Raw genomic sequence first — 144,179 nt, 5'->3', positions numbered from 1 at the left:
ACCTGTAAATTGCTGAGACCAAGTTGGAAGGAAGGCTACTCCAAAAAAAAAAAAAACCAAAACCAAAAAAACCCCACGACATTAGCTTCATGCAGAGACAAAGCACACAGACCAGCAGCAAAGCTTCAAACAGGTCATGGAATGACAATAAGGGAACTGCACTCTGGTTTCAGCATGGTGAAGTCTATCCACTATTTCACCAGGCAACACATGCTTGACAGATGCCATTTTTAGTATGGGAAACTTTTATGAAAGCCACGCATGTGGCAGAAATAATGTGGTGACAACCCAGGGCCAGCAGGAAGAAACAGCAGTCTTTCTAGATAGGCACAAGCAGAAAAGCCTCCCAGAGTAACGGCTTCACATCACTTTAGGCAAAGGCAGAGCTACCAGTATGATGATTTTGGAGTTCCTCTAAATGTCATTACACTTAGCTTGTTTCCTGGCACCCCCAGTGAACAGCAGCTCCACAGGCTAAACCTCAGCACCCTCTGGTCAGTAAGTAGTAGGGCTGCTCTTGCCCCCCAACACCACCTTGTAGCTGGCACACAGCCAAAGCCTCCAAGCCTTCCACACCACAGGAGAAAGCCCACCACCAAATAGGACTGATGCTGCAAAGACCACACATGGCTTGAGTTGGTGCCCATAACTCCCTGACATCGCAAAGACAGAGCTCTGCCCCTCAGCTCCCTGCCCTTTGCCAAGGTCACTGCTACCACAAGGCAGTTCTCAAAAAGGAGCCTCTGAGATACACCACCCCCTGTCAAGCAGTGAGCTTTGTTTGGGAACAGCCCAGGGGACTGCTGGTAGGAAATTCAAGCTCCCACCCTGGCCTCAGCTGATAGTTTTTACGAAAAAGATAGTGGCTGATTTCCAGAACCATAGCTGCATTTGGAGTACATAGGTACAGCAGTCGAAGGATAGAGATGTAACAGTAATGCCAGTTATCCAGTTGCCAGAAAAGACTATTCCCACCAGCAGAGCAAGAAGAAGTTACTCAAGACAAGGTCTTGTATGTGTTATCTACACTTTGCATCACCACCAGACTTTCTTGTACATATATACAAACTGAAGCCTTTGTTTCCTTCTTCAGATGCTAGTAAGTATTCCCTGCACCATTTCCCAAGCAAGAGTCTAGTAAGGTGTATAAACACAGATACGAAGTCATAGTTGAAGAAGACTTCACTGTCACCCAATTATTGTTTGTACTAATTAAAATACTATATGCAGATAGAGTCACCACTAAGTGACACTAGATTGAAAGCATCTAAGCAATTCATTGTATTGCTAAAATATGCAGGCACAATTCTCTGCACCAGAACATCTCCTTTCTAATTTAGGAGCAAATTAGACATTGGTGCAAGTTTGTAACTCAAAGATAATTGCAAGACACTTCTCCTGGCTTCTTGTGTTTTCAATTTCTCATGGCTGCAAGAAGTCTAATAGTAGCTGTAAACCTCTGTGCCACCCCAGAAATCCCCAAGGGGCAAGCCATAACACCAGTTGCTCAGAAGTAAGCCATTACACTTGTTTGCCGTAGAGATTAGGATGTAGAATAAATGTGAAATAGAATGTAATTAAAAACCACTTCCTTCAGAACCTTGTTCTGGAAGTCTGAGTGTTTTGATGAAAACCAGCGAAGACCAATCCCCTTGGCCAAGTAGCAAGGGCTACCTCTCAGGATGATTATTTTCTTAAGAACTAAGAATCCCTATCAATTTTCTACTCACTTTAGATTGGTCTGAAACACAAAGTTGCTTAATGTTTAGTTCACAACAGACAAGTACCCAGATTGCCCACGATATAGGGTAGAATAAGGAAAGACAAGCAGGCTTTTCAGAACATAGCCCATGGGCCAATTTCTTATACTGAAGGCTAGAAAATAATCTAAGAGTTTGTTGTTTGTTTTTTTGGTTTTGTTTTAATTCTACCAGTAGTACTTAATAGCCTTGAGCAGCTGTTTCCAGCCACTTGAGGGAAAAGGGGGGGAAAAAACCTTCTACTGTGAGATGTAATTGAGACCAATTAGAGAACAGCAGAAGCAAGGCTGCAAGTAAAATCTTGGTACAGAGTTGAGTACATCAGTAACAAACCCGTATAACGGGGATGAAAGCACAGCCAAAGCCACTTAACACTGTTGCAGTTAAAGGCAACTAACAATTTAATCAAAACCCAGCTAGTCATTGCAAGAAATTTCTAACCAGCAGAACTCCATCAGAACTGGCCCACAACTCAGAATTTCCTATTTGTACTGGTTTCAGCTGGGATAGAGTTAATTTTCTTCCTAGTCACTAGTGTAGTGCTGTTTTGGATGTAGTATGAGAGTAATGTTGATAACACAATGATGTTTTAGTTGTTGCTAAGTAGGGCTTACTCTAAAATCAAGGACTTTCAGTTTCCCATGCTCTGCCAACAAGCAGGTATACAAGGAGCAGGGAGGGAGCAGAGCCAGGAAAGCTGGCCCAAACTAGCCAAAGGGATATTCCATACCTTACATCATATTCAGTATATAAACTGGGGGAGCTGGCCAGCAGCACGTGGCTGCATTGTACTTAATTGCTGGCTGGGGTTAAACCGCTAGAATGAACTGCATGAACCACTGGGTTCATAAGCTTGTACTGAACACCCAGAACATAATTCTCAGTTTTTATTAAATGGGGGGAGCACATCCATACAATCCCTGAATATTCCCCCCTTTTGAATTCCTTCAGCTTTGAAGCAAGCCAGCACAGAAAGCATTGGACATTGGATGTATGGGGAGGGGGGGGGGTTGCGGATATCAGTCCCTAGTGCTTGCACATCCTACTGAGTCAGCAAAACTCAGTCCAGTTGTTTCTAGAGGCAGCACTGTCACAGCTGCTGGCAGATCACCTCCCCTCAGACACATAGCTGTATTGTCAGGAATAACGAGGGTATTTGAAACGGCATTCCTGATCATCACAGCTAAAGCTCCATGTACTCAATGGTGTGGAGGTATTAGGAGAGAAGATTCCAGATCACCTCCCATCAAGTAGTTCAGTGACTCTTCATCTCGTCTCTGCCTAGACAGCCATTACATTAGATATCCCTACAGATTGAAATTCTTTACATTTTTTAAGTACATAACTCTTAAATACACAGTAAGGTTTTGTTGTACGTTAGAAAGCACATGCCCCAGGGCCCTGCCATCAAAATATCTGAATAATTATGGATTGCTGTGACTCCGATGGAAGAGACTAAAAGATGAGGAAGCAGAAACTGCTCTTCAAGTCCAGACAAACACTTACAGGGCAGAACACAAGGAGGGGAAAACAGAGCCCCCAGTAGAGGAACACAACAGAATTCTACATCAGACGCCACATCAGTGCAGACCAAGCATGAATGAACATCACTGCCAAGACCACCACACACTGCCTCCCAGGTATAATCACACACCCTGAAGCATACTTGAATACAAAAGGGATTCTGCATCTCCTCAAGACAAAATCAGCTGCAACAAAGTTTAAGGGTCCCAGAGACACACAAATAGAACCCCAGGTCTGGGGCTTGAGTTTATACAAGAGTAACACCAGATGAGAAAAACAGGGTACTGGAGAGCCCAGAACTAGGGAGAGAAGAGTAAGGGGGGCCATGCTACTTTAAGAAAATAAAAACGTTACAGAACATATTATCCTATTCTATAGTCGATTCTCACCTTTCTTCACCCCAAATTTCACATCAGCTCAGCAGATAAGAGCAGAGCTCTTTCACAAGTCACTCCATGGTCTTTGCCTGACAGGCTATACATCCATAATACAGCACCTTTCTGTAAGGGGGAAGAAATGCATAACAGATCATCTGCACCGGGGCTCCAACAGCTCGCAGGCAACAGTCACCTTCACTTCCAGTACCCTGGGCAGCGAGTCTCCCACAATGAAAATTACTGTTGAAGATGGAAATAATCCTATACAGTAACGCTGCACCTGGGGATTCAAAGAGAACAGAGCAAGTTGACATTTCGTAACACCAAAGCAAAGATGATGATGTGGGTGTTTGTACTGTCCCAGCCAGACTTGCAGGCTTCACTTCTCTTTGGAATGGCCTGAATGCTTGTGGAAGTACACACCACCTTAACGATGTTTTTGTGAGTGCGCACTAAAGACAGTTTTGATCAGCAGGTTTTGGAGTGTTGGAATTTAACAGTGGAGATTCGGACATGCTTGAGCAAAACTTGTGCCCAGACTGCCACAGACACTTTGGGGACACTCAGGTGAGCCTGCCAGTCACAAGAAACTCATGAAGGAGAGCTGTCATCGGGGCATCATTTTGTCAGGGCTCAAGATGACTAATGCACTGGAACAAAGGCCCACAGTTAAAACAAGAGCCAGCACTGCATTTGGAGTTGAGATTCTCTTACAGTTTATGTCTTTCCATTGTTCAGCCAGGCCTCATGGGTCACCACTGGTAAGTTTTTCACATGCAAGTTCATTCTTTACACTCATTTAAGGAAGAGCATTAAATTCCTTCAGAGTGCTTTTGCCTACACTTTAAAAGAATATTCCACTGGAAGCAATAAAAAGCTTCCCTCCTCCCTCTTTGTTAAAGAGCCTGAAGAGCACCAGACAGAAGAAGCTACACAGATGGCATGTGTTATTAGAGAATAAAGGAGATGCAATTAACTTAACAGGCACATCCTCAGTTTATTAGGAGACCTACACAAGGCAAGGAATTCAGTACAAGCCTCCCACAGCTCTAGGAGAATTTGAGTGACACTGTGATTAACATACATACACAGCCTGTGCTTCTAAAAGAAGGACATCTAGCCTGGTATAGTTTAGGCAATGAATGAGAATTGAACAGAGCACTCATTGCTGCAGTCACTTTTTGGGTTTACTGAACAATTCTGGGTAGAGATACAGAAAAGCAAGACTATGTTAAGCAAATCCTTGCTGGAAGGAAAGAAAAAAGCTAAAATATTTCTTGAAGGCATAGTCAATTCAGCACATGTTCAGAAGTCATATCTGAGATGCATGGAAAATAGAGACAGCTTTATTTTTTTTCCATGCAGCAGGATTTTTTATTCATAAAAAAAGGTGAAAAATCATTACCAAGTTAAAGTCAACCCTTCCAGAAAAAAATTACAAAAAGGAGAACACACCTGTTTAACACAATACTATGAGATTAGAAGTACCTACCCAAAATAGTAAAGAAAGAGGACACCCATGTTTGCCACATATTTGCTTTTGAGATCAAACCAGCCACCGTCACCTGCTACATTCTACTAATTTTAGCCATCTGCTATTTCCAAATAGATCCCTGCAAAATACCCACAAAAGTTAACTACTTCCCTGCACAAGACCTCCCAGCCTGTGTCTGCAGGTGCCACAGACATTTCAACACCTCCCAAACACACACAACTGAACAAATAAGTATTGCAAGACACATTCCCCATCTTCTCTTGCATTATTTGAGCCTAAGTTTAACTACCCATAAAGACCTTTTCTTCAACACTGAGTCTGCTGATGTGCACTCAACGAGCTATCATTGCTACATATTCCTCTGCAAAACAGAGCTGGCTCTACCCAAACTTGCCCTCCTTCCACCTACTCATGTATGCAATAGCTCTGATGAACACTAGCAGAGATAAACCAGAAGAGGTACAGATCCACAGTGTGTGACAAGGGGGGAGAGCTCCAGGTATAGGCTTCCACAGAGATCTGGGAGGACCTCCCCCAGCAGCTCTGCAAGCCCCTTCTTGTTCATACTTAGATATCTGCCAAGCTTCCTGCTCAAGCCCAACAGCCGTACCCGCACACATCCACTCCCTCATGCAACAAGCTTGTTTATAAGCGTTGCTGAGTGTTTACCTATTTGCTCCACTTTTCAAAGATAGCATGCTGAATAAAGTCTTCACCCAGTCAAAGACCATTACTCACACAGCAGCGTTTGTTAGAAACCAAAACAACATATGCATACAGAGTCCTTCCATTCAGCCAGCCTCACCCCTCCCACACCTCATTTTTCCTATTCAGCCTAGCACAGCATTTGCCTGAAGTCAGGCATAAGCCTGATATTGTTTATAATTTACCTCTTTTTGAGGCCGCTTGATATGCACTAGATTAAAAGCAGCCCTATCACACACACGAAAAATAGCCTTATTTCCCCTCACTCTTGATGTGTTGTCTTTCCTCTCCAAGAAGGAGCCACTCCCTGCTGGGTAACTTGCTCCATTTATTACAGCCTGCAGAGAACCCTGTTACAGGACTTGGCTTCATGTTGCAGCACCCTACTGTCTGCTCTGCAGGTTGCAGAACAGTGCGAGTATATAATTAATTATGCCTAATGTTTAGCGTATCACCTTTCATCTATTCATCACCCAAAGAGTCAGAGTGAACCTACTTGAAAGATGTCGGTTACATTTCACTAAACTAAAACTTGGATACAAGTTTTGGCTCCTCGTACTACATAGCTAAAAAAATCTTCTGGCTACTACTATGACAAGTTGATAAGAGAAAGGGATGATTTGGTTATGAATTAATGATTCACAAATACATTGACAGGGAAGTGTCATTTAGCTTACAAGAGGGGAAAAAACTAACAGCACAAACCCCAAAATCCCTATCTCTGTCATACAATAGACATTCTATCACTGAATTAATCTGCACCGAGTCCTACCTTCACTTTTTGAAAAGTAGTTTGATGCATACTTTGCTTATCATATCCTATGAAGCTTGACCACTGTGAAACTAGAACAAGTCTCAGTCTGCCAAGTTCAGCAGACAGCATGTAACGAGTCAGCTCGTTTGTCAGACTCCAGCTCAGAGCTCATCCTGTACCTTCCAACACCTTGGGTACAGCTTACAGTCTCCTACAAAGTTGCACTTGGCTGAGGCTCAGCACTACCTCCATGAATATTGGTGTAAGTACTCTTACTGGAGTAAGTTTTTCCAGGGGAAAACCCAGGGATGCCTTGAGTCACTGCATCAGCACTACGCAGAGAGGCTGGCAGTAAACTAACAAGAAAATGCTTGTATTGAGTAAACTATGAAGAGCACCTGGAGACAAATAGAATTTGGATACAGAATCTCTTCTAAAACACAATGCCTGAAACCTTTGTCATGTCTACCTTCCAGGTTTACCTAGAGGTGCGTTACATACACCAACACCTGAGAGAGAGGATTAACCTCCAGTACCGCAATCCAAAGCAAGTAAGGCTTCAGAACAGGTACTACAGCCTACCGATTAGGACAGCTTCTGTAGAAACAACCGTTTTAATGAAGGAAGATAATAACTAGATCTCCTGTATTCAGCAGGGTAGGAAGCATACATGCACATGGGGAGTTTTGCCAATTACACTTTTGACACTGATAAAGAGCTCCCAAACCAACCCTTTAAAGGAATTCCATAGGAAAATCTACCACCTCCTTTTCATCAGAACTAATTGTAAGTTATCTGTAGTTCACCACCATCTGAGGCACAGCAGTCATGCCTATGCCATTCAGCAAAACTTAGCAAACAGATTACACACATCTCCAAAAATCAGTAGCTACTAAGAGTATTTAGACTCATGTGTTCAAGTACCTAAACTCCAGCCATGTAACAAATGTTATCAACACCTTTTTTTTTTTTAAAAAAAAAACAAAACCCAAACAACTCCCCCAGCAGGATCTTGTGAAGCACTTACCTTCAACCAAACCTTGTCCAAAGAGCTCCTTTTCTCCTAGAGACTCATAGGAAAATACAATCATTCCTACACAACCCAAAACCTCACTTCTTACTTCAGGTTTTATCTTCTCTGATGCACTGGCTTGTTAAGCCATGCTCTCAGCTTCCCCTGGAGCAGGTGAGAGCAATAAGGTAATCTGGGAGACCAAGCCACGCAGACAATGTAATGTATACATTGATAATGTAACATTGATAAAATGTGTGTCTTTTTACAGAAATAAGTGCAAAGTGCATTGGAAGGTGACCTTAAGAGAGCACAGAGACAGTCAGTGTTGATACTTTTAAGTGCTTAAGATGTACAAGTTAGATATAAACATGCTTTTCCCAATACGTATAGGATTAACTGAAGGATAGGATTGGACTACACGGACAGAAGTTCCCAGATCAGCTAATCTTTCAAAAACTGCCACAAGACAGTTTTGTGTTTTCTTTCCCTGCAGGAAAGATGTTCTTTGGACAAAGCTGGCAGCGAAATCAGAGCAATGTGATAATCCTGGCTGACCAGCTGGGATGTAGAGGCTTAGTAAGGACAGCTGGATGACAGATCATGTTAGGTGATCTGATGATACTTTTGTCCTGAAGGCCCAGGCATGAGAGAGAGGAGACAAGCAGTAGGTGGACTGTGATACACCTGTGTAACTCCTTATTCTCTAGGCTTACTTCCAAGAGGTAACTACTCTTAGTTATCTGCATGCTTTCTTTGTAGGTGCCATGAACATGTTTTGTAAAAGAAATACTTTGCGTGTCCTTCTGAGTTCGCTACAGACAACGCAAGCGTTTCCACAGACTTTCCTGGGCCTTAGTCCTAAATAAACTGTGAGGATTTCTGAACTGCCTTTTCCTTTACCTCTCCTGGGAACCCAAACCCTTTTGAAAATAATTCAGTTTTTCTAGGAGTCTGCAACCTCTGTCGGCTCATGTCCCATCTGCTGCCAGTGGGATCTCAGAGCAAGGCTCAAGTTCTTCACCTGTGAGAGTGGCAGTGGGTCTTTACCATAGTATCCACCAAGACATTTTCTTTCTTATGAGTTTATCTATATGGTAAAGAATAGCTCAAGCATTTTCATATCAGACTGAACTTGGTTTTGGTCAGGACTGATCTCCACGTATCACACACAGAAGGTATCACCATAGCAATAAAACCCCAAAGCCCCCCAAAATATCATTACCGACCTTTTCTCCGCTAGGCTCAACCCACCCAACTCTTTTTCATTTAACTTCCCCTTTAAGCTTTCCCTGTGCTAACAGAGCAGCTTTCCTCTATCTCTTTCTCTCAGCTTCAAGTGCCTTTTTGTTGTGACTATCTAGCAAAGTAGCTAAATGTTTCATCTTTGTCTTTTAGCCAGAATTAATTGTTTTATGTTCCACACAGAGTATTTTCTTTGAATAATTAAAACACACATACAGGAAGCTATACAGTAATTTTACCGCTGTTTTCTGCTAAATAGCATTTTGTGTTCTGGATATTATCTGGAAAATTTGCAGTTCACTTAAGAACTACAAAACAGAATTGCAAATTAATATAAACTAGTTAATATTGTAGCAAAACTAACACCAGTGCCATCAGTTATAAGGCAAGTCATGACACACTACACATTACTCAAGGGATTTGGCTTTTTGTCTGTTATTACTGCTGCAGAATTACAATACGATGCATTGTTTTGATGACATAATAGAAATGCACCAGGTTGCCTACATGTTGCCTGAGTTGATGTAGATAATCTAACATTCTATGGATAAATTCGAATCCTGTGTGCATTGTTATTCTAGGTGCAGCGGGTCAAACCACAAATAACAAACAGCGCACCTGAGCTGGCATTGGAAATACAGCTGAAGACTCAAATCTTTCAGGCTGAATCTGCTTCTAAGAAAGATTTACCATAAACCACAGGCTACCATATCTCACACGTTGGTTATTATGATCACTTTGCCCCACGTGAGCAAAGGAACGTCTTTTTCCTGTGGGATGTAGATAGACCCCACACCCATCACCTTTAAACCTGTAAGGGGCACGGCTTCCAGCAGGCGCTTTAGGTATGCCAGTGCGAGCAAAACAAACCTCTGGGCTCCAATAGCAGCTTGTGCTGCCTTGTCTTGGGAAGGCACTAGTTCCCACAAGTGTATTATTCATCCTCTGCATGGTCTTGATCACTCTAGGTCTGCATGGAGTCACCTCTGCCCTTGTCTTCACAGACCAGCTTTCTAGAGCCAGCCTTCCCCCAGAGCTGCTTGTTCAGATCTCTGTCAGTCTTCTATGCCTTAAAACTCACCTCTGGATAAGGGAGATTGAAGAATTTGTGTAACAAAACAGTCAAAAGCACCTGGTTTTTGTCTGGAAGGTCCACGCAGCTTTCAAACTCCCAGCCTGGCCCCCAGAATGTCAGCAAAAGCAACTCTTAAGCTAAGACCAGTGTGAGCCAGAGGCCCAGATACCAAAAGATGTACGGCTGTGCAAACCCAGGCTGCATGCACAGGTACAGAGCTAATAAATTATGAAACTACTAAATAGATGTATGTTAAATTAATTGCACCTGGAGTTTCAGGCCTAATTCATGAAAGTCCTTTTTTTAGGGTTTTTTTTTGTGTAATCTTTCAGTGGCAATTGCCACTGCTGTTATTAAAACAACACTAGGATTGATTTGATGCTTTGAATATCATGGACAAACCTTCAGCCACCATTCTTATCCACACTATTTTCTAAATGGTATCTAAAACAATTTCCTTTCTATTTTCCCAGTAAAGTGTGAAATTGTTTTCAAAATTAATTAGCACACTGTGCGGCAAGTAGGAATTAGTACAGCAATTGACATCACAAAAACCCTGGTAGTCCACAAGAGAATGGATTTTGAAACAAATTGCCTAAATCTTCATAAGGTCTTGAGCCCAAAGAGGCAGAGAAAATTACCACAGAGATTTAGCGTGAGCTCCTATCGAAGTATTGTTGTATGCAGGAAACTACTATAATTAAATTAAAAGTAAAGATGATCTTTCTTTGCTATGAAATGGTAATAAATAGCCTGTGGTGACAAAGTTACGCAGTCTAACTCTCCTTTTCTTGGAAAACAAGAGAAAGCTCAGAGATGCTTCCAACAGCTGCAGGCAGACAACAAGCAAACTTGTGTTTCCCCACCCTGCTAATCCAGGGGCCATCAGCTGGATTTGGATCCAAGTGATGCTCTCCAGCATCTCAGGAAAGCCATGAAGCAATTGTCTGGTGCTGGGCAAGCAGACATGTTATCAGATGTGTTTCAGCATTAATCACACCACGGAAGAAAAAGCTACATTTTTGATGTGCAGCGATTCACTAACAATTAAATGAAGTTTTAGTGCGGGGAAAAAAAAGCCCGAACAAACCACAAATATGTTTCCCTTCTTCTCATTCTTCTTGAAGTTACTTAATTTTGTCCCAGCTTCTGGAAACATCACCTTTTTTTTTTTTTTTTTTAAGTGTCACTTTTTAATTAACTTGCTGCTTTTCTGAAGTTCCTGAGTAAAAAGTTTGATTGATTATTTCCTTCTTTTCCCTTGAGATATTTTTAAAACTTCCTATTCCTTCCAGCAGGTGTCTTCAATAAGGAGGCATATGCTTGGCCTTCCAGCCACTGTAAATTGAGGAGAGCTGCATTGACACAAATTAGCTCCCCAGAGCCCAGCTGAAAATTCAAATACTACCAAACATTTGGTAAAATCCCATCCAGAAGTGGCTTCGTCAAAGCACCCACAATTCATGGAAGTATTCCATACCAGCCTCTCAAAGGGAGCATATGTATGACCTGGTCTGGGCAGCTGCTTGCTGCAGAGTGCCAGGACCCCCTCCAAGGGCTGCGAGAGGTGGCCAGAAGCTCCCCTCCACCGCACCCTGTGCAGCTACAGCTGTGCTTCACGGACCCCAGCTTCAGGGGTCTTCTCCATCACCCGAGTCTCTGCTGCAAGCTGGTTAGGACTGTTCAGCAACTGATTTATTTCCCCAGAGCTCGGAAACTTTCAGAGTATCTCTTTCTACTCCCTGCTTAAGGTTCATTCCACATCTGAGCCACTGTTTCCCATCCCAGGTGATCTTACTGTCTGTCCATAACAAATCCATAGTGAGCTCCAACTGCTGCTTTTGGCCTTTCCTCCCACAGCATGTAGAGGCATCTGCACCACACTGGTTTAGCCCCCAAAGAAAAAAACAGACAGAAGCAGGCAATCATCCAAGAAAGCACTGAAGGTACAGTTTAGTGGACTTCTACATCTAGGGTATGGCAGCAGCGGCTGTTTCAGAAAGACAGGAATGGAGACAAAGCTTTGAGATATTCCTGAGGGGTTGATGCAGGAGACAGGATACCTACAGGGCAGGTCCAGGTCCGTCCAGGAGGCAAGGTCACAGTCAGGCACATCCACAGGCAGGGGCTGATAGCCCCTGGCTGAGCTAAAGTGGGTCTCTGGGACCACAGGCAGGGGTGGGGGAAGCTGGGCAGGGGACACGAAGGGCCATTAGTGCCCTCAGGTCCCTGACAGTGTGACCCATCCCTTCATTTGAAAGATTACATTTACAAATGTTAATGCCAATATGAAAGCTAACAACAAATTACCTTTAATTTTATAATCTCGGCAGCTTTCTGAGATCCCCTTCAACTACACAAACACTTGGTGGGATTAAATTTTTTTCACTTTTTTTTTTTCATATATATTGATAGGCAATTATCTTCAGTACCAGATTAGATGATCCAGATAACAGCTCACAAATGTAGGGGATCTTCCTCACTCATCATTAGTGCTCAGTTAGTTCACCAGCTGACTAAATTATTGCTTGTAAGTACTTTTGGATTGATTAGCTCTTGCAGGGTATTTTGAGCTGTTTGAATGTACATTAATTTCTGGATCTTAAATTGCAATGCATCAGAAAACTGGGCTCACAGAAATGCTTTAGTCTATCAGATTTTATACTCTTTGCATCATTTACATGGCTACTTCTGACCCCTAGCTGGAGTGGAACGCATATTCCAAAGTATCTGTGTCCCATTATACAGGTAATTAAGGCACAGTTAGATCACTGACACGCTGAAGTTTTCTCTCAGAACTGGAAGGTCAATCCAAACTATACCAATTTTCTTTTCCCCTGTACAACATCAGTTATTTTTTAAACAAAACCTTATTTCTTTAAAACTTACAAAGCTGACAGAAATTCCATTTGATTGGCGTGAGACAATCCATGCTTGAGAACGCAGTCTTCAGCGAATTAACATGCAAAACGTCAAATCTGTATTTTCCAGATGTAGACTTTGCAAACAGGGTGACGTACATTTTGGTTTCTGGCCACTGTCAGGCACATACAAAGATTTCCTCAGAGCTGGTAGACCTGTGTGGGTCAGGGGTTAGAAACCACAGTAGATGGTTACCATTCGCTGCCTCTGACTGTCCAGGCATCCTCTGTCCTCTCTCGTGCCTCTGAGTTCCTTGACTTCATTTACCATTGCCCATCACATGGGAATCAAAATATTTAACAACATATTGCAAGGACATGACAATCTTATAGAACATTTTTCAAATCTAGCATAAAGGATACAGAAGAAATAGAAAATATTATTATTAAATTCCAGTTCTCCTATTCTTCTGCAGAATGCAAAGTTATCAGCTATTGGGCTGATTTTGCACAGTTCATCACAGTGTACTTGCTTCTTTCAAATGGTTCATCAGTGTTTTGATGGAGAAAAATCATATCTAACATTGTGGGATTGACACTGTAAGACTCCCCAAGAGAGCTGCACCAAGGAATATCCTCTCCGATATGATGAGACAGATTTAAATGGATCAAACAACACACTGTTTTCAGAAGTCCTATTTAGAACCCATCATTGGTAGTACGATCCACCCTAGGGCTGTTGCATTTTTCTGCTCCTGGATTTTCTGGAAGTAGCAAACTTAGATTTTCTACAAGTAGCAAAAAGAAACAATTATTTTTTAAAAACCTCAAATGACAGAAGATCGATATGAAATCTGCAGGAATATAATCTTTCACAGTTGTAAGACAAGTTTTTTTTGAGAATGAGTTCAAAGCACACCTCTCAGACCAGCTATTAAAACAAATACATTTCAGCTTGGAAATGAAAGTTTTTGCCAAGTTTTCCCAATTTTTATTCTGTTGTTTCTATCATGCTACAATGAATGGTTCTGAACATTCATTTTTTTTGTTGCAACAGCCCTCAGCAGCGGAAACGGGCAAGACACAATGTTCAGTCACATCTCCAAAGCAGGCATCACAATGAACATGCAGTACTGCCACTTCATGTGGAACAAGCTGGAGGGTTTAATATTAAGCAATACTGTGGGCATTTAAATAGATTTGAAAAAAGCTACAAAAATTACTTTCAAAAAAGAAAACTGCCAATTGGTACCCAAATATTCCCAGTCTGAGTTCTCATTCCAAAGTTTACATGAAATGTGGCCTTAATAATTGCCCCGCTGCCTCCTATGGCAGAAATGCCCACTAATTCCCCCAGGTGGGACTAGATCTTGCAGACCACAGTTACCACCATGAAAACCATTTTTTTACTATGTGTAGACACTATCTGCAGCGCAGACAAGGTGGTCTTGGGATGAAGGAGGTTTCTTAGCACTGTCAAAGGTAAAAATAGAAGGTCTGGTCTTCAAACGGTCACATAGCAGACAGTCAAAGGGGCGTGTGTAACCCAGGGCAGCTGATGGGTGGGAGAAGTGCCACTGACAGGTAATTGCCTAAATAATTAATCAAAGACTGAAGTTGAAGACTTGCAAGTGCCATTGAAGATTTGTAAGTGTTGTGGCTTCGCAGCTATGGAAGCGAAGCATCCCATATTCGCAGGAAGGAGCACGCCTGCCTTCTTGCCGGCTGCTGGTGTTCTCAGCTCCCGAGAGGCCCCTGTCAGTGCTCGCCCTTGGGAGCTCGTGATGAACTTCAGCCGTTTAAATATTAGTCAAGCTGGATGTTCAAAGCCACATAAGGGACTCACAGGCCAAAATTCCATTAATTTTAGAAAGAACTGAATACTCAAAAACCTTAGGGACCATAAAGCATTCTACCCTCATTTCCATGCTTATGATTTCCTTTCAAGGGAATCTTTTAGTAAGAAATGCCATGGGGGAAAGCACTGATTTGCAGCTATTGCCAGAGAGAAATGCTTACTACGAGCAATGAGCACGTGAGTTTTCTTTGTGGTTCCTTGTTAGTCTTGTGTCCTGTTTGTAGCGGTGATTTTTGTATCACTTGTGGGCTCTCCATTGCAGGCGACAGCTGCAAGGTGGAGCAAAAAAGGACAATCTGTGCAATGTTTGCTAGCAGAAGCTGAGTGATAAAAGTTTTAAATCACTTGCCTATGACAAGCAGAAGGACTCTGTGGCTAGGATTTACTGGCTCTCCGACACAGTAGTTTATCATTTTTGGCCACTCTCTCTCTCTGCTTGCTCCTACCAGGTAAAGTGCTACTAGAAATGAAGCAAACGACAACATGAGCTCACACACATATTTTATTACTGGTGGACCCAAGGCACTGCCACAACCTTCAGATGTTTATCTGGATAATTCAAGGAGTATAAGCATTCAAAACTTAGATTTTACTTCAGGTTATTCTAAAGATGGGGATTAGCCAGGTCAACACCATTTGCTGCTGAGCTGCCAGGTCAGTCATAAGAGATTTTACAGGAATTTACTAAGACCATGGTACTTTTGTCAGTCCCATTGCAGATGCTGAGAGATGACTCCTACATAACACAGGTCTTTCTGAAGTGCTGTAAAGCCTGGCACACTAAAGAGACTCCCTGGGGGGGGCTCCTGCATTACAGCCCTGCACAGATAAATGTGAAATCCAAGGCTCTGCCCAGTGCAGCGCCATGCCACCCTTCCAACCCTGTGGTCCCTCTCCAGGGTAATCCAACCTCTGCGCCCAGGGATAGAGCAGCTCACTGATGCCAGCAATCACAAGAGCCTCACTGGAAGACAGAGCTTCCACATGATACTATGAGGTGGTTTTTTTAATATTCTACAGAAGAGTGAACTTGAGACATGGTTTGAAGCATTCGTTAACCTTAACAGATTGGTATTGTGAAGTCCCGGTGGCAGTAACCTTACCGCCTGCCCTCTTTCTTACCTAGGTGACAAGAAATCTGCTCCCACGCCTTTCCTCTCGAGGTCCTTTCATTTGGTGATCTCAGATGGTTCACTACATGAGCAATACTGAAAGAAAAAATATAGCTCCCATTTCTTCATTAAACATTTAAACAAGGAGTTAGTATAGAACAAATAGTAACAACAAAGGTCTGTTTTCCTGCTCACACAATCTCTTTCACAGGAAAAAGTGTTTGAGCTAGATCCAATGCCCTGGATGGTTTGCAGAGTTCTCTGGATGGGCAATCACAGTCCCTGAACGTGGCAGCTCAGCGGACAGGCTGGGAAGGTAATCCAAGTGCCTAACTCCTGAGCAAGTGGGGAGAACAAAACCTGTTGGGAATTTAGGACAGCATTAGGATCAGTAGGAGGGATGTACTCACAGCGTGCTGTCTGACGGCGCTGTGGTTGGGCACAGGGCAGAGGTCTGACCCAGCCACTGAAGCTCACGGTCTGCTGTCGGGAAGGAGTCCAGGGGGCTTGTGCAGCCAGTTAGTGATGGAACACTCCTCGGGTTTCTGAGGGGAGGCTAAAGGGGAGGAAAATGATGAGAGTACAACATATTTCTGAATTCAAACTTTGATTTTTGAAAGAAATCCTGATTTCTTCCTAAACCTGGCAGCAGGTAATAGTGCTTCTTTATGAAAGCAAAAGTGTAACATCACACAGATTTATGGGGTCGCAGCACGGCCTGCTGCAGGGGGGTGGGGAGGGACTGTTTGCTCCTGCACACACAAAGCCATCATATGCAGGGCACATCCACACTGCCTAAATCTCATCATTGAGCAAGAGCTGATTCCTATTATGCTCCATTTGACTGACAGTCTCACTTCCTATAGCTGCTTAAATCCCCCTCTATTGCAGAAGTTAAGGATAGCACTGGCATTTGATTAAAAATATTCCTGCAGCAATCTGGGACAGTGCGTGTTCCTGTGCCCCCCCAACTCAGAGGCAGCCTGTGAGAAGATTTAACTATCCAAACCAATAAACTTCACTCTCAGAAATGATAAACCATAAACTTCACATCTATATAGACCACCAAAAAGTCTATTCCACGCTAAATATCTCTTTCACATACACTGACAGGCACCCCAGCACCTAATGGAAAGGATCAACTCCAAAACTGGAATCGCAGGTGAAAGAGAGGAGGGGTAGATACAGTAGTGAAATGGGTAAAATACCAAGTGGCACATGGAAGGGAAAATAGAGCTCTCCTGCATATGTCCTTATGATGGAAGGAGATAATCTAGTTAATGTGAATTGGGAACACGTTGCAGGCTGGTTGGAGGAAATTTATGTCAGTTTGCCTGGGCAGGAGCAATTCACGCAAACACTCATGAGCCTTTGAAACTCCCACAGTGCTGAGGGATACAGAAGATCGCACAATAAAAGCTATCCTGTGTTTCAGCCTGTGTTCTCAGCCATGAACTTGGAGATCTGGGAATAAACTTCCCCTTTGGGTGAGTTATTTAACTGGGGGGTTTCCTGAACTTGTGCCTTAGCACGTGCTCCTGGCAGCTGTCAGAGGCAGGATGACATAGATCTGGTTTTCTTCTAGCTGGACAAATCCTGCATTTCTATACTTAACAGAAACTAGAGTCACGTTAAAAGTTGTGTTTATTAATTCTACAATACCACAGATAATTCACTTTGTTTCTGAGCAAAAGGAAATCCTGGGTTCTTGCCCTTCTGGAAACCTGATTCCCTCAACCACTTTGGAGAGGTACTCTGCAGATTTAAAACCCTTCCTGGGGAGATTTTGTAGGTACAGTAACGCTGTTTAAAGATCCCTGCCAGCTAGCTCATGTCATTCAAAATCCTTCTGGAAGTATTTTAAACAAGCAGATTGGAGAGGTTGAAGCAAGGCGGCAAATGTGAGAGTTGTACAAGAATACAAGCATGCAATATCCTTGCTGGGGGTCCTAAGAGTGTGTTGATTATCTGAGCCAAGAATCAATTTTGAAAGCAGCAGAAACAACAACCTTTCTTTTTAATTTTTGGTAAGCAGAAATAAAGCCATAAAGAAACTCTGATAACAAAATTATAATATGCTCTATAAGAAATTCACCAATAAAATTGTATTAAAAACATATTTAGTAAAGTTTTGTGGTGGAGATTCAATGAACTGAATCCAAGAGCTGGAGCAGAGCCTAACATATTTTTATGAATTCATAAAATGTTTTACAGGATGTCATGAGCAAGACCCTAGAAACCAAATTGAAAGCCTGAAGCAAACTTTTTTACAGTTCATATATAAAAACAAAACCAGAGGTTTTAATGACAGTGCTGACACACTGTTGACCATGGGGAGAGCTGGTAACGTTAAAAACAAAAAGGGGAAAGAAATGAAAGAATTTACTGGGTACTGTGAACACATACATGTTTTTTGCTGTTCTATCTGGAAACAAAACCATTAATTGAAACGAAGAGGAATGGTGAAATCACTGCTGAACTCCTCCTGCACGTCACTGGAAACTAATAGCACTCTTCAAAAACTCCTTTGGACAAGGACAATGTTATAACCTGACTGACCCACTCCCAGCACTGTGTATTACCATGAGTACCATTTGTTTCTTTGCAATGTATTGCCATAACCCCTTTTTTTCCTGACTGGAAAGGCAAGAGATTGGTGTTTATTTGCTGCTAAGTATGTAGTATTGCTTTACGCACAAAAAAAGCAACAGAACACCTTCCTAAGATATATGGATCCTACAGAGGATGAAGGCAATCTACTTAATTATTAATTTTGTTTTCACTTACTTTGTCAACTATTGTTAGTTTTCCTGTAGAAATATTGTGTGTAGGAAAACAACTGCTGTAAAAGGAAATGCATTAAAATAGTGTCAATCCTCTTATTTCACAGAGCCAATCACTGATTAGGTTATCATGCCAAGAACGTGGAGAATTCATTGAACTGGGGCCATTTAAATAAAAATAAATTCACTTTCACCTCCTCCCTCCGTCATCAGTCCTCACACAGTGTGCCTTGCATGAGCGAATAACAGATTCATTGCAGCCATGCTGTAATTGATTGCTATAACTTTGCATATTTTACCAATGTACATTAAGAGGTTGTACTGAGACTCTCAGGATTAACAGATCTATGCTTTGAATTACTTTCCATTTCCGTTCAAAGTCCATGCAATTCTTTACAAAGGCTCTTCAAAAGCAGTTCTGCAGGAAACAAAGCCAGAAAATTCACAGGAGATTAAACCTCAGCAGGGGTGAATTCATATGTGGTGAAGAAAGGAATTAAAATAAGAACACCAGTTCCACTTTTACATTTGCAAGAAAGCAGAACAAACATGACCTTACAATGATGATGATTCTTACAGCGATTCAAACCTTGGTGTCTGTTCATGGCTGTTAACTTGTGTAAGTATGGCCTAGAGAACTAAAAAATACAGATTCCACAGGTCTGCCCCAGTTCCCAACAGGGTTTAGGTTGGGAAGGACCTCTGGCAGTCAGGTGGTCCAACACCTCCCCAACCTGCCTCACCGGAGGGTCCGTGTTGCTCAGCACTTTTTGCTGCCCGGTGTTGGACACCTCCAACGACAGAGATTCACCTGCCTCGCTGAGCCCTCGCTGCAGGCTTTCGCTGCCCTCACTGTGGAGCTTTTCCCAGTATCTGATAGGAATTTCCCTTGTTGCAGCTTGTGTCTGCTCCCTCTTGAGAAGAGGAAAAAGCAAGCCTTTGTTTTGAGGTTTGGGGGATAGTGGTAGTGGAATTTAGCACATTATTCCAGATGTGGCCTCTTACACGTTCAGTAGAGGGGAAGAAGCACAAGGGCTCCAGCTAACACAGCTTACAGTGCAGCTGGGCTTTATGGTCTGGGCAACGGTGCACGACCAGTTTGATGCCCACCAGATCATGCAGGTCCTTTTCCCTAACTAATTTCTATGTAAAAGATCAGTTAGTGGTACTGAGATGTAAATAACATCTCTAGCACATCTTCTGTACTCACTGAAATTTTAAAACATTTGAAAATCGCTTTGGCATATCTGGTATACCACAGGAAACATCCGTGAATTTTCCAACACCAACAAATTTTTACACTGTACTTTAATTTTGTCCTGGTCTGTTGTTGTCTTATTAGAAACCATTGAACCAGAGTGGCTTTAGAAGACCCATCTGGAGCAGTCCAGCTGAAGATGGACTATTAATGGACAATTAAGCTCAAGATAGACATTTAATCCAGGGCCTTTCTTAGGTGTTTGAAAGAGAAAATGAGAATAATTTCAGTAGGAGATGAGAAAATTGAGTAAATGACTGATGCCCCTCTGCATTGTTTACATGCCAGTCTCTACTTTGAGTTAAACTTTTTAATGAACTGGGGTCCAAACCCAAATTCTTCAGCTAGGTGTGGTTATGTAATTTATCTAGCACCTGATATGTAATTGGCAGGCATTTTGCTCTTAGCTCATCTCTTTGGGTGAGCTTCTGTCATCCTAATGAGTGGGAACAATCTTGAAATTCCTTCCCAAACAAGCAACATCCCCTGCATACTGATACTACATTGACAGCCCTTTAAATCACTCTGTTCTGCTCTCTAACGAGGTTTCCACATCATACCTGGCTTCAGCTGTCCTTCTCCCAGCTCCGCAAAGTTCCCTTAACAGCTGTGCTCTCCTGGCCTCTCCATCCTTCTGGTCCAGCCCTCCCTTCCAGCAGCTCCCAGTATCAGCATCGGTCAGCCAACAACAACATCTTAGGACTGGGAGAGAGGGTGAGGCTTTTATGAGCATTTTCCCTTAGGTTGTTTCTTTTTGAAAACTTAATCTTAAATAAAGTTAACCCAGGGAGACAAGATTTTCTCACAAAGCAAAAGGAGATACAGAAGGAGGGTATGGGAAGAGAGGTCCTCATATAGCCCTTCATGATCCAGTGTTACTTTTTCTGCAAGAGAGGAAAGCTGTAGTCCAGTTCTTGAAATTTTTCTCTTACACAGAAGTTTCAAGCGGGTGTTATGCTTGTATTCATGGAGCTGGTGTCATTTAACGCCGTCTCAAATTGTTAAGCAGCTTCTGGATCCTCTCTTCTGATCGATGAGGCAATTCTATCTTTACGTAATTCAGAGAAGCCGCATGAGACTTAATTATATTTGTAAAACATTCAGGATGCTCAGTTGAAAAGGGTGATGATATAAAAGCTCCACAAAACCATAATTTTTCAAATTCTCTGATGTTACAGGTCAAGTTAAAGACTCATTTCTCCCCTTCATTTTCCTACAGCAATTCTGTCCCCTGTGGGCTGTGAGGAAACAGTCAATGCCCAGAAGCCAGTAACACAAGGAATTTAAAAAGAGAGGGTAACCTATTTATACTTGTAAAGGATGGCATCCCATGAAGAGCAAAACCAATGAAACAGTATTTCTTGTGAATTTGTATCCCATTTCCTCTAACCACCACCTTGATGTACATCTTCCCGCAGCCCTTACCTTTCCCCTAGGGAACATGATGGTACGTACAAGCAGTAGCGAAACCACCGAGGGACTGGTCAGCCATGCGACTGCTGCATCCTGAAACAGCGAAGGAGCTGGGCTGCATAGTGGTGGCATCATAGCTCGTTACTACATCTGCTGTCTCTCTGACTTGTGCAAGCTGCTTGAAATTGTCTGGAAAAGATGACAGACAGACATCCCAGCTGTCTGAAGAACCACATTTCTTAAAACTGCCAAGCACAACCCCAAGCAGAGCAGAGCAGACAGGACCAAGGCTCTGGAGGCCTCTTGGTGGTATCTAGTTTCTACCTCGCTCTTGCCAACAGCTGTCGGTGCCACCAAAGAAATTAAAAACTGCTTAACTGAGGCTGGAGCAGAGTGGAAATCATCCCAACTGCCGCAGGGCAGTACCAGAGAGATGCAGGAGGGATCACAGTGACAACAGCAAAGGCACCAGACTAGAAGGGATGTGTTATAGCTGGCAAACAAAAGCACCAGTTAGAGGAACATCACAGCCCATAGGGAAACATGCGTGTTTACTTTTTTAGGTCGCATCTACCACGCAGAGGAAAATTATAGAGAGTGTTTGTATGTGTTTGCATCTCCATTCAAGCATGGTGGAAAAGGGAAATCATCCAGAGTGCAGATTTGTCTAATGTGGAATGATCTGATGGCATATGGTGCAATTCAGCGAGCAACTCGAGGCCACCTCGTCCCACAGCAGCCCAGTCGTGCGGCACTGCCGCCCACCCCAGCCCACAGGCAGGGCTCCCCAGGGACACGGCCGCCTCTCCCCAGCAGCCCCCTCCTGCTTCTTGAGCCAGATGCTGCTCCCACCCGGCCTGGGGAGCTGAGGGGTAGCCAAGCAGCTGCTCCTAAGACAGAAGGTTGGAAGTTCTTTAATTTCTCAACATGAATGCCTATGACTGCTTTCCAGAGACACTCAAATGATCGTGTCCCTGCCCTGTATCGAGTTGAAGGATTGCCAGGATGGAGCTCCTGAGCCACGGTGCCTTGGCACCACACTCCAGTTGAAGCACTGGCACTCGTGGGCCCATCTTGCTCTCCCTTTCCTCCTCTGGTGCCAGCTCTGGCATATTCTGGTCCAGCGCTGGGCTGTTTCAGCAATGGGAGCTGGCAGAGAAATCTCCGCTGTTTTTTTTTTCACACATTGTCCAGTCCATCCTCTTGCCCTCTTGTGTATGCTTCCCCAGAACACTCCTTTCCTGCTGTGCCTACAGAAGCAGGCTGCCTGTCAGCTGAGACTGCTGCCCACCCCACCACCAGTATCACCCCGCTGTCAGTAACTGGTGCAACCATCCAGCCCTCCCTGCTGCTGGCGGCTCTGCCACGGTTTGGCATCTCCTGCCAGGCTGCAACGTGCCGCAGCCCATCGTCACCACAGCATGCATGAGGTCTGTGTCCCTCTTTTCACTGCTGGGACACATTCAGCCCCCACAAAAGCAACTCGGGAGCTGTAAAAGGCTTTTCATCCTGAATATCCAAACTCCCCGTTGTGCTCAACACCCCGTTGGGCTACAAAGCACGCGCCTCCAGCAGCAGCAGCAGGGAGATGGTGCACGGACCAAGCAGGCAGATGCTTGGAGGCAGGAGAACAATTGTTTGTCCATGCTGGTGGTACCGGTAGCATCACTGCGCTGCTGCCAGCTGGCAGGTGAGCAGAGGGAGCTGCCACCCTGCATGCTCCAAAAGCTGCTGGATCTGAGAATAATGGAATGAGAGGGAAAGGAATGTAGGAAAGCAAAAGGGAAATGTTTGCTGCAACAAGATAAGGCTGAAGTGAATCATTTGGGGATGGATTAGCTGATACAAGGGCAGTTGTGAGTTTTACAACTGCCCTCCAGTGGCTGTGTTGGTACCCAGGAATCTCCTCCAGGCTTGATTAGCTAATATTTCAGATGTGGAAGAAATCCTTTCAGAGTTGTATTTGTGCTAGAGTGACCACTTCTCTCACAAGAAGTTTAAGACAGAGGAATTAATTCCTTGTCATTTTGACTAAAGGAACCAAATTCTGATGTCAGCAGTTTAGTGGCAGAATAATAAAAATAGCATTGCTACTGAAACTGTGCAGCAGGCCAGGCTGCAGAGGACAGGCACGAGGAGTTAAATGCAGCCTCTTCCAGCTCAGAGTGTGCCTCTGGTCTTATGATTTCTGGGTTGGCAGCCAGAACCGTTCTCCTTCTCACTTTTAAACCATCTCTAAGGAAAATGCTCTTTTCTCAGATTCAGGCCCATGCATGGTCTCTGCCCTGTACATCATCCGTGTTGGTGTTGCTTTGCTCCCCACACCTTGCTTTTTGGTCTACCTGGAAATTGCTTGAGTGGCCACAGAAACTTAAAGCCTTAAGGGTAAAAGGCCCTTAAAAATACTAAAAAAGGCATTCCTGTCCTCCTTTCAGCCTTTCTGCATCATTTATTCCCATCAGTAACCTGGCTTCCTCCACCATGCTGACAGTGGCCAGCGATGCTTTGCAAGGAGCTGAACTTTGATCCACCTGAAAAATAATCCAGAAGAAAATGGGGATGGAGGCGGGGGGAAGCTGCAGATTTTCATTCAGCTGTGCTCCCAGCAAAGCCTCAAACCAGCTGCCTAGGAACAGGGGGTACAGGCATCGGGGAGGAACCGAGCAGGGGCAGGAAAGAAGAAAGGGCAGGATTTGTCATCATCAAGAATGTTGTCGAGAAATGCGCATGAACCACACACATCACCTGGGATCCAGAAAGCTATCTGGACACCGGGAGGGAGGCACTCAGCAGGGTACCAGCCATCTCCCCATCCAAAGCCCACACCTACGTGCTGTGCAGCAGTGAACTGTGCCATCTCCCCTGCCCTGAAGGATTTCTTAAACTCAGGGGCTCCTCAGTTTTTATTTAGGGCAGGTTCAAACCTACTTTGCACTAGCAGGTGCATTGGGAGGTTTTTGAGTTAAAAACACTGTGTGCTGATGAATTAGGCTGTCCTCTCTTGTTCCTAGGACACTTGAGTTCAAGAAGGTTATCTTCACAAGGAGAAGCCTTGCAGAATATTTTAAAATTAAATTAATGCTTGTGATGCTTTACAGAATATTTAGATGTAGTGATGCTATGAGGGCACCTTGTACCCACATTCAGTCAAAATCTTGGACTTTTCCTCCAGCATCAGAGGAAGGTTTACACCTAAAGGGGGATAGGCTGAGCCAGCAGTCCTGCCAGGCTCTCTGAAACACCCCAACGACACAACCTCTCCTCTCTACCTACCTTGCAGAAGATCCAGTTCTCTGCCTTCCAGTGCTGTAAAGGGACATCAGTTTGCATGGGTCGGAAGGGTGCAGGGATCTGATATGGGTCTGCAACCCAGAAGTCTGGTCTTGCAACTGGGACACTTCCAAATTTAAGGCACTCAGCTCTGGACTTGGAGTGATGGCTTCGTTGCCTTAAAATCCCTGTCTGGACCAGGGTTGCAGGAAGAAGACTAGGTGAAGAGCTTCTGCCCTAATGTAAATTTTCTCTTGAAGCAGCATAAACACCGCTCCATGCCCACAGACATTAAAGATGGTCTTTCAAGGTGGTGGCGTTTATGTCAGGTGCCAAATACAGCCTGACAGCTGCAACTAAAAAATCAATCACAGCAACAGATAAAATCAGCTCCAAACGAAGTGCTTTCCATGTTAAGCAAATATTGCATCTGGCTGCCAAGGAAATGATGATTTGTTTCTAAGGGAGAGCCTGGGGGCTGAGGTATGGGAATGGTGGTGTCCAGGCCCTCGGCAGGAATCGCAGCTGTAGATGAAACTCCACCACCATCTGCTGGACACACTGAGGATGGAGCTGGGATCATCGGGATGTCTGTTAGCAAAATGACAACATCCCTCTAAAGAAAAAAGTTATAAATGCTGTGGCCAAAGTCCTTAACCCCCTGTTTTCCAGCCATTGGGAATTTTTCTACCCATGGACCCAAGTGGCAACTATACCTCTCCTTTGGGAAGTCTGGTTTTATTTCATTTTTTTTTTGTAGCCCTGACAGGTCTGAGATCTGCAATTCTTACCTCACAAAGTACAGCCTGAACGCAAAAGCAAGGCAAATGGTGAGGAAAGAGTGTTTTCTTAGGCAATTTAAACAAAAAAACCTTAGGTGGTTTACACAGTAGGGAGCAGTCAGGCTCGAGGTTAACACCCCACCCCCCCCCCCCCCCCCTCCCCGTATGAGAATGAGTTGGGAGAAAGGGAGAAAGAAATCATTGTACAGGAGCCCATGCAGGCGGTAGAATCGCTATAGTCACACAGCCATAACAGGGAGAACTGCATTTCTTGTATTAAAGAAGAAAATCACCCTGAGCTCATTGGACCAGGAGTCTCACTGTGCCTCCTCTCATGTATTCCCAGCTGCCGTGATGCTGCTGGGTGGCCAGTGCCTGCCCAGTCTGGCAGCTCCCTGTGCACGTGTACCAGTCCCTGCTGGGCTGGTGCCTTTGTCCCGCTCGGGGGCAGGGATGGAGCAGACGTGCCAGCACTGAGATGCACCCCGGGACTGCCAGCACAGCAGGGCATAGCACCATGCACATTAATACCTGCAGAGCCATGGAGGCATTGGTCCAGAGCCTGCTCCCAGGACCTGGGTACCACAGGGCATCACGCCGTTACCTCCTGGGCACCAAAGGATGTTTTAACATACATAGAGCGTAGAGGAAATCTTCCACATTTGGAGACCACTTCAGAGCCAGGAGCTGAGGTCTTTAACTCCACATATCACAGTGCTGTCCCTCCAACCCTCCTCCCAGGGCACAGCCCTCCCGTATCTCCCTACCCTCTCAGCTCCTCACCTCTTCACACGACCCACAACAACAATCCACAAGGAAATGACGAGGCTGTCTCCAGGAGATCCTGCATACCCAAAATTTTCTGCACCGGACTCACCTTCCATCTTATGCCTAGTCTACAGCAAGGCACAACACACCAGGCTGTTGCAACAGCAACATCTCAAGCCTGCTGCATCATTTAGATCTGTCTTTAATAAATGAAGAAGGGAGGCTTTAATAGCACATAGGGAAGCCTTCGACTGCCTTGCTCAGACTAATCTTTTAATGGTTGAAAAAGACAGACAAGCTGCCCCAATTTCTTATATAGCGTCTTGCTCTGAATTATTAATAACCAATTTGTACTTAATTTACTTACTTCAGAAAATTAACTACATGTGTCACTGGTTCCAACATTTTTCATTTTTACTGTCTTCTGCATTGGCAAACAGATAACTTCATATAAACCAATTAAAAGACAAAAGCACACACACACAACCTCCTGCCCTGGTTTGCTCTCTTGAAGCTCTGGAGTATATCCAGAAATACCAGCTTCTAATATTTCTACATTTTTTTGCTTCAGACTTCCTTAAACTACAACTTGGGTTAATGATTACAGCTGGTAAAGGGATAGAATTCTAAACTAAACTAAAAATTTTTCCCAGACTTTTGGACAAAAAGAACCATTTTGGGATACAAGGGACAGAATCTACAGTTTTGAGAAGAATGGAGCAGTTCTAAAACCTATCAGCAGAATTAATTCACAAAAATGTAAACACAAGACACGTCTAAACCTCATCTCCTACAGACAGGGACCACTCACCTTATTACATGCAATGATTTCTTCTGGGAATTTAAAAAACATTTTTCAAGGAATGTGCCCTGTGGTATGGCTTCCACAAAACATAATTTCATTGCATAAAACATATTATTCTGCGGCATACCGTTAAAGCTCATCTCATTGAGTCAGGCTGATAATTTTAAAAAATAATAAATAGCGTTTATTCAGGAAAACAAATAGTACTGGATTAATCAAGCTAGTCTCCAAACAGAAGATGAAATGAATTACACTTCAATGACAGCTGATTGAAACATCACGAACATTTCAAATCCAATTGTTCTGTTGAAAGTTATTATGGAAAACTTTCACGGAAAAGTTTGTTGTACCTTCACTTTCAAAACTCCAAACTGAACTACCTGAACGCAAACTCTTTCTTCAGATTTAATCTTTCACAAACACCTTGCCAAAATAAGGAAGCACAGAGACAAATAAACCTGCTTTTTAATGCATTGATTTTTAAGGAAACGGGATTTTTTGATAGGAAAAAATATTTTAAAAACTAATTAATTTCAGTTACCATGTCTGGATTTTAAAGGAGCTTATTTTTATACTCTGTGGCCTCTGTTTGAATGAGAAAGCTGAGTCACCCAGCCAAAGAGTTGCTGTTAAGAAGAACTACAAGAAGCACCGGGGAACAGGAACGGTCAATAGGATGACGAGTGTCTAAACCTGCAGCACACAGGAAAGAGAAACTGGGTAAACTGGAGGCTATAAATGACCAGCCAGCCAGCAAGACAAAGGGAGATATTTGTAGGCAAAGGTGCTGAATTATGATAATTAAGTTTAATGAAGGGGAAATAGCAACACTGAAAAAAGGGCTTTTGCAGCTTTGTGACAGGTAGTAGCTTAATTGGCCTTCTCCATCCTGCAGAGACAAGAGGAAGGCTGATCAAAAAGATGCCTAGCACCACTGCTAAAATTAGGCTTCTGCTAAATTTAGAGAACACATATATTAACATAGCCGTAAGGTGAACCTGTAACTTTCCACAGATATGCAAAATGATTAACCGAGCAACAAAGCCAATCCATCAGCCCTTGCTTAGCCTCATCTGAAGGAGGACAACAAATCAAAGGTGAGACACTGGTTTTCTGGACACGCTCCAGCTCACTGTTAACAAGCCATCTTGGGTACCAGCTACACAGCAGCCATCTCACAGTACAGAGCTCACTTACAGAGGTTGCTTAAGTAATTTTGGGGCATCCTGGAAAGTCTTCCAAAGAAAATGCATTATGTTAAAATAGTGCTACTGTCAATTCTGCGACATTTATAAACTTTGTTGTTTCCTTCGGGTAGATACAATCACTGGAGCCTGACCTCCTGAGATAACCCAACGGTCAAAGCAGTGCTAAACCCGAACCTCAGGAAGCATCACTTGGCTTTCAGCATTTCCAAAGCAGGGCCAGAGTTAAACTGTAATCTGTGAACAGATTACAGGGTTAATTTGTGATTTGTTGCTGTGATCTGCCAGGAACAGTCTGAAAGGTGAAAATACCACGGGGAGGATTCCTCACACATTTTCCAGTCACCAGAGATTTTACAATTGGCAAAGGTAGAAGACATCTCTGCCTGAAAATGCTCACACAAGGCAAGATGCAGTACAGAGGCATGGTCATGCCACCTGGCTTCTTCTCTTTCCTGATCACTGCTGGCACTCCCTGTGCTATTTGACCAGCAAAGACACCAAGCAAACATTTTTACAGAACAACCTTAATAAAGCCCTCGTATATTTTATTCCTGAATGATTATAGGAACGACAAGCAAAGCCTATATTAGAGCTGCTCCTGATCTCGGGACTCGGGGATCAAGAGCAAGCCAGGCCACCAGTCAAAACAGGCTGACCAAGCTGCTTCTTCACAAATCCATTTGTATTTTGCCAAGGAAAGCTGCCCAGACCTGAAAGGCAGAGCTTCACCTCCCATCTGTTCTGCTCGCCACCACGCAGCATGACACAGCCAACTGGGACAAGGACCCAGTACCCAGAACAAGGAAAACATCAGCCCCCCTGGCAATCTCAGTGGTTCTCATTGCTTACAGTAAAACAACTTTACAGTATCTAACCTGGTTCTTTTCACTGTAACTGTAGACTAAATTTGCTACTTTTACCCAACATGGGTACTCCCCAATCCAGGGAGCAATCCAGATTCTTCTCTGCTTCTCCACAAGGGGTAAAAAAAAAAAAACAAACCACCATTTTTTTTTCTTCTTCCATCTTGCCTGTATCATGTTTCAAACAGAGCGCCTCAAACAGAACATGGTATCCCAGCTGAGACCTTATCAATTTGAAAGGACTAGGAAGTTTTGCCCTGTGGTTGTCATTCACGTGCAGATGTAAGGTACCTTTGCATGATGCCTGCCCTTTTCATGACAGCATGCCACTTGGCTCATGGTCTGCTTGTGATCTGCCAGTAAATCAGTTTTCTCCAAAGAATTGCTACACAGACTCTCCTGTGTCTGCACATTTAGTTCTCTCAGTTGTAATACCTTGTACTTCCCTGGCTGAATTGCATTCTTCTTCTTGCCTTCAGATATTTCCAAAATGTACCACTACCATTGGGATCATGATAACCTCTGGTACACCTGGCTCTCCTGGATCTTGCTATGTAAAGAGCAAACTCTCTCTTCCATTCCCCAGGTCACTAATGAAAATGCCGAACAGACGAGAACAGATGCTAGTGGGATCGTGTCCACTACTAATAGTAATTCTTCTGCTCCATAATTCTTCCATTTCGACTGTGCATTGTGCTTTAAGAAGAAGAAAAAAACCAAACTACTGAGTACCTGTACACATGGAGCTTTCCTCAAACTGCCACCACTTGCTAATGAAAACACAAGACAACATCAGAAATGACATGTAAATTAGGAGCAAAAGAATAGGCTCATAGGTGTCACTGAACCCATGCTTGGCCTTAGACACTTTCTGACCCGTGTGTCTAGGTTTCCCCATCTGTCAGAGAGTGTTGCTCTATAAAATGTTTGAGACCAAGAGATCGTAAACACTATCAGTTTAAGAACCAATATTGAATACTATTACATATGCTGGAGAACAGCCTTTTAATGCAAGTTACTTGTAAATTATGCCATACATCTTTTAATGAAATTTTGCATTGCATAGTTACATGGACACGTATTTGTATAACTAATAGTCACACAATAAATAATTAATCAGCTGTTGTTTCTGCAACTGCCAATGCTTTATGACAGGTGACATCTAAAAGTCTCTTTGGGGTTTATGGTCTCTCAGGTCTGAACTGTGGCACAACACACAGCAATGAACATTTCATACATGTTTCCTCCCAAAAGCCAGAAAGTTCCTTATTCTAATTACAGCATCAACTATGATGCTTTTTGGACAATTACATTAACAGGTGGGCCAACTTACAGAATTATTAAGGATGATACTTCTCACCCAGCAAATGCATAGTGTGATGAACATGTATGAAAGACTGAAAAGAAAATGTTTCAAGCAGCAATTCAGATCAATGTGGATCGTACCTTGAAAACAGAGAGCTGATGAAAACTTGGTGTACCGTAAGAAAGAACAAAACAGAGAGCTCAAATCAAGCGATCCTTCTAAATAAGCCTGACAAGCTTTTATTACAAAAAAAAAAAAAACCACCAACCAAAAAAACGAATTAAGCAAAAGCCAGAGATAAGTGCTTTATCTGACATTTGGGATTTTAAAAGACTGAGAAATAGGAAAACATTTTACAGGAAGAAAAACATGTAAGGTCATCACCAATAAGAACTAGGTTTTATTCAAGCTATTGACAATAATTGAATTTTAGTTTCCTGCCTCAGCCTAGTGTTGTCAATTAATTGAGCTTTGCTTGCATGTGAACATTGCTAGAGGCCTCTTAAAGAATCAGTTGATTACAACTTTTTTTTTTTTTTCTGAAGAGTGAAAAAGCATCCCTCCTTCTCAATCTAAGTAATGATCATCTATGCAGGTTTTATTATATTAAAGTCCCACTCCAATCAATTCACATTTGCCAGATGCTGTCAGAATTGCTGACAAGTGCTTATTGCGCCCCAGGTCAGAGAAGGGAGTCCGCAACACCAGAGCTGCCCCAGACTCCTTAATGACACCCTCCCCTTCCCCTGTAAGGCGAGAGGAATTTTAAAAGAGGAAGCCATGTACAGGAGCCTTGAAGGGATGGGGAAAACAGAGAAGCAAGACGGCACCTCTGCATCGCAACAAAACAGGCGGTGACTCAGGAGTCAGGATGTCACCTCAATCTGCTTCTTAAATGGTTCTGCTCCACTACATACACTGGTAGAGATACATCTACAATAAAAGTTTTTCATGGTTTAATTTCAGAAACTACCTGGGATGGAACAAAGTTATTGAATCAATTACCTTGGCAAGTTACTTTAAAAAACCCCAAACAACAACAAAAATAAACCAACCCCCAAAAAACCCAAACAGTAGAAGAGCTTGTTAAATGTCGTATTAGCAAACAGTTTAATTTATTAAAATGACTCCAGTACATCTCTGTGCTTCTACAACAGACACGGCATTACATGTAACAGGTAAAATGTGGTAACATTCTCAAGGAAGCAGTATCAGGCTCATTAGCACAGAAACACAAGAGCAACAGTATCTTACATCACCTCCCAGCTCAACCTTCTTCTACACGGCAGTTCTGATACCTCTCTGTGGAGCAGGCTGAATGCAAGCGTGATATATGCTTCCCAGGCAGAGATAGGTGAATAAAGCCCTATGCTGCCAAAGAGAAGGCAGGTATGCCTCCCATGGCAGTGCAAGTCGAAAGTAAATGTATTAACGCATTTATGATCCCTGGGGGCCGGGGTAGCTGTGGTGGCACAGAAAGTGGAATTCTACGTTTTCATCACTCTAAAAACGTGAGATCTACAGGATGCATACGGAAAGATTAAGTTTCTAGTATCATGAAAGATCCTGGCCCAAAAAGACTTGCACACCTGAGTAATACGCGCACAAGAATGATGAGACTTGTGTAAGTCTTTGTAAGAAGAGAGTCTTAAGATACATTTGTGGTAATTCAGGGCCAGTCCTTTCTTCTTTACTGGTTAACTTGAAATGAACACAACCTGGCATTCTATCAGCAAAGAAAACATGAGAAGTTAATAAAATCAGAAGACACTGAAGGTGTAAACACAGTGCAAAACTGTTGGGTTTAGGTTTTGACTGTTACAGCCTGATAATTTTATATTCTGTGCTTTATTTTCAGGGAAAAGCATAGTTGTTGTGTGTCATAAAATACACACTTGCATATATATGTATACATACACACTTGCTGCAGAATGCAAAGGCTTCCAGTGGCATATGATTCATAGTACTCGCTTCTCACATGCAGGTTTTTTTTTTTCATACAAAACTAAACCGGTTTTAGAGGTGCCCCCTCCCTCTGCATACCAAATTATTCATTAATGTGTATTCACATGCATTATTACCCTACCCGCTCACTGATTTATATTAACCAGAGTTTGTTTTTTTTTTTTTAACATAAGCCATAAATTATCTTAATTGCAACACCTAGCCCAAACACCCCAGTGACCACAGTACTCCTGGGTTTTATGGTAACTAATATGTCAGTTGGCAGAACAATGGTAATAAAATGACCCAAGTTTTGTTTGCTTCATATTGCTTCATTTTTAAAAGTCTTTATATACAATCTTTGCTGTTAGTACACTTCAGATTTACTGAAATGCAGTAAGCTACGCGAGCTCGTTATTCAGAAGCACCTGGTCTTTTTTTGACATTAAGTGGAAGCCATCAGCAACAACCGTTGTATCGAGAGCATTCATCAGGTTAACCAACAGTGCACATCAGCTAGTACGAGATGAAAATGTTTTCAAAATAGCTAGTAGACTTCACAAAACAAATTAGGTGTGATGTAGTCACTATCCTGCTGAGACAGCAGAAGGACATAAGAGCAACAGCGACTCTACGGTCAGTTTCTATCCATATTAATGTAGCTTTGGTTCAGAAATTCTTTAAGTGTTGTAGAGCACCTGGTTTAGTGACAAAACACATGCATCTCACAGTGCTAACAGTATAATGCTAATAAACTGCAGGTTTCAAATATTAATAGCATTTAATAAAAAAACTTTACAGAAATCTTCTTGTTGACGAATGTGCAGTACAAATGCAAGCTCCTTGGCCACAAACTTAAAATTGTGTGCATCGGTTTTGTGCTGGCATAACAGTGCAAGTGCTGGGATTCAAGTATGCTTTCCCATATTTATTAAGCAACAGAGATTACATGAAGAAGTTTGGGGGATTTTCTGCTCACATGGCCAGGACACGAGAATCAAGCGAAACACTGCAGTGATTGAAATGTTTGACTTCCCTCATACAGAAGGCCATCTAAATGAGGAAGACCACATTTCACAAGCAAACCAGCTTCACATACCAACAAGTTATTGCTTCAGCTAGATCAGCTGTACTAAAACCACAGGACTACAGGTTGCAATCTAATCTCCACTCACATGAAGAGAAGATGAAATCTACAGTGCAAGTCCTCCATGCAAAAGGACTAAATCGCAAGACCGGAGCCCTGTTTCATCGGACAGAATTTAATAATCATTCACTTTTGTCTGAGTGGGTTTTTTTGTCAGTTAGATCAAAGCAAAAGTATATTGTTTATGATATTTCTGTTTCTAGAGGTTACTCTACTTCATGCCAATTTAGATCTGCTCAGCAACAGAACACAATATAAACATTTGTTTCTGAAGAATTGCAGATGTTATTGCTGAAATTTTTAGGGCCATAATTAAAAATTATTTCACCAAATCAAGTCTTTACTCCGCTAAAAAAAAAAATAAAATCTGACATCCCATTAATTAAAAACCCAAAACCTAAACTTAATAACTTTTTTCAATTAAATAGTAATCTAAGATTTTACAAGATATTCACATTCAGACAAACGTCTCCTGCCTGTCATCTGGCTGAATGACAGATGCCATAATAAAAACAGGAACGCTACTCTCACATTCATGACAGCAGTGATTAGTGCAGCTTACCACTGCACTACACAGCTCCAATAGTGCAAGGTGTGCCTGCTGACTCTTTTCACAATCATCTGCTACATGATCATTATTCTCAGATGTCTGTAACTGTTAATTCTCATTAGAATTTTGGCATTTATGTTAACATTTATGAAAAACTATGGCTTTATCCATGAAATATATATCCTGCCTAAGCAAAAGTTTTAAACCATTTATTTAAAACAATAAAACTGAATTGGAATGAAAGTTACTTGTTTATGCCATAAGCTGTGTTGCCACTAAACTCAAGATCTCAGGGTTAGCTACAGATCACCAATATGTGTATTTGTGCATGTTACAGTCTTTAAAAGTGTATTTAAAATGTAACACTGATAAAACTTCACTCTTCATTTTAAATCTAATTCTAATCATTTATCTTACTATTTTTTTTGCAACACATTTAATAACTTGTATCCAAAGTGTCATCTGAGTATCACTGTATTACAACAGGATTGAGACTGTAAGAAACCCATAAATGCATACATAAGAAGGCACTTGTCTTCCAGTAGTTCAAGTCAAAGAAGGCCTTACCCAGACAGTGGCACCTTACACTTTGAAGGATTAGAAAATGTCCCCAGGCTTTGACACAGCCTCAAAACCTGTCCTCACGTCCCTGGACAAAGGTGCTCTATGTGGTCTATAATACCATGAAGCTCATGATGAATTCCAGTAGTTTTTGCCTGTTGCGCTGAGGTAGGAACGTAGTGCTTAGTTCCAAAATGGTGTCTCTCCTTTGTTTCGTCTGACTGAAAACCTAAAGCACAGCATGAATATATGTGAATACCACCATGTTCAAGGTCTCTTCTTTTGTGATAAAATTTTAATGGTCTATACTAAATTTGCCCTCATTTTCAAGACTTTTTTTCCCTCTTTTCTCCTTTCTTGAAGGCTTAGATGGCATTGCTTTCAGGTATTATTAGAATTCACTCAATGTTGAAGCCCTTCAAGTGATACAGAAGAATAGAAACCGAGGAATAAGCACAGCATATGATAAACAGCCAACTCTTAACAGCAAGGGATAAAGCACACACTCAACAGGCACCTGAATTCAAAGTGTAAGCACTTTGAAAGGAAGAATTTAGATGCTATGCTCTAAATAGATGCTCAGCAGATGCTACCTAGTTCTGTTTTTCCAACAGCAGAATAAACTAGTATTACAGCAACGGATTTGTTATGTGCTTTCTTTGCAGCTCTCACACTCTACAGGAAGATACCTGTACAACAAGCTAACTGTTGTTAGATTATTTAATACACCAGAATTTAAAGACAGAGACTTCAAAACCCTTATCGAGCAATACTTTGCCTAAATGCTGATGCTTTCAAAATTATAACGCTAAATCCCATCTGGCATTCAGGAAGTGTTGTCATTCTGATGAAACAAAACCCCTTCATCTGCAAAATCTAGACAGGTGATTGAAAATTCAAAATGCTAGTGGTAAAGTGCAAAACTAATCCTTTGTTTTAAGAACACCTATATCCTCATGGTGGACACCAGAGGTCTGTTAGGATGGTTCTCTGGGACCACCAATCACTGCTAAGCTAAAATTCAGTAACTAATAATTTTTTGAAGATTTAAGTAGTCCTTCAAAATTAAATGTAGCTATTACTAAGCACAGAGCTTGCTCTCAGCCTTCCAACTCTTCCAGCACTGGTGTCCAATAAGGACATGGAGTAGAGCAGGGGAACTTCATTCACTGTGAATAAAAATGTCTAGTCACCTAGACAGGTTTTCTCAGGGGCAAGAAGTGCCCTGCTCTGCAAAGTGTGCTCTTCTCCTGCAGCCCTGAGCCTTAAGGAAAGCGGAATGCTCAAAACCCACAACACTTCTGCACAGATATATTCACAGATTTTAAACTGACATTGAACAGGTTTTGTGAATTGTCAAAATTGTGCTCATTATTAAACTGGAACTTAACAGTCTCCAGCCTTGATCACAGAACACTTACCCCAATTTCCTTAAAAACTTTCACTGCGTTTTTCACGTGACTGTAGGTAGCACTCTCAGCTGTAAGAAAGAAACCCCAGAGATAAACAAACTGCAACTGAATTTGGACTAGCTTGTATTAGGAGGAACACAGAATGAATCAAATCCAGTTCCAAAACCAGTGTAACATACCATATACAGCAACATTCTTCTCTGTCCTGTTTATTAAGTGCCTGTGTAACTTTTGAAGGTATTCAGACTCTGAAACAGGACCACTAAAATTGTGCACGAAGATGACAGCAGAGCTATATGCCTCCAGTAAAGGTCCCAATAACCTCTGCAGGAAAGTGATGTACTGCTGGTGCTCTTGAGACTGGCTCACCTAAGAAAGGGCAACAGAAGCTTAGGTGACAGAGACCAGTGGAAACAATATTAATTACCTGCAACACAGTACACAGCAAAATGGCAGCTGAAATAATTCTTAGTACAAAAAGGAATACGGGGGCACAACACAGCACATTATGGAAGCATAGCAAAAAAAGCAGTTTTCTACAAGGGACAAAATAGGCACTGCACATCACAGATCAGTGTTACTTTTTTCTCCTGCAGGGTATTAATAACTATTTTCCTAAGTTAAAATTAAAGACATCATGAAGTTCTGCAGCCAGCAGCAAGGTTGCCATACATCCACAGAGATGGGTATAAGTTCGCAAGTGTCAAAAAGGTATCCTAAAGAGTGCTTGTGTCAGCTCTGTGAAAAAACGGTAATACGTCTAAAATCAACATGAACAATCTATGAAGTGAAATTTAGGCTGAAAATAATTACCAGCTGGATGCACCCCTTTTAGAGTGTGTGCCATCAGTAAAGAATAAAACATTTAGAGCAGGGGTCCGCAAACTACGGCCCACGGGACGGATACGGCCCCCCAGGGTCCTCAATCCGGCCCCTGGTATTTACAGAACCTCCTGCCCCGGCCGGGGGTTGCAGGGGGAACCAAGCAGCCGCAGATGACTGCCTGCCACTGCATCCACGTGCCGGCCCCCTGGTTAAAAAGTTTGAGGACCCCTGATTTAGACACTAAGGTACTTGAGCCTTTATCAGTTTTCATTATACTAACCATTGCCCTTCCATCTCTCTATAAGATTATTTGACATTTTTTCAACTGTTTTCCTCATGGGAAGGAAAGGTGTTTTACTGACTGTATCAAAATACAACAGACAAATACTGCAAACCAGCAAAAAGAAATAGATTATCATTAACCTTCCCAAACTAGCAAAGTAGTTTGTATCTCTTGCAACAGGCTTCAGCATTATTAGCCTTAGGACAATATTACCTTCAGATAGCAATCTCTCTGTTCTTCTCCAAAATCACTGTCTTCATCCTCCTCATCACTTCTCCAGGATAACGGCTCAGGGAGTTTTTTATCCCATTGCTGTTCTGTAAGACTGGGGCTAACATCCTCCTGATCATCCTGCTTAAATTTGAAAGATAAGGTGGTAAATAGGTAAAAAATCCAGATCCAGGCAAACAATAGATTTATTTTATAATCATATCTGACTTAGTCCATTCATTAACTAATACTTAACAAAAGCAGGTGAGACCCAACTATAAAGAAGGTTGGGACAAGCAGAGAGAAGAGACATTTGGTTAAAAAGACTGTTTTTCTTTAGTTTCCTGTCACATAATAGTGAAAATCTTTCAAGTGTGGCTGGACCTTCCTACAAGATATCAGGCAGCAGCAATTGCCAAGAAAGTATTTTCAGTTGTGTGAGGACAAAAAGTTGAGACGCTATCTGGATGTGGATGCTCCTAACCTCCGTACTACTGCTGCCTACAAGACAGAGTAGTAAACTCTGTGTTATTACATTAGAGTAGTTAAAATCTCGATTAATGCTACAAACTACTATTTGGAAGTGGTAAGTTACTGCCTCTAATGATGCTGTTCTTGCATTTGACCCCACGTGAGATATTGGTTGGTATACAATGAGCCCATTTTAATCACAAAGGCCAAAAATTAAACCTTGATTACGCTAGTGCAAGTGTGTCAGAAGTTCAGATGTACAGTATCTGAGGGGCAACAGGAATACTCCACCTGACTGATCAATATTTGATGTAACATTCAACTTCAACAATAAATCTTCAGAAATTAGTTTAAGAGATAGTAAACACACATTTATTTGAAAGAATAAGGGAAGCCTAGTGCCAATCATTCACCATTATCTGTTTTGCTCAAAGCAGCAGAACAGAAAGGTTTTTCAGAGGTCACCAGTGCTAAGTCGCAGATGAAAGACCCCCATAAGGTTATTCCATTCAGAAATGGGAATCAGGCAAGATTAAAACTAAATGGGTAACAGACACATTGTAGATGTGTTAATTTCTTAATATTCAAGACAAAGAAAAAGGCCTCTGCAGCAAATGAAGAATGGCATCCTTCCAATCTTACACTCTGACCAAATGTTTTATTTTGAAAGAAGCAAAGGTCAAAAAATAAGTTTTTAAAAAACACAAAGTGTTCGCTATGTATTATGAATATTTATTAATTTTTGAAGTAGACACTAGAATCATAGGAAAAGAATTTTTAAAAAACATGGGTCAATCTAGCTCAATTTAATGGGAAATTTATCAGAGTGTTAGTGTCAGCAGTAAACTAAAATAATTGGAAGGGGCAGAAGCTAGTGACCTTTCTTTGAGAACAGGTTGTAAGAACCCCACAAACATCTCCAACCTGTCTGAAGTCATGAAACAACCATTGCTTACAGTGTTTCCACTCATTATGCAAATTATTAACATTTTAAAAGTAGCAAGCAAGTGCAGAGGCTTTCTAAGTTTAAGAAATTTACTGACAAGATATATCTCTTTTTTAAGCATTCAAATGTTGTGCTGCTGATGTGTATCAGACAAGACAGGCAAATATTTGCACACTGCATAACAGCTATCTATATCCCAGCTATAAACAGCAAAGTACCAGGCTCAGCAACCAAAACTTACAGAAGAACCCTCAGGACAGGTCTCATGCTTGAGTAGACCGATTTTCCCTATCCATCACCAGGCATGGAACATATAGGATTTTTCCTAATCCTCTCATTAGCATTCATTTTTGGATTTATCTAATAATGATTACAATCTAATACATGGCATGTCAGTAGTTCAGATAAAAAGCAAGCAGTAGCAACTCCAAAGGAGAATGTTCAATATCCAGGTATATCAAGTAAATAGTACCTATGCTTACATATAATAAAAATGGAAACACGTATCAGAAGGCATGCTGTAAGATTAGAGTGAAGCAGTGGCCGTTAACAAATACACCAGAAGCAGCTCTAGCCTCCTTTGAAACTGCAGAGCTGCAAGAAGAGAGCAGCCAAATATGTAACTCCTGTTTCATGGCCTCTTTAAATTGTGTTGCTTCCTCCTGTGCACCAAGGTTTGTTTATTGTGCATTAAAAAAGTTTGGAAAGGAAAGGTAAACGGAGTAAACTGCCCTCTGTTCCCCAGGTTTTCTTTACACTGTATGCCTCTGGCAGATTGCACCACACAGCAACTCTAGGACATCCCTGAAACTGCAAGTTGTGCTAGCGCAGGAGGTTTACAATAATTTCAAGATCGATGCAAAGGAATAAAAGAATGACAGAAGATCTGGACTACTGACTCATGTATGGTAGAAAGTAAACATCCATGTAGCTATGCTACAATTTGAAAGGGCTCCAATAATAAAATAAACCCCCATTTTACAAGACAGTATAAAAAATGTGTCTTCCTCAGTAGGTTTAATGGAACAATGAAATTACACACAGAGTCATTCCTAGCATCACAGGATAACTATATTCAAATGTCTGACGCTTACAAATGTGGGAATGAAGTAGTATCAGTCCTGGACTTGTTGTTCCAAGCCTTCAGTAACAGCATATATTTAGAACAAGATTCACAAATCAGAAGCATAAACCACTTACAGCTAAAGTCAAGTACAAGAAACAAAGCTCATTTAGTATCTCTATGCCTTTACCTCAGCCACCAGAAGAATGCCATACTGTATCAGCCTTTCCACAGATTCATGGCAAACTTGATATATCACCTGGCAAGGCTGCACAACATAAAAGAAATGAACTGAAAAAAAATCACATCCATTATACCCATTATAGCAATACCAGTTCTCCATTAAGTATGAATGGTTTAGATACAGCAGCATTATTCCTTTTAAGTTATTAAACTTTTACCAGCATAATCCCAATGCGCCACTCTTATGTTTATCCTAGCAAACAGGCAGACATTAAAAAAATTAAAGTGAAATTGGATATTTAAAATTTGCCCAATTATTTTTTTTTTTAAGAAATGCATTATCACCACACTGGTAGAAAAACACATTAAATACTCTCCCCTCCTTTAATCACCTCTAACCAAATTTTATTTTAACAGTTCTGGAATAAAATCATTATAAAACTAAAATCATTGAGACCCATACCAGTGATTTATTTGGAATTTAAAGGAAAGCACACTTTCAAGAAATTCCTTTATATGTTTTGAAACTGAATTAAAAAAAACATAAACCTCTTTTACATTGTTTGTAATCATGTAGGAAATATTTTTAAGTTTAAAAAATAATCAATTATTAACTTCGAAAGCAGAAGGATAAGATTACTAAAGAACCCCACGCTATGAGCTACATTACTGCCTAGACAAAAACACTAAAAGTAGCTTATGCTTCATTTTAAAAGGCACAAGTCAGAGACACATGTACAAATGTAAGAATTCAAGAATCTCCAGAATTCCAAGTAACTTCTATGCATAAGAAAGAAAAATACCTAGCACTTAAAATTGCAAGTATGCAGAGTGTAAGCATACAGTGTCTGAAATCTGAGATAACATCAGGTCTCTTCAGTGTTTTGTAACAACACAAAAACCAAAGTCAGGCCGTGTTTAAAACTGCCACTAAGTACTAGGTGTGACACACTGTGACTATTGCACTCCTATGCAAATCAAGAATATCTTTAGAATCTGGAGCCTTAGTTCCCAGCATAATTCCAATCATCTGCGCAAACTTGTATGAGTTGGGTACTCTCAAAGACTTGTATATATGTAAAAAAATACTTAAATAGTTTGGGCAGAACGGAGATAGAGTTGCGATGTTCTAATGACATAAGCGACACAAAATCTGTTAGAAGGCGTTAATCAGCCCAGCCTCAAGTTGTGGGAAGCTGACAGAGATCGAGCGAGCCCCTCTTCTTTCTCGGGAAAGGCCTCATGCCAGCGCAGCAGGAGTGCTGCAGGCTCATCCCAGCATCACTCACTTCAGCACTCCAGTCAGCATGGAGCCCTAAACCCAGACCAACTGGTTGTGTCACACCTTGCCGAGGAAACAAGGAAACAACAGGAGCTGGGGCAAGTTAATTCACCTGTTATCTTAGGCCTGACATCTTTTGGATGAACTGTTCTGATGGAGCCACAGCCATTCAGATGTTCAGACACCTCCCTGAAGCAAGTGGGATCAATGTTATCTTCCTCCTTCAAATTATATTCAGCCTCTTGATACCCACTACCACCAGACTGTACTTACAGCAAACTGTGTAATTAGAACTGTGACACTTGAAGCATCGATTAGTTTTAAAGTAATATACACAGTTACAAGTGGAACAAAATTTGCAACATGGACAATCAAAGCAATTACTTACCAAAGATACAGTAAATTCATTAGAAAGCAAGTAACACAAGCTTGCAGCTTTTCGGACCAAGTGTTCTTGACTAATCAAACTTGGAGAAGCACCATTGGAACAATTTCTGTACCTCCTACTCTGAACCGCATGAAGACTACAGGCTAGAACAGAAACAAACAGAAGCAAAGTTTATTTTTCCGAAGAGTTTTATAGCAAAGGAAACATAAAACTTTTGTTTTGCCTATTTCTAGGCTTAAAAGCCATCCAACATTACACATACAATTGAAGAATAAAGACAGAATTCACCGCTATTTTACTTGTGTCTAGTTAATGACAATTGAAACAAAATCTTAATAAAGCACATGTTTTGCCATGGTGGCTCAAAACTCTGATAGTGGCTTGGCTATAGCAGTGACCAATAAAAAAAACCCCAACAACAAAAAACCAAACACAAACAAAAAACCAACTTCTATGAAAGATAAAGGACGATGGGAAAATTCCAGAAACAAAACACAAGGTTACTTTAAAATTGGTTTTGTTAGGGTAAACTTGGGCTGAAGCAGGGAGGGAAGAAATATACAAAAGTAAATTACATGAAAAACCGATGAGTTTCTTTGTGCAGATATTTTGACTTCATGGATTACAAGAAAGTCTTTCCTTGGCAAATTTCAAAACATACCAATAATGGCCTCTTTAATGAATACATGAAGTACTCCGTTGCTGTAGAAGTTGAGCTCAAAGACAGCAGGTATTGTCGTGCTGGGAGTGATGAAGAACTCATTGTTTCGGCTAGTGTTTGTGATATTTACACAGTTCCCCAACAAGTGGATGGCATGCATGACAACATCATCCGAGTTCCCTGAAAACCCCAAGTCAAAGTCACGGGCTAAGACTTCCTCCTTCATGGAGAAGAAATCTTCTACCAACCTGGAAAGATCAATTCCCTAGGTACAGAAACAGAATCACACAGTGAAAAAAATTTTTCTGCACAGGAGTTTACCTGTAAACCACATACCTAGCAAACACATAAACAATACAATAATTGTCAACAATCCAAAGCACCACAGTCATACTAGAAAAATTTATTCCCATGGAGAATTTGCTGCAATAGTCCACAGGTTCTTTATTACATGCAATTATATTTTAAAGCCATGCAGGTATTTGGGAATGAAAGTTTTTTGTTTGCTTCTTGGTTTATTTCACGACCTGCAGAGACCTGAGCTGTTCTTCAAGAATGTGTCAGAGATACCGCATTTCTATTACTTATGCTATAAAATGAATGATCAATTATCTGGGAATATTGTAGTTAACAGAACTATTCAATTGTTTGGGGACAGGAGGAAAAGCTTTGCCTCAAGCACTTCTTTTCCCTGTTTTTTTGTCAAGATGGCTTCAGATCACAATGCAAAATGCTTCTTTGATCCCACTATTTTAGGAAATTATAAAGACCGGACTGATGGGAATAATGATCCTATTCTCAACAAGCAAGATTACACATCTGACCAATATTTTTCAATTTGTTCTCAATATATGTGCAATAAAAGCTTCAGCTTACAGGGAGAAAGAATTGCAGAAAAACCGCAAAACACACTTGTACAAGGAAAAAAACAGTCTTCCAAGGCCTACGCACAAGCCTTCAGTTAAACATTAGTACCATTATGTCATTGTGATATAATATTCTAGTATTGAGGACCAGCGAAACTAATTTGAAAATTAACAGAAGAGTTTCTAGCATATTCAATGACGAATGTGTTTGAGATCTAAAAAACAACCTTAACGCAATGAACCGAAACCATGTATTCTTTAGAAAAGCTTAACTACATTTTGAATTACAAAAATCTGTTTCCACATGAGTATTTATTATCTCCCATTCAACAACAGCTTATCTTCAAGTATCCACTACTAATTAAAATACTAGCACTCAGACTACCTGAAATCCACTTTAATTTAAACGCGTCTTTCTTCTTCTATTAGTATCATATAATAGTATAATGCATACTGTTTAATTAACAAGGCTAAAGTAAAGGCTAAAATTTTATGTTTAACTAAACTTAAAGTTTGGCTATTTAAGCAGCGTGGAAACCTTACCTGCCTGTGTCTGTACAGCAGCAAACAGGCAACGATGTGTGTAGACATCACAGCACAGGACTTGTTAGCAGCTAGAGGGAAACAAGATAAACTGGTTAGGGACCTGAGAAGTGCAGAACATCATTACAAATGAAAGAGTACTCATTATTTAAAAAAAAAAAAAAGAAGTGATATTGGCATAGACCTGTACCTTCTGAATGAAATACAAAGTGTATCATGTCTATATAGTAACAATATTCATCAATTAACTTGAACTAAGAAGGCCGAGTAAAGCTTAAATGTTTACTAAGCTAAGTACTGCATCTCATATCACAAATCACAGATCTACTGACTGAAGCATACACCATACAATCTATAAAACCTGGCAACAGTGGTTCATGCATACAGATGAGTTAATGTGAGTACGGTCTTAAATAATGCCATTAACTTCTGCATTAAGTTCTTCTGCAATAACCTCTCATATGAAGTGATAAGAAACCAGCATACCAGCATGACAGTCAAACACTTCAGAGTACAGCAAGTTCAGCATACTAGTCCAAGGAATACAAAAGTTAACAAAGCAATCAGAATAAAAAGCTTGTATTTAATCAGAAGGAGGTGGGAGGGAGGGAGGCAAAGGATGGAAAATTGTCCAAAGAGCATCTCAAGTCATGAAATGACCACCCGATTGGAGGGAATTGGGAAAGTACGACATTGCATGAACTAACTTACTGTTTGGCAATCAGCAAAACGTAACAGGCAGCTGATAGTCATAGTGTGACACTTACTGAACAAAATATGCTCAGCCAAGTTGGATATCAACTCTCTTCTGAAGGGTTCACTGGTGATATCCCTGGAGCTGGGCAGAGAGGCCTCTGTACCTTCATCTACAGTACCATTAGGTCTGAATACAGAATAAAAATTCACATTATGACATTTAGATTTTGATCAAAATGTAAAATAATTTGGAATAACATTTTTTTTTAATACACTAACTGAACTACAGTGCAAAACATCACTACGCAGTCTGGTAAAGGCACAAAAATGTTATGCATAACAAGCTCCACAAAAATTTTAGTATCTACCAACTTCTGATTATTTCTTCACACTAAACAACAATCCCAGCTAAGACTATCAAAAGAAAAATCACAACCTTGTCCTACGGCTATTCATGACTTTGCCTTTACATCACTTGCATGTCACTTCTCTCTTCCCTTCAGTGAATATGAAAACAGTAGATTAAGCAAATTGCCTAAAAGGTAGTTTCCAGCCCAGTCCCCTGTACAAACTAGAAATGGATCTTTGTATGGATCTACAACTTTCTAAAGACAAATGGTTGTCTCTACTAGAGCCACACAGGGTTGTACATGTCCAGAAAAGACCTCGACTAAAATGTGTATCTGTGTAATAAATGCAGATCTAGCCCTTGAGCACAGTTTTGCAGTTCTGAGTGACAGTCACCTGCTTGAGTAAGGGGTACTCACGCCCAGGTCCTATTTACTTTGGAATTATACCAAAACCTACTTGAAATTTTTCTGAGGTTTAAAACCAAATCCTTCATTTTTCATTGTGTCATTTTTTCCCTAAGTTATTCCATAAAATTTAGACAAACAGAGGTCATTAAAATAAAAAAATAAAAAAAGGAAAAAAGGAAAAAAGCCTCCTCGAGCTTAAACAGAGCTTCCCCGAAATAATGCAACTCTTATTATAAATTGCAGTTACAATTGTCTACGTTTGTGGTTTTTCTATACACAATTAGATCACCCTTGAGGAGTTCAAGCACTGCTCAGAATGTAGCGCAGAACACTAAAAAGACAAGCAAACAAAAACCCCTAACTTGTCCTCCCTCTCCCCAGCACCCAAACAAATCTCTACCTTGATGGAAGTATAGCCGGTAACAAAGCTTGTTCCAAAGAAAGAGGAGCAGGCACAGGTTTTTGGCTTTGGCTGTTTACGTATTCCTGTTAAGAGAAGACTTGTTATTTTTTTGTATTTTTCCCACCCTATTCTTGCATTCAACTGGTATTATTATTTTATGAAAAAGGCAATTATTCAAAAATTCAACTGTGATTAAAAATAGCTCACGCTAAAAGAGCAGTAATAAGGTCAAAGAAATTAAAAGTTTTCAACAGTTTATTCACTTCTGATTTTATTTGATGAAAAGGCAGACTTTCTACTGCAAGGAATCTGTACTTCATGAAAAACATTGCAATAAAAACAATGCATAACCCCTGTCAGCACCCTGCTGGGAACAACTCTTTTGTGACTAGCTTCTCCACGATTAAATTAATGAGAACTGCCTTCATTAACATGAGTGAGAGCAAAGTCTAATACCCATTCAGAAGCAACACTGTAATTATTACTTGCTGCTTCTTTCCTCAAACACCAGGATAAGGAGCTTCTCCAAAGGTAAACCCTAGCATAGAGACTCCAGTTGCAAGACAGACCCCTCATAGTGCCACAAACTAAAGCACCCAGGAAGGAGGCAAGGTCCTACATGCTGGGAATTCTTGAATCCCAAATTTCTCAAAAGCCTCTCTTTACAGTTTAGCATTCACATTACTCTGTTTTCAGGACGCTGTGTTCTTTCAGTTGCTATGAAGACTGATGTGGGAAACTAAAGAGCCACTTAACCTGCTGGTCAGGAAAACAGTTTCCTCCCAGGAAAGCTGCTTAGAAGACTCTCACAGCCAGCTCACTCTCTTCTGCTCCTAAGCCTGTGCTCACAGGACTGCAGACACTCAAAATTAACCCCCAAAGCTCAGTCTCCTTCAGAAAAACCTGCAGCAACATAACTACCTCGATTTAAAAATAGTTACACTTCTGCAAATCTTAGTTAGGCACACTTAAACAATGTGTGCCATTTATTATCTTTCTGGAGTACAAAAATGAATACACATACAAATGAGACCTGACAGAGGCTGCTAGGAAGGTAGAGTGATTAGCATTTCACTAGATTAAGTGGGCAGATAACCTTCTTTTCCTTACACTGATCCAAGAACAATTGCTAACTCCCTACCAAGAATAGCCCAAGCCTTCTCCTTTGGAAGTGAATTAACATCTTTTCCCTACTACGCTAATTATAATGCAGTGCAGACAGTCACAACAATTTCATGCTGTGGTAATTGAACCCTCCAAAGCTCTCCAACCCACTGCTTTTCTGAGAGAAGTAGGGCAGAAAGAAGAACACCTAATTAATTTGAATAATGTTCTAGTAGGTTGTTGTTACAGTAATTAATCTTATTAAAGTCACACTAAAAATAAGGTATAATGTAGCAGAACACAGATTAGTGAAATGCAGGTAAATTGGGTATTAGTACTAGCAGATTCTGCAGAGAACAGGGAAAATAAAAGTGAAGGTACATACTACTGCACGACACAACAGTATTTGGTGAACTACTGTAGGTAATAGTTGTGTAAACTAATAACAAACCATGACTTTCAAAGAGTATGCAGATTTTTATGATACATTACCCATGATACTTTTATAGCTACTAATTTGCTTAGCAGTTTTTAAAATCCAGTGACATAAATGCCCCTCCTCAACAACAGCGTAAGCCATTAAATCACTTAAAACTGGAGAACAGTATTATGTTTCCTTCAACTTCAAATGTCTCCTTCAAATGTGTCATCTCTTCAAATGTCAAACAATTTTAAAGACTGTTTGTTAAAACAAAACAAAGATCCCCAGTAAGAATATTTACACCATTTCAAAACTAACATAACCCTTTATATCAACTCAGAGACTATTTCAGCTTAACACAAACATGTTCAAAGACTCACACATGCAGCAAAACAGGGATGCTTTTGTCCCACTGAAATGGGCTTCAGGAGATAACGCTAACGATGACAACCCACAAGGAGAAAAAAAAAAATAAACGTGTCCCACTATTGAAACATCAAAAATGTCAAACATTCAAAAGAATCCTCAAAATATCAAACTTACTTTTAAGGAAAACGGTTGTGCAAAGTCTACTCTGACACAGCCGTAATTCTTCCGCAGCATTCTGAAGACTCCTCTAGCTATACTCCAAAGACTTTCATTCTTCTTCGGCTTGCCCTGGAAAAAAATAGGTAGTTGTTCTGGGGTTTTTTCTCATTTGCAATTAAAAGGTTATGTTTAGAATTAAAATGCATGTGACAGCAGACAAAGCAAGCCCAAATCTTTAGGCATACCTCGTAAATTCAAGTATATCTACAGAACTACTTTTTCCATAGATATCCACTTGAACATACTATTTGTTGTGTCATGAATTTGCATTTAGAAGTCTGTCATCTGTACCTCAGCAGTCCCCATCACAGAGGTTTTGTGATTCACACACTCTTCAACACTAACACCAAGTACATGTGACAGAAGACTACTAGGACATTATTTAACTACGTAACACGTTGTCCTGCATATAAACAGAACATTTCCTAGGCAAAACAAGTTGTTCATTTGCTCTTACCAGCTGTTCACTGTTATAGTGACCTTCAATTATACGATCATAAGAGATTCCCACGGGTATAATTAGGACGTCAGGAGTAGCATTTGAGAAGAGAGCATCCACCACCACAGATAAAAGACCTGCTCTAGCTCCAGATGCCTTTCCACTTCGAGACCGTGTGCCTTCCAAGAATATTTCTAAAAACTGCTGCTGTCTCAACAATTCTTCTATGTGCTGAATACAAAAGGATTGGAAAAGAGGTAAAAATAAGTATCTAATTATACCGGCAAATTCACATTTGAAATATACTGTCAGCGACCATTTCTTTTTTAAAACATTGGAAGATCATGAGTTGGCATGAATACAAGTGAAAACAAAAAAGTAATAATTAATGCCTGACACAAACCCAGACCAAAGCGCCACTGAATTTGCATGAATATACAAGCAGTATAATGCCATTTGTTCAAGAACAGCATCTCTAGCAGCAGTTGATCCAGCTGATTTGCATATGCCTCTCCTGATTCCTCAGCACACCCCATCTTCCAAGACTCAAATACAGCTATTATACTGCAAGGCCCAAGGGATTACACCAACCCATCATAAACAGGGACTTGCATTAAGTTAACAAAATCAGTGTAGATATGTCCCAGTACAAAATAAATTGGAGAAACAAGGCTTAAGTTTAACATTAATTCAGAGAGTATTAATTCCACTTTCTTTAATAAGGATTACACAAGGTGAAAATCTGCTTGTCCTCAAAGGTGCTGGGCATTCAATCTTTTTTCTATATGCCAAAAACTTCATACAAAAATGTATACTTTTTTTGCAGCATGAAACGTAAGACAAATTCAAAGCAGTAAAAAACATCCCCAGACTGATGGAACTCACTTTGCCTCTTGCCACCCAACTGAAACACTACCTGTATAAAGACAAGAAATACGTACCACGTAGAGCAAAGCTCTGTAGAGGAAGTCCTTACGACCATCAGGACTCTGATCTAACTTTCGACGAATGAAAAATCCACCTAGCTTGCGGATCAGTGTGCTACACAATAAAGAAGAATTATACTCATCGATTTCAGTTTGCAGGAAACTACTACATGTCCAGCACAAAACTCCTAGCACACAACAGGAACTGAAATGACTGAAATTCTCAAAAACGAAACCATATTACGCTATCTGCACATGATGGGACCACACGAGTATTACTCCGTTTAACTTAAGCAGGCTTCTCTACACTGTCTTGCTGCCTTTCACCCCCTTGACAGACAACTTACCTCTGCAGTGACCTGGCTGGGAGGCTGTGGTACACGGAGATGCTAGTGACGCACGTAACAGCTCACCCAGGCTGGCCCAAGCCTGTGCCATGCTGCACATACAGCACAGCCTTCGTGCCCACACCGTGCTGCACAGTCCCGTGGCCACGGGATCAGCTCAGCCGGCCAGTTCTGACAGAGGAGCCTGCCAGCAGCTCCCACTGGGTACCAGCAATTACACCACCTGCGCAGCCTTGCCTTTATCTAACCATGCAGCAAAAAGTTCTCATGAGAACATCCTTTCTGCCTGACAGAATAAATGATGAACAGAGGTTTTTCCTCTAAGAAAATCCTATACTAGCTCAAGTGACTGAAATGGGGTAACCTTTTCTGCAGAAAAGGGTGCGCACAGAATGCAGCGTGCGGAGGGAGGCCTGCTGGATGCTGCACAGCTCGGGGTTCCCAGCGTCTAAAGGGATGTTAGATTACTTATGCTAGTCTCTCTTTCTTTTATACTGCTAGGCCTAACAAATAGCATTGGAATTAATACTTTATAGAGTTTGAATGCCTTACTGGGATCATTCACACCTACCAGTGCAGAACAATCTCTAAGTTAGGGTATCCCCCTTCTTTCGTTTCCTGCAATATCCAGCGGCTTTTCAGAAAAAGTTATCATTTTATTTTTTGAGTTATCTCCAAAATCTGCCTCACAGAAACACTACCTAACAGACCTTAGGTTCTTCAGCCACCAGAAATGTAATTTAAACACAGACCAAACTGGAGTACTTTCCCACAAAGTATTATTCACTCAGCACTGTTACCACCCAGTAGCCAGCTCATTAAACTTCATGAAGAAGAGTGGTCCATTCACAACACTTTTTAACATACTCATCTTTCCTTAGTCACCTACCCACTCTGAGACTCCAAGAAGAAAGTAATATCCCTCCTTAACCTACTGAGGTTATGACACAGTTTCTCAGAAGGATTTTATTATGCTGTCTCTCTGAGCATGTAGTAGGAACCAAAGAAGTTCTACATGATGGCCCAATAATACTCAGACTATACTTGGACAAAAGATACATAGCACAATAGGTCACCTGAAGATCCCCCACCTCAGTCTTTTCCAGATAAGAACAGGTTATTACCTGAAGATGGGGATGTTGAGATTGTTCCCTGCAGCAATGTAGGGTGCTTTGATGTTATGGCAGAAAAGAATGAATGTAAGGAGCAGGTAGTCAATGTGGGATTTGTGAACAGGCAAGAAGATGAGAGGCAAATTCATCTATGGTGGGGAGAAGCGGAAAAAAGAGAGAAGACAGATGGTAAAAAAGGCATAATATTACTCCTTCTTAAAATCCATCATTGAGATTGCTAGCATCATATTATCAGAACTACCATATTATCAGAACCAATGCTAGTTTCTGCTTGTTTGTTTACTTCTGGTTTTCATTCAGCTGTGACTGGGAGAACATTACAGTCAACTGTACTTCTTAATTTTCATTGACTGTAGCTTTCAGTTGTATTCATTACATTAACAATGATTAATACTCCCAGTTTCTTCAGACTCACAGTACTGAGACAACAATCAAACAATCAAAGGGATATGGCCAAATCATCAGTATCACCAATGTACTGCTGTTTCTTAGATATCAGCAAGGCTCTATGAACAGTGGGGTTCCCAAACACTGTAATCAAAAGGTAACAGAAAACAGTAAGAACCTTTTCTGTTTCGTTTATCTAATCCATCTTTCTAAGGCGAACCCTGCAAAAAGAATCAATTCCTTTGAGTGTAAAGAAAATAGAATCATGGAATGGGTTGGGTTGGAAGGGACCTTAAAGGTCATCTAGTTCCAGACCCCTGCCATAGGCAGGGACACCTGCTACTAGACCAGGTTGCTCCAAGCCCCATCCAGCCTGGCCTTGAACACTGCCAGGGATGGGGCACCCACACCTGCTCTTTGATCAATTTCAATAAATACTGAAGGACTGGGAACAGACTGCTAGTAAAAACCAGGAAAAGTTTATTTCTTAAAGCTTTTTATTCCAACTTAAGGTAAGAATGAAAAATCCTAAACAGATCTACTAATTTATAACTGGCTGCCTCAGCACAAAAAAAGAAATAATGCTGGATGCAGGTTATCTGAGGTAATCATTCAGCCTGATAGTTAAAATTTGATCCTGAAACAAAGGTAAAACCAGAGTTCACGTAGTTTTTTAGGTTACACAACTCAAAGAGCATTGCATGTAATTACAAACACTATTTCACAGATATGAGAGAGTTCTATCTATCTACAATCTGATTCCATACAGACTTAGCAGAACTCTCCTAAGAAGAGGCAGTGCTGTAAACGTTAACAGAAACTACATCAGCAATCTATCCTACTAGATTCTTTCCCACCCTCCCTTACCTCTGTTGCTGCTTTGACCATTTCTATTTGGCCTCTGTGGATCTGAATATTCCAGAAAAAGCTGTTAAACAACTTCAGTAACACCCAGCCAGTCAACCTGAAAGAAGAACAAACACAACTCAAAAAACTTCATTCATTTCTGCCTCCATTTTATAATGCTTGTATATGACTAAAAGCAAAGCCATAAAATCTGATTACTTCATATTCAAACAAAATTACTATCAATCAAATTGCATAACATTTTTTGCCTATCAGCTAAGCCATGGTTAGTAACCACATTTTAGCCTCCTGCAGTTATGACACAAAACTTGTTAGCATAAACCTCAGTGAAGGCTGTTCAAAGGGCACAGACCACTTTACATACAGGGCAAGTTAATGGAGCTCCTGTGATCAGTTCTAATTAGCTAAGCTAGTTAGGTGACAAGCATGTCTGGTCTTGTGGGGGAATTTAATACAGTTAAAAAATGGAGGGTTTGCATCACAGAATTTGGTGAAAGGGACTAGGAACATGACAGAGGCAAATTCATCCTTAGTAGTAAAGGTAGACACCACAGTAGAAGATTTTTTTTTAAAGACAAGACTCTGTCTGAGATATTTATAACTACAGATTATGATATTCAGTGGGATACAGGAAAAAAGGTCTTTCACAGTCTAAGATGCTGCAGCTAGCTGCTGTCGCTCGTATCAGTCTGAAACAACAAAACATACTAATACTGGTCTAAGCTTTAGCACCAAACGTAGTTTCAGGAGAAAATAAAAATAAAACTAAAACAATCTGTCTGTATTTAATCTTATCATAAGACTTATCCCTTGAAAAGGTGGAGGGTTTCTGCTCCATCTGAAAATGAAAAGTAAGTACCACTTCATTAGTTAACATTAGAAAAGGGATTTTTATGAAGAATGTATTATTTTTTAGAATAATTATTCATGAATAATGTGTTACAAGCTCTGCTGGTGTAATACAGAGAGCTTGGCTGTCCTTCTACCCGTTGACAATACTGATGAGCCATTTTTCTTACCTGATTAAAGCCGGTGACACATTTGCTACCATTTCCTGCAGAATCTTCCTAGCTTTTTTCTTCACTTTGTTGATGGCTTTGGGATCCGTTTGAGCAAAACTACCTGGAGCACTTGGTTCAGAAGCTTCATCTACAATGGCCTTCTGGACTCTAACATTAAAAAGTAAAACTTATGAGACAGTCCTGCAACAAAAGAGTTTAAGTCACAGACAACTACTGCTGGGAATGAGCTGCATGTTACTATAGGAGTAACTTGCAGGCATAAAAGAACATGCACGCTGAAGTACTGCATACTCCAAATGCACAGAATTTAATTCAGCAGTTTTCTAAGCTCTGATTAAAAAGGTGCATGACGGATGAACGTTGACCATATAAAAGAGTTTGTACACAGTTCACAGGTATGATATTAAGTGATTGCCAATTTTCAGAAACAGTAAGTGAGGTTAAAAATGCAGAAAGAAGAGCTGAAATCTCCTGGTTTTCAGTATTTTTTTTCCTGCCATGGCAATTTCACTTACCTCAAACAGATTTATGCAGTTGCTATTCTGCACTGCTACAGTATACTCCTCCTTGAATTCTCAGCTTTACAAAGTGTAACTAGATTTTATAAAGGCTAAGAAAGATTAAGTGGTCTAACACACCATAACTATGACACAACACAGTTTGCTTTACTTTTCCAAAGCAATACTATCGTCTACAGATGGGACTTGAACATTAAAAATTCAGGAGAGTTAGGAATGTTAATGTAGGCAGTGCGTGCCCTCTGACAAAAGCAGACTCAAGGAGTGGGCATGCGGTTGAATTTCTTTGTGTCCATGGGAAAACTGACACCTTAATAGCTGATCAGGGGCTCAACGTCCCACTTACAATGCAGTATATGAAACACAAAACAAGCTGCACAAAATAAAGGGTGGGTATTTTATGCCATAGCCTTTACCCAGTTTTGCCTCACGCTCTGGGTGTACACTCAGGGTACTCTGAAATGCTGTTTTCCTCTTATTTCTGAAACACTGTCAATTTCCAATGGCTGCAGTGTGACTTCAGTCCCATGTATTTACATAAACTAGTTAAACAAACATTTGAAAAGTTACCATGTCGCAATTTATTTTCCTGTGTACTCTCTGCTGTCCACCCACTATTATCACTCATTTGGAGATTCATAATTCCTAATCCCCCCTCTTTTACTATTCAAACAGAAATTGCAAACTACAGTCCTGAAAGGCTGTGCTGCAGATACTGTATCTTCTAACGTTTTAAATAATCTGATTTTCAAAACCTGCCATTTCCAAATTCTTAAACCATATTATAATGTATCAGTCATTAAAAAAAAAAAGTTTATTTTGCATTATCTTACCTGCTGTTATTCAGCACATTTTCTGTCAGATTCTTGGCAAACATACCCTTATGAACATCCCTCTCTTGCACAAAAAGGACATAACAAAAGCGTCTTGCAAGCCACCCTCTGTACCTGCAAAAATATGAAGGGTGTTTGAGTGTGACCCTGAAAACACTTCACTGCCAGAAAAAAGAATATTGACCACCTGAAAATACAATTAAGAAGCAAAAGTAAATCAAATTTTATGAAAGGCTGCCTAAGGTTTTTGTATTGTCTAGTAAATCGCCAATATGTTAAGTTATGGGTGAAACAACTGATGTGTAATGTAAAATATCTGAGACAACTGGGGTCTGCATTACTTCAATTCAGGGTGACAGTGGCCTTAAAATATCCATAGTATCACAGGAAAGCAGTGACAAACCAGCACATACATTTTGTCTGTCCACTGGAACAGACTCCCCGGCCCAGCCAGGACAAAAGGAGAGAGAAGCAGTGCTGATTTCAGATCCAGTGACTTTCCACCGAGGAACGTAGATGCCCAGCTAAGAGGTTTGCCCGCTTCCTCAAGAAACAGACTCTTCATGGGAAAGTTACTCACATTGTACACACAGAGTAAACTCTCACAGACACTCCTGAAAATATGTTTGCATTAGCCACCAACACTAAAAACACTATTTTCATAACCTTTTCTTCCAGTATTTTTAAACACCCAGCCCTATGTGCTCCTATGTACCTTGTACTTCCAAGGTTCTAACAGGAGCAGAACCACTGAATAATCCGTAAATCTCTCTATGCATTCAAGCGTTTAAGTAAGGCAACTTAACTTATGTGGCCAGTCTCTTTTAAATAAACCCTGTCCTCTACTATCTGGATCATATAAGCAGCTATCACCTGAGAAAATGTTATTTTTCACAGTTTTCCTAACAGTACAGAAGATGCGCGTGACACAGGAAAGGCTAAAATCCAGTTCCCAACAATGAATATTCACTGCTATTTTGTCTCCTGGCCACCCACACTCACCAGGCCAGGACTAGACTAGACTAGGCAAGCCACCACACATGAGGGTCACTCCACAAAGCAAAAAAAGCTGGGACCCCTGAACAGCAGAGCTGATGTGATGGGGCAGAATTAACAGCTAGAAGAAGAAATTAATTTCTGGCCATTCCTAAGACCAGAACACTCAGTATTATGCAAAAACCCTGTCCTGAAGTCTGCTGCTGCAATGCACTGCTGATGCTCTACCAAGTGTCCCAAACTGAACTGGTGGCAATGCTCATGTCGCTTTCCGTGCTGGAGTGTCGCCAAGGTCCCACTCCTTGTTGTCACCTGAGTAACTGATCTTGGCTGTTAAACCTCCCTACCACATTTCAGTGAATTTATACGTGTTAAAACCAGCTAGGAAAGATGAGAAGGAACTTCTGCACTGCAAAAGGCCACTCGCATGATAATTGAGTGCACATGCACCAGCCACCAGCACAGCCTGCCTGACATGTAACAGTTAGACATATATTCAGTGCATCTCGAAGGACAATGCATCTGACTATTCATGCTGTCAGTAAAGTAGACTGGTGACTCTGCCTTAATTGCTTTTCCATTTTCCCTTTCTCATGAGAGTTTGAGAGCCTTATTGATTTTTCTAAAAAGCAAAGTTGAGGATATGCTTCTTTCTGACAACAATTTTGGCAACTATGAACACATCATCACAGCAGCATACAGTTATTGCAGGGATATGTCAAAGTATAAAGGCTTATACATTCATTTTACAGCTTAGATATGATGTAGCATAATTAGAAAAAAATGTTTTCTAATCATGTAGCAATGGTAGAAGACAAAACCCACGCAAAATAGACCCAGCGAAGATATAATGTAAAACTGACATGTTCACACCTCGGAAAAAGGCTGTGGTAACGTCTCAGTACTGGCACGATACGCTTGCAGTTAAAGAGAATGCCTCTTGCTTTCTAAGGCCAAGAAACTGTGACTATATAACCCCACGGGACCTCATAACTTCATTAATATTTGTCAGTTTCCAGACTATAATGACATTCTGAGCTAAAGGCATTTTATTGCAGAATAATTCATTAACCTGCGTTTTGATGCCCTTGTATTTTTAATTTAAGGAAGTCTGACCGTTCAAAACCATTCAAACAGAGTTTTGAAACTAAAAAAAAAAAAGTTAAATGCTATTTCTGTTATTTCTCTGTACTCTAAACTACAAGCTCAACTCTTAAAAAAAACATAATTAATTCAAATTGAAGAAAGAACAGCCTCTAACATTAGCTTCCTCCCTCTCGAGCACAGCACAATGCTGCCTTTCTTCCACTGAGACACTTCGGCTCATTTCTTTCAGGCTGCTGGCCTCTCTTTGTTTGCTCTGACTCTATGACAAACGCTGCAGGACCTGCTTATGCTAATGATTACTGTAAAAACTTCAGCAAGCCTTATTAACTTTTCAAAGAACAGAATAAAGATTTTTGTATACTTTATCTTCATCCCAGAACATAAGTTTTATTTCCAGTAGAGCAAAGATCTATCATGGGTTTTAGGTCACATACACCATTCTACAGGAGCTGCACTCTGCCACTGAGGCAGAGACAGTCTCGCAAGACATGTTCAGGTCTAATTGTCATTAATGATAATAGTCAACGCCTAAATTGTGAGCCAGATCTGCTCTGTAAATTAAAATGCAGCCTGAAGTCATTCTTAAGCATGGGAATAAAACGGCTCCTCTCAGCATTATGCTGTGGATGCTGCCATTTGCACTAAAGGAGAAAGGATATAAACATGCTCTGCTTTTTGTGACACAGGTTTGACCTTACACTCCTTGTCTATAAACCCAAAGGACTTTGCCCAGCTCCCAGATACATGCAGCCAGATTTAACAAGTACATTACTTTCCTGAGTTCAGCACCAATTCCTGCATTTTAGGACAGCGACATACATTCACTCAGTCCGGACTATCATGGAGATTTCCCTGCCATATGATCAGAACACATGAAATTTTAAAAGCAAAAGAAAGACTTGCTACATTACCTTGTATGTGTCTCATTGATATATATGACATTACGTAGACCCAAAGATGGAATACTAGCATTGAAGAAGTTATCCTGTAAAACAAAGTAAAAAAAGATTGGTGGACTATTTCATTACGTAAGAATAGCTGTGCCTGTACATTCGTCGTAACATTTAAAATAATGCAATGTTTTTCACCTCTATTACAAACAAAACCCAAAGCAGAAAAGTGCTGAAAGTGCTGAACTGCTTATAAAGCACATAAACTGTCCTGAAATGAAAATAAAATTCAGAAAGTCGCTATTCCCAACTCCAATACTTTCAAACTACTCTGTAGGCTTTACCGCATACAAAAACAGTTGTATTCTTCAATTCAGGATACTTTATCATATTCTGATGTAATATAAACCAGGACTTGTCAAAATACAGAACTCATCTCTGAGACAGAACTTTATTAAGCTACATTTGGCATTCGTGTAATCACGAGCCTTTTGACACTCTGCCTGTGACACGCGGTCTGCCAGCAGATCACGCGTCACCTAACGGCAGCCCAAGGGTCAGGATATCCATCCATGGTTAGGTGGCAAACCTCCACATTCCTCCACTGCCTGAACAACAAACTCAATCCAGCCTTCTACGTCCCTGGTACAGACTCTGTGTGCCAGGCTATTAACTGTTCTGGGATGAGTTTGGGTGCAGTTCCACTTGGATAAGCAAATATTCCTTCGCAGGAAGACCTAAACTTTAATCTTCCATATACCAGTGGAGTACCTTGACCGAGAGGCTGGTTTCTTTCTGCCCAAGTAATATTTAATTATAAAACTGATAACATGCCAACAGTGAATTGCAGCTAAAACCACTGGGACTGTGCATGTCAAGGAAGACAAAAACAGGACAGTGAAGGAGAAAGATGGTTACTAGCAACAGCACAGCTGCAGAACAGCCTCAACTACCAATTTTGCAATGGGAGTCAGGTAAGACTCTCATTTGTTTGTATTTTATTTAGGAAACATTATTTGCCAGAAATTTAAATATACGAATGTCCTATGTAATTTGCAAATCAGGTAGAAGTCACGTGCTACAATGGGAGCACAGTCTTTTGCCCCATGTTAAAGCATAACTGTGTTGTACATACAATCAACAAATTGTTGCTCTAGGCTCTTAAGAGGAAACTTCAAGGTAATACTAGTTTCTTTGACTGTTCACTAGTAATTTTTTGTATGCCTTAAAGCTGATGAAATGTTCCGGCAAAGAGAAGTGAAATTACTTGTGCTTCGTCTCCCCCAAAATCAGCAACAAAGTTAAGTACCACTGAATGCCCAAGTCCACTCCAGTGGTTATAACCTCGCTCTGTGAAATTCATCCTACAGCTGCATGTCATACTTTAGCTTTTTCTTACTTAACTCTTCCCTGACCCTGTGTCAGGCAGAGGATCTGGTTCTGTGAGACCAAGCGAGACGATAACAGCATTCCCTGCTGCCATGAGGAAGAAGCCCAGCTCCCACCACGACATCCTGCGCTTTCCCACTGAAAACTACCCTTCACCTCTTAGCTTGTACCACCTCTAGCATTCATCCCACCCCTCAACAAGCCAACCTCATTCAGGCAAGGCTGAAAACTAAGACAGCCAGACTAAATGAATAAATAAAGCAGGTAGTTTTCTGCTTGGTTAGTGAATTTGATCAGCCCCCAGGAAAGCAGGAAGGAAAGTAAGAGGGAGAAGTAAGACTTCCCACTCCCAGCATCAGGAAACTGTTAGTTTGGCCAATGCATTTAAGGAAACGTCTCACTCATCCATCCCTTTTCCTTAAGGGAATTAACGAAACAAGCAGCTCAAAAAAAGTGAAATATCTGGAATCTAATGACAGGAACTGGTTTGTTATTGTCTGCTGCAAAGATGGTGTTCAATCCCTGTGGCAGAAGGCAATAAAGGGCTTAATCCGGTCACACCCCTCTCTTAAGTGGGATCTTAGGATAGTTCACTTGTTTCTTATTAAATGAACAAAATACAGAGCAAGATTTTTATTTTTAAAGCACAATTCCCAGCTTGAGAGCTAACAGACTGATTACTAAATGTATAAAGCCCTAAGCTGAGGATTCCCACACACCTTTTTACAAGTCAAAACACTTAAGTGTCTGTTAAATGTTGGCTCAGTTTATGTAATTGCTTGTCTTGCTGCCCACATCATACGTAGCCTTCACAAACATTTGGATTTCTATCCTACATTTGTATGTCATTGCGGCAATTTTCTATTCTGTTATAGGAATAGAGTGAAATAATACATTTTCCCTGGTCAAAGGAATAGGCAAATTTTCACTCTAGTCCAGCCAACCGTGGAGCTCAGTGCCGGTGTAACTGAGCACAATTTAAAGTCCAGGCTGTACACATAGTCAAATTACACGATAAGCTGATTGCGAACTATATTATGGCATTTATCAGCATTTTGCATCTTCAGCTTCTGGAAAGCCTGCCCAATGCAGTTCAATAAAGTTCACATTTTAAATCAGCTTGTGCAACCTCTCTAGAGCCACCATCTTGACACTGTTCCCAGCAGACAAATATCCTCACCATCGTAACTGGCACTCCTTGTTTCCAGGCTGGGCAGAGAAGCCAGGAATCAGCCAAGTGTAGAAAACCAACCTGTCTTCTCCATCACAGGATTGATCTCTTCAAGTTTGAGAGGACATGTATTGCTTACCCTCAAAACTGTATTTATTCTGTGGATGGAGAACTAAGCGTCCTAAAAGTAAGCCTTAACACTTTCATATGCACCAAATTCCTATTATTAATTTAGCAGAGCAGATAATTTTTTCCGAACAACTTCCTAATGCTAATTCTGAAGAGCTGGAATGTCGTTTAAGTTCACACTGAAAAGTGAGAGACAAAGCATCACAGTAAGTCTGTGTCATCCACTAATTCCATGACAAATACAACCAAAAACAAAGGTGAAAAACTATATTCCTTTATGAAGTAAGAACATTATGGCCTTAATTCTGAAGGCAGGAAAACTACTGATATTTCATTATGCTGCAACTATGCGTTACTGTCTAACATAATCCAGTCCATAATCTTCTTACCCGGCTCTGGGGAGTGCATACGTAGCAACATCGTCCCACAAATGGCCTTTTTCTGCTCAACAGGGTCTCCTTCCATTTTAAAGTGGCAGATCGGAAGAGAGTGGGCCTAGAATTACACTCTCCCTGCAGAATAAAAAGCACTATGTAAATATCCAGAAATAAAGTTTTCACATACCCAGTACAATGTAAGAGGAGTTACCAGAGGGGAAAAACCACCAACACAAAAACCGAACAAACAAAAAAGCAAAGCACAATTACAAAAAACTAACACAAATTTTGCCAAGATTTTTTCTAAAATAATTATTTCCAGATGATGTGATTTTTAAAAATAAAAGCAAAACCACAGTGTTATACTTACGTATCTTAAGCACTGTAGCTTTTACTGACACGCAAAATTTTAAAATAAATAATAAATCTAATAAGAAACAGCAAGAAAGCTGTCAGCTGAGAAAAGTGAAAGAAATTAACAGTAAATTACACTCTCAATGTAAGGGTGCTTGTAATATGAGCAATGGGTTTTAAGCTTTAACTGGATATTACCCTGTAAAATTGCAAGACAACTGAATGTACACAAACTATTAACTCTGTAGCCTCTTTCTCGGCAGTTTTACACAAAGTGATATGAAAAAGGAACAGCTGTGCGTTCTCCAATGTTACACTGTGTTTCTGAAGATTACAGAACCAAAATATCCAAAGCAACTGCATTCACAAAACACATTCTCTGCGTTAGGGCATAATGAAAATATACTTAACTACAATTTTTGTAAAGACATTGATTGTGCCCATTAAAGTCTACTGAATTATTGCTTGCCTGAGAATGAGCATTGGATTGCCATTTTCTGAGTTTATATTCCAAGTTTTTAATGAGGGAAGCTATAGAGACAAAAAAAAAAAAGCCCAAACTAAAATGTTGTTTAAAATAGCACATTTAAGTGGAAGAGAAGCAGGGTAGAAGGGTTGGAAAACACGAATACAGATTGCCACATACTCAGCTAGAAAGCCAGTGCAGTGAGAAACAACCAGAAAGGCAAAAGCAACACTGAAGACGCCTAAAACCTAAAATGTGCAGGTATCACATTTGGCAAGAGGTGTGAAATGACAATTATTCCAAGATTAAGCCTTTCACCTGAAATAAACAAGCATCCAGATGCTAAGTCTGGCCCAATCCCTTCTCTGTCACCTTCTGTAATGCTAACTCCAAAATGAACCAGCTTTGTAACAATACCATCTTCCTTCTGCTTGCCTCCAAGCCCTGACTGAACTGGATACCACTTTCTTAAAAAAACTCTTTCCTATCTCTTTCATCTTGCCTGCCTTTATCCCACCCTCTCACAGATCGGTCGGTTACCGCAGCTTGCTGTCCAATGCAACTTACATCTAGCTAGATAGAAAACCCAGCTGCCAGGACATCTGTCCTTTCCCTCAACTCTGACCATGTCTCCAACTCTTCCTCTGTATCGAGTTCAAACTCCTCCTCTCCAGAGCTGTGTCTAATTCTTCCTGATCTATGCTTCTAAACCAACCAGTACCAGCCCCGTCCCCATGTGGCTTTTTGCTCCAGCCAGCCCCCTCTGCCTCCTCCAAATCCCAAGAGTCACTCAACAGAGGACACAGACTTTTAATAGACTCCTTATTTATATCCACCAAGTTTTCTCTGCCTCCTGTATTGCATGAAAAGCTCCAGCTACAATGGCTACATGACCTACATACCTCTAGCTTCACGCTCCTTTTCACTCATGCATTTCAAACTACATCCTTCAGAACTGCTATAAGCTTACTGTTTGACTTTCTGTTTGACCCCAGCCTAGTCCAGAATGGGATTCTGCACATTTACTGGTATCTAAAATAATTAGTAACATCACACCAGAAGGCAGTAAGACTATCAACTGGGTTTGACAGGGTTTTTCTTTTCTAGCAGCATCAGTCTTTGGCACAGCACTGAACTCTTGGCTCCTCCTTACTTTTCAAGTTGAATTAAAACCAAACTGTATTATGCATGAGAGACATAAAGAACGGAGATAAAGCATCACAATAATAATAAAAACAGAAAGTCCACCTTTATCTTGAAGAAAAAGTAAGATAAATATGGCTAGTAAAATTCACAACTTTTACTTACCCATTCTTCACTGGAATGCTTACATCTACTGATGCTGCACTCTGCTGAGGTGGACAAATAGGAAACATCTATTGTTCCAAGGGACAAAGCAGTTTCATCCATGACACAAGAGTTGAACTGAAGATCAGAAGCTGCAAAATAATAACATACAGGTGTACATACATATATATACACACACACAGGAACACACCTACAGACACATGACTTCAGTGATGGGTATCTAGCAACAAATTAGCAAACTGGTATTTGTACACTCTTCAGTACAAGTTAGGTTCTGAAGCTGTTTCATTGCAGTCAGAAATCAGCATGATTTTAATATGATAATAAAACTAGCGCATTCAACTTCCATAAGCAGGGCACACCAGTTGGCTACCTGCATGTCCACCTCTCCCTGCTCTTCTTCCCATTACAGGTCAGTATAGTCCCTTTACGCCTCTTCACTGCAGTTTATACCATTCAGCCACTTTCAAAAGTTTACTATTCCCTTGCACTCCATGACCTCAGTCTTTCATCATCTGCTTCTCAAGGACACCTGTTATCTATAAAAAATGTCATTAATGTTCTGTGCCAGCCCTGCCTCACTGTATATTTCCCGTGTCTGGTCTAGCTGCAGTCAGATGGGTTTGCAAACCCCCCAGAGCAAGACGTGCGCTATACAAAAGCGCACCCCTAAATCCGAACCCGCTGTTGACATCAATGACACTACGGGCTTAAAAAGCAGGAGAGAAGTCTAAACTTGAGCTATTATTTTCAAATGGAAGTTTTACAGTTCATATAATAAGTGCAGTAAATCATTCTCCTCTGGCCAAAGAAAAAAGCAAGTAGGCCAAACGCATCAGAACAACTTAGCATTGTAGGGTGTATGGGGGGTGGGGGGGCTACGGATTGAGCGTGCTCTGTGACAGAGCCACGGGAGCAGCGATCCAGCATCTTCACCCATGGAACGGTCACCACCGCCTCTCCCAACTCTCACGGCGAACGAACTTGCACGCGGCCGGGCTACGGGCCGCCCCGCACGGCCGCCGCTGACGCCCTCCCCCCCCCAAGGCCAGACCTGCAGCCCCCCGGGCGGGCGCAGCCCCCCCCCGCCGTGCCCGCCGCAGCTCCCAGGGCCGGGGCCGCGCTGCCACCCGTACACCGACCGCACAGCCCGGTGCGCGGGCTGGCCTCGCCTCCTCTGGCTTTATCACTCCATTCGCCTTTTTCTTCTTCTTCTTCTTTTTTTTTTTTTTTAATTAATTAGTGCCCAGGCAAATTAATACCTAACCCACCCCATACACACAACAAAAAGGCTGACGAACACCTAAACGGTGAGAGCAACGCGCGTTCTCCTGGCGCTCAAGGTGACCTTGGCTGCACCGGCAGACGTACGGGATGAATTAAAAAACAAATTAATAACCCCCCCATAATTAAAAGCCTCTGGGAGTAACAGCCGCCTCGTACGTACCTCCGACAACGCCCGCCCCGCCGGTGCCGCCGCGGCGCTCAGGCAGCTACCGCGCTGCAGCACGGCATCTCCGGGGCCGCGGCGCCCCTCGCACGCTCACGGACCTGCGGCAGACAGCCCCCGGCCGGCGAGCGCCGTGCTGGCCGCGCAGCGCCCCCGGGCACCGCCGGCGCCCGCTGCCAAGGGGCCGCCCCCGACCGCCGCCAGGGACGGGCAGCCACCGGCCCCGGAGCCCCCGCGAGGCCGGCCGAGCCCCCTCCCCGCCCCCGGCTCCGCGGCAGCCGCAGCGACCGGCAGCGCCGCCCCGCTCCGCCCGCGGGCACCGCCACACGCACCCCGGGCCGACCGCTGCCCCGCGCCACCGCCGGCTCCGCGCGCACCGCCGGCCACTGCCGGGGCCCGCCCCTCCGGCCACGCGGCAGCCGCGCGCCCCGCCCCGCCCCGCCCCGCCCCGCCGGCCCGGCCCCGGCCCCGGCCCCCGCCCCGGCCCCGGCCCCGGCCCCGGCCCGCACCGCCGGCGCCGCCGCTGCCCCCTGCCCGCCGGGCCGCGCAGCGGCGCCGCGCCTGACGCGACTTCCTGAGCGCCCGTCGCCATGGTGCGGGCCCGCCGCCCGGCCCCGCCGCCTGTCGCCCGCCTCCGCCCGGCCCCGGGCCCAACGCCCGCCCCCGGGCCCGCCACCCGCTCCCCGGCGGCGCCTCCGCACCCCGCGCACCCGCTGCCCGGCCCGCCCCCCCCCCCCCCCCTCGCTCTGGGCCGCGGCGCCCGGCGCGGCCACCGCAGAGGCTGGGGCACCGGCCGGCTGCCCCCCCGCGGGCCGCAGTTCCGCCGCGCTCGGGTCAGAGCTGCCCGGCAGAAAACGGCGGCGAGAGTCACGCCGAACCGCGCCCGCGGGGGCTGCGGCGGGGCCGCGCCGCGGTGCCCTCAGAGCAGCTGCGCAGGGCTGGGGACAGGTATCGATCTGCCCCCGGCCTTGCCGCAGTGCCAGCTGCCCTGCGCTGAGCGCAAAAGCAAATGTTGATTGAGATTGCTGCACCTCACCAAACACGGGCTGAGGGTATCTCTTGGCCTGGGCTATTTAAAGATCGTTTTTCTGTGGCTTAAGGCGAGTTGCAGGCCTGTGGAAAGAAAGGCTGGCGCCTGCGCTTCATTGCATGTCCGAGTGGTCAGCGTTACTCAAACCAGCACAGCACAGGAATGAAGTGACAAAATACAAGACATCGTTTCACACTAATGCAAATACTCTGCTTATAAATTTAAGTGACCCAAGGAGGTATTGTCCTTCTAGAGATCTTGCTTCTAGATGTAATTTTGGATTTACTACAAATGAGAATTAACTAAGAATTACAAATGCCTTTCACACGTAAGATGTGATAGACAGAACCCTAACTGCTACAAGCGTCTGTGAGTTCCCTACTTCCCACAACTGAGCACGTCCCAGGCAGTATCACTGGGGCATTACAGCTGATACTTTACAGAGAGCATTCTGCAATTTACCGGTCAGATGAGAGTTTGAATTTCCCCCCTTTGCAAGAAAAGATACTCTTCTTTTGTGGCAAAGTAGACTGGAATATAAGACGTCGACTTTTCAAATAAAAAAATTACTACAAGATGCAGCCCAGTGAAATGCACGACATTAAAAGTTTGTATTTCTGCATAATATACAATGCAACATTTGTGTATAGCAAAGCATCACATTTTTATAAAGGACAATCTCTAATTCTATTTCTTAGAGCGCATTCATATTCTAAAGTTTCTCCCCGTTTTCTCATAATCTGGGCCAAGAATTTCAAATTTGATTAGCAGCTCTGTGTGTCAGTTGCTTGAAATAGTGCCAAACACCCACTTTCAAGTTTCGGTCTTGAAAAGCAACATAGCCAGAATCTTTGGTCACTTTTGAAATACAAGCCCATAACTGTCTAGCTTTGTAACAAAGCTTTAGACTTGATATCAGTTTTTTCTTGCTTGCTGAAGGTCAGCTGGAAACGAGGGGATGGATTCTGTTTTCATCTGGGTCTACTGCAGCTAAGTGGATTTGTAACTGCTTTGCTCATCAGAGCCTAGCCCAAGAGGCAGTCTATATGGAAAAAAAATACAGAAGGTTTTCAGAGTCACAGTGCTACTGTCAGATTTGTGTGATCTCAGTTGTTACATCCTCATCTCAGCTCCGCTTGTATAATGAGCATCTCATTGACTTGGTGGAGTTGTGGAGGCCAGAGAAGGAGATGTCTGCCTCTGATCCTGGGGCACAGCTAGTCAGCGGGACCACATCCCACACTCAGAACTCCACGGAGTTTGTCCTAGGTGGCAGAATTATCCCCAAAATCACATTGGAGGAGATTCAATAACTGGATTACATGAAAACTGAATATAACAGAGGTAGAATGAATGGTTACCTCTAGAGTCTAAGAAAATGCATGAAATGTAAGACACGTATAATTCTTATTAGTGTTGTCTCAGAATTTAATTTCTCATAATTAAACTGCACTTTGATTGTTACTTGGGTACTTCTTAGTAGGCACTCTGTGTTATAAAGGACCATAAATATTGCTTACACACAACTTTATCTTCTCCAGATATGGAATCACTTTGATTTTTTTTCCCCTTCCATGCATAAAAACAGGAGATGATCAAGCAGCGCACTCAGTTTCGGCACACTATAATGTAACTCGGGGCAAACTCTCAGCCACTGAGTGTAAAGCAAGCTTGCCTGTTTCCTTCCCTCTGTAAAAGATGAACTATATAGTACATTCAGAATCTAATACGGATCTTTTAGCATGCTTTTTCCTTGCATGCTTTTGCACTGGTATATTTTTCAGGTTGCAAAACAGTTATTTCTGTGATATAAGTAATAGAAAAATTAGAAGAAAAGCCTCAATGGCTTTATCATAATTTTATGCAGTCTCTAGAGTCCGATTTTATTATCATTTACGAGAAAACTGCTTACGCTATTCTCTAGGCTGTTTTGAAAAGAATAGTGAATAGATACAGTGTTTTACTCAAATATAGCAATTCTGTGTAATAATAATAATAATAGAAAGTTATTTCTGGTATTTGTAGAGCAGTTTTCCTGGTTTTCTAACCTTATAAAATTATTGGCTTATTGTAAAATAAATCCAGAGTTAATTTTGTCACTCATTTGAAAAGGATGCAGAATTAGTCCAATGGCAATTGTAGCTCAGCAAGATCTTTTCACAGGATACACTTGTATAAATCTTCAGGCTTAGTAGTAAAATCTCATTTCAGTATTGAGAGCTTGGTGGTGATGTTGTGTTGCCATGGAATCAAGCAAATAGGAAAAATTTTGGAATGCCCAAAAGGAACAGACTTTCAGAGCTGCATGTGCTCCAAAAAGCTCACATACTGCTGGCTCTCGCTTCCAGAAAAGAGAGGCTCTATCCTGCTTCCATTGAAGTCAATGGGAGGTTTGCCACTGATCTCAGTAGGAGCAGGAGCATGCCTAAGTTTTGCAATCCATCTTTTTAAACTTCTTTAAACTGAGGTGTTTACCGTGCCAATGAGTCCAGGGAGGCAATTTACATATGATGGCAAATCAGCAGAACCCTGGCTTTGTGTGAATAAGCTGCTGACCATATCGTGCATAGCAGCCTGCAGATGAGAAAGTGGCAGGACTCTATTTAAAAAAAAAACAAAACCAATTTGTCCTTCCTATGTTTAAATTCCTCATAAAGCTTCCAACAGAGTTCAACAAAGTACCTGTTTGCTCAGCAATGCTGTGGGAAGGGGGAAGGGATAAGGGGAACTTCTTTGTACATCGCCTCTACCCCAGGTCTTGCTCCCAGCTCCTTACCAGCAATTCCCATGATGTCACTTTTAGTAATGGAGACATGTTTACAAAAGACTACACAGCATCCTCTTAAGAAAGAAACTTTCAACCCGGGGAGTGCTACAAAAGCTAGGAAACCAAAAACTGCTTGAAGAGGGAGTAAAGATCCAGACAAAGGTTTTTTGTTTGCACTGACCAAACGCGACCTCACATGACTAGGAACAATTATGAACATGCAATTTGGCAGTTGCAGAACTCCATGTCAGCAGTTTTGCCTTTGGTGTACAATATATTAAGAGCTTCTGAGAGTGGCAAGCGGCCATGAAATGGACTGATAAGACTGTATGTAGAAATGATTTGGGTATATTTTAGATCTCCTTTCAAGACAAATGATCTCTTCTATTTCACCTCCCTTGTCTTGAGAACAAATGCAAAATCCATTAAAAGTACAGTGACTCTCTCTTATGCAATATAAAGCACATCGTTTTTCTGCAATTTCTTCTCATTCAAATATCTATTACTGCAATTTTGAAAAGATAAGAGTATTTTAGCCCAAACTGCTCCTAGCTTTTCTCTTGAACTTGTTACTCAAGTTAGTATAAAAAAGGCTTTTGTTCTAACAGAAAGCACTACTGGGTTAAAACCAGTATAACTAATGTTTACACTTACAAACTTTGCACCATTTATCTATCACAAATCAAAAAACCTTAACTATCCAAAGGAATTTGCCAGCATTTTTAATTGAGGAATACTGAATGATAGAATTTGGAACAAGATTCTCCCATACTTAGACCTTAAGCAATCATCTGCTATAACAATGCAAGCCTCCCCATGCCTGCTGTGTTATTTTGTAAGAGGGTTTATTTCAGTTTTCTGCTTTTGTTTGTTGAGGGTATCTGCAAAGCTGACATTTTATCCAAGAGTTGATTTTATCTGAAAAATAACACAGATGAAACAACTGATTTACTGTATAAAGGCCCTAAATACTGTTAGATGCCTCAAAGATATTATCCATTTGTAAATCATTAAAAATCACTGTATGTGGGGGACTCTGGTTATAGCAAGGATAAATCTAGTTTTCTGTTTGCAGATATGTCAGGTTTCACTAATGACTGCATTTCATGCCAAGCCCAATGCACTTCTGCTTGTGGCCAACTTTCCCGCAGAAAACAGACAGAAGAGTTCTCTCTCCAGGAATGCAGAGCTGCTTTCTGTCCCTTCAAACAAAGAACCAAGGAACAGAAATAAAGAAATCAGATCCTAGGGCTGTATGGGCCATTTTGAAAAAAGCAGCATCTCATTAAAAAAAATCACAAAATCGTGATCTTATCAAATTTGCTGTGACTCATCCTTGAGGGATTGCAAATTGTTCTAGAATAACACAACCCCTAATTATTACGAGGTGCTAGGCAAGCCTTTAAATCAGTATCTCAAAAGGAGGCAGTTTTCACTGCTCTGTTGTGCAGTTGTTGGCTTTAGAAGGACTTGTCATATCTTACAATTTAAAGCACTGTAGGTATTGGAAGCTGGGATCACAGACAGCTCTTTCAACTGCCAGTGCACAAGAGTCTTTGCAACAGATTATATGACCCAGGTGTTAAATCACATGATAGCCCACCTCTCCCCTTATTTTTGAGTATTTGGGACCTTAATCAAGACCCTGTTAATCAAGACCCTGCTGTGTGGGCCACCAAAAGAGTCTTAATGCCTTTGGCATGGAAAACATAAGACCTGTTGGTTGAAAAATTTTCTCAAATTTTGGGGATATATTTTACAAACACCTTGGAGGGGTTAGGAGAGAGCCAGGGCATCTGTTCTGACCTGATGCAGGCTGCCATATATTCCAAAGGCAGCTTTACAACCCCTGTATTTTCTAATCTCTTATTCAATTATCTCTTCTGCAGATGAACAGGGCACGAGCCATCTCTCCCAAGGGCAACACCCCCCCACCCCTCAGTTTACTCAGGGACACAAAATGGATTCACCGGTTCAGGTTTTGCAAAAAGCAAACAGGAAGGAAAACTTCCCACAGACGTCCAGATATTTTTCTTTTTTTTTTAAAGTCAGTCTCACTAAAAAATACGAGGTCTTAAGGCTTTAGTTTATCACAGATACACATGATTAACTTTATGTAACTGAAATTTTATCTATGAACACAATCAACAAAAAGTAAACTACAAATTTTACTTCAGGATTGTAAAATTCACTGAGAAACCTGAAAAAAAGCAATTTTCTGCCTTTGGCTGTCGCTTTGCTCTGATCTGGCTACACCAGTTGTTACATTCCAATTCTGACATTCAAATCATGTTAGGCAATTTTCCCACAGTGTGTTTCCCAAACAAAAGCATTTTTTCCCACTCCCACTTATGTGTATCCTGGATCCAGGAAATGCAGAAAAATACCCTTGTTTAAGTCCTAAGACCCAGCCAACAATTGTACTGCAGTGCTGGATTTCACAAACTACCGGTGATAGTTTGACCGAAACAATACCAACTGACCCAGCAAAAGCTTACCTTTTCAGTTACTAAATAACAGATATCCAGCTCACAACGTGATGAAATCCTACTTAGGGTTTGGTGGTTTGTGTGTGGGTTGTGTTTTTTTTTTTTTTTTCCCCACTGTTAGAAGCATAACCTAATACTTTCCCAAGCACCTTGTACCTTCATGAAAGCAGAAATCCTTATGTGTACACCCTGAACTGTTAAATTGCTTATTCCAGGATATTCACCTAGAAAGGCAGAGGCCTTGAGAAGGATATGATCTCTGGCTAAGAGATGCTGTTTCTGCAGCTCTGGCCTTTCCCCTTTATGAAAAACAGTGCACATTACTAACTTGGTATTTCACACACGACCAACCATTGCTTCAGGAAAATTGCATGGTTCATAGCATGCCAGGCTGGTTTCATGAAGCTGTTTGTGGGCTTAGGGCTGAGTCACCCCACAGCTCTTTCAGATTTAGGATAATGCAGGATCAGATATGCCTTTTTATTCTTATTGCACTTTCCCCTTTCGTTCTCTCCTTAGGAGGGGTAAAGCAACGGTGGTTTCTGGAGGGTTCTTGTTTGTTCTATCTTTAGGTGCAGTAAGAGATTAGACTACACATTCCTTGCAGCACAGTGCCCCAGGCTGCAGGAGAGAGGCATTTTGAGCCAGGTCTTTTGCGGAAGAGAAATGATCAATGCCTTTCGTTAAGACCTAATCAACTTAACCTGAGGTACAGGAGAAAGTTGTATCAGCTTTTGCCTTTGAAACGCCTGTCTTTCAGGGACACAAAGTTACCAAAAAAAAAAAAAAATCCATCCAGCATAAACAACTGGGCATATTTGAGCACCTGTCCATCAGCATGATTTACTAAAGGTGTCAGAGTAGTTGATAGAATTCAGGTTGAATTATTTTTTCTGAGGGGCTGGAAAAAATAGTAAATTATAAATACCACTTCTGCATTCGTGATGGAACTTTTTAATTTTCAGTGTTATGGATTGACTACAGCAGCCTGATTTTATGAAATATAAAAAGTAATGAGCAGGCCATCGCGTTTTGAATGCGCATTCAGAAATCTGCTTTAGCGGTCAGAATATACTGGGCATGTATCTGCTTCAGGGTCTTCCTTGCAAGAAGTTTTCATCTCATTTTCTATCTGTGCTACTGCAGTGTCCCCAAGATCCAGCTGAGCTCTGCCACTTCAGCCAAGTGGTGTTTCTCCACCAGCTTTTTTCATAAAAGAACTTTCTGTGCTTTTTCACCTGTGACATTTCCCAGCTATGCTTTTGTGGATAGTTAGTATTTAATATTTCTTATACGACACAAGTTTAGAATGTGCTAATGAAGTTAATGAATAAAAAGAAACACTTGGGAAGCACCAGCCAGACTGGAAACTGGAGCAGGCTCCTATGCAGTTAAGAAGTAACTTCTAGAACAGCCTTGCAAGAGAATCATGGGGCAAACATCAGCCTCAAGTCCAACCTACATCATGGGATTATCCTGACATTTTTGGCCATTCTTTGCCCAGTTTCAGCTCCTCTGGTAGATCATTAGTACATATGGGCCAGGAGGTACCATCAGTAACACCAGTATGATGAAACATGGAACAAAATTTCATAGTCTGTTTACACTAGGAACGCTTGTTGCTAAAAATGTCTTAGTTACTATATTTTAACTAATATTTCAAGCACTAGATAGATATGCTATCTGTTCCTGATCAGCCCACAAAGTGAGAGCCAATATATTTTGAAACATTATTTATTTTCTGATCTAGGCCTTGTTAAATCTCATAAAACCTGAGCTAGGCAGATCTGGAGAAAAAGTCATTCATATCTCTGTACTTGCAAAATCTGGAAGCAGAACAGTGCACCATCAAAGAGTCCTAGTGCTGTCTTGGAACTCTGTGGTCAGTAGGATGTTCCACTCTCTCTGCTTCCCTGCTCTATGTCTTCCTCTGGTAAATCCCTGTAAGATGTTTTCTGACCATAGATGTGTCACATCTCATATTTGTGCGGCCAGTTCATAGTCAGAATTCAAAAAGGCTCCATACAAAGCAAGGTGTGCATTTTCAGAGGACCACACCAGAAAATATGTGCTGATGGAGGACTCCAGTGAAGAAATGCCTTAAACCTAACTTGCGGGGTTTGCTACAGGAATTCAAATTAGTCATTTAGAAAGGTGTTAAATTAACATTAGAGAAGGAAAAGAAGTAAATGTTATTATAGCTGATCACATTTCAAATTGCAACTCTGTCTATAATCCTTCTGATTCAGATTTAAACACTTATTTTTGCTAAACTAAGATTCCTTTCCCCATCTCCATTCTTTTAAATTTTTTCCATTACAGGCAAAACTGTATTTAGTGCAATGTCCAAGACATCTTTAGATTCTCTTTCCTCAGTACAGATCCTGACTTAGCCTAATTAAAACTAGATTAAATACAAGCAAAAGGGCTGACACAGTAAATATAGTATAAAAATCATTAAAAAAACCCCACCACCCGACCTTGTGAATGTTGACTTCTGATGTCTTGTCTATCAACATATTATTGAGTTTTAGCTAATATGGCCTGAGATCCTTGGGGTAAAATCATGGCATGGCAAAACTCCCACCCTGACCAGGAAAGCTGCATCACGTTGGTAAATGGTATGAATATCAGAAAACTTACGTACTGCAATATAACAACAGCTACCTGCTTTCTCAGCCCTGTTTGAACTTATATTGTACACTTCTGTATTAATCAAGTATTTGACTTATGCAGGCAGAATTTTAATTAATTTAAAATTAATTCAACCGAGACTAACCTTTGCCACCATGCTGACATTATCAGTTGTGATTTGTGCAGGATACCTCATGGAGCTGCAATCTATGCATCCTTACGTAACAGGCATTAAGAAGCAGTTACACAACTTAATGCAAACACCACTGACAGATGAAAATCCATGGCACAGACAGGACCTTGAGCAATCATCAAAGCAGTGCCAGAAAGCAAATTCTACCTGCAGAAAATGTTTTTTTCACGTTCAATGCACTTCAGGGGATGCTCTGTATATCAGTTGCTGGTAGCCTTAATACAGGCTCCGCTACAAAGTAGCTTTTTATTGTCAAAGTTTTATCCTTCAGAACCTGTTAATACAAACTTTGACCAGCATTGCCACAAAATGTGTGTGCAATTCAACTCATATCTTTACTGGCTGCAATAATAAACTTTTGGTCTAAAACAAACAGGTCATTAGCAAACAGATACTTTTGTGCACTGTGGTTACTTGGGCCCCTCTCCTCCTGCCATCCCCTTTTTCGCTCTGCTCACACACTTGGCAGTTGATGTCTGGATATCTCTCCGTGATGCCAGGGCCTTGCAGCTTTCTCAGGTTTAGTACAGGTGAAGGAAATACTCCATTTCTCTGTGCACAAAGTTTATTAATGGGCCTTAATTATAACTTAATAATAATGCCGGCAATACATTTCTGTCAGGTGTTAACTTAGGTCACAGGGTATGTCTAAATTCAGTAATCCATGCCTGTAGATGCATATATTCTAAATTTAAGAAATTACATCAAATTATCTTTGTACTACCTTCACAATATTTTTTTAAAGTTTATGTAATTTCTCGATAAATTTTGTTCATTTTTACAAAAGGAGCATTCCAAGACCACTTTTAGATACTTTATGTTGCAGAAGTTGAAGTGCTATACAAACTATTTTATGGGAAAGATTCTGGTCACTTTTACATCAATAGAAATTGGGATGACTCCAACTTGCTACTGGTATAACAAAACAGGTATTTTTTCCTCAGTCATCATAAAATACTCACTTGCATGGGAAGACATAACAGTGTGGTCAGAAGTACTTCTTGAGAGGTGTGTAGCTTATCACAGTTCAACTAGATCACATATTTAGAAAACACTCAAATATTTTAAACACTATCAGGCCTGTAAGAAGAGACTTAGAGTTTTGTTTCTAACCTGTGGCATTGCCTGCTTCCTTGACCGAGGTGTTCATAAATGGTTTAAAAGGTAACGTGTTTGAATGAAATATATTCAAACAGCAATAAAATGGTAGCACTGGATGACTAGGGCACACAGAACGGGGCTGGATTCAGGGGGATAGGAATGCTGAAAGAAGGGAAAAGGTTGGGTTTTACTCTTTTTCACAGCCTGGTAAGAATTCACCCATCCAACTTTACTTCTAACTAGGTAGTCTACTAAGGAGGCATTTTATTTCCCCTGTTGAGTTTCCTCTTTTTAGGCTTCCATCTTTACCAGCACAATCACTTGGAAGTACTTAAATACATTCAGTCAGTCACTGAAAAGCCTGCCCAACAAAGCCCAGAGACCAGGTTTAAGAATCACCTGAAAACCTTACTCCCCTCCCGATTCACCTTTTCCATCTTTTTCCCCTTCTCTCTCTACAGAAAAGAAAATACACAATTCCTTTGGGGTTTTTTGGTTAAAACTCACTAGTGACAAAATACAATCCTCAGCTGGGAGGTGTGCAGTGAGATAGATGGGGGAAACAATCCACCTGAGAAATAAGTTATCATCAAAACCATCACGCTGGTCCAACCACAGAGGCAGCGGAAGGGTGGGAGGAATAACCAAGGGAGGGGCAGGAGCTGCACAAAGTGGCAGGGCCATCAAAACAGAAGTTGAGTGGTGCTCAAAGAGTCATATCCTACTGCTTGTGAGGAATAGCATTGTTTCCTGTTATTAAATGAGAACATAAACATGGGGGAGGGAGAGCCCCGGGAGGAAAACAGACTTTATGGAGAATGAGGTCAAATCACTGCTTTAAAAAGTACAGTCTTTACATGATTATCCAGGTTATGGCTTAGGGTTTTTTCTGGGGGTGAAAAAAAGGAAAATAACTTAAATACTCATAACATGCCTTTTTCCCTCATTTAAATTCCCAGTCAAAAAAAAATATACCAATTTGCTTGTATGCTGACAATTCAATTCACCAGAATATATTTGTATTTATTCCCTAACTAAAACTGAATTCCATTTGTCAAAGCCCTTTAGAGCACAGCTGTGTCAATGAGATTCATCATCAAAGCACATTTTTCTTGAACAAGGTTATTTTCCTCAATGTGATGTTTTGCTGTAAGTTACATCCAGTTCAGCCACGCTTGAAAACACTATAATTATGTTGGTCAGGAACGTAATTTTTTTCTTAATGAAACAGGTTTCCAAAGTGGTTTCTACCACCTACAGTTTGGAAGCTGTCATACAGGCTACTTTCTTTCCTTGCCTTCTTTTGGCAAACTGCCACTTTATGTCTATATGCATGGTTAAAGCCTCTGCATGCAAAGTGAGGATCTATGATTGCAGAAGAATCTGGGAAATGTGATGAAGCATTTGTTTACTATCTTCTGAATTACTTTTACCTTAGTTTTTTAAATGCTTCTTTGTAATTGTTATTCCAGAATTGTCTGTCATCTACAACATCCTAATTGTATTGCTTTAACTAACAGATAAATACAAAACATCATTCCACAGGCTTATTTTTAATCATGGATTTCTCTTCCTCAATTAAAAAATAATAATGAAGGAACACATAAAAAAGATAACTGTAAAGCAGGCAGTGAGTCTGAAAGAAATTAAGCTGCTATTCCCCAAATAATTTGGTTCACTTTGTCCATTGTAAGACACCTGAGAACCATTGATTTCCCACCCTTCCCTCTGCCTGCTAGTACCCTGAGCACTGGATGGACACCTCTAACTGTATTTTCTTTTCCTTTTATGCAGAAAACAAATGACAAAATAACCAGTGTCTTACCAAGTCTAGCCAATCCTGCCAAATGCGTGGTCACGAACAAGAACATAAATAATCATAACTAATATCTGCCCGGATGAAGCATGATTCATATTTAGAGGGGAGAGGCCCAGGAGACGCACCAGGGAAGATCTCTGTCCCCTGCTATTTTATCTGTCTTGCTACAGCATTTACATGGCTCCCATTACTATGATGCCAGAACATACAGAAACATACAGCTATTCTTACCACACTCAAATGAGGTGGAGAAATTACGTGGGTTATCCCAGGTCAGAAATGTGAAGCAGAATAGATCATAGCACGAGCTTCACAAGCTCTCGATCAATAGAAGGTGTTTATCGACGATTTCTATAGAAATCAACACCTAACCCCATTCCCAAAGTATCCAAGTGTTTCTCAAGCATTTAGGCTAAAATAGTCAAGAAGCCCCATCTTGGAGGTTTTATTGAACATGAACCAATGACTGAAGCGAACTGGTGTTTGACTTATAGCAGCTTCTTTTGGTGCACACCAAATGCTCTTCAGCTATGGCTGTCAAGATAAATATATTTCAAGTCAAGACTTGTAAATTTCAGTTGATCATTTCAATCATAGAGTGCCTAGTAAGACTATATTTGCCCCATTGCCCATATGGTCATGATACTGAGTTCATTTCTATTAGATGAAAATGTCAATAGCTCACTTATGCCTTTAGGTTTTCAAAGTTAGACTATCAGAACATACTTTAAAGCAGCATTATACCTGAAGTTCATTTGGAAGCAAAACAAACCTGTTTACATGCATCAAGAAGTTATGCCCAAAATATAATATATGAACATGATCTTGTTTATCTACTGAAGCCAGCAGTGAGATTTCTCCATGGGACGCAGGCATGTTAACGTCTACCGTGAGTGATGTAAGTTCGGGCTGATGGTTGGATGCCACTTGATAGCTTCTCCTGCAGCGGTACCCATTGCTGGTTGGCTGAGTAACCCATTTTATGCCCCTTAGTCCATAAACTCTATACACTTGCTTTGCCACAGGTAGAGGAATAATGCTCTTTATACAATCCTTTATGATTCCTATATGATACCATACAGTCAGAAAGTATTAACATGTTTATAATTAACCTTATCTGTAAAAAATGGCAAAATACTTACCAGCCTGGTAGGAAGTTGGGAAAGTTAGCTAATTGTTATTTGGAGAAGCTCTTAAGACTGCTGACTGCTAAGTCCTGCAAGAGAGAGAAATATATCTGATCCACTGACATTTGGTTAACACCCCCCCACGTCTTCATGGGCCTTGATAGGCAAAAGAAATAGCAAGGCTGGATTGCTCAAAGTTAATAATGGGTTTGGACAACACTTGGCAATGGTTGACATCTTTCCCTTGAAACACCTAATATTCCAGTTTAATCTATTCTTCATCTAGTACCATCCTTCTAACATAATGCATTAATGTATCTCCCATCATTTGGGAGTTGGACCAGATGACATTTAAAGGCCCCTTCCAACCAAAACTGTTCTACGATATCACTGATGCCAATGTGCTCATGCTCAGTAAGCTTAGTCAGCAGTAATTTGCTTCAGATTTCATTATATAATACGGTTTTTAACCATTTTGTTTTATAAACCAACTTCTATTTTTTATTCTTGGTTTTAAAGTCACAAGGATATGTTATAGATCTTTACGTAAATCTTTATGACCAAAAAGCTGTGACCAATAAAGGTACCAAAGGAAAAGCATACAAGAAAAAAATGTCATGGAATTCTAGACGCCAAACACACTTTCTGCAGCAGCACCATTGCAGCAATGAAATGAAGGATGTTTTCAGCATGTACTAATAATGTCAATTTTTAGTGGTGACAATTTGAGCTTCATAAAAATCAGAGGAGTTGGACTGGAATTGGTGGCAACAACACTAGCCAGTTTCACACAGTGCACCTATTCAGATGACCCTGAAATTCTGGGAAATTATGGGCTCCACCTTTCATATCTTCATGGTGAAACAGCTTGGCTATTTCAGCTGTAACCAATTGTGTTTGAAAGTTTATTTAATACATTAACCTTCATATGGTTTAGTCAGATGTAAGAGCCAACCAATTCCAAAATGTTCTTACCAGGTTTCAATAAAGTCTTGCACTAGAGCTGGTAGGGTATTTTTGCATGGAAAAATGGATGGCAAGTATTATATAAAGTTAGTCTTTATAGGATTTTTTTGTTGTTGTTCAGCTCCCATTTCATCCAAAAATACAAGCAATTTTGACCCAATCCCTTGCTGAAAAGTGAAGATGCTAGCTCAGAAATGCTGCAACACTGCCTGGTCTCTGCAGTGATATTTCTGAATAGACAAGCATTTCATTTTTCTCTCTTGGAAATCTTTGGACAAATATGTGAAAGCAGACTAACTTTGTTCTCTTTACACAGATAGCGTTGCACATATGCATGACAGTATTTCCAGTCAGTTTGGCCATGCAGGGCAGTTCGCAGCAGAAGCGCATTAATAGATAATAAAAATTCAAGTCCTGACCCTCAAACATTTGTTCAGCTGAACAGTCCCCTCTCAGAAGGGGAATCTCAGTGATGCTGAAGGGGCCTGTGACATACATATTACTCACAGGAGCCATGGTGCAAGGCTGGAAATTAATTTCCAACTCATTATGTATGTATGGTTTCAGTTCTCTTAATGGCAGGCTTACATGGATACATACATTCCAGCTATACAGCACTGGGAGTAACAAAAATCTACAAGCATTCAACAGCAATACACTGCAGCAGACACCTCTCCACAGCAACTGGGATGAGCTGGTAGGTGCTGCCATACTTCAAACCAGTACTTTCCACAGAGAGAAAACAGGGCACAATGAAGGCTATGAGGAGTTCTCACGTCTTTACACCAGCATGTCTAAATTTTTATAACAGGTTTCCAACATTTTTATTTCAACCACTGGATATGCATGTTGGAAAGATTAAGATTCAAGATGCAAGGACCATAAAAGGCAATAAGAAAGAAATCTGCATGAGCAAGAGGAAGGAAAAAGTAGATTCACTGTTTAGTGGAGATGGAAATCTACTGATGAATAATGCTGAGAAAGCTGAAATGTGTTGTGTCTTAATTTTCTACAGCTACCACAGATAACTAGAAATTCAGTGACTGCTTTTGCTAATTCCTTGAATATCTTATAGCAGTATTTTTCATATTCTAGTTCTTTCTATATGCATGCTAGAAAATATTCATTAACCTGGTCTTTCTGGTTTGTGACTTAAACTCCTACCACATGGTCAGAATTAATTTTGCTAAACTTCTGGACGCAGCTAGCTTTCAGATTTTCAAGTCACAAAAGTGATCCTGGTGCAGCTTTGTCAGTTGTGGGGGGTGGAGAAGGCACAGACACAGCTCACTCTCAATCAGAAGAATCAGGTTTTAATCTTCTTAAATATATCCCTACAAGAAATATGATTATTAGATACCAATACCTAGGAAAATCCAGTTGCTGATATGGTAAGATATAATACGACTAGTATATATATTCAGATGAGCGAAAACAGATTTGGCGCTAATCAGGTGGGAGAGCCTGAAACAGCAACGCAGCAAACCATTGTGGGTTCTTAATCTAGAGGAGTTAACCATCCAGGACAACACTGCATATATTGTGACCACAACATTGTAACCCCAGCTTTAGCCCAAGGAAAGCTGTGATTGTCTCCCTGGCTATGTGCTAGACCTACAGGGTCTACGAGGTAGCAGGTGTTGCTCTAGTACACTCAGAAGGGATGATAATTTGGAGGTTTTTGGGGGGAAAAGCATTAATAACACACAATGGAGTGGCCTAACAGGTCTGAACAAGTTATAGACATTATTTGCCACACCCTGCTTTTCTGTCTGCTTTCTCTGTGCCTCCTATAACCTAGAAAAACTGTCCTAAGTCCTTCTTAGACCTGCTAATACTGAGAGGCTGAGGAAAAGCTGAACTCGACCGAAGGACAAACGTACTGGGTGAGTTTCATGCAGCTACACTTAGATATCTGTATCTGTATCTCTAGAAAGAAACGTTCATTTCTAGGGCACAGTTCATCTGATCACAAAGTAGATGCCTCAAATACTCAGATGCATTGCTTGTAACAGGCTCCACAGGACCCTGTTTCGCTGCACTGAATACAAAATCAGTTTAAGGTGACCAGTCCAAATACAGACAAACCACTGACTCCTAGTGATGGGCAGGGTAAACCCCATCCCAGCTGAGAAGCCTTGACAGAACGGTATAAAGCAAATAAATGAAGAGTTTATCTAGATGCATAGGACTGCCATGAAGCACTGAGATATCTGTAGTTACCCACTGGAACACCTCAAGGAAGTCAAAGCCTGGACTTTCAAATATGAAACTATAAGCAATGTCAGACTGATCATCAAAGGCTTTAACCAACTCAAATCTACTCCAGCAGTACTTTGCAGCTGGGCTCCCATCTTCCCTGCAGGGTTGCTTCAGTCCCTGGAGTAGACATTATCCTCCCACTGAAGATCTCCACGGATCTAGCTGTGATGGAGCTAATTATAGATAATCTGCTGATGTATGATTAAATATGCTCGCCAGCACAATTTGCAGGTTGCGTGGTATGCTCTGCTACACCAAGGAAAAGCATCTGACATTGAAGAGGAATAAATACCAGCTCAGACTGCAGTTTAGTGATTTGAAGCACCTGTTGTGTGACAAAGACATCCAAGCTCGGATGCCAGTTCAAACAAATTCCCTTGAACGAGGATGCCTTGCCATGTATGTGTTAGGAAATACAATTATTCCTTAATCACAATTAAGGAATACTTTTTTAATATTTCCTTTTTACTACAGACCAGAGCAGGAGTGGGCAGAACTGCTAATCCACCCACTGTGCTACAAATATAGTAAGAAGAGACAATTCTTCCACTACGGAGACTGCAAGCTAAAAATACAAGGCTGAAGGGCAGCCAAAGGCACAGGGTGATACTCTGCGTCTGTGATCACACGGCTGGTCCGTGCCCAAGGACTGTTCTTTGTTCCCCCAGCACTGCTTAAATACAACCCAGAGAGTGACAGTAGAAATGAGAAAACCCTCCAGAGACTGTAGAAAAAAAGGTTGCATGGAACGATGTCACTGTCCTTAATGCAAAGCCAAAAATCTCAATCAGTGCAAGACTGCATGAGTTGCTGGCTACTTTTCTGTAAAAAAGCTGAATTTGCTTCTAAATGACTGATTCTACCAGCACTGCCTAAGGAGGGCTGGTGAAACCAATAGTGGGATTTGATTATGAGTAGTGTCAAATTGGATAAGAAAGTTGTTTTGCAGAAACCACTGTGCAAATCACAGACAGAGCCTTAGGAGAGGTCCAAGGCACTGCAAAAATCCTTACTGAACTGGACACGCTGGCCTGGGAAGGGACTTTGTACTATACCAAAGTTCCCAGGATGCCTCCAGTCTGAACACAAGGAGCTGCAAGAAATAGAAATATGTTCTACATAGTAACACAGAGTGATTCTGTCTTCTTCACCTAACGAAACATTACCAATACAAAACCAAACGTACCTTAATTGCTGAATCTTGCTGGGAAAGCCAAGAGGAAATTACGTCGTCCCAATAGTTTATGCAACTGTCAAAAAACACAAGAGACGCGCTGTGAGCATGGTGAGTTTCAGGAAAAAGTCGAAAATGTTCTGTTCAAGTCATTTCTTTGAAGTTACCATCAAAAATGAAGCAGCCAAGTGAAAAGAATTGCATCAAAGTACCAGTAACAGAAAAGGAAAAATCCAAAGAAACTACACGAGACTTCTGATTCACTGTGCCAGGCCTAGCATATAGCATGTAAGTACTTGAACGTAACAGGATTTATTCCTATCCATGGACTACTCTGTCTATTTATGTTAGGAACTGATCTGTTGCACAATGCATCGAATAACACAGTAATAACAGAGAATAGATCGGCTTACTTGGCACCAGGTTCTGGATAGTAATAATCTGCAAATAACACATGACTCACTGGTAATTCCCCTTCATATGCCAGTTTAAAGGGAACAATATTGAATTAATGAAATTATGCCCATACAGTCACCTATATCCTGTACAGATAACCAGTTCATATAGGTGTTGGCTGCAAGGTGTACTGTCCACTAACCAGGGTCCTAAGCCAAAGATTACTAACCAAAAGCAGTTACAAGTGGATGACGAACATGACATAAGTAGAGCAGTATCTTTAGGCCATCACATCTATGAAAAAAAAAAACTGCTATCATGTAAAAGCAGAGCATAATCTGCAAGTGAATTAACAGCTACCTATTGTACAGGTGGGAGAGAATCAGTTTTTTACAAAAGAAGGTGGCAGGCAATTTGTTTTGGAAAAAAATGATGCTTTCAATGTTAAGATCATAAAACTTAATCTACTACTGTGGGTTGTCTCCAACAAGAACAGCAGAAGACATGCCACCACATCACAGGAGAATTCCTGGCCTCCTTGACATTCAATCAAGAAATACCTCAGTTCTGAGCCTTGCTCCTGTGTAGGTTTGTAAGAACAACACAGAAGCAGAAATTCAGCACAGGGGAGGCAGGTAGTGGACACAACACACTTCCAAACACTGCACAGTTAATTACAGCCATGGAATCACACTCAGTTGATAGTGTGGGCCAAATAGATGCTGGGGTTTTTCAATTGCTTGTTACTATATTAAAGTTGTGACTCAGAAGTGAGGCACCACAGGAATGACAAGCATTTAAAACTGGAAAGAAATGCACTGGTCTTTTCTGATGCAGATCTACCAGGTGGTAAGGTGGTGAAAATGAAAGGGAATCTTATAGTAGATAAAATATTTTACTTAGTCCATGAACATTATTAAATACCTATTAGACTTGAGTAGCACAGAGTCTTGTGGGGAACAAAACTGATGAAGTCAGGTCCATCGTGCAAGTGGCTCTGAAAAGCAGACTCTCCTAGAGCTGAAGCCCAAGCGAGGAACTCCTCACTGCAGTGCTGATTCACATATCCGCAGGTGGGTGCTTAGCTAATGGTGTACGTACACCCACAGCTGAACACACACGCACGCTGGCAGACATGCACCTCTGTCCTGATCCAGGATAACATCACAGCATCACACACACACTGAGGAAGAGCCCATGGCCCTCCGGGGTAATTTTCTGGCCTGTGCTAAGAGCATATCCCGCTCCCCCGCCACCCCCCCCACCGCCACCCCCCCCACCCCCCAGCTCTGTCCTAATTTGGCCTCCCATCTTATTTCCTTTTTTTCTCATTCGCTTACCTGCTTGTGTTTCTTTTGCCTTTTTGATGTTTTTCAAAAACAAATGCATGCTATAGAAAAGCTGTGTTAGTGCAATGTTTACCCAGCAAGGTCAGGAAGACGGCAAAAGCTATCTGACATACAAAGATGGGGGAGAAGTGCAAACGAGCAGCCGTGCCAGCTGCTTTCAGAAGCATAGCCAAAGGCAGGGTCAGAGAGACCAGAACAGTATAAATCAGTCAAACTGTCCTATCCTGAACGCTGCAATAAGGCTCAAGGGTTACTCATGTAAATCACCAACCTTAAGAGACTAAAATTGTTTTTAAATTTTCCCTCACGTGGTATAAAGAAAAAAGTTTTCACATCAGAAGCAGCTATTTCCTAGTGGGAGGGTTTTTTTGACCACAAGATGTTGCCTTATATCTCCTAAGGGTATCTCTCACTTCAGGGCAGAAATAAGAGCAGGGTGCAGAAGCTGACTGTTCTGCTCCCTACCAGCTGCTAGTTGGCTATTTAGAAACTCATTAACTTCCTCAAAAGACCTTGGCCCTAATAAGTGCCTGGACTGACCAACCTGCCCCTTTCTCCTTCACCTCTGCCCCTTGGAGTCTACCCCAATGATTAGAGGAAACCACGTGCCTTTTGTACGATTTTAAACACGGACTTACTTGAGCCATCAGGATCTGCACAAAACTGTTGAATTCGGTTCTGCCTCAGAGCTTACTGGACCACTCCAGAATTCTCCAGCTTGCTTTGACATCTTAATTCTTCTGTGTACATGTATCATTTAAATCCTTCTTTAAATCAGGCTCTGTAGTTCCCTTTCCTTTGCCTTCCGTACAACAGAATGTGTTTTAACTGCAATTGAAGTGTCACCAGCACCATTCAGCCAACTGTAACGTTGATGCCAATCCTGCAGTCTTTTTAACACCATCACAGAGAGGGAAATGAACAAAAAAATGGAATAATTCTTTCTTCCAAAATTATAATGTATTTAGTATGTAGAGATGTACCCATACGCTCCATAATGGTGACAAAAAGAACTTAACAATTTAATAGAAAACCAAGAAGACTCCTCACTTTAATTTCTATCTAAATGGATGCAGTTAAGAATATTAAGGTCAATAAGTACCTAAACTGAAAGATAAACTGTAGAGAAAATTTCTTAGAAATATCTTTCAAATTCAGCATGTCTATACAAGAAAATAAAGGCTGCTATGCCCTGAAACTGGTCTTTTTGGATGACTGGACATGGGTTCCCCTGCTGCACAGCCACAGGTACACTCATAGTCCAGCTGAAACCATCCTCTTCACAGGTAACTGTGATAGTCCTTATTCACCAAAACAAGGGGAAGTGTTGTCCTTGCACATGTACTATCAAAATAGTCAGTCCAAGGGCTATAAAGTAGTAATATTCCCCTAACACCTCTCTAATTAATATAATTACTGTAAATGACACCTAAAGACTCTTATCTTATTGTGGACATGCACATAGATCTTCCTTTGGCATTACAGGAAGGCAAACTGAAGCCATAATAATTCATTATCATAATTATATATTAATAATAACAACCCTAGATATTTTTTTTCGAAAACAATGTTTGACAAACTTCATCACTACAACAACAGAAATCCCAACAGGAGTGAGGATAGTAACCTCCTGAAGAGTATCCTACCTGTTGCAATTAAATGAAATTGTAATCAACAGATTTCTCAGCTCAAAGACGGCCTGGTGAAAATAATAAAATATTTTAAAAATCCACGATGCCATGACACCCAAGATGCCATGATATCTGAGAGACATGAGGCTACAAGGCCCATTTAAAATAACAGTCAGTAGCATGTTAAAAATGTGCCTGCTCTGCCATCCTTGCCTTGAGTAGTCACTTATTTACCAAGCCTGAGCTGCAGGTGTGGTCAAACCACTGATTAAATATTTCCTGAATTCTACCACTGTTTTTCTTAGGATTCCATATACATGTGTACCCAAACCACACTGGCCTATTTTCTGCTTTCTCACATTCTCATACACAAATTTCCAGTTCTGTATTAACTGTCTTTTGTATTGAAACACAATTTCACTCGCACACTCAGGCATTTTCAATTTCTTAAAGACCAGTCTTTAAAAAGAAATATAGTGAAAAAGTAGATGTTTCCCTCTGCCCTTCCCAAGCAAAAATTTCAATCTATATAATTCTTCAGAGAATTCTGGGGGACAGAACACTTTCCCAAACAAGCAGTGCTTCTAGCTTTGTAAGCACAACTGACCAAATTTCAGAATTTCCATCCTGAAGAACACTGCAATATTTCTGCAGAATTCGGGTGAGAAGTTGAAATAATGAACTCTACAGAAATACTGATATATCCTATAGATAGATATAGATATACCCTATAGTGATAGTCTCCTGAGAGAATGGAGCATTATCTTGTTACCAGATCACTTTTAAATAACTTAAGGGCAAGAGATCACCTTCGGAGTGAACGCTGTTTTTCCAAAGGGCCCCCTGTGCCAGTGTTCTCAGGGCACTGAACTTAAATTGCCCTCAGAAACGATGGAGGCTCCCTGTACTTGCAGGATGAAGACTAATCTGAAGAATATGTGGTTAGCTCAACAACCGTGTTGTAAAGAAGTCTCACTGCAGGCAAATAGCTTCACTGGAAAAGGCACTTGGTGAATGACAGACATTTTTTTTAAAAAAAGCTGTTTGGCGTGAAACTCAAAGTGCAATAGATTTCTTTGGAAAATATAGATGGAGAAGCTTCCAGTGCTGAATAACAATGGAAAAAAGGAGCATCAGTTTCACAGTCCTGAAAATCACTAGATTTAGACCCCTAAATAACTTCTTTTGAAAAGATTAATTAGCCATCTGAATCACTTAGATCAATTTTTTTAAACAGACTAAGGTCCAAGTCCCCCTAGAGTTAAGATATTTGACCATAAACAGGAAGTTTTGAATAGAATAGCTAGGCAATTTTTAAGAAAATAATTTTCAAAATTAAAGCATACTTGCCAAGCAGAAAAAAACTATTACCATCATAAAGGTCATCCACACAAATAAATCACCAGCACGATTGCTCTCAGTGGCCTTTAATCCCAATGGCTCTTTTCCCAGGCCATCTAGGACACATTGTCCAGCATGTTAAATCTAAAAGATAATAACTATTGTAGATAACACAGCGATATGCAGCATTGAGATACAAATACTGGGGCATGTCCTTGCACAAAAACTGCATTGTCCACTAGTCAGGATGCCCCCAACTTTGGCACAAACAGACAAATAAGAGATAAGAGGACACGAGAAGCTGCCCCTTCTTGTGTGATCTGTGCAAAATGAGAGGCAAGGGCAGTCCCATGGGGGAAGGCTGGGGCAGGTCCCCTTGCACACTGAGCCATGGAAACCTCTCAGAAGAAGGCAGGGCAATGAAATATCAGGGTACAGTTTCCCTCTGTCTCCTTTGAGCTTCTGGGGCCTCCGAGCAGCAAACCTCAGGCTGCCCCCAGCCTCCTTACTTCATTTCAAGAGAACATAGTTAGACCGAGACTAAAGGGTCTGGGCTGGCTATAGCTGTGCAGCAAATTCATTTCCTTCTCTTTGGATAGTAATGATTAAAAGAGCTGATAAAGTGCAAAACCATGCATGAATAACCTGGGATCATCGCAACAGCCTGGTGCCAAGGAACCACCATTGATTGCCCAACACCACCTACTGTCCCCCTCCCCGCAGAGCCTTTCCTGGCTGATAGCAAGAGGAGCAGAGGCAGAAGACCAAGCAGGAAACCACCACTGAAACCCTGCACAAAGTGAGGGAGTGTCGGAAACGAAGATTTACAAACAGAATTCACACCCAAGCATACTTAAATAGCATTGGCAAAGTCATGAAGGAGACTGTACAAGTATCAGTGTTTGTTGAGCTCAATTAAAGTGGTAACGGAACAGAAGTGTAGTGGGAGAGGAAAGGTTACTGTGTTTTGGTGTGAAGATGAGGTGGTATGAAGATGAGCAGCCAGCTCACAATACCAGAAGGTGGCATTACATAGTAACAACTGCAGACAATGTGGTTTTAGTGGCATATTGGACAGACCAGACTGTAAAGGTTGCGACTACAGGATGAAATGAAGATGAGAAAATGGAGAAACGAGCTGGAACAGGGATAAACAATGCTGATAGAAAAGAAGACTTAAAGATTGGAGGTCACTCCACAACCAGGGATCTTGGCTGAGCTGGCCTTTGTTGTCCTAGAGAGGAACATTTTTCAAACTGCTTGTTACTAGCCACAAGATTAAGGCTTGGAACAGAAGTCAAAAATGTCTGGATGACTGAACTTGTTTCACTCACATCTTCTATTCCTGAGCGATGTAGGCTTTGATCTATTCCATTTAAAATTGCCAGATAATAAATTATCTACCTTATTAGTTAATGGATTTATTTCTAAAGGTTCAAGGAAATTATGTTTGCCTTCATATTGTTCCAGGCTTGCCATATTGAAACAGCAATACTAAATCAGAATTGTTATGGATAATGCAATAATCAGAATGGGCCAATGAAAAGTCCAAGAGATGGGGCAGTACTCAGAGGAGGGTAGGACATCTTCACCAGGTTTCATATGAATGAGTCACTGATTTTCTGTCATGTGTTGTCTGTTGATAGTATACCACTAACACCATCTCCTGGCCAGTCGGTGTCTGCAGTACAGTCTTTAAAGGTCTCAGAGCCTAGAATGAAAGGTATTGTAAACATAGAAAATATTATCTTTGCCATATCTAATGTAGATATATTCAGTGAATATGAATGTATGTCAAAGTAATGCCACCTCACCCCCCCAGATTTAGATGTAGGGTGTGGGCATTTCAACTGCACTTTTTTATTTCCAAAGGGTTTCCAGCAGAGCCCATCAGAATACTCTAAAATCAACTTACATTTTCAGATCTATTGATTTGGGTAGACCTTGTTTTGGAGTACACTGAGAAATGGCAAAACAAGATGTTAAGGAAAGGCCTGTGAAAACAGATCCTTTCCCAGTGTTTCAAGCTGGGCACTTCAAACCTTATGCACTTTCCTGAAACACCACTAATGTATCTTCACCACCTACCTGCTATCAAAGATTCATGTTCTTTTTACTCTTTTTTAGATCTCAAGACCATACAGATACGCAAAAAATAACTTCAAGTTTATGTGCTTTTGGCACAACCAAGCAGTCAATAGATCAAGGTCTGTCCAGTTAACACACTGAATTTATCCAACTGCTTTCAACCACTTGAAACAAGGCTTTGACATCTTGATCTTTCAAAATCTTAAATATCTGCAGATGTGCAACGTAGCATATTAAGGAGTTACCTTGGAAATTGCTTAGGGATTATTGCTCATATATATCAGTTAGCACAGAGACCTTTCTCTTCAAAATCATTTAAGAACTGACTCACAGCTCAAGGAAGATACCTTCTGAGCTTTGGCTTTAGAGACCATATTTCCAGAAAAATCATCAGAATCAGTAACTTATATTTTTGCCTTTAAATTAATTCAGGAACATAGGGCCAAATTCTAATTTTAGCTAATCTAGGAATAAACAAACAGCAGCAGAGCCTCCTGCATCATTAACAGCATAATGAATCTAGAGTCTTCGGCACAGTCTGTCCTAGAGAAGTGAGTACTTGGAGCTATAGTGGGTTTCTGAAGACAGCAAGTCTACGGATCCCTTGGAAAGTAATCAGATTATTGTACTCCTGGGGGATTTTCAAAGAAGAGAACTGCAGTGTCATACTTTCTGGAAAAGGTTGTAGGAAATATTGTATCAATGACGTTGGTATATTATAATTGCAAACATTTTGCAGATGACCACAACAATCTGTTCAGCTAGCCTAGATTGAAATGACTGCTTTCTGCAGAGCGTATACTTCATTCAATTATATTCCTGTGAGCTGCACTAGAAGAAAGTGTCATTTTAAAAGCTAGCAAATATTACTTATGCTCATCATACAAGATGTCAAATCGATTTTGAGCGAATCAATGCAACACCAGCTACCATCCAGCATAAGAAAAAGCAAAGGTGGCAATTTTCTCAAACTCAGCTATCAAAGGAAGCCTGTGAAACTCTCTGAAGAGCTGTATATGGACAGTAACAGAGCCATCTCTTGCATTTTGGTGTTTCTGTGATTCTCCAAGAAATCCTATCTTGAAACAGCCAATTAAAAAAGGAAGATCTGGTTTTTATTTGCAATTGGTTGAGTCATAAAGCAACAAGTATACGAATACCTAACTGAGAGCCTGAAGCCTCTAGACTCAATTGCTCTGCTTCACCCCACTACATGGAGCCTGTAACCTGTAACACGTGTCTGCTACAATAAAACACCGTGACTGGAAAGAACCATCTCAGTGTATATCATCATTAGTGTGTTGGTGCAATTTGAAGAAAACTATATGCTTTCACTGATCTGAAATTTGGTCTGTTCTCTATAGGAAGCCTCAGAAAGCGATCTTTTTGAAGGTTGAATGCACTAAAGGCACTTGACAAAGTGGGAAGAAGAGGAAAATCCACGGAGACGCTCAACTGATGATGGATTGTGAATCATCAGGTCATTGTTAATCAGCCCTAAGGCCCAGTGTGAATGGCAAACTGACATGCAGGGGCAGTTTACTACTTTAGGTGGTAAAATAGCCTCCGAGATAAATGGGAGTCCTCTGTTCCAGAAGACATGGCCAGACAGTCCAGGCAATTGTCCTGAAACTTCCCAGAAAGCTTTTCTTATTCAAAGGACAGACACATCCAAAGTTTGCTTGGATAGCTTCTCCTCCAAGCTGCTTAATGTTTCAGTGACACCGGGGAGATAAGCACACCATGGCCAGCTCAAGAGCCCTACACTGGCTTTGCCTTTCCGTGACTCAGTTCCATTATCTGCAAAACAGAGAGAATGGTACTAAGACTGTGATAAGCATTATTATTGATCACTTTACAAGCACAGCACAAGCTAATTAATACAGTTAAGTTTGATACATGTAGTTCTCAGAGCCACGTAATTATAACAAACAGATCCCTTTCACAGCAAGAGACTGTCTCCAAGCATGATGCTATCAGACTGCTGAAAAAATCACAAACTTAAAAATGGGGACAACGCTAGTATAAAGGATTCAGTGTGTTAAAAAAAAGTAGGTCTAAGAACAAACTACCAGGATTATGTAGCTTGGGAAACAAGAACTGTGATTTTAATCAGCAGCTGCTATTGATAGAAGTGCAGAGGTTTGTGTTTGATTTGAGAGAGCAGCACTACAGATACTGAAAGATTATTTCATATGGAAAATGAATGGATCTTAACTCTTCAAAGGATAGGAATTATGGTGACCATTTCTAGAAGCTGATTTTTACCAGTCCTGCATGTGTGCAATCCTATCTGGATCCCACAAAGCAGGTTTATAATTCAGCTGGCTCAGACCATCGAGTCCTCGAGAAGCTGCAGACAGGCTCTGTAGCTCAGTTTAGGGTAGAGGTGTTGCAGAGGGAGCAGGGATACTCCAGGCTCCCATGGCAATACAGATGGCAAATCTGAGGAAAGGTTTCTAGACTTGGGAATGTGAATGGACGGAGGCACTTCCAAGCTAGGTGGCAATCAAGTCCTTTATTGTAATTCTGTATTCCCACTGCTTCTGAAATTCCCTTGTCAGTTTGCCTCTGCATTTTAATTTCCTTTGTTCTTTCTTACTTAACCATATTTTTAAAGTAAGTGGCATACATCAGTGGTCCATGGAACTGCCACTGAGGGACACCTGAGAAAAATTTGTCTTTAATCTATTTTCAATGCCTCACTGCACTGCAGTCTTTTTTTTGTCAGCTTTTCTGTAGCAAAGCGTGTAAGCTGGGTGAACAGCATTATTTATGGCCAACGCATCACGGCCAGGAATCAGGCAGAAGATCAGAGAGCGGCTACAGCCTCTTTCAAAGTTATAGTGACATACCCCAACCCAAGCTGCGAAACATCATATTGCTGCAGCCTTCCCAGCACTAGTGGGATAACATCCAGAAAAGAGAGCATTACTGGGGCAAGAAGAGCCGTGATTGCTAGTCAGAGCCAGCTGCCAACCTGAGAAGATTAAACTAACGAATGACACAAAGAGACCATTCTGCTTTCTTTCTCACCTTCCCCTTAAAATCCTCCCCCCACCTCCCACACCACACTGCCAAGAGATCAAGACCTGTTGTTGAGATAACAAGAACTAAAAGGCTTACAAGGTGTTATACAGGACAGCATGGTTGAGATCCAAAAAAGCACTTAAGCATCTCAGAAGCCATTTAGGCCACATTCAGGTGACTCCAGAGCAACACAATTCCTCTACAAAACACTTCATCCATGGATCTGGCACAGAGAACACCTACAGTTCTGCTATGGCATGTACCAAGTGGGATGGCAGCGCCGATCACAGCTGAGTCCTGCAGCCACAGCCGCACTCTTCAAAGGACAGCTCAAGGAGGCAGACCTGGTGGTCAGAGCCGGATGGGAGACCCAGAGGTAATTCTCCTTGCCTGTAGAGTTCAAAGCTATCTTTCCCCAGAAGCACTCCGACTGCTACCCAGGAGCTAGCCTGGGGCACTCGGGGAATGACTGGAGGGCACTGTGCTGGCTGGGGCAGGCTCAGAATGCATGCCCCAGTGTGCGGGGGTGCACAGGCTTCCAAGGCAAACAAAAAATGAACGTCATGCCAACCAGGGCAGAGTGCCTGGTTGGCCTCAATTTGTATGCCCACACACAGACATCCAGCGCCATTTCAGATGTCCTTGAGTATCCTGCCTGGCCTCCAGATCCCACTGCAAAAGCACATGAGTCTCCTAGAGATCCTGTGTTACAGATGCAAATATCTTGGCCACGTTACAGTACCTGTTCATGCAATACATGCCTTTAGGCAAATGAATCAAGTGCCTGGCAAGTTTGGGCATCTCCAAACAGTGTCAGCCCAAGGATGACTGTGGTCTCACATGGCCAGTGTAAGTCATCAGTTTTGGTCTCACATGACCTGTTTTACATGTCTCATGCCTTTATTAAATCAAGCCCCAAATCCTTATTCTGCATAACTAGCTAGCTCCAAGACAAACCATAAAAAAATACACCAAATATAACACTTACTCACACAGAGGCTTCAAGGAAATTCACTCAGCTGGAAACCAATGCTTTGTTACAACAGTAGCAAACACCAGGCAGAATTTTGCTAGAGAAACTTCCAAAGAAGATTACTCTGAATATACTGGTAAAGCTAAACAGCCACAGGATCAGGCATTCAAACAAACATGAAATACGATTATTTACTTCAGCCACAACTCTGTGCTCGGCAAGATTTGCTGTTGTAGATGCCTGTGTGAATGCCTTGGACAGCAGGAATGGCAAGGGAATGGTTCCTCAGCAGAGAGCCTGTGCTCACCCACACTGCAGGAGGGCATGTCCCAACAGCGGCATGTCTCGCCAAGCATATGGCTGCAGGCAGTTGCTGGAAGACTATGATTCAGCGTTGTGTAGTTCCAGAGACAGGCAGGTGATGCATGAGAAAGTTTAGAGCAGAAGACTGTCTCTTCCAGAGGCCCAGACCTCCACCTCTGATTTTTATGTGAATCTCTCTTCCACAAACATGATTTCCTCTATTTCCCCTGCTTCTGATTTTTTTGTGAAGTTAGTGAAGAATGTCAGCTACCTGAGGACTTAGGGTGCAGGGTGTCTGTGGGTTCCAGGTGCTGTTATGCACCTGCACAGGTCTATCATCTTCTCACAAGGCTGAAACATCATAGAATAAAATAATGGAACCATTTAGGTTGGAAAATACCTTTAAGATCAAGTCCAATCACAAACCTAACACTGCTAAGTCCACAACCAAACCATGTCCCTAAGCTCCACATCTACACGTGTTTTAAATATCTCCAGGGGTGGCGACTCAACCGCGTGCTGAAGTGAGTGACCAACCACGTGCCATGAGTAACTAACTATTGGAAAAGTATTTATTCTATAAAAGGCAAAAAATGATGAAATCCATAAGATATTTACGACTTGAGGCATCGAGTCTACACAGCACAGATCACTGTAGACTTAGAATCCAGGACAAGTTTGACTGTACCAACACTGTGCTGCATTTCCAAGAGGACCCGTTAACTCAGATCAGGCCCACTAGAAACGCAGTTACCATTCTTCCAGTCCCAGCATGGAAACCTCCACGCCTGTGGGATAAATACACTCCTTATCTCAGACAAACCCCAATATGCCAGGTTTCAGTGCGTGGTTGGAAACACCATCAGCCATACATTGCAGACTTTAGGTAAGTGTCACCAGATCTCATTCCTCCTGGAATCAGCTAGCTGTCTCCATTGATCCTCATTAACTCATAAAGTCCTTCCACATAGCTAAGGGGCTCTTCAGGTTTATTGTTTTATAGCAAACAATGAAAACTGGATGTCACAATATCCCTTGCAGACTCGAACAGCAGAACCCAGTTTTCCTCGTGTAAGAACTAGACAGGAGATACTTGCACAGCTTTCCATCACAATGGAAGGAACAAAGTTGGAGAGACAAGCTGCCCTTGTAGGTGAAATTCACAATAAGGCTTTCATTTACTCTGTCAAGATCTTTACAGGTACAGATTGCTGAGATTAGTCAATGGGCTTGGAAAGAGTCAGGGAAATACAACAATCCTCAACGGTCTACTTTGCAATTTAATGACTTTCCTTTTTCTGTGTGGCAATTACAGAGAGAAACCTAACCCTTCCCCAAGTCTTCACCTTTGATCAGAGCAGGTATCAGATGCTGGTTGGCTTAGGTACATTTTGTGCTTGTTTCTGATGCAAATGCAAACTACTATACACCAGCTGGCACTTTCTGCCAAATATGCTTCATGGATTTCGTTCTGTTTTTTGCCTTTCACCTAAAAGGGGTATTATGTACATGGAGATTACTTTTCTGTGAGAAGACAGTGAGAGATTTATTCTCTTTCACAAATTATGGGACTTGATCCATCTTGGAGTAATTCCACTGAAACCTGTAGCATTACACCAACGATAATTTAATCACAGTATTTGCTAAAAATCATCAGAACCAAGCTAATCCGTGTTTCAAGTGCTCTGTTAATGTTACGATGAGATTGACCACTGACATCATTTTTAGCAAGGCTTTTACACTACGCCTAATCAAGGCTAGCCAAAGACCTTGTGCTTCAAACCAGCCCTGTGTGGGCAAACCTGAGACCAAGTCCAACCCCAGGGCTGAATCTGATCCCTTGAGCTAGAAGGATCATTATGTACAAGGTCACGAGGACTTTCTCATGCCCAAAGTCACAAGCGTTCTCCTGCAGGATTTCCCTTTTTCCTGAGCTATATATGCTTGATAACAGGGTGGGTCATAGTATCTCACCACAATCCAAATACACACACACAGAGAAAGACAAAAATAAGTGACTATTTACACAGTGAAGATTCCGAGTTGGGCTTAGGAAACCAAATTTTGGCCTTAACTGCAGGATTTGGGGTGAGGCTATAAAACAGAAACCTGGACTTAAATCTTCCTTATTTTAGGATTTCTGATGAGGATAATCCCTAGTTAGGTCACACAAATCATTTTATGAGCTTTGGTTCTTGTTCAATGGATTATTCCTAAATTCAATTAAAATAACAACAAACCCTGGCCGAAGGATTTTATCCATGTGTACATTTTTAAGTAATCCCATTTCAATCAGAATGGGATGTCTTGCAGGAACTGGCTCACAAGAACAGTGAGAGCAGCCTACAACGTGCTCTGTATTGCAATCCTCATGAAGCTTCAGGTCTACGTTCAGGCTTATTATTTGAAAATAGAGACATTTATAAGCTTTTCATCCTTCCATTAGGGCTTTGGACCAGTTTGCAAGAAGCAGAAGCCACCCTAACCACTTATAAATATTTTCATGTCATTGTAGATTCACCTGCCCACCACCATCGCTGGGGGACAGCTAGCATCTCTTGCAATGATGGACATATTTTGATGGCCATGTTTCGCTAATGCCACCTGGCTTGAGAGACTCCTCATCGTGAATGCTCTCCTGAAGGTGAGCCCATAAATCTCACCCACAGGAGAGCTGAAAACTCACGGTCTAGCATTTCAGGTTAAGGTCAGGGCCAGCGTGCTCTTCCATCCCACTCCCTCCTCCCCCAAAAACTCCAGACTAATAACAACCGATATAGTTTTCGTACTGCGCAACTGTATACCAAAAGGTTGCTTCAGAGAAGGCAGAGCCACATCAAACTCCTGCCACAGATGGGGCAAAATGGGGCACTCCACAGAAGGAGACACCAAAATAATCTCCACGGAAACTCACAGGACTGGGTCCCACAGGCAAGGTCAGTGACATCCTCTGTGTTTTGTGACTCGACACAGGTATCGGAGCATAAGTAGCTCAACAACATCCAGACCTGGGTGGATACCGATGTCCAGTGACAGTTTACATAGCAAGACCATTTACAACCACATTTTTATGCAGGCATGTGAAACAGCAGTAGCATACCCAAGTCCTTTTGCTGGGCCTGTCACTAGAAGCTAACACAAAGAGGATGTGATAGATCACCAGAAAAATCTTACCAGTTGACTAAGACTGTCATACAGCAACCACATGACTGATGGCCATATGAAAAGCAAATTTGTTTCAGCTTTCTGTGCAACGGTCAATTTTACACATTTTGTAGTGTAATATTTAATGTACATTACGTAGCCTTATATACATGTACTATAATTATGTAGTATAATACTTAGGCTTATGGAAGATCCTACCTAAACTCAGATTACATGCCTGGGGAGCTTTTAGAAAAGATGAGTAAAAAAAACCAACCCCAAAGGTGGCATATCATCTATTGGAATTACTTTTGTCCACTTGCATATAGCACAAAAGATTGACATTGTCAATGAGCCACTCAAGACAGACATCCAATTCCTGTAAATACATTTTCACTGAATTCTAGAAGGCAGCTGGCTTCACCTCTGCAGAAATTCTACATTTTCCTAATTGACTTGTAAAACAAAGATTTTGTGCCAGTTATATATATACCTTAGCAGGTTTCTGTTCAATTATTTTCAACATCTGTAAAAAGCCACCACAGAAGGACTTTTAAAAAATCAAATAGCAGCAACACAGCCCCATATAGGGGAAGAGAACTGCTTTTCTATAACTCCTTTTTTTCCTCCCACACTGGACAATACTGACAGGTTGAGATTTAACCAGAGATGGGCTCCTTTTACAAGATTGCTTATATAAAGCAAAGATAACGCCAGCTGGGTTCATTTGAACGAGGACATCTTGGGAAGAGCTGACACCGCAGCTATTGGAATAAGATTGGAATGAAAAGCTGAAATAATTAGCCCTTTTCTGTCTCGTAAGTATAATACTTAAATTTCTTGTAGCATGCATAGGATTATAATTAGAAGGAATTGTCACTGAAATGTACTGTATGAGCTTTTTACAAATATAAGGTTTTAAGTAGAGGCTGTGTTTAAATGTTGAAATCTATAGTTTTTGTTGGAAATACTTAATTAGGAAGATTTCTTTTTCTTTACCTAAAGGATATTTGTTACTTCTGACAGTCTGTTCAGTAATATGTATATGAGGGCAGACACTGAAGAGTGTCTATGAAGGGAAAATAGGAGAACTCCAGTCCCAATCCCATGGGCTGTACGTGCTTCTCCCTGTGGGAAACAGCTTAAAGGTTTGAGGCCTGAAGTGGAAATTTAAATTCCTGTATGTATGTTTTCCTAAAAACTCAACATTTAGTAGTAAAGGAGAAAATGTGTGATTTGCCAAAAATGAGCTACGTGAAGTTAAGATGATATACATCAGGATAGCCATCACAACAAAGAATAGTTTTAGCATTAGATTTATAAGCACAACATGTATGTTATTGCATCAATTTATTCTAGTAATTTCTATTCCCTCTTCTTTCAGATCCTATTGTTTCGGTTTCATTTGGTTATACTAACACTTTAGATTTAGACTCTTAACAAAAACAAAGAAAAACTAGAATAATGAAAAGCCACCACTAAAATGAAATAGCAAAATTGCCACAATAGTGACCCAGCAACAATAACCGTCTTGGAAATGTTTATCCTGTAGATGCAATTAAGTTGGGTGACAGAATATCAGCAATGCTATTTGGTTTTCTCTGCAAGAAGAACGTGTTTAACAGTAGATACATTTTCAGGTCTGCAGCCAATGCATTGTTTTTATTTCCAATTTTAAAGACCATTTCAGCTTTTATTCCCTGTGTCCTCAGATCATTGCAAGAAATGGTGACTCTTACTATTTATTTGCTGGTCATCTTGGCTCAAGCTCTTGCAGGGCCTTGCAGTCCAAATAAAGCAGGTAAAATAACTTAAGTCTCCTAAGATCTTCTTTTGTAATTAAGCTGCCGAAGGGTTTTTTCTATTTAAAAGTGGAAAGGTTTTTCTTCAGAAAGTTAAACTGTGGATTCTGGAGAGCTAATCCTTACATTTATTTTATTGATCTGCTTTCAGCTAGCACAGTAAAGCATATACTACTAAAGTCCTAGCCCCACAGAGAATTAGGCATATGCTTAACTCTGTGCAGTAATCACAGTTCAATAAAGTTAAGCACAAGGAGAATTCAGGCATAAAATGGCAAAGAAAACAACAACAATTAGAAAATATCTGAAATAGCACAGGTTAGCTGCAGCAGATCTTTGCTGTCCAAGCTGGGCTTTCGTCCCACTGACTGCCATCAGATGACAAGTGCTGAATGAATGTGCTGGGCTGAGCTCCTGAGCCACACTGCTATATTAAACAAGAAAAGCCCCAAAATCGTTGAAGCTAAGGCTCTAATTTCATACTGATTTCTGCCTAGAAATTCATGTGATCTGGTGCCAGGCAGACCTGTAATATAGAATTCACTACAGTTAAGAAATCCGCTTTAGAAATGTGTTGGAATACGCCTCAATATAGATTTCTTTGTGTGTGCGTGACTGGCGTCAGGCTACTGTCAGTAATTTCATTGTATATCGTACATATTTGACCCTCTAGCCCTTTATTTCAGTACCTCCAGTTAAAGAAGCAGTTTCTCTGAACTGCAGGAATGTTTATAGCTGTAAAGTCACCAGAGTTACAAATGTGACCATCATCACAAGCTGAACCAGCCTGCGTGAGCTAAAGGTTTGTTGACCAGAAAGGACCAAGTTGTTAAGGTCCCTAGTTGTCTTTCCCCAAGTATTCCCTAACAGATATGGAAAGGCTGCAAAACAAGGCTTTTATCATAAAAATAAGAGTGTCAAGGGCTTTAAAAGAAATAACTGAGTAGTTCCAGGCAGAGTGTCTTTTTTTTCTGACTGTAGTAATTGGAAGTCTTTCTCAATTTTCAGGTCACTAATGGCTAGTCAATATTTGCCCTTTATATTCCCATCAGACAGTCAAATGCACACTGCCCGATTCTCTTTGAAAATTGTCCAATTTCACTATCATGAAGCAATAAGTCTGTAAGTTATGATGTTCAATATTCATGGTTGTATTAGCAGTCACAGTGTTTGGAAACATATTGCACTGCTATTTACCATTGCTGTTAACAGCGCTAGGATTTCAGTTCATTCACTATCGCTAGTAACAGGGCTAGGCTTTTTGGTTCATTTTCAGATCTTAGCTTTTAACTTGAGAACTGTAAAAATTCCATTTGCGCTGGCACTGCAATGCTAGTGCCAGGAAAGAAAGGGCAAAAGATCTATCGTGGTCTAGATCTAATGCTGCTACAAAAAGGTGCAGGTCTACCAAAGAACTTCACTAATATTATTTTACAAACTCGGTGGCATTACAGAAGCCAGTTCTGCAGCATAAACTAATCTGACAGATTTCAGTGCACCTATTTTTGACTTTGGGTTTCTCAGCAGTGTCTCTGCTCCCCCATCAGCTATTCCAGAAAGATAAAAAATTTACATGAAGTTCTGCATTGATTAGAAGGCAAAGGCCAAACTCTTCCGAAGAGGGCAGAATTTAAGAACCCAAAGGTCAGTTTTGTGTAGCGAAAGCTGCTTATGTTAGGGGACCTTCCAGCACCCACCCCTGCTCACAGAAATTTAATACCAATGGAAAGCAGGTGTGCAGACCCAGCTCTTTGAAAGAAAAACACCACTGAATATCACTCTAGGTGCATTATTTTCCTTTCAGATGTAATTCTGGTATACTGCTATCCTAAAACCATCATTACCAGAATTCCGGAGTGTCCTTATGGATGGGAGGTTAATCAACTGGCACTCGGAGGCATTTGCTACAATGGCATCCACGATTCAGGATATTACCAATTCACAATCCCGGACCTATCACCTAAAAACAAATCATACTGTGGGACACAGTCAGAGGTAAGACTATTTAAGGTCAACATTTCTGAGCTGGACTCAGAAATCAGCTGGACTCACTTGAGAGAGTCTGGTTTCCTTCAGCCTGGAGTCGGCTTTAAGCACTGATGGAAGGAGAAGGCAAACCCCAGTATCAGGTAAGGAAGAATCAAATAGTTGTGCTTTGCGCATCTACAGGCAAAGTACTCGCATGCTTATCAATATTAATCTATGTGTTAGTCACCCATTTGCACCTGTATTACACAGAACCTATATATAGTAAGGCATATGTATAGGCAGCATAGCATATAAAGAGCTAGAAAACCATTTTTCCTTAGGGATGGTGTTTTGTCACCAGATAGAGTCCTCGTGTTGCAAAGTAAGAAGTTGTTGCTGATGCCTCAAAGACTCAGTACTGCCTACATTTCTGTCTCACCATCCACAGTTCAAGAACCCCATTTATCACTTCTACAACTCCATTGTCTCCAATGACTCCTCAGTGATTGTGAAGAGCCAGCCTGTGAATTACTCATTCTCCTGCACATACAACGCCAACTACCTGGTGAACCAGGCTGCCTTTGATCAAAGGTACGTCCTCTTCTGCAAGTACATCTCACCCTGTCTTCAGTACCATATCCCACTCATATGGAAACTTTACGTCCCCAGGGTGGCCACCATCCATGTGAAGAATGGGAGCTCCGGCTCATTTGAAAGTCAGTTGTCCCTCAACTTCTACTCTGTAAGTGCTCTTTGCCACCCAGCTTTTTCGCCTTCACGTTCCGCAGGCCTCAGCCTAAGAACTGGGAAAAAAGGGCCTCTGGTCCTGACTGTGAAGTGTCACAGAGCACATCACTAGCCTGGAACAGATAATTACAGTGGGGTTTGCAGGGGTTCTTCTTTCTGCTGAGTAACAGAGAACAGAACAGACACATGCTAACTGTTTTTTTAAATCCCTCCAAATCGGGCAGATTCTTCTGCTGAGAGACACGTTTCTAGCATGTTGATCGGTTTTACAAGAAAAAGCAAAATTTGTTTTTAGTCCCACTCAAAGAGCAGCATGCATCTTTAGACACCACTGCTACCACCTAGTCTCTACAGACACAGCAAAGCTCCATGCATTTCTCTTGCAATTTGCTTCCTGGCCCTCTCATCTGACAGCTATTTCGTGTTCCCCAGAGATCTTTAGGTCATACTGGAATTGCGCCTCTTACAAAATATTGTCCCTGGATATCAGGCTGATCTTTTCAAAGATCCCTCTCCTCCCCACAGCTCTGCCAGCTCCTGATCCTGGAATCTTCTTTCCACCAAAGCACAACTGAGAGCACCAAAGCAGCCTCTCTATTTTAGAACAGCTAGAAAAAAGTGCAGCTAATAACATACAGTGTTAAATTCATAGGTCAGGTAGAGGGAGTACCACAAGGTGGACTGATGGAAATCTCTCCCCCCACACTCTGCATTTTGGGCACCAATTGATCACTAAACATTTTGTCAAGCTTTGGGTGCCACATAAAAACCCATGTGGTCTTTTTTTCCTGATACACAGCACACTGGTAGTACGTACTGGCAAGGTCTCAGGAGGTACCACACTGCTCCTGTCAGCTCCTGTAAGAACGGCTGCAAAAAACAAAGGACAGACAGTAAGCCATGGATCTCTGGGACTTTAATTTTTTGCCAAATTACTGTTTTGTTCTAATGGCTGTGGGGTCCCAGGAGTCAAGAAGTGTCTGAACTGTACCAATACATTTTCCCACTGAGCAAAAGTACAGAACAAGCTCAGAAAGCTAATAGACCAGTCCTTTGTTATTTTGTTCACATTTTCACTGGGGAGAAAAGGGTAATTTCAGTGAAACATTCTTTTTGGTTTTCTGGCAAAATAGAAGATTTATTTTGCCTTGCTGTGCATCTCTGCTGCTGCCTGACACAACCCTCTGCCTCTGGTGGCTATACTTCCAGGTGCTTCATGTGCCCATTTCCTCATCCAGAAGCAGTGCCCAAGCTGCAGGGTAACCCGGTGGCAACATCTCACCTGCCTTTTAGTCCATGACACACCATTAACATCACAGGACCGTGATGCAGTATGAGGGGCTGGAGCCTGAACAGAAATCAGACCTTCAGCACTGAAATGTGTTGTGAAGAAAAACAAGATAGTACCCTAAAACAGGGTAGAGCAATAGAGTTTGGAAAAAGAAGCAGTATACCAGGTTCAACTCATTTTAGCACTAGGACTCATATGAGTTTTGTGACAGTACTTCTGCAAGTTCTCTCCTTTGGTGAAATCCTTGGTGAAATGAGAATTTCTCAGGGCACTTAACAGCCATGAATCACTAATCTAAACACTGCCTTGAGCCTTAGCTTCAGTGCTTCCAGTCCATCAGATGTTGCAGTGGGAATACTGTAGTGCCTCACAGCCACCTCGCTGTGCAGGCAAGGAAAGGTACATAAGAAAGTCGGTACCAGGGAACTGAGCAAGCACAGCAGGGAAAGATAGTCCAACAGCTTCAGAAATGCATACACCTGAATCCTGCTGTGTAGATTTAACTAAGTAAACCAATGCTATGATTAAACCTGTTACTCTTTATATAGTTCTGGTAGTAGCTTTGTTATGCTCTTACACAACAAAAACCAGCAGGACTTAAGGTATATACTTCAGTGTAGTTGTAACTAGACCTTTTCACCCGAGTACCACACACTACACTGCTTCGAGCAGGCTGGCTTTTTAGTGGATGAATGACTGTAGCTGGCAGAGCTCTTCCTGCACTCTCGTGTCCCCTCAGCTCTCACCATGCTGGGACCACAAGCACAAATCACAGAGTGCTGAACCTTTGCATGTGGGCACATGATTTCTGCTTGAATTCATGCCTTCTCCCTGACATGTGGCCATCTCCCAAAACGCCATTCCTATTCCATACAGTCATCTCCAGTCTCTCACTCCCATTAGCTTCACCCTCCACTTCTGGTATACCAGAAGCAGCTCGCTTCCTACCCATGCTGTGATAAAACACATACCACAACCCAAATAGCATCAAATTCTGCCACTTACTATCATTATACACCCAATATTAACAAAACAATTGTTAAACACCATCTTGGGCTTGCAATAGTTCTACTACTAGGTGTAGAGTTTGGAGCTTGCAGTTAATAAGAGCCCAGACTTCTGGTGTCCATCTCTCCAGAGCTGTCTGAAGATGCCACATGCCTTTGCTTTGCACGTTACTAGTAACACATGATGCCTTTCTCTTTGTCTTTCAAAGAATGCCAAGTTTTCAAGTATAAAAGAAGCCCCTTTCATCGTTGAAACATCAGAAATTGGTTCTGACATATTTGCTGGAGTGGAAGCTAAGGGCTTAAGTGACAGGTAGGCAAGGGAAGGAGTAATAATTAATGAACTGGCAATTGGGACATTCCTTGTTAATCCGGGGTTTGTATCTCCCCAGATTCAAAGTTGTTCTCAACAACTGCTGGGCAACTCCCTCCTCAGAGTATTTCTACCAGATCCACTGGCCTCTGATCACCAAGGGGTAGGTGCTGGTGGGACCTGGGGTGGGACTCTGCCCAGCCCAGCCCCGAGGACGGCAGAAAGCCACAGGCTGGGGATGAGGGGGCAAAGGAGAAGCCGGCCCACGGCAGGGCAAATGTATTCATCGGACTGTGACCTCAGGAGATGGTTCGCTGAAGCCATGGAGACTGACACTTCTTCTCCATATACCACACAGGTGTGCCACGGACAGCTCCATCCTCGTGCACGAGAATGGGAAAACAAACCGGGCAACGTTCCAGTTCAATGCCTTCCGTTTCCGTAACATCCCCAAGCTGTCCAAGGTCTGGCTGCACTGCGAGACGCATGTCTGTGACAGTGAGAAGTTCTCCTGCCCAGTGGTAAGGCCTCCCTCCCAGAGACACACATGGTGCTAAGTTTATTCAGTGGATGTCGAGACCTTCCTGAGGGCACGTCAGGTGCAGAGCCAGCGCCAGGGCTTTCAGCAGATGGAGCCATCACAATGCGTGAACCCGAGTGGTCAGCCGTGCACCCCGACCCCAGTCATGCCACAGGCATCACACACAACATTGGGCAACTTGTTCAAATGTATTGAGAAATAAGGCAGCCATTGAAAAACTCAGTTCTTTTCGATATCCCAGACTACAGTCCTGTCTGATAAACAGCTACAGTTAAACACAAGCTTGAAAAGGGGAAGAAAGTAGAGCGGTTTTTTTTTTGTTTGTTTGTTTGTTTTTTCTCCATTTTACCAAATCCCTCGGTGCCAAGGGCATCCTGGGGGCACCAGGAGAACCTGACTCAAAGCTCACTGCTAGTCAAACGAAACCTCCTAGTCCCCCTTCCCAGGGAACATCCTCTGCTATCCTGCAGTAACTCACTGCCCCTGCAGCAGTCCTGTTCTGCATTAAATACATCAATTACCACTGGAGCAGGGACCGAGGTCGAAGAGTAGGTCCCTGTGACCTTAGGTGGGAACAGGGTGGGGGGCTATACAGGCAAATTATTTAGCATGGGCAGCTGCGCACCTCTTGCACCAACTGATGCAAGGGTGAGGGTTACCAAAGTGTGTTTCTTTAAAGACTTCTTTCTCTCTGCCTCCTTCACTAAGTCAGAGCTTTGCTGTTCTTTTTCTCATGCACTGACTGTATCATTGCTTAAGACGAAGTCAAACTTTATTTAATCTGAAATGAAAGCCCAAAAATATTCCTGGGCCAACATACCGTTGTTTCAACAACAAATATTTCTTGCTGGAGAAGAGAAAGCATCACTCCTAGTGAAACTAGCTTTTCTTTCTAAACCCTTTCTCAGTGCAGGACCCAAATTAAGATAGCAGTTTATTACCCAGCCTCAGTGCTAACCAGAGGGCACATATCTGTGCATAATTTGCAGGTTTGACAAAAACACATTGTTAGAAATCCAAAGTTTCAAAGACAAAAGAAAAAAATTGTTTTTTAGAGATTTCTTCAACTTTTTATCCCACCACAGACCAGGGTTAAAAGAAAACACAAAACCAGTACTCTGTATCTACCTCTCTGACAGTGCTGCCAAACACCTACATCATCCTTTCAGGCACAGAGTGGAATTCCCTCCTCACCCTCCTGCATAGGATAATTGCTCCATCAGGCTAACATCCCTTGAGTCCACTTCCAACCCAAAAATGCAGCTGGTGATTTGCTGCAATTAAGGCTGAACCAAGCTGGGGGTCTCTGCTTACAAGCAACTCATGACAGAATTACCACATGCTGTGTTTGTAAAAAAAATATGTTCACAGCTGGGGATCTGCAAAGGTCAGGGGACATGCAAGGACCTTTAATCTGTAGAGCACTGCCTCCCATACAGACCTTATCAGCTGTGACAGGCATCATTAGTGCTGGACATGAGATGATCTATATGAAAGGGATTCGGTGCTTCCTGTGTCTACCCAATGTGAATCAATTATAATTAACAATAAACAACAACAGAAGACTTCACAGAGCTCACAGGTTAAATAGATGGAGCTCAGCTGTCCCCTTCCTTCTTGACAGGAGTTTTGTTTAAGGCAGGGTAGAAAGGGCAGCCCAGGAGGACCTGTAATTAGCAAGTAGCCACCTGTCTGGGCTCCTGCCATCTCACAACTGGAAAGAGTGCTTACACTGACAGCCACTCTAAGGGCTGTGGCACACCAAAATGCCCAGAAAATGCACTGTAAAGACTTTAAATCTCTCCTGCACCACCACCACCACTCCCCTCCCCCCCCTCCCCCCAGTAATTACAGAGGAAAAAGAATCCCTAGAAAATAGGCAGCAATACTTACACAGTTTTCATTTCCTTGGATGGAAACATGAGAATTTGGTTGGGATTTTTTTATTTTAATTTTTCTTGTATACATGGCTTTCTCTCTGATCTCTTCAGATCTGTGACAAACGAAAACAACGCATGGAACAAACTGGAGGTGTTTTAGTAGCGGAGATTGCTGTACGCAGTAAGTGGCTGGGTTTCTGGGGTGTTTCTCCCTTTGGGAAGCAAGGAAGCTGGGAGCCACCCGTGGCTCGCAGCACAGGAGCAAGCAGAGGGAACCCAAAGTCTCTGCCAGACCCTTTCCCCCATGGCAGCGGGAGTCCTGAACAGCAGTTGGTCTCCTCCAGGCTCTGGCAGGAGAGCTCAGTGAAACTCTCCTCATTCACAGAGTGAGTCAAGGCACCCACTTGGCATTAACAATAAATGGCCAAGCCACTGACATGCCGAGTTCGCAATGTCAACCCCACTCACCTGCACCTGACCTCAGCAACAGCCCAGACATGCTCTGACAGATTGCCCAGGAGTGGGAGAGAGGTCAGGATTAGGAGCAGTGGGAAAGAAAATCTTTGGTTTGGTACTTCAGCATACTCATAACTCCGGTAGGTTAACCCTTTGTGCCTATCCATCCTGATACACAAATTGAACTGCCACCAGGTTTCCCCATCATAAAACAGCCCCTGTAGTTCCTCTAACTGCTACCTCCTGGAGGCAACAGAAATTTCTCCAGGGGCTGGTTTAATCCTGCAGATCCAGTACATCTTTGGAAACAGGTCCTTGGAACAAGGTATGCCCAAATCATATTTTCACTGGAGCCCTTTATGCTAGTTTATCACTTACATCCACATCAACCTGAAAGCTAATATAAAATTTCAAAGACATGTAAAGCAGCATTACTGCAATCCACCAGTAAAAACCCCATCAATTTTAGAAGATAACTGAGGAGCCTTTTATAAATTCAGACAGTATGGCCAATAGGAAGAAATAGCCAGAATTTCAAAATGTGCAAATGTTATCTGTTCTGCTTTTACAAAGAATGCTGGTGCACTTTGCCCTATTTTAAACATGCCATCCCAATGTTATCTTTTTCTCTTATTTTATACAGGCAAAGGTTTATCCAGATTTTACACACTCTCAGGTAAATAGCAAAGTACAACAATGAAAATATCAAACCCAATATGGATTTTGAGTGGCTCTGCCAACATAAAACCCATACCTCAAAGAAACAGGTGAAAAAATTAGTAAATTTGGCACAAAGGGAAATATTTCAAAATCAAACTGTATTTCTCAATGTTACACTCTGTCTTCCTCCTTTCAGCACATCCCTCACTGGACAATAAAATCATACCAATAACTTCCAATACTGAACATTAATTTCTCTTATTTTCACACCCTCTTCCCCAAAAGGAACAAGCATTTTTCACTGCGTTAACAAAGATAACTGAAAGCACTTTTATTTGGAAAGGGTTTGAAAAATGCCTTTCAAAGCCTATTCGTTAAAACTTGAAATGGTGACAGAGCCACGTCAGGGGCATGCAGTTGCACTGAGGGGGGTGGGAAGACAACGTGAAAGGCAGCTGGCAGGGAAGTACTCACAATGAATCTGTGTTTTTCTTGCAGATATCATCTTCCACCTACTCTTTGTGACTGGATTTTGTGCTGTTTTATTATAATTGGCAAACCAGCTGCGTTTCTTAACTTTTCCCAATCCTGTATGGACCTGGACTTCTTTACTAAAAATGTTTATTTTACAGAGGAAAGAAATGAAAGCTACAAAAAATCCTTGTGCACCATTTTACCAGCTAAATAAAACATTCTGCGAGCTTTGTGCCTCAAATACTGGAGAATCCCAAAATAGATTTACCTCTCCCTAGCCTCTGCAGGCATTTTAAACTAGTGAAAACCCAAGGGTTATGTATTCTACCCATGCCTCCTTTTAAAGGGGTGTGATGCCAAGAGTACCTGTTTCTAGAGAGAACACAGGGATATGCATTTTTCAACACAAATTTTACCTTCAGGGTCCCCCTTCCCCATCAGTCTCAGTGTGGTACCAAACTCCCCTCCAGGCCTGGTCTTGCAAGATCCTAGCTTGATCTGTGAAGCCTTTGAACGAGATGAAAACCAACCTAACATGTCAAGGATCAGAGAAAAGGATGCATTTTATCAAGCAGTAGTTAGAAGGTCCTCAGAATTAATTACCTGATATTTCTTTCCTGCGCCTCAGCATTGCCAGTACCGATCAGTTGGGTTATGTAGAGTATGACACATGCTGCAGTAGGTACAACACTGTTACAAGTAAGAGGTCTTGCTGACAGGGCAGGCTCAGTGCTGTATAGCTGCATGGTGTGGATGCAAATTAAGCACACCTGAGGTTAGAAAACAAGCTAATGAGCTTTACACTTCCTTGAAGACGCAGCTGGTGTCAGATACAAGAGGGTTTGGGTGTTAGCTCTGCACCTGAGTAACATCAGCTCTTAAACAACAAGAAGAAATTGCTAGAAAGGGAAACCATGGTTGCTAAAGAGCAAGAAATATCAAGACATGAAATAATTTCCCAGCAAGAGCGATGGTAGGTTCCTTACTTCCAGTAATTACTAAAACAATGTTGAACAAAACTCTTGAAAGTGTATGAACATTCTAAGGCCTTTTCCATGAAACTTCCAGGATCCTATATGTGAAAGGGAGAATGACTACAGCTGTTACACCTCCTATTAATGAACACAGCAGGTGTACCTGTGTCTGTACATACTGCAGCATAAGCACATTATAGATGTTTGTAGACAGGAAATCTCCTGAATAGTTCTATTAAATTAAGGATTTTGAGCTCCCTGTTCTTTTTGAAACCTCATTGTTATGACAATAATGCATAGCTAGAACACACATACATTACCGCCACAGTTTTCAAGTACACACAGATCCCACTTATTATGGACTCCATTTGCTCCTCTAGGTGTAATCTCAGTCCATGTGTATTTATAAGTAACTGAGAAAAATAAAGCTGTTTAGAAGCTGAATTACAGCTGACAGCATCCTGCCTGACAGCCTGCTGAAAAGGCATTTAGCCATCACACACAACAGAGGGCACTCTCTGGACAGGATTGTCTGGATTAGACAGACGGGAGTTAAAAGATCATAGTATCAGAGAACAGACTCATGAAATCATTTAGGTTGCAAAAGACCTTGAAGATCATTGAGTCCAACTGTTAAGCCAACACTGCCAAGTTACCACTAAACTATGTCCCTAACCACCACACCTACATGTCTTTTAAACTCTTCCAGGGATGGTGATTCCACCACCTCCCTGGGCAGCCTGTTCCAATGCTTGACCACCCTTTCAGTGAAGAAATTTTTCCTCATACCCAATCTAAACCTCCCTTGGTGCAACTTGAGGCCTTTCCCTCTTGCCCTGTCGCTTGCTACATGGAAGAGACCGACCCCCACCTGCCTACAACCCCCTGTCAGGGAGCTGTAGAGAGCAACAAGGTCCCCCCTGAGCCTCCTCCTGGCCAGGCTGAACAGCCCCAGTTCCCTCAGCCGCTCCTCATAGGGCTTGTGCTCCAAAGTATTTCTCAGGGGTACAAGTTTCTAAAGCAGAGCAGAGCTATCAAATATTTTGTGCACCACAGGACATTTTGATAAGAGAGAATGATCCTGCAGGGTTTTCTCTACCATTCACTGCTTTGCCTCCTTTTCTGCTTCCCTCCTCCCACTAACACCCTGAGTTTCAACACCTGCCAAGTGGCTCTACATCTTCAAATTCTTGTCCTTGCCAAATGAGATTAACACACCAGCTTCTTCTCCAAAGCCTGTTTCTTTTGCCTTGCCTTTGCAGCAGTCACTGCTCTCCTACCACAGCTATTTTGTGAAGAAAGCCTTGAACCGAGTTTCCTTGGTAGGCTGATTAATTTTCTTCCTGATTATGCAACGTGTTGCTTTGGAACAAACCTTACAGAATTGCAGCAGCTGTGAAGTTTGCCTGCAAATTCCCAGGCCGCCTCCCTGCCCACTGTGGGATGGAGCCTCTGGGCATACATATCTCCTATATGTGTTACTGTCACACACAGTGCAGGTAATGCAGCCAGCAAGCTGTGGTTGTAGGGTAGGCAAAGCCCTATTACCAATCCTGGTCTGGATCACTGTCTCCCTACAGTCACAGAAATGGTTTGTTGCTAAAACAAACAAAAACCCAAAACCCCAAACACAACTGAAAAACAGCTCTCAGAGGTGACTGTGAAAAGATCTATGTACCAGAGAAGGCAGCAACACATGAACAAGTTTCAGCTCCAGAAGTACTGTTTCTCAAAAAAAGCACAAGTAGTCCATCCTAAATAGCTTGCATTAAAAATACGGGCTACAATTCACCTTAATTTTTCCTAACAGGCATACGGCTCATCACTATTTATTCTACTAAATACTATTTATGTTGCCAGTATCAGAAAATGCAGTGATTGCAAAAGATTTTAGCACAACCTGAAGCTTGATAGACTTCATTATTTCGGGTGCATTACAATGATTGATCTTCTTCAGCTGGCAGGGCATGAAAATGCTTGCTTTGATCTCTGCATCTGAAAGTCCAACTCAAGGCTGATTGTGGAAATATAGAGGGAGAGGAAGGTTAGTTACAAGGGATGCAGATAATCTGTTTAGAACTCAACATTTGTTTTCCCAAAGATTACAGTTTGGTTTTGTCCCAACTCTTCCTCCCATTTGGATGAACTGTAATGAGGCAAGAGTTTTTACAGGCTTTCCTTCTCATGGTTTGGCATTGCAATGCTGAAGCACAAGGTCACTGAGGTCATGGCAAGAAGCAGGAAAGAAATGAACACACACAGGTGTCCAGATGATAACAACACAAATTGCATCACAACTGTCGCTAGTACAGTGACACACATTTACACACTATTTTGTTGATTAAATATAGGTCACTTCTCACTTGCAAGTGGTAAACAACATTAACCTGGGTGGCCTTTGTTTGACAGTCCCTGCAGATGTAAATAAGGATTAAGAAGGTCCAACAGTAATTGCCAATGAAAGAGTGAGTCAGATCTAACACAAAACCCTCAAGAAGTACAAGCCAGCAAGCATACCACCTATGCAAGCTGGTACTTTCCATCCTTGACGCTCTATATTTAGTGCCCCCAAACAAGCAGTGCCATGGCACTGTGATTCCTTCCACTCCTGCCACCCCAGGTCCAACAGTGAAAACGAAGGAGCAGGCTCTGAGACTGTCAAAGTCAGAAGTAATTACAGTCAAACATTGTGCCTTATTACATCCTGTGCTGGGACCCCATAATTTCAAATCCAAACTTGAGAATGAATCCTCAGTGGCTGTTTATCAGAGGACTCGCAAATGATTTTGATGTGAAGATGTCAGACTAGATCTGACCTGAGATGCCCACCTAGTGCATCCCCTGCTAGCTCTGCCCTGAAAGAAATGAAGCCACATCAGGGCTGCAAGCCGCCCTGTAGGGGGATCTCAGCTTAGTGGCACACTGAGGTAAACATTGCATACACTGCCAGGATTGGCAATACATTGCACAATATAAACACAGGCAATGTCACAGATCCAGATAACTCCCCATCTTAACCCTAATTTAAACACCGACTTCATCTCTTTATTCTGTAAATCCATGACGTTGTGTTTAAATGTCCTAGTCAGAGGCAAGGAAAGACCCTACTTAACTCAGAATAGTATCATAAGAGACATGATTTGATAAATACAAACCCCATCGTGCAAGTGCATAGGCTGTATTAGGAGTGAACCTCCTCACTCTGTTCTGAAGACCAAATCTTTTCACGTTATCTCTACCTAAAGGGCAGCTGTCACTCACAGGTGCAGAGCTAAAAATAGCTATTGACTGATTGGACCCCACAGCCCTTTCATATAGCTTATCCTTGTGGCGCTGCAAAGGTCGAGTCCCGTGGCTTCAGAGAAATAAGTAATAATTCCTGCAGCCAGGCACACAAGGGGGAGACTAGTGTCCTGAGCTCTGTCAGAAGCTGCATTGCACCCCGAAGTACAGAAATCAGCCTGCTTCCCAATACATTTTTCTTTACTTTGTTGTTACAAGGAAAACCTGGTACCCACTAATGTCTTAGCCTGCTCTTTAAAAGCAATTGTTAGACATGTTCCAGTTCTAAATTCTAAGATAAATGCCGTTAAATTCACCTGCAATGCAAACAGCTCCTCTGTGGTACAACTGGTCTCCATCCTTCCCAGATTGCTTCCCACACTGAGCAGCCTGTGCCTCCTCTCCTGCTAAATTTTCTCTGCACGTGGTTTCATCCACATTAACACCCTCCTCCCACAGACTGGGTCTCTCTGGGCATTTGCACACTCGGACACAAAGCATCACTGGCAGGGATCCCACCCTGTTGCAAGGCAGTCTGCTTTTCCGCTTACACTCACCTGCTCTAATCAGAAAATAACATCAGCGTTTTCCTTCTGGGAGCAAACATAGCAATGGATGCCAACCACCCAAGACAGACACTCAGGATGTATATTGTACTGATGTTTTAAAAATAAGACAATTAAACCACAACAGGTAGCACGGGTTTGTCAGCAACATGGCCCTGAAGCATGCTTTGAGAAGACCTTGCAGGTTTAAATTGCACGCTGCTTTTCCATGAGTGCATCCAGCGGAGTCCAACCGATGCAGTACCGCAGGACAGGAAGCAGGACAGGCAGGTCCTGTTGCTTGGGGAACACTAAAGCTGAGGTCTGAGCGTAAAGCAAAGGCTTATCACTGGGAAGTGTTTGCACAGCGCTGTAAATTTGAACGGTGATTAATATGTCCTGATAAGATCATTCTGAGCACGTCTTGTCTTCCTGCCCAACACTCCTGTGCTAGCATCTTCAGTGCATACCTCAGAGTACTTTAAAAACAGTAACTGATTGATCAGAAAGACTTAATCTTCCCTTTACAAACTGAGAGAAACTGAGGCAGAAAGAATGACATGAGCAGGTCACAGCAGGGAGGCATCTCAGATTGGTGTTCATTCCAGTAGAGGCAAACATTAATGGAACAACAGAAATAATCATCAAGGAAAAATATGTAGCCTGATCTGATACTTCCGAGGATGAATTGTGAACTGAGAAAACTTGCAAATTTTGCATTTCTTTTATCTGTATTGGAAAGAGAAATTCCATATATAGAAAAAATAAAGACAATAAATTTAAGGGTTCTGATACACAATTTATTATGTACCTGGTGACCCACAGTAACAAATCACAAGCACCCATAGAAAAAATAAGATAAAACTCAGAAGTTAATCACCTGGAAGTTTACACCAACAGGTTTGTTATGCTTTAACCCCAGCAGGTGACTAAGCACCACACGGCCGATCGCTCACTCCCCCCACAGTGGGACGGGGGAGAGAACCAGAAGAGTCAAAGTAAGACAACTCGTGGGTTGAGATAAGGACAGTTTAATAGGTAAAGCAAAAACCGCGTGTGCAAGCAAAACAAAACAAGGAATTCCTTCACCACCTCCCGTGGGCAGGCAGGTGCTCAGCCATCGCCAGGAAGGCAGGGCTCCATCACACGGAACGGGGCATTGGGAAGACAAACACCATCGCTCCAAGCATCCCCCACTTCCTTCTTCTTCCCACAGCTCTATATACTAGGCATGATGCCATGTGGTCCGGAATATCCCTTTGGCCAGACTGAGTCGACTCTCCTGGCTGTGTCCCCTCCAAATTTCTTGTGCCCCTCCAGCCCTCTCGCTGGCAGGGCCCGAGAGACTCAAAAGTCCTTGACTTAGTGTAAACACCACCTAGTAACAACCAAAACCATCAGTGTGCTATCAACGCTGTTCTCACACCAAACCCAAAACCCAGCCCTGCACCAGCTGCTCAGAAGAAAATTAACTCTATCCCAGCTGAAACCAGGACACCTTAATTTCTAGCCTTTTCCAGGGAATTGATCGGTTTAAGTGTTGGAGTTATTAATTGCATCATTTCTGGTTTTCAGGATGTCTTCCTGGAAGATGCACTGAGAACAGTAGTCTTCAACCCTGCAAGCACATGTTCCTGGTCACCCTCAGATCTCCTGGGGAACCTACTAAGTACTTAGATTTTTTGGAAGAGGGCTGGGAAAGACTTGAAGGGACAGCCCTAACACAGCTATCTGTCTTCAGAGGAAGAGGTTTGACTTTGTGCTCCCTGCTTACAGCACTTGCCTAATACGACATTCTAATTAAGCCTCCTCCTTTTCCCAGTTTGTGATTTCCCCAGATACGTGTACCTAAATAAGTTTGTCTCCAACCAAAATGCATGTGAGGCAGCTGTGTGTGGTTTTCAGTCCCCAGTAACTAAGGAGTCCCAAACTCCACGTAAGAGTGGATGGCACATTTTTGTTCTTTCCTACTTGAAGAATTACACTAGCTAGTTCTAGATATGGATTGTCAATTATTATGGTCCGGAATCACAGCTGCATCTGAGACAAAGTTGGAATGTATTTATTGAAAGTGAAGTGTACTTTTATATGAAAATGGTTTGGCAAACACTAAACCCAGGCAGCATTTCGAGACTGCTGCATTTTTGTTGCACTTTGGTTTAGGTTTGTTGGTTAATGTATGTTCTTACTTGGCCTACCTGCTGATGCAGTCCTGCTGTATGCCATGCCTGTAAAGGGAATGTTAAATCATGGGGCTATGTATATATATATATATGTATAGAAAAACTTAAATGTTGGGAAGGACATCTCAGGTCAAAGAGCACTTACTGTGAATCTGAAACTGCAATAAAATCTGTTTGCATGGTAAGCATTCAGTGAGGTGATTTTCCTGGTTGTGTACAATTGGAGTTAACCAACAGGCTGCTTCCCGTCATACGTTGTATCTGGAGGGATAGTTGCAGGACTCGTGAGCTACACCAGCTACAGCTGTATTTTGAGGTGGTAACTACATGTACTGATGTAACTGTCGTAAATGGGGCCGAGATCAGTACCTCCAGATTGGGTCCATGCAGTTCTGACAGAATGACCTGGTTACCTTAAACACTTCTCAGAATAACTTTTTGTTTTGCCTTTTAACTCCCGGTCATCACGAGAGTGTCAGGTCAGGGAGAGGTGGTGCTCCAGGGTAGGCAGGCGGCGGAAGCTGAGCAAGGCGCAATGACTTTTATTATCTGACAAGCTGCAGCATCATCGCTGATTGCTGGCTTGGTGCCAGTCCTGTGTGGTTCAGACAGTTCATCAGCCAGTATGCAAGCTGTCCCCTACCTGGCATTCTAGGAAAATGATTTTTGAATGTCTGTTGTCCTTCCCTCCACTAATAAGCAGATGAAATTTGGCAGGGATCTGCCTGTCCTGGGTGTTTTCCATTGAACTACAAACCTTTCTGGAAGACTCTCAGCAGGTCTACAGTAAGTGGTGAAGAGTGCCCTGATTTAGTCCCAAACTGGGAATAGGAGCATGGATGTCATGCCTTGACCAAGGTCTTTAGCCCGGAGAAAGAAAACATATGTAGAAAGGCTGCTGTGCAGGGGGCAGAGATGTGGCATGAAAACAGGAGCTGTACATCCTAGCAGGCTGCTTTTGGTGCTTGCCTCCCTTGGAATTTACTTTCTGTTTCTTTTGAACATGGACAAGCACAATGCACCTTTCAAAAGTGAGGTAGTTACTCTACCATCTGTCCCAGTCCCACTGAAGCCCCCTTTGGTTCCTGAAGACCAGCAAAAGAGCCAGTACAAGGGTCAGAAAAGCGAGCCTTGTCCTGAAAGCTGCTTTAAGGTCTTCTCTGGGCTCTGCTGGGACCTGAAGAGTGTTCAGGGAGCACAGGCATCTTAGCCATATCACCCTCAGTAGATACCATAAGATCTTTCTCACAAGTTAATATCTTCCAGAGCTGGTCACCAAAATAAAGTTGAACCCTGCTTGATTAATTAGCAACCCTGAAAATCAGGGCATGTAGATTTGTGAGCAAGTTTAAAATTAGTCAAGAGATTACACTGATCTTGTCAAAGATGTCCTGTGGTCCAGCTCCACAATCGTCACCAGATGGTCCTTCAGGCTGGTTTCCAGAAGTTTGGGCCCCTCCACCGAAACCTTCTCTAGGAAAGCCAGGGCAAGGATGGCAGCACCGGCAGAGCCCAGGGAACACCGCAGACTCCTGGAGCACTGGTCAAACTAGTTTCATGGTTGCTCTCTGCTGCCGAAATGGTGCAGAGGTGCTGAAGTGCTGCCAAAGATTATGTGACAGCGAAGCAAGCTGATGGTGTGCTGCTGCACTAACTGTGTTGTGCTGCAATAATGCCTTGCTCCACTTCCCTGTACCTAGAAATAATTGCTGAAAGAAAATCTTAATCCTGATGCTTTTATAAACTGTGAGATGTTAAGAAATGCCAACAACTGGGCAGCCTCTTGGTAAATGATGCCCAACCTTGAGGTGACAATTACAAAGGAATGAGGATCTTATTTCACTCTTAGGATGGAAACCTGGGCATGGATATATGCTCAGTGCCTGAGTTACAGTGCTCTGGGGCATAGTGTTGCGTTTAATACCTGACCATAAATAGAGAGATGCAATGGCAGAACTATAGCAAGAGAATTTTCATCTTGTCATTGAACAGCCATAATATCTAGCCTGGTGGTTCCTCTGTGGTTCCTGAACCAGTTGTTGAGGTGTAAAGTTCACTTTTTCTGGAGCTTCTTCTTATGACTGTTCCATTTTGCCTTCTGTTTTTTGTTGGTTTTTTTTTTTTTTTTAAATTTATCTGAGGCTAAAGGACATTTAAAGTTATTCCTCAGACTTCTACAGCAGTCCGTTGGCACTGCTATATCCTTCCTGGCATTTGAGTTTCCTACTTGTTCTTTTTATTCTGTTTGTACAGCTAAATCAGGTCTGGGCCTGTGAGCTGGAGCTCAGTCTGTTCTTGGCACCACTGGGCTGGATTTTGGCATCAGCACCGAGATCAGCCTGTGGCCTGTGTCACTGGCGGACGTCTGAAGGCAGATGGGACAGTGCCATGTAGCTATAGCAGGACCACAACACTGTGTAGGTTGGTGGGAAGCAGGATCCCCTCCAGAGGGGAAGTTTCCTGGATGGAGAAGAGAGGTAGCAAGGACTTCTGAAGCCAGTGTTGCCAGATTGTTATATTGCTTGTTTTGAACTATCTTTTAATACGATCCTTTTTGGAAGTGCGTATTTACATCCTGAAGGAGCTATGTTTACTGTATTTGCATGGAAACATGGAATGCCTGAGGTGAGTACAGACAGAGTAATGTCTCTGTCTACTTACTAAAGATGTCACCTTTTATGTTGGAAGGCTTGTATGGATTTTGACCTTTTGATAAATATTCTACAAGATTATAGAATTTACCTAAGCTTACTAGTAATTCCTTTCTTGGATTTCTAATGCCAGATGGAGATCCTATCACTGATAGTAAACTGTTACTTTCTGTGTCTTGCAAGGTAGCTGTAGTTTGCAATGATTCTTACAGGGGACCCTGAGATTCACATGTAGATGTTCTGTGGCTTTTGCACTTTCTGTAAACAGCTGCTGGTGGTTACTGTCTGAGGGAGGCTTTTGAATTAGATGAACATTTATTCTGCTCCAGTGAGGCCAGTGTTAAATTATGCCAGACAGGAAAATTACATTCTTTCAAAATTATTTCTTCCCTCAGCAAGGTACCATTTTAAAATAGTATGAGAAATGACTGCGTAATTAGCAGTGTACGTAGATTTTGCAGAGATGTGGTAGCAGGACCCAAGCACGATCAAATTATGGCACCTCATGAAAAGGCATGGAATATGGAACAGACAAATCATTCCCTCCCTTGCCATGAAATCCAGCCACTAGGAGGAAACTATTGGAATCTGAAACTATACACTATATGCTGTGTTGCTTGGCTCCAGATGATAAACAAATGTGACCTCCCTGTATGTGCCCCAATAGGCACATTAGGATCTCGGACAACATGGTGAGCAAACTGGAAAATTATGTTGATCATTTGGAGAGACTGGTGCAGTTGGTGGTAGAGAAAAGGAAGACAGATGATCTCTTGTCATCAAGGTTGCCTGTTGTGGTTTTTTTTGACTGACACTGTACAAATGTGTTGCTAAACAAAGTGTTGCTCTAACATGCTTGAAATTAAGAAAGAAAAGCCAATGGAGGATGCAAAAGGGTATCAGAAGCAGGGGAAGAAATAGGAAGGCAATATCAGCCAGCATGATGGGCAGTGATCTCCATGCAGTGCTTTCATTGATCCTTAGAGAAGTTTTAGAAAATGCTTTCAGTAACTTTTGCCTGTTTCCAAAACAACTCAGAGCAAATGAAGGAAATGGAGAACAAGAAACAGTGGTCATACAAGAAGGTATCCCTTCTGATCCTTTCCAGCCTCACTTGAGAGAGCGGCGCATTGCTTGGTGGAGCTGCAACTTGCATTATCTCAGCATCCCTCTTCAAGTGGTCAGTCTCCTGGGTCACCTGTACAGCCTCTTTCCTCTATAGCATCCTTAAAACACATGGTGTTTGGCACTTTCTGGCTATTGAGCAAACAGCCATGGAACAGCAATGCTTTCGTTGATTCTTTTGCTGGCCTTGGGGAGGGACCTCTGCTAGAATAACTTGGTAGGCAGGCTAGCAGCAAATGTGTTTTCTTAATCTGTTAATGGCTGTGAGGAGGAAACCTGTTTCCCTATCTGCCAAAGAAAGTTGTGAAGTGGTTTGAAATCCCTCCTATGAAAAAGGCCTGAATAACATTTCAGTTTAGTCCAGTTAATTGATACAGTAATTTCAAGACATTTTTGGGTTTCTTCTGTGCACTTTTCTTTACATTTTGGCAAATAGTCACTGCAGGATCGAAGGTTCAGATTTATTTGCACCCTGCACCCCACATCTAGGATATGCAATAAAAATAGTTGTGCTCTTTTTGTTGCTAAAAGTGGAAACCACTGGTGATGCTTATATGGTGGCTAGCAGCCTGCCTGTCCGCAGTGGGATCAACCACACTGAAGCAATAGCTGTTATGTCCATGAAATTCCTAAGTGATGTAATTACTTACAAAAACTGAATTATTGGCCTTCACACAGTTAAAGAGCTGGATCCTGGCTGGTTGTGAGCTGAGGGTGGAGGTCCGGGTACCTTGGAGGGTGAGGACTGCCACCCACCAAGGCACGGTGGCACACCTATCGCAAGCGTGAGGTAAAACCTTGTCCTGGTTTCAGCTGGGATAGAGTTAATTTTCTTCTGAGCAGCTGGTGCAGGGCTGGGTTTTGGGTTTGGTGTGAGAACAGCGTTGATAGCACACTGATGGTTTTGGTTGTTACTAGGTGGTGTTTACACTAAGTCAAGGACTTTTGAGTCTCTCGGGCCCTGCCAGCGAGAGGGCTGGAGGGGCACAAGAAATTTGGAGGGGACACAGCCAGGAGAGTCGACTCAGTCTGGCCAAAGGGATATTCCGGACCACATGGCATCATGCCTAGTATATAGAGCTGTGGGAAGAAGAAGGAAGTGGGGGATGCTTGGAGCGATGGTGTTTGTCTTCCCAATGCCCCGTTCCGTGTGATGGAGCCCTGCCTTCCTGGCGATGGCTGAGCACCTGCCTGCCCACGGGAGGTGGTGAAGGAATTCCTTGTTTTGTTTTGCTTGCACACGCGGTTTTTGCTTTACCTATTAAACTGTCCTTATCTCAACCCACGAGTTGTCTTACTTTGACTCTTCTGGTTCTCTCCCCCGTCCCACTGTGGGGGGAGTGAGCGATCGGCCGTGTGGGACTTTGTGTGGCTGGCATTAAGCCACGACATAAGGTCAGCTCACTGCTGGGTTGTGAGAACTTTAATGCATTAGTTTATTGTTGATTTTCTCCTACTGACCAACAAGTACGTAATAAAAAAGTTAAGTTAGACTTACTGCATTGCTGTTCACCTTAAACTGTTAAGACAACAAAGACAAGTTTCCCATTTATCAGATCTGTTTAACTTCTAGCATAACTAACATCTGAAGAGCTGCAGATTAAATTAGTGATTGCAAGGGTGAGGGGGAAGTGAAGAAGCATGTACAGTCATATCCCTTCCAATTTGTCACAGAACAAACAGACCTATTGGTCAGTACTAATATTATGTGAATTGAATTTGTCACCACATACCAAACACCTTGGCACAGAATTTAATCACACACATGTCCCTGGAAATCCCATCGGGCTGTAATTGATTAGATAAATGTGTATTACCTGCTGAAAATCAGCTGGCTGATGATCAGTTAAAGATCTTGTGGTCATGGAAAATGAAGCACTTTGTGGCAGCTGGAAACTGCCACCAATATTTGATCTGTTAATAGTCCTGAAAGTTCACTGCCTGGAAACAATACAAGAAAGGACTGCTTTTCATGCAAGATGACTGCCAGCTGCAGGCAGCTCTTTGCTGTACAGAAATAATTTCTTCGAGATTATCAAACCAAATCTATCAAGAGATAGAAAAATCTCTGTGAAAAGCATTTCCTTGAGTGATGGTGGGTACCAACATAAACATGCACAGAAACATCTGCAAACAAGCCATCAGTGACAACTAAAACCAACAAGAAACAGCTTCATTCATCCTGTCATCTTCTCTCTCCTCTCCGTTTGTGGAGGAAAACTCGTTTTCCAAAATAAATATATTACTAAAAAGCTGTAAAATATTTATTAAAACACCTTTTCTTTTCCTGGCAATGTTACATTAAAAGCTCAGATCTCCATCAATATCTTAGAATTTGGCAGCTTCCAGTTATGCAAGACAACATTTTCCCATTTTTAAAAATGGGAAAGGGCATTTCTCCCTCTTTCAAAACTGTGGGACTTTTCCAGAAAACAAAAAGTCAATTCCCCATTTTTTTCCAGATTTCTGAAAAAGTTAGAATTTTCCAATGGGGAAAAGCAACGGTAACAAGAACAAAGTTCCCCTGCCCCCCACTGCTCAGAGAAAATATCCCAGTTTTCATGCCCAGAACTAGTGACAATAGCTCTCAAGGTCCAGCACCTGAGTCCAGGAGTAACTGCTGCCTCCACAGCTTTCCCAAGGAAGAGGCACAGGTCCAGGCTTTATTTCTACTGCTCCAGTGCCTGAAGAATGCAGGTGGGTGGGGAGACCACCTCATTACAGTGGGCATTAACTACTGCTGATAAGCAGGGATGGTTTGAGCCCTGCACAAACAGGTGAGTCAGGCTGGCAGCAGAACAGTGTGTCCCGGACAAGCCCAGGAGGACGGGTGCAGGCTCTGTTCTGCTCCACGCTGACAGCCATGAGCCTGGCAGGTAGGCAAACCTCACCCAACACTCTTCATAGCCCCAACTGACCACCTGCCTTACCACAAACCCCCACCGCTCTGGCAAGTAATAAGATGTAGTTTCTGCCTTCTCCTCTTCCACTGATTCACTCTGACGTGGCCTTAAAGAGGTGGAGGAGGACAGTTTTCTACCTTCTTTCTGATATTTTGCTTTTACATATATTTTCTGATTTGTGTCACTTTTTCTGCAGGACAGGAACAACAGAAAGTTGCTGTTCTGATCCACGCAGTCCTGCTGAAGTACTGAATGTGCAGTCACATGAAATCATAGAATATCTCAAGTTGGAAGGCATCCATAAGGATCAGAATGTCACACGTGGGAGTGATTTAGGTCAAAGTTTATTATATTCCTAGTTCCATACATGAACACTCTTCTCCTCCCCTCCTCCCAGGTAAGAGGAAAATGCTTAATCTACATTAAATAGAGCAAAGTCCTCCTCCTGCACAGTGAGGATGCACCAAGCCAAGGGGAAAGCAGCACACGCTATCAGCATGGTCTTGGGGCCAAGTACAGTGCCAGCAAGAAGTCTGTCAAAAGATAATTTATTTATGTATAATTTACCTAGCTAGACTCAATGGCCTGTCCTTGGGCTGTCTATTGCTGCAAGACAGAATTATATGTCCTTCTAAGCTAACATGACAGGAGATAATATGTACGTATTTTAAAAATGACATAACAATGAGTTTGGATACTGCATAAGAGGCAGACCTTCAGTGATCACAGCTTCTATAAATCAAGCACTTGCAAGACACACAGAGCAGATTGCTACAGAGCTCAGATGCAGACTGCTGTGAAATGGTCCTGAGTATAGACATCCTAATTAGAGATATTCCAACAACTGTATCCAATATCAATTTAGATACAGAGTTTTGCTCTGTGCGGATGAATTGCGTTTTTAAGCTACTGGTTATTCTAGATGGAGATCCCATTTGTCTCTGTCACAGTGTTAGGCATACAGTAATCGTTACTGAGTGTTCTGGCTTGTGCTATGCTACTAAAGTATGTAACGTAATGAAGTCCATAAAATAAATTGCAAAGAAGATGGTTGCAGTATTAGTCACAACAGCAGTTTTCAGTATTTACTAACAGCACGATACCTGAGCTGCATTCTAGCACCAAGAGGAACATTCACTGGTTGTAAAGGGAATTACACTCTTTCTGTGAGAACTAAGAAGAAATATAATCATCCTTTAAACAGCTAACAGTAAGGATGGAGTCCACACAGTTTTGGGAATGCTACAGTCTTTGGGAAACACATGCATCCTCAAAAACTGACAGCCTTCGACCAAGTGTTTATTATACCCTTGAATATTAGCCATACAAACTAGGAAGCATTTATTTACTGTTAAAAGCCAAATATGCACTAAGGAAATAATCACCACTTGCAACACACTTCCATTTCTATATCCCATAGCATAAGAGTCAAGTGCTGTGCATGACACTCCTTTCTTACCTCAGCACAGCACTTTCTTACCTTCCTAGGTAAGAAAGGTCAAGAGTAAAATTCTGATAAAGCCAAGCTGATTTGTACTTATTTTTGCTCTCTCAATGCATTGCAAGAATACCACTGGCAGATTTGACAAAGAAAAACTGTATTTAAACTGAAACTTACTTCTAGCGGCAGCAGATATGTACTTGGCATTTTCCTGGTGAAGCGTTGCATCTTTTGTGTTGTATCTGAGCTTAGCAGCAATGGTGACGTTGACTGATCTGCTTTTCCACAGAGGTCCACGATTCATCTGCTTTAATCCTACACAGCAACTTCGGATGAACTTCCAAGTAATACAGCAGAGGTCCAGCCACAGGATGTTTATATAGTACTTCTGCTAATTGCTGTAGAGGGGACACAATTTTGACAGAAGTGTCAGAGAAGGACATTGCCCAGCTTTGCTGTCTAATCATACCCAAACATAGGGATCTTTCAGCCAGAAGGCCAAAAAAGTACAAGATGGCCTTTTATTTTGTGTCAGAAAATAGAAGGCAAAAGTTATTCTGTAGTGCAACTCTGAATTGTTCTATAGCCTTCAGTAACCACAATTGCCATTGGCTTCTGATTTTCATAACCGCTCAAGCCTCAGGCCATGCAAACTGAGGGAGAATTGACAGGGACTTCCTCCAGCCTCCAGCAGAAGTCCTCATAACTGGCAATCACTTAAATATATTGTCTTAGGATGACTGGAACTAACAATCACAAGGGCTCCCCGGACAAAAATGTTGTTTATTTACTCAGTTTTAAACTATTTAAACCCTGGGCACTGAACCTCCATTTGAAAAGTTTCAATGTCTGAAGAGCATGTGGAAACTCTCTACTGTAAAAGTGACTTCATTTAGAAAACCCTTTTCCAGATCATTGCAATTTAATGGGAAAAATCAATTTCAGACTGAACTTCACCATATATTTGCTATAGATCTTTGAAGGCATACTTGAGGTGAACCTGTAATCACATAGAACATACCACTAACAGACCAGAAAACCAGTTGGTAAGCAGTGTCCCATTAATACAGTGTTTTCAGGTTTGTAAGCTTGTGAGTAGGCTGGGTAAATAACTAAGGTGAACACACTGCACAAAAACAAGTTATTATTACATGAGGGTGTAGCTGTCACAGTATAAAAGATGGTTGAGTAAGCAGATTGAATAGCAAAGAGCAAGAAGCAAACAACAGTGCTAAGGAGATTACAGAAACAAGAACTGATATTCTACTGAGAGAGGTGAGTAACTTAAGACAAAAAGAACTAAAACAACAAAAAAAGTTGCTTGCTTTGTCCACTTCTTGGGCAAAGGTGCTTAGTGGATGTTAACAGCTCCCTGCTGCCACAGAGTTAAGACTTCAGTGATGTTGTTGATCTCTTCTGCTCTCTCCTGTGACACAATGCATGTTTTGGTCTTTCGTAGTAAGCTCATTAAAAGATGTAGGAGACTTTTATGCTTTTATGTATGAGTAGTATCTTCTCCAGACATTCTAGTTCCACGTATCAGTCTTGACTAACAGCTGGTATACGATCACTTGCTTTGTGCATTTGCACTTTGGGGCTGAAGATGGGAAAAAGAAAGAGGGTGAAGAAGGGACAAGAAGAAATTCTAAGTTCCTAACTTTCATGACAACTATTTTACACATGGAAACCTGTGAGATAATGAATCAATATATACAGGTATGTATTTTTGAAGAGCATGTGGACTTACTGCAAGACTGGAAGAACTCAAACAGCACTGCAACCCACAAGAAAAGAAGGAGGATCCCAGGAACAGTATGGATGCTATTTTGTTCTAAGCAATGAACTAGTACTAAGGAATACAACTATACCAGTGACTACACAGAACTAAGTGATGCCATCAGCTACACTGCCTGGGCAAAACTCCCCAGACAAACATCGTAGGTTTGGGTTTGGATTTTTCCCCTTGTTTTTGTTGTTGTTTGGTTTTTTTAATCAGCCATGGATTACAAAATGTGGAGATAAAGAGAATGCAAATGAAATGAAATCTAGCTGGGTGTTACAGAAGTGTTCCCTAATGTGTCTTCTTGTAAAAACTTAATCTGAATAAAAGAATTTAGAAGCACCAGTGTGCTCCGCTTTTGAACGAAATAGAAGAGAAGGAAAGTAAAGAAAGACTCATCGTTTCCAGCACTCGGCAGAATCTCCAGAGCCCTGGGTTCTCCTGCAGCTTTGTTGGGAGGCTGAAGTCAAACACGTTCTACATTAGTTCCTGCTCTACCTTTGAATATGGGACCTTCTCCTTACATTTGGCTGACAAGGTGGGATCTGGATATACTACTCTAATATGAAATAATTAATGATATTACTTACACCAAAGGTATTACAACAATACGTGGGTGTTTGAAATGAAGTATGGTATGTGACTGCCTGTCAGAAGGAAGTCTTGCAATGACCTGCGCTCCACACCACGGGCTGAAACATGAGTAAGCTTGGGATCTCAGCACTCAGAAGAGGACAACAAAAGGTACCACAGAACAAGTCTTTTTTTGTGGAGTATACACAGCATATGGAGCAGATACTGCTTACTGTGTTCGAGCAGTTTTTAGTCTTTACAAAGTGACTGAACAGATCAGTGCTGTTCACATGTTCCTCTTATTCAGAATTACCTGCCAATACTCATGTAATTAATGGTCCATTTCTCACTGATGATGCTGATTTGACATTTATAGAATTTACAGCATTTATTGCACACTCCTGCACAGGGACAGGTTGCATTATATGATAAAGACATAGGCCCTGCTTGGATGCCATAACTGCCTCAAGGAAGGTTTTATGTTGGATGTTACCAATTATAAACATTTGCCTTCCTATTGCATACTTCTACCAGGAAGCATCTTTTTGGGATTGCTCCGTAGTAGGTCAAAATGCTATGACTTCAGTCATAGCAAATTCATTTAAAGCTATGGACGGACTTCCAGAGAAGCTCAAAGCACAGTCTTGGGGCAAACTGTACTATGGCAGGTGTTGTGTTGCTGGGAAGTGCCAAGACATAGTGCTTCAGCATTTCAGAAAAAAATAATTCAATTCTGTTCAGCTGAAACTGTCCTCTTGCTCTTTAAGGTTTGAAAGATCCTCAAAGCAAAATAGAGCTCAGTGAGCTTTCTGAAACTGCTAGAGACAAAATCCCTTCCCAATCACCTCTAAAACTCCTATCTTCTAGAAAGTACTTTGCAGGAAACACCCTGAACAGAAATCAGCTCCTTGTAAGAGAAAATGGTAGAGCTGACTGCAAAAAGCCTTTTCAGCAGTCAGCGAGGGCTCAAGAGCTTAGGACAGCTGAAGAGCACTACTTGCCTGGGTTTGCTCTTAAGTGCTTTTCCTTCCGTCATTTGTTATAATTAACAGACAAACAAGCCCCCTTCTCTCCCACTTCCTAACAGAAAATACCAACTTCACAGCACAAGGAACATGCTTCAGGATCTGGCAGAGGCACAAAGCCTCATCAAAGGCAGGTCTGGCCACAAGCGGATGAGAAGTCACAGGAGAACCGTGTTAACACTCTATTAACTAACAAAAAACCCCTTAACACAGAGTCACCGAACTTCAACCTCCTCCCCACTCTGAAATTCCCAGCTTGCTGTTAGAAAGTCTCACGTCATTTTAGCAACTACTGGCAGGAGTGCAGGGGTGTCACTAGAATTGCAGTATTTTTTACTGAGGGAGAAAATATGTATCATGCTCTGAGATGCATACACTGCAATAACTTCTGAGCTCAGAGGCAGGAGAAACATGCCAGAGGGGATAGAGCTCCCTGATAAAACGCTCCTGCGGCTCCCCAGAGTAATAGTCTTCCCCCAATGCATTATTGCGGAAAAGCCTGGAAAAGGAACACAGTATTTTTGCAGTCAGACGAGGCCTTACCATGGATAACAGATGCAAGTCTGAGTCAAGCATTAGGCAAAAACTTCTCCCATGCCAGCACTTCCCACTGAAACTGTGAAGACACTGGTCCAAGCACTGTTCTCAAACAGAAGAACCCCAGAATCACAGGACCGGGGGGAGGGGGGAAGGAAACCACAGAAACACATACTCCACCTCAGCTGCTTTCTGGTCCAAAAGGGCTGAAAAATTCTCCCACTGAGCCAGACAGGTGAAGGCGTCCAGAGCCTTCTTGGCATCACAAGGACAATCGGCACAAGCAACAGCCAGGACAAAGTTACCCAAGGAGGACTGGTCTGAAATGGCTGTTGATGGCAATCTGGATAGCCGAGCCCAGCTTCTGGCTTCCATGTGCATAAGAAGTGTTCCAAGGTGCCTGAAATGCCACAACAAGCTCAAAGGTGCCTGGCACATTAACCAAGGCATTGGCAAGGTTCAGGACAGCAAAAGCTGTTGCCGCACTGTAACAGACAGCAGTGCTCCCTCCGTACTAAGGGCACACTGAGGCCACAGTGTCACCAAGAGGCAGTGTACTCAGACAATACACTTGCCTCTTACTCCTCTTTTCATCTTGCTGGCTCCAACTTCTTTGCCTGTCACCAGATTTTAATTAAATAATCCTAATCAGAGCATTTTGGCTTCACTATTTCAATGGCATCCTGAGTTTGGACTCAATATACATTGCAACTCAGGGCAGGTCAGATTTTACAGCTTGTCATATATTGTTTATCACACTTCAGTTCGAAAGAAAACAAAGGAATATATGATATGCAGTATAGCAGTAATTGAGAGATGAGGCAAATACTGCTAACAGTGAACTATGAGGTTGCCTCTGTGTTACTCTTGTTCATCTCCATTTGAGCCAGAAGTTGCATCATGTATAATACAGGCAGGGTAGACATTCTCTTCCTGGACAGAAAAGCCTAACAGGTAATGGGGGAGAATGAAAGCAAGACTAATTTTGGTTTATTTGCTTAGGCTTTTTGTTTATTTGCTTTTCAAATATTTCCCTTGGTTCTCCAGTGAGAACTGAATGAACACAGGCAGCCTTGTGAAGCAAGGGATATGCTCCTCCGCTCAGCTCGCCATCAGACACATCCATTTTATGCAAGATAGGTGGCTTAATTTGTTTTGAAATTGAATGCAGCCAGAACAGCTGAAGAAGTTCCAAATCCTCCAGCAACTTAAGTAAATAAACAACTTCAGTTACCAGCAAAAGAGCCAGGAGAAGCAGTAGACAGCACTTGGTGCCCTCCACATTGCTTAGGGTACCAGCAGTGTCCTATGGAAAGGGGCTACCAATGGCTGCCCCAAACATCTACTGGCATTTTTTTTCTGCCCAAATAATTTTCTTTGACCTTCAAACTTTTACACAATCAAGACCTCACAGGTAGTCCAATACCACTGGTGACAAAGGTCATGAAACCACCAAGGCAGAATAGGCTGCTTGTCTGTTTATAACCAGTACAAATATGTTTTCTGTTCTCTTTGATTCTGTTTAACCTGTGATTTGTTCCTCTTTCTGCATTTTTTTGTCTTTTAAAAAAAGTTTTTAGCACTGCATATTCTTCACTGGACATCAGGAACAAATGCGGCATGGTTTACTGATACAGTGACCAGATCTCGCTTTATCTTTTTCCCATGAAATATCCTGCTTTCTGCCCCAGCTATGGTCTGAAATCTTCTAAGGGAAGTTTGCAACACAAGGAGTAGGTGCTCTCCAAACTGTCTGGGGCTGGGACACAGGTGTTGAGGTAACTCAGCAGTATATCAATAGCCACCTCAGTGGGTTGCTGCATAAGATCTAGTAGTGTTATCGATCAAAGGTAACTAGGTGATTGCAATTCAAACCACAAGGTCATAAAAGGTGTAGAATTTCATGTGAAGCACTTAATCTCAAATCAATTTGTCATGAGAATTATTGCAAGATGAGCTGCAAGTTCAGGTCCTCTAATCCACTGCCTACTTAAGCCAGAATCAACTATGCCCTACACAGGCATGTACTGCTGCTGCCATCCTAACCCAAGAAAAAACCCTGTTCTTGTAATACATTTATTGCAGAGTCCTCTCTGTCCATGGCAACTGAAATCTGGGAGACATGCTAGCTCAAAACACAGGACAAGCCCCACTGAACACCACTGGAAATTCAAGTATAATGTCTGTGCTTAATGCTCACCATGATAACTCTGTTCAGTGATTTTTCAGGACTTCCTGCAGGCTAAAGTACCTTTTGAGAACTAGATTTGCTGTCGCTAAACCAAAAGGCATCAAATTTACCCCTTTTGCAAGCCTATTGCAGTGACAGCAGTGTAAATGCTATAGACGTGCATCGGAGCGTGTTACACACCCGTACATCATACAGTGATTAATCAGGTAAAAAGTAATTTGCTCACCTCATTCCAAACCCTTACTAAACATGACCCAGGGTTAGAAATTAGCCTCAGGTAGTACTGATTGCCTGAATTTGAATATCACTACCTCTTTTCTCGATGTATTTCCCTGAACAGCGATATACACCTATATATTTTTTGTCAAGCAAATGGCTTTTTTCAAGGTTGGTAGCTTCAGCTGGCACAAAATTGAAACTGACAATTCTTTACCTGCACAACCCTGAAAAGCCACCCGTGCTATCGAAACAACATTACAGTCCCTAAATTTCTGAACCTACTTTTAGGCACCAAAACACAAGTACCTTCATTAGTAATAAGCAACTTCAACAAGAAAGGCTTAATTAAAATCTAAATCCACAGTTTAAAGCAATGTTTCTGTTTCTGATCTTGCACCACAGTGACCTAAAAAGCCTTCTAAAATTTAGCTTCAGTGATCTGTTTCAACATATTTCTAAAAAAATTAATACAATTACTTTGGAAATTAAAGACCATGGCAATACTCATCAGATAGCATAATACTTCATTCTTTTATATCTATGCATCTAATGAAGTCCATAGAATTAAATCACAAAGACATCAGACACCTTGTCTCACAACAAGATACACATGGAAAGTGTGTATCTTGTTTGGCATGTGGAAAATAAGGTGATTGCTGACAGCCAACATGGCTTCACTAAGGAAAAATCACACCTGACAAATGCAGTGGCCTTCTGTGATGGGGTTAGAGCATTGATGGATGAGGGAAGAGCAACTGATGTCCTCTGCCTGGACTTGCGCAAGGCTTTTGACACTGACACACACGACATCCTTGTCTCTAAACTGGAGAGACATGGATTTGATGGGTGGAATTGGCTGGACGGTCACACTAAAAAGACTTGTTGTCAATGGCTCAATGTCCAAGTGGAGACCAGTGACGAATGGCATTCTTCAAGAGTCTGTACTGGGACCAGTGCTGTGCAACATCTTTGTTGGCAACACGTGCAGTGGGATCGAGCGCACCTTTAGGAAGTTTGCCGCCGACACCAAGCCGCGTGGTGCAGTCGACCCGCTGGAGGGAAGGGAGGCCATCCAGAGGGACCTCAACAGGCTCGAGAGGTGGGGCTGTGCGCACCGCATGGCGTTCAACAAGGCCAAGTGCAAGGTCCTGCAATTAGGTTGAGGCAACAGCCAGTATCAATACAGGCTGGGGGATGAAGTAATTGATAGCAGCCCTGAGGAGAAGAACTTAAGGGTAGTGGTGAATGAAAAGCTGGACATGAGCTGACAATGTGTGCTTGCAGCCCAGAAAGCCAACCAAATCCCAGGCTGCATCACCAGCAGCATGCCCAGCGGGTCGAGGGAGGTGACACTGCCCCTCTACTCAGCTCTGGTAAGACCCCACCTGGAGTGCTGCATTCAGCTCTGAAGCCCCCAACATAAAAAGGGCATGAACCTGTTGGAATAAGTCCAAGGAGGCCACAAAGATGATCAGAAGACCAGAGCACCTCTCCTATGAAGACAGGATGACAGAATTGGGGTTGCTCAGCCTGGAGAAAAGAAGGCTCCAGGGAAACCTTATAGCAGCCTTCCAGTAGCTAAAGGGAGCCTATAAGAAAGATGGGGACACACTTCTTAGTAGGGCCAGTAGTGATAGGACAAGGGGTGATGGCTTTAAACCAAAAGAGGGTAAATTTAGATATTAGGAAGAAATTCTTTACTGTGAGGGTGGTCAGACACTGGAACAGGCTGCCCAGAGAAGCTGTGGATGCCCCATCCCTGGCAGTGTTCAAGGCCAGGCTGGATGGGGCTCGGAGCAACCTGGTCTAGTGGAAGGTGTCCCTGCCCATGGCAGGGGGGTTGGAGCTAGATGATCTTTAAGGTCCCTTCCAACCCAAACCATTCTGTGATTCTATGAACAAGCCACATCTTGAACTTCTACTCAGCCTGGTCTTTAACTGGGACAAAACTGACTCAGTCAAGGCACCAGCAGAAAGACAAGATTTCAGAACATTACAGGCATTCTGCATTGTTCCAATAACAACACATAAGCAGAAGATCTGCTGTATTTTAAAAGCTGGTTGTTACAGGAGAGCTTTGTATTGATTTATAATGGCACCTCATCAACATCAATGGCATTAAATCTACTCTGAAAGAAAAAAAGAGAGCCCCTATATTATTGAGTATCTAAATTAGAAATGGAGCCCAAATCTGATCAGAACTCCTCAGAATATCAGAACAAGATCTGAACTCCAAGACTCATAGTTTCTGTTAAGCACAGGTAAACAGATGAGGTCGAAGACAAAACACATGAGAGACTGTAACAGACAGCAAACCAATGTATATATTACTCAAATAAAAAAAAAAATATTGCTGGCTCTTTTGTTCAGCTAAATTATTCAGAATTGACACTGACAAATCAAATCTTCGTGGCTATCTATACTATACATAGGATTTGGTTGTTTCAACAAAAGTTTAACCACCTAAACAAATTACAGCACTGTGATAACACTTAGAAGCAATCCAGGTGGTCTTTAAACTTTCCTCATCTAAATATTACACGTCAGATATTGCTCACTTTGAACATTAGCTTCTTCCTGTTTTATTAGTCCATAGATCCAAAGTCTAAAGTCACTAAGGAAGAGGTGCTCTGGTTTATTCCTCCCAGTTTGAATGGTCAATAGTCAAAGTCTCTTTCCATAAACCATCATGTCTGCTTCTCTTGCCCATATTTTATCCTGGCAGTAGTGGAGATTAAGTACAGCAAAGTGTTCAGGTAAATGTGTAGGCAGAATAACAGAACCAAACCATGAAAACTAACAAACAAATGAATCGGAAGCTTCGGTTCTTGGATCATGTTTGAGGATTGGATTTGAAAGTTTTGAGTTGATGCAAAAGCCAAGCTCTGCATGGAGAAAACAACAAGGTTGTGTTGAGTTTCAAAATGTCAGCAGACCCTCAACTTTGGTAGGTGGACTTAAATACCATGCTGCAAGCTGGATCTAAGCTCATTTGCATCCATTGTGTCTGTCCAGTTTAAGCAGCCTCCATCGCGTCATTAACATTAAGTGGAGGAAAAGACCTGATAATTTCATCTGTCCACAGGCTTTCATCAGAGCCTTGCTGTAACAGCCATGCAGCCAGGCAGAATGTGTGCTCTGGATGGTCTCCAGAGTTAACATGCAAGATAAGGCATTCAGTGCTTTTGAGATAAGAATGGCTTTAATTTGTTGGAGATTACAGAGATAGCTTCATTAATTTTTCATCTATGATTCTTAGCAGATGGAACAGAAGTGATAAATGCCAAATTTTTTTTGTGTCAAAGTTCAGAAGAACTAGTCTTTTGGGGACAAATTCTGATCCCGAATATGTATATCCATAGTATTACATACTTTCCAGTCAAAATCAGCAGAATTATCTGTCAGTTGTTACGGTCAGAGTCAGCAAGTCAAAATATAAATCAGATGCTTTTAGCTCCTGCAAAATGACTGGTGCCAGTTTATACTTGCATGTATTTAACATCTACAGTTATCTTAGAAGTCTGTTTCACCTGGTTTTAAAACCATAGACACTTATTGGGACACACCACTTAAACTCTGCATGAGGAAAGGAGAATACAAGACTGTCACTGGTAACATAGAAGCTCCAAATCCAGACAGATCCTTCAATTTTAAGCAGCATCTGTGCCAGCCCACAAAGCAGTGGGCACCACAAAGTGCTCTTGGGCACCACAGAGCAACTGCAAATATTCAGACATGTGCATTCTTATTAATTGTTCTCAACAGTTTAACTATACATCCATTCCTTTTATACAAATGCTTTAATGCAGGAAGAATGACTTACAATATCCTGGCACCAAACTTTACTACTGTCAGGGCAACTACTGAGGCTGAAGGGTTAGAGTTTCTTTCATGTTTATCACTTAACAGCCTATTGCATTTGAGCAGATTTCACAAGACCAATAAAAAAAGACTTCTTATATGTTACCTAGAAGTGATTAAACTCCAGCTTTATGTGGTAATGACCTTTAGCTCCACTCTTCACAGCTCAGACTGGTTGCACAACCTCAGCAAGAATCGCTTTTATCAGCATTCAGGGATACCCCACAGTTACATGTTCACTGGTAAGTATCTAAAATATGCCCGTGAATCCTGCTGTCAGTAATGGAGCTGCAAGAATGCTAAAAGAAACACTCCTTTCAATTTCTTTTGCTCTCTTTTAGTGCATATTCTTCATCATTCATGTGTCAAGTGAATTGCACAAAGGGCATATGATTAAATCGCTTGTGTGATATTTGAAAGAAGTGTTAATGTGACTACTGATACTTTACATTAGCACAGAAAATAGATCTAAACAGAGAAGGCAAACTATTGAGCTTTCTATCAGCTATAAAAACTAGCAAATGAAAATTTGGATTCTCAAATGCTTAAAAACTACATGCATGCAGACCCTCTGTTCAGAAGTAAATACTTTTAACAAATATTTTCAGTCATAATCTGCTCAAAGGTTTGAAAAATTACTAGCTTGATACAACTCATACAGCCCCTACTAGCCTACAGAGAATTCTTCATATTGTCATCTGTTTTCTTCATAATTTAGTCTTGAGGGGAAAAATTACCAACATTTTCATTAACTAAAAGCATTTTTTTTCCAATCTTATGGAAAAACCCTATGTAAGTAGGTCTGCCTTGAGCTTCTCTTTTTCCAGACTGGGACATGAGTGATGTTTCCACAGCTGACCTAGTCTATTTTTTGTCATTGGTCATGTGTTTTGGTCCCGGAGATCACAAACATCGGCATCACTCATTCAGAAACAACAAGGAACACAGACAAGCCTGTGCTACAGATCGCAAGCCCATGTGTCTTCTAGGGCTTGTGCACATGTTTTCTCACACCTGCTTTCAAAACAAGCTGAAAAAAGGTTACCCACCATCAGCAATTCAGCAAGACATTTCACCAAGAGCCTAACCTACTAGACTCAGAGATGACACACTCACTGCTCAGACTTGCTTACATCTCCCAGACTGGTTTTTAATGGAGAACTAATCAATAGTCTTCATTCACCAGGAAGCAACCATATAGATCAAAGGTAATAAAACATGAGAACTTGGATCAATTTGCTGTTTAAAAGAGGTAAAAAGCCATGTACTTTGTGTACCAGGGAGAAAGGGTGGAGAAGGAAAAGGAGTTACAGCTTTACATATAGAGCTAGCTCAGGTAACGGGCTTTGCTCCCTCCTCAAGCGACTCTGCTACTCTTACCCCCACAAGGATAGATAAGATGCATCTAGGAGACAAAACGACAGATTATGTCAGTCACTCTAGCTCTTTTGAAGCAGTGAGGCAACATCCACATACACTGAATGAGGACCTGCTCAGCTACTAATTATTATATCTATTGCCTACCTCGTAACCACATTAAATTGCCTGCTTTGTTTCCCACATGCAAGATGCACCACAGACTGCAGCCAAGAGACTTGCACACTAGCATTGTCTTTTCACACCAGGTTTGGAACCATCCCACTCATTTTCTTTCATCTTCCTCAAACTGACATTTCCTAAAAATTTAGAGGAGATTGCAAGCAGAAGGTCTAGGATGATAATTAGTGTTGGCACAGGTGCTTCCACTTTTATTCACATCCACTGATACAGGCAGGTTCTGCCACCCCAATCAAGAATACTTATGGTCTTAAGTGAAAAGTGTAAATACTGGTTTACTTTCCAAATATCACACAGTAGTCAAATTCCAGCACCAGTTAAACCAGGTCTGTATCAAGAAAAGCTTCATGGTCTTGACCAGTCCCAATAGTATTAAGTGAGTGCGGAAAGGACTTTGCTATTTAGCCTTATCTCTTGGATCATGAGGATCAAACTTCTTCCAAAGATCACATCCACAGCTTTTGGAAATGAAGCCAAGAAGGTCCACCTGCCAGCTCAGCCTGCATACCTCACCTCACAGCTGAGTCTTTCTCAAGCAGCATTAAAAAACAACAGCTCTGTTACTCCCATTTCATAGATGGAGGAAGACCAAAAAAAAAAAAAGAAAAAAAAAATCAGTCATTTAAATCTTAACACAAGAAATCTCTGATGAAGCAGGATTAGCCTACTTGCCAGTCCAGCAAGCCCAATACCCTTTGCACACCTTCAAAAGAGAAGGTGCATCACGGTAGGATAACCAGCTCCCTGCACATCCCAACCGCACTGAGAGTCCCCACCAAAAAGCAGCGTCCTGCTTCATGGGCTGCTTTAGCTCATGTCTCAGCAGTTGGATGTGTTTAAGGAGAGGCCCCTACACAAAGCAGTAGGGAAAAATATCAGAATATGTTTGCTTGCTCAAAGTGCAATCTCAGAGGCACCTTTTCTCAGTGGAACAAGACTTACTCAGTGCCCCATGCATACTCAGAGTAAATGAGAGTCCTATTAAAAACGCAAGTGTGCCGCTTCCGCCGGGCTGGGGTTAGCTTTCACAACGTGCTGCTCTCTTCTAAAGCTGTTGCGCAAGAGTTGTGTGTTTAACATTTCTAACCAGCCAAAATTGCTCTTTATATTTGATCAGGAATATTTTTTTTTTTTACCTTTGAACCTGTTGCAACGCAGGTTCAAAGGTTACCTGGGTGCAGTGTTGCCCGTTTATTAAAGCGACACACTGATGATTCGGGGCTTAGTCCTGCCACAGGAGCTGGGTAAGCACCAACCCTTGAACACCCACTTGGAGTTGCAAAGCAGCGAAGGAAGCAAGCTGTACCGGTCCCTCCACCCTCCTCCAGCTGACGGAAGGTAAGCAAATCTCGCATGATCCATGCCTCCCAAGTACTAGGCTTCCTGCTCCTGCAGAGAAGTACTGCAAGTGGGATAATCTACTTAACGTGCTGCAATGCTTGTGACCAGTGCACTCTTCTCATCATGCTGTGTGCTGTTAAAGGCAACGGCTGCATAACTGGCTGCATGTTGTTAAAGAAGCAAGTCTGGGCTTGGCTGGCGCACAGAGAAATCACAGCCTGAGTGAGAGCAGCAGCCTGAACGCTCCCTGCTACTATAGGCTGGCTGGAACTGGTAAACCTGATGACCATCCAGGCTGAACTCATTTTCTTATCAGTTTGTAAATTGTGTCTATTTAAAGATACAGTGCATGGAGTACCCGTGCCAAGCTCCAATTCAGATTTATGCTTAAAACAGAGTTCCAGAAATAGAAGAACCATTTGGTTCTGCAGTATCACAGGCAGATTTTTGAAGTCTTGTCAATAAGAACTTGTTATAGACTAAATCATTTATACACACAAGCTTATTAGCAACATTTACTACAATAGGACCTTAATCCCTAACTAAGAACACAGAAGCTGGCTAGAATGCCTTTTTTTAACATTTTAAAAGCACAGATCTTGGAGTATGGTACGCAAGACTGCTGCTGTTGCCTTGGTACAACTGCTTGGTGTAGTTATGGAGATGGAGCCTTCTCCAAACCCTTGCTTCTGTACAGAGCTGCAGCTGTAACAAAGGACAGGAGAACGGAGGCAAAGATAAACCAGAAATGAAGCTACAAGTAAGAAAACTGGCAAAAAGCATCCTGCTCTTCCAAGACCTATGCCCATCATCCTGTCCATACTACCTTCTCAGAGGAGCCCACCTATGCTCTGAGAAGATTATGTCCCTGTGCAGTTACACTGCTTTACAAAAGCTAGAAGCTGCCCTTGAAAGGTGTAGCAGAGCAATAAAGAATAATTATATTCATAGCATTAAGAAAAAAACCTGGAATTCAAAACCCCTTCAAATAAAGTGAGCCCACACTTCCCACAGACTCAAAATGTAGATCCAAGTTGTGAAGTGACAACAGAGAAAACTAAACACTGGGCTAATGCTTCCCCTTCATTTAGTTACATCCTCCGCTATTTGCTATAGGTAAATGGGCTGTTTTGGCATCTTTGGATATCAAAAGCCAGTGTTGTGCTATGAACTTAATCTTTATTATAAAAGCTCATCTTATCCATCCTCTAAGAAAACCTTTTGTGACAGTAAAACCAGAAAGGAAACTACTTGAACTCTCTATACCCATACTCTACCTACTGCACATCTTAATTTGCTAATGGGTATGAAAGATGCAGGTGTACATTTTACATACATGTACATAAAGAAGCAAAGGTTGAGTTATTCATGTCTGCTTCATTTTTTTTGGCAGAGAATTACTAGCAACAAATGGATTTGTGCCTCATAAAAATCTGGAGTTTATTCAGGTCATTTGAGGCAGCATAAAAAATTAAAAGCATCAAAATTTGCATGTCACTTCTTATGCATACCAGGGAAGGGAAAGAGCATCAGCTATATTCTGATTTATGAGCATTGAACAGAACCAATCATTAACAAGAAGCAATCCTCCCCAGGGCTTTCCTGTGTGCATCCCTTAATCCCATTTATGTCGGAGCTGTGGGACCTGCTAAGTGCAGGCAATGCAGTGTAACCTCACCAGTCCAGGGACCACTGATATCACATGCTGGGCTTCTGGCAGGCCAGGCAGGACAGCACTGCGGGCATGTTCTCTTGCACCTGTGGCCCCCAGTCAATGCATCTAAGATGCACAGCATTGCTACCCAACAGCTGATCAGAGACAGGGTAAATTCACTGCTTCGTCTCTTCCTCCTGGAAAAATAACAGCCTGAGACCAGATACCTGAAGGGGGAAATCCCTTAGTGAGGCACCCGGAGAAGGTGCTAACAGAGCTGGCTGGGTTGGAAGCCTGGCCTTCTTCCCCTTCTCTGTAAGAGGTATTCCCTCTCTCTACACACCAGTGCATCCTGACTGGCACTATTACAGCTGAAGGTCACACCTTCACTTAAATGCCACAGGAACATGTCTGGGTAGGGAAAGCCAAAGGCAGAGGAGTTTTATTCAGGACAAGCTATTTCTTTTTCATCTTTATGTAAACTGTACAGCAAAATCGGTGAATTAAGCCTCAGCTTCCCTAAAAGTGTATCTGCATTATTAAATAATGCCACAATTACAGCATAAGTTAGCTTTACCTGAATAGTATAAAGTTTACAGCAGCAATAAAAATATAATTGCAATTAGTAGAGGCTATAAGTTTTAGTATGCCAAGGTCCAGGCCAGGTTGTGCTCTGGAAGCAAGTACATGCTGTGTTATTCCACCCCAGCTACAGTTAGTCTAGCTAAGCAGATTATTCTGAAATCATGCAGCGCAGAAAAACTTTCAGATGGACAAACAGTTAAGCAGGCAAACAATTCCAAGACCTGAGGTCAAGGCACTAAAGAGAGGTGAAGCTACTGTCTTCCCACCCCTCCAAACCAGCTGCCAAATCCCAGTTATGATAGACAAGCACCGGAGAAAAAAAAAAGGGGGAACTGCAGCAGCTCTGAACTTGTAAATGAAGAAGTGCAACTATAAAACCTGAAGCAAAATCCCTGTCATAGCAGGAAACAAAACTAAGGTTTGAAATGTGAATCACCATAGCCTTGTGCAAATAGTTGTATATATGTAAGTCTATACAACAGCAGAAAGAACCAGGTAGCTTTTGGGGGAAGAGGGGTGGGGGCAGGAAGCCTACAAGTAGACCACCAAAACCAAATGAACCAAACCCAGTGGCAGAAACAGGGATCCATCTCACCAGCAAGTATGTTACAACAGCACATAAGAAATACTGTACTCAAAATATTTTGTTGATATTTTGGGCTATAATAGGTCTGCTCAGCTTAATGCACGTGCAGCTGTAGCGAGAGAAGTGCTTTGTTGAGCAGACAGCTTTGTACGCAGAGAAAACAACAGCAAATAGATTATACACAGGAAATTATAAATGCAATTTCAAAAAGGTTTGGTCTCCCTCTCACCCAGTTCTTCAGAAACATGTAAACCTCAAGCTGTTTTCCTAAAACAAACAAAAAGCTCAACAACTTCCTCTGTGTTTTCTTTTTCTAACCACTTCAGCTCCCCCTTGCCCGTTCCTCCCGCTTCCCAGCGTGCCTCTCTGCTCGCTGATTCATTTGAACCAGGGAGAGGGAACCAGCTGTAGATTTTAATGTGAGTGTTACCTAATAGGTGTTGGCTTGCTACTCTGCTGCTAAGGCTCCCTTTTACTTAGGGAAAAGAGGTTGGCTTCCCACTCCATCTTCAAAATGGTAGGTGTTTGTGATCACCGGTTCTTATCTGCGTATTTGCTCTGAAACATTTTCTGTGTGAGTAACGGAGCTCTGCCTTGCTTGCTGTTACTTAGATGAGCTTTACTGTGACCTATGTGCAAGTGCAGTGATTAGCTGTAGGGTTCAAGATAATGAGTTTTCAGGAGCTGCTAGGAAATGTCTGGTAGTGTGCTATCAGTTAGATGTTAACCTTAGGCTGAATTCAGTTCAGGTATATGTTTGCTCTTTGTTCTTCATAATGTAAATTCTTTATTAACATGTAGAGATAAAAGATGTTAATGCCTAGAAGGTTTTAGTGCTACCTTTTTTCTGTGTGGCTACGTAAGGTGCTTAATGGTGATATTCTTGCTTTCTTAGGAGTTCTATGTGAATTTTCAATTCAATTCAATTGAGCTTTAGTTCTAGCTCTTTAAACCATGCTTGTGTGTCTGGAGAAAATTTCCTATTAATATAATGTTGATGCATGCATGTTTTATATGCATTATACTGACTATTTTAAATTTTTCAAAACTTCAAAGGGCTAGCTGAATATGCCCTATCTTTCTGTGTAGGTAGTTTTCAAGGAGAAAACCTGATACAAAAAAAAAACAAACAAAAACCCAAACCCAAAAACAACAAACATGAAAGCTTAGCTTTTCAACTTACCTGACAAAACTACTTTCAGTACTAAGAACTGTCATGGTATCATTGCCTTCCTGATGGAGGGACAGTAATATTAGACGTAGTAAAAATCTTTATAAACATGACCTTTCTATTTAAGCCTACTGAAAGCCCGAGTTCAGTAGGTTTCACGAGCAAGGTCCAGAAATAGCCTGTAACACGTAGCCTGAAACCACAGAGCACTAAACTTCCTGAAAGTAAGTTACTGAGGCCTCGCTCTTCCCCAGGGCCCAGCAGAGCGCTTCTCAGCCAAGATCAAAGGGCACTTGAACTGTTTGGCTCTGACGTTCATAAGAGGTACTCTGAAAGCCGAGCCTAACTAAAGTGTGTCTTGGGCTTCATGCAAGTTACTGTGCATTTTGCTTTGTGGTTTTGACGTGGCTATGTTCAGCAGCCATTGCTGAGCTTTTTGCACTTTAGCTTCTCTCTGCATGCTGAATGTTAGATGTTCCTAAATCCTGCAGAACACAAGACTTCTTGCTGCGGCTGGAGGAAGATGGGATATAGTGCTTCAAAGGAGTAACAACTGGCAGAGTGTCTCGCATCTGCAGGACACCAGGCAAGAGCTGCACTGCGTAAGCAAATGTAGAGTGAGCTACTGGTGGTTAACTAACTGATTAGTGGCCCCACTGTAGTTGGTTGGACTCTATGCTTCCTGCTCGGAAAGTCAATGTTATCTTAGTAATGCTGAGCAACAAGTTCTCATGATCACTTCAAGAGCATACGCAAACTGTTTCTTAGGTGAACTTGAGACAAAGATAAATCTAGAATACATTCTCCCAGGCAGTGCATGGCCATTGCTTTTGAAATTGTGCAAGTATCAGAGGTTGCTTTGCTGTCTGTGAAGAACTACTGCAATAGAAATGCCACTGATTTCTTTCTTCATATTGCTTTCCAGTGGAGAGAATCTCCTGACTTGAAAAGAATAGAGAGAATAACTGTCTCGTTCCTTCTAGCTAGTGAAGGAATTGCTGTAGAGGTGCTGGGGGTGAGCATACAGTAGAAAAAAGAACATGTACTCCTGGACTCAAGGCTGTAAATGGTATTGCTGTAATCTCCTCTGATAAAACCTAAGATAAAAACTCTGCACTCTGGAGCCCAGTGCATTTTATCCCTGACCATTGATCAGGGCAGACAACCTAAGTGCACTTTTTGTCTAAATGCATCTTATGCACAAGAGCCCTAACAGCTGGTTTGAGGCCTCCTGTGCTTTTTGTATCTTTCTGGTCACTGGCAGCCAAGTCCTGCAGAACAGAGGGGTTCAGGTGCTGCACCCCTGCCCCCCCTACACACTTGAGAAAGCAGCTGGTGCTCAGACTTGCGCCTCAGTGGAAGCTGGTGTCTAAAATAATGCCCTGGCTTTGTCTGATGCTGCACTGAGTTGAGTTTTCACTCAGCTGATATAGATCAGGTATTATGTATGCACAGGGCATTTGGATTTCTGGGTTAAGCACTGGCTGTAGCTGCTGCACAGGAAAGATCTAGGGTAAATCTGTTCCCTTCCCACGGACAGAGAATTGTCAAGTACAGACTTGTGTCTTCTCTGCTCGCTCTCCCGCTCTGAGGACAGCAGGATTAAGCAGCAGGAGGATACTTGAGGTGATTAATTAGCAGTGACTTGGATTTGACAAGTAGTTACAGCTGAAGCTCTAAGCACAGAGCTGTTCTAATGCTGGGAACCGAGACAAATCTGCTGACAGTGTCTGCCACAGCCTGCGTAACACACGGTACGTACTTCAACAGGAGTGACTAAAGCCCAGCTGAGGAAACGTGGTTGGAAAGTAAAAGCAAAATGCTGTCACTATTCTATTCATGCAGTAGAGGAATTGAAAATAGTCCTTCAGATATGAAAAGCATTTTTTCATGTATTGCTAGGTATCTAGGTATCTGCGCTTGTTTTTTGACACAACACTAACTCCTGTAGCTTTAAAGTATGGTAGGTATTGACTCTTGCACTTATAGTCTCATACAATGCTGTAAATGGGCTAATGAAGATAGTTACTAAAAAAAACCCAACCAACGTAGAAGCAAATGAGCATTAATACTTCCCAGGCTTTAGAGATAAACTTGGCAACAGATCTTTCTTTAAAATAAAAATCCATTTGGCTTATAACTAAAAATCATCCTTGACTGGCTATAGGGATGCTGGTTAGGTTACACTGGGATTAGACTACTGTCTGGTTTCCATTTCTCTCTATGTGAGAGGCTTGTGGAATCAATTCAGAATCCGAAGGCAAAAGCTTTGCTGCATTTAATCATCCTCAGGCTTTTCTCAACTTGATCAGGTGTTCTCTCTGGACTTTGGGTTCTCTACTCCAAGCATCATTATCCTTCAGGGCCTGATCTTCAGTCATCCTACATGTCTTGGTACAAACTGCCTTGCATGTGAGTCAGTGAGGAGATGAAAATACTGTGGCGGTAAGATTTTCGGTGACTCATCTACTGCTGCATGGAGCATTCGGGGTTAGTGGATTCTCGGATCCTTACCACAAAAAGGTCAGACAAGTGTACTCCGTTAATTTTCTGTCAAAGAAGTCCATGTAACAGACAGTAGCTATTTGTGACAACTGCGCTGATGTGTCTGATCAGGCAGCGTTAATGCTAAGCAGTGTTAATAAGTTACAGTAGAGGACTTGGTGTGATAGACATGATCCCCAGTTCTGTCTATTACCTCTAGCATGATACTCTAAAGGCAACCAATCCTTCCTGGTTTCTAGGAAGTTGTCTTAAAATTACTATTAAAATGAGCACGAGAGCCCTTAAAACTAATACAGCTGGACAGGCATGTGGTCTCTTCAGTTGCCTGCATACAGCTCTTTTCTCTTACTGATTGAAAAATGTCATGTCCATTTTTGACATTTGGGAAGTCTCATCTGAAATGCACTGAGTTCAACCTCCTTCTGGCCCATCTGGGGATGGAAAAACACTGGAAAATAGCCCAAGCTGATTGCTGTTGTTCAGTTCCCCTGAATTTTGATTATGAGTGTTCTGCTATCCCTCTAAAAAGATGTGAGAATAGATGTGCCAAGGTCTAGTTTTTCCAACTTCTAACAAGCTTTCAACATACAAATGGTGCAAATGTGATTTGCCCTGTCACTTGGATCTAGTAGTGGGCTCTGAGTTAAAGGAATAAAGTTTGTATATCTAACTTTTCTTCATACTGGAGTGGAGATGCCTCTACCGAGCTGCCTTGGTGTTCATGCTACAGAAAAGTGACTTGTTCATGTTAACAAAAGAGGAAGTGGCACCATAAACCAGATATGGTTTAATCACCTGCAGAAAGCTGTTTACTAACTGCTCCAGTAATGGGTTACAATGCCAAATGTATAAATGACGAAAAACAGCCGATTGGCAAATTCACTTAATTAATAATCTTCAGTCTTCCGAAGGGAGCAGTGCTACTGTTAAGTGGCTTTGCCCTGAATGTAAACTTGATCAGCAGACCTGGCTTTAGGGGATTTTTTTTTCTCCAGGCTCAATTGAGAAAGGACCAAAAGAATGGTGTGGAGAGGGGTGATACCCTGCGCTGCAGAAAGAGCAGGTTTCTGCTTGCTTGTTTGATATGCCCAGTGACTGGAACAGGCGGTGCAGAGTGCCAAGGGCAGTGCCTGCCTTTCTTGCTGGAGCACAGGCTTTTTTTTTTACTCAATACCTGAAACCAAGGTCAGGAGCTTGAAGGGCACATTGTAACTAAGGCTTAGAGTAGAAAAGAGGTCTAGGGAGTTGGTACTTTTCAGATATGCAGGTGACATGCTTTTGGCAGCTTGGACTTGATGACAAGCCTCTGAGGTACCTTTCCTTACCCAGCTGCTGAGTGGGCAAAACATGCCTTCTGTCACCACAGAACACATGAGGGTTGCTGATGAATGCAGCCACTGGAAACTGGAAACAACAAAACCATAAACCAGATATGGGTGATCTAACTCTGGTTAGTCTGAGCTTAGAGACCCAAATTCTGACTTAGGGGCTTGACTGAATTTACTGACTGCCTGGAAAATAACTTCAGCTTTCTTGGAATTATGATTAAAGGGTAACTGGAGCCCATTGCTCTGGAAAGCCTGGTATTCTTCTTGTAGAGGGATTTAGTTAGTTGCTAGCTGCTATACCATCTACTGACTGGGTTCCCTTGATTCTATATGAAGGACTTTGGAAGGGTGTGGTTATTCATCTTGCAAAGTGTGACGTGTCATGTGCTGCATAGCAGGATACTAGCAAAGTTATGTTGGTGAGATCTGAGTTGATTCAGAAAAAAAGCAGTCGCCTGTGCTAGATCTGTCTTGGCCATTCAATCTTAAACATACCAGAACATTTTAGAGATTAAAGTACTTGTTTCTAAGGGAGGAGGCTGAGCTAGATGTCTCTTTGTTTCTTATAAGAAATCTTGGATGCTCAGTTTTTGTTTCCATGCCCTTGAAGGAAAAGACTCTGGAGGATCCAAGCGGCAGAACTGCTGCTGTATTTCCTAGCTAGACTTCCATTGCACACTCCGACTTCCAGGTCACCACTCCTTAGTGGAAACTAACTTTCAGAGCTTTGACTTGTGCTGCATCTCATGCTGAACATGCTTTCACTATTTGAAATACTTGTCCAGCATAAACCCTGCTTTCCAGTAAGAGCAGCTGACAGTGAAGACACTGCTTGTCTTGCACACTTAGATATGTAGGTGTAACATGTAATTTAGCAATACCCCATCCTACGCGACAGCTGTAATAGTGACGAGTTTTCTTACTTCCATTACTCACACCACTCAAGTGTAGGCATTTTTTGGTTATAGTTAAAATCTGAGAAATTAAATACTATTTTTCCCCCAGGCATATTTTTACTCTTAAATAGATAGAATTGACATCTGTTCCTTGTCTGACTTCATCAGGCTTCAGCTTTTTATGGAGGTGGATGCAGCATGGATTAAGAATTATGGGGACAGGTGACCTGAGATCTCTTAAGAGGCTTAAAGCATTGCATAAGTATGCTTCATTATTGTACCAGGACTCTTTAGGGGCAAACGGCTGAAATGATTTGTAGTATTGCTTAACAAACTACTTAAGTAACCGTGGTCATAGGTAGTGAGTGTTTCTAACTCATGTCTATTAAACCTCCTGTTTGTTTCAGGTTCAACTCTGGCTTCACTGATCCAGCACAATGATCTGGATACTTCAAGTCTTGTTCTCACCGCTCCCAACACCAGCATTGATTAGTCTTATAGTATTTGGAGCTGTCATCTTCCTGTGGGTGATAAGCAGGCCAAAACCTGTTTTGCCTCCTGTTGATTTGAACAAGCAGTCAATAGGAATTGAGGTAATACTTACTCTGCTTGTGGGCGTGGACTATTTTTGAGCTTAATGTGAATACTGATCCATTCTGCCT

General features: G+C 41.9%; 3 protein-coding genes across 7 annotated transcripts in view; 2 read left to right on the top strand and 1 right to left on the bottom strand.

Moving 5' to 3' along the window:
* Positions 1–31,317: 31,317 nt before the first annotated feature.
* GPAM (glycerol-3-phosphate acyltransferase, mitochondrial) lies at positions 31,318–76,846 on the bottom strand. 3 transcript variants are annotated; one of them, XM_055719780.1, is made up of 21 exons: positions 76,824–76,846; positions 62,199–62,329; positions 60,083–60,205; positions 57,026–57,099; positions 54,012–54,125; positions 52,658–52,807; positions 51,639–51,735; positions 50,376–50,512; positions 48,920–49,019; positions 47,997–48,209; positions 47,495–47,608; positions 45,424–45,509; positions 44,337–44,452; positions 43,570–43,640; positions 42,161–42,425; positions 41,500–41,642; positions 39,837–39,914; positions 37,170–37,310; positions 36,028–36,217; positions 35,858–35,916; positions 31,318–34,665 (listed from the first exon to the last, which is right to left on the bottom strand). In XM_055719780.1, the coding sequence occupies exons 2-21, from the start codon at positions 62,298–62,300 to the stop codon at positions 34,549–34,551; spliced, it is 2,490 nt and encodes an 829-aa protein (XP_055575755.1). In that variant the 5' UTR covers positions 62,301–62,329; positions 76,824–76,846; the 3' UTR covers positions 31,318–34,548. The 3 variants fall into 3 exon arrangements, with proteins under 3 accessions (XP_055575755.1, XP_055575754.1, XP_055575753.1); XM_055719779.1 differs by lacking the exon at positions 76,824–76,846 and adding an exon at positions 63,646–63,864; XM_055719778.1 differs by lacking the exon at positions 76,824–76,846 and having other exon boundaries at positions 37,170–37,307.
* Positions 76,847–96,191: 19,345 nt separating this feature from the next.
* Positions 96,192–106,832, top strand: TECTB (tectorin beta). 2 transcript variants are annotated; one of them, XM_005443880.3, is made up of 11 exons: positions 96,192–96,283; positions 97,178–97,266; positions 99,072–99,262; positions 99,684–99,826; positions 99,905–99,977; positions 102,490–102,593; positions 102,673–102,756; positions 102,952–103,114; positions 105,126–105,195; positions 106,114–106,146; positions 106,629–106,832. In XM_005443880.3, the coding sequence occupies exons 2-11, from the start codon at positions 97,191–97,193 to the stop codon at positions 106,679–106,681; spliced, it is 990 nt and encodes a 329-aa protein (XP_005443937.2). In that variant the 5' UTR covers positions 96,192–96,283; positions 97,178–97,190; the 3' UTR covers positions 106,682–106,832. The 2 variants fall into 2 exon arrangements, with proteins under 2 accessions (XP_005443937.2, XP_027667910.2); XM_027812109.2 differs by having other exon boundaries at positions 96,220–96,283; positions 97,156–97,266.
* Positions 106,833–134,578: 27,746 nt separating this feature from the next.
* ACSL5 (acyl-CoA synthetase long chain family member 5) overlaps positions 134,579–144,179 on the top strand; it is a 21,526-nt gene continuing 11,925 nt past the window's right edge. Inside the window, exons 1-2 of one of the 2 annotated variants that reach the window (XM_027812126.2) lie at positions 134,579–134,789; positions 143,925–144,110. In XM_027812126.2, the coding sequence (XP_027667927.1) occupies positions 143,955–144,110 (156 nt within the window). In that variant the 5' untranslated portion in view covers positions 134,579–134,789; positions 143,925–143,954. Of the gene's footprint in view, positions 134,790–137,919; positions 138,135–143,924; positions 144,111–144,179 lie in introns of those variants that run through there. The other variant, XM_055719781.1, reaches the window with a different exon arrangement.

The sequence above is a fragment of the Falco cherrug genome, chromosome 9 (assembly GCF_023634085.1).
Source record: "Falco cherrug isolate bFalChe1 chromosome 9, bFalChe1.pri, whole genome shotgun sequence".
NCBI lineage: Eukaryota > Metazoa > Chordata > Aves > Falconiformes > Falconidae > Falco > Falco cherrug.
The sequence above is the reverse complement of the archived record's forward strand: the minus strand, read 5'-3'. Positions and strand labels throughout refer to the sequence as shown.

Coding starts and splice junctions, on each gene's coding strand:
- GPAM (XM_055719780.1), bottom strand. CDS start 62,300: ATGGATGAAACTGCTTTGTCCCTTGGAACAATAGATGTTTCCTATTTG. Junction 54,126..57,025: donor ATCAATGAGACACATACAAG/GTAATGTAGCAA, acceptor ATATTTTTGCAG/GTACAGAGGGTGGCTTGCAA. Junction 43,641..44,336: donor GGCTGAGCATATTTTGTTCA/GTAAGTGTCACA, acceptor GTTTCCCTCTAG/CTGCTAACAAGTCCTGTGCT.
- TECTB (XM_005443880.3), top strand. CDS start 97,191: ATGGTGACTCTTACTATTTATTTGCTGGTCATCTTGGCTCAAGCTCTT. Junction 99,263..99,683: donor ACTGTGGGACACAGTCAGAG/GTAAGACTATTT, acceptor CACCATCCACAG/TTCAAGAACCCCATTTATCA. Junction 99,978..102,489: donor TGTCCCTCAACTTCTACTCT/GTAAGTGCTCTT, acceptor TGTCTTTCAAAG/AATGCCAAGTTTTCAAGTAT.